At 41.6% G+C, this 144,179-nt stretch overlaps 5 protein-coding genes across 13 annotated transcripts; 1 reads left to right on the top strand and 4 right to left on the bottom strand.

Moving 5' to 3' along the window:
• Nucleotides 1-20,777: 20,777 nt before the first annotated feature.
• On the bottom strand, nt 20,778-32,531 carry LOC309879767 (carnosine N-methyltransferase 2; the record flags this gene model as incomplete). Its single annotated transcript, XM_082763945.1, has 8 exons — nt 20,778-21,809; nt 22,825-22,918; nt 23,512-23,642; nt 23,756-23,863; nt 26,916-26,968; nt 28,742-28,880; nt 30,375-30,436; nt 32,506-32,531. The coding sequence occupies 8 exons, from the start codon at nt 32,529-32,531 to the stop codon at nt 21,454-21,456; spliced, it is 969 nt and encodes a 322-aa protein (XP_082620071.1). The 3' UTR covers nt 20,778-21,453.
• Nucleotides 32,532-42,503: 9,972 nt separating this feature from the next.
• LOC309879822 (uncharacterized protein) lies at nt 42,504-54,149 on the bottom strand. 6 transcript variants are annotated; one of them, XR_014317850.1, is made up of 9 exons: nt 53,338-53,953; nt 52,639-52,875; nt 52,375-52,424; nt 50,384-50,586; nt 47,867-47,963; nt 47,561-47,613; nt 45,715-45,833; nt 44,792-44,950; nt 42,504-43,491 (listed from the first exon to the last, which is right to left on the bottom strand). XR_014317850.1 is itself a non-coding variant. In XM_082764043.1 (7 exons), exons 4-7 carry the CDS (start codon nt 50,400-50,402, stop codon nt 43,409-43,411), a joined length of 318 nt encoding a protein of 105 aa, XP_082620169.1. In that variant the 5' UTR covers nt 50,403-50,586; nt 52,375-52,424; nt 52,639-52,875; nt 54,021-54,149; the 3' UTR covers nt 42,504-43,408. The 6 variants fall into 6 exon arrangements, 3 of the variants coding, with proteins under 3 accessions (XP_082620169.1, XP_082620170.1, XP_082620168.1); XR_014317851.1 differs by having other exon boundaries at nt 44,792-44,887; XR_014317852.1 differs by lacking the exon at nt 47,561-47,613 and having other exon boundaries at nt 44,792-44,887.
• Nucleotides 54,150-54,369: 220 nt separating this feature from the next.
• On the bottom strand, nt 54,370-104,419 carry MAP3K2 (mitogen-activated protein kinase kinase kinase 2). Of its 3 annotated transcripts, none has more exons than XM_082762887.1 (17): nt 104,280-104,419; nt 89,282-89,352; nt 86,138-86,256; nt 84,226-84,266; nt 81,791-81,890; nt 79,853-79,966; nt 79,092-79,191; nt 78,272-78,402; nt 75,242-75,321; nt 73,215-73,282; nt 70,988-71,080; nt 68,165-68,371; nt 67,256-67,404; nt 65,362-65,493; nt 63,972-64,101; nt 62,943-63,120; nt 54,370-61,300 (listed from the first exon to the last, which is right to left on the bottom strand). In XM_082762887.1, the coding sequence occupies exons 2-17, from the start codon at nt 89,283-89,285 to the stop codon at nt 61,075-61,077; spliced, it is 1,872 nt and encodes a 623-aa protein (XP_082619013.1). In that variant the 5' UTR covers nt 89,286-89,352; nt 104,280-104,419; the 3' UTR covers nt 54,370-61,074. The 3 variants fall into 3 exon arrangements, with proteins under 3 accessions (XP_082619013.1, XP_082619011.1, XP_082619012.1); XM_082762885.1 differs by having other exon boundaries at nt 70,988-71,083; nt 104,280-104,418; XM_082762886.1 differs by lacking the exon at nt 104,280-104,419 and adding an exon at nt 103,555-103,611 and having other exon boundaries at nt 70,988-71,083.
• Nucleotides 104,420-111,901: 7,482 nt separating this feature from the next.
• On the bottom strand, nt 111,902-126,165 carry PECR (peroxisomal trans-2-enoyl-CoA reductase; the record flags this gene model as incomplete). The annotated part of the gene is made up of 8 exons (XM_082763972.1): nt 111,902-112,676; nt 112,795-112,906; nt 113,419-113,529; nt 115,626-115,722; nt 117,257-117,338; nt 117,804-117,969; nt 122,944-123,077; nt 126,051-126,165. 8 exons carry the CDS (start codon nt 126,163-126,165, stop codon nt 112,588-112,590), a joined length of 906 nt encoding a protein of 301 aa, XP_082620098.1. The 3' UTR covers nt 111,902-112,587.
• Nucleotides 126,166-136,025: 9,860 nt separating this feature from the next.
• Nucleotides 136,026-138,784, top strand: TMEM169 (transmembrane protein 169). Of its 2 annotated transcripts, XM_082763033.1 has the most exons (3): nt 136,026-136,429; nt 138,135-138,423; nt 138,540-138,784. In XM_082763033.1, the coding sequence occupies exons 1-3, from the start codon at nt 136,126-136,128 to the stop codon at nt 138,676-138,678; spliced, it is 732 nt and encodes a 243-aa protein (XP_082619159.1). In that variant the 5' UTR covers nt 136,026-136,125; the 3' UTR covers nt 138,679-138,784. The 2 variants fall into 2 exon arrangements, with proteins under 2 accessions (XP_082619159.1, XP_082619158.1); XM_082763032.1 differs by having other exon boundaries at nt 138,135-138,784.
• Nucleotides 138,785-144,179: the final 5,395 nt, after the last annotated feature.

Genomic DNA, 144,179 nt, shown 5'->3' with positions numbered 1-144,179 from the left:
TCACATTGTGAAAGGCTTATCAAATCACACCAGTAATAGCAATAATCCTACATTCAAAGACACAGTCACAGAAAAAAAAAAAAAAAAAAAAAAAAAAAAAAAAAAAAAACATCTCGTGGGTTGACATTTAGCCCAAAGTTTACCAAAATAAAGATTTCCTATCAGCAGCTGCAATCACTGAGAGAGCAGCTCTGGCTGGGGACAGGCAGCACTTGCTGTACTTTCCCTCTGTCCATGCGTGGCCCCGTCCCAAAAAACTCACAGCAAAGGAGTCAGTGCATATCATGCAGCAGCCAGCAGGACCACAGCAATGTCATGGTTTCAGACAGACAGCCCCAAGTTTATCTGCAGCAGGAATCAGAGGGGCTGGCCCCGCAAACGCCCACCACCTGCGCCCTGTTGGGTAGTGCCATTGAAGCAGCTCTGCTTCCCATGGATTTGGGGAGAAAATGCTTAGTTTCAAGGTACATTCATTGCATTCCCTTGCCTTTTAGCTCCTGCTTTATGCAAAACTCCACTTGGAAAGGCAAGCAGCACCTTTTTCTCCCTTTTTTCTTGGAGCTGAATAGCCTTGGCCTGGGCTGAAGGGGAGGAGGTGCCCACAGGCTCCTGCACCCCGCTCAGTAGGGCTGGCCTTTCATTTTAAGGAGAACGAAGGCCAAGCTGTTTTTTCAGACAGCCACAATCTGGGCCAGCTTCCCTGCACAGGAGGTGCCCCAGCGAATGCTAATGCTGCAGGAACGGCTCCCTGCCAGGCTGTGGGTGCCGGCCCTGCTGCAACGCCCCGGCAGCGCTGCCCCGGCTCCTGCTGATAAGCTCTGCTGTTCAGACAGACCTGAACACCCAGGGCAGTGGCGTTTTCCCAGCTTCCTGAGCAGTTCTGGAAACACGAATTAACTGGAATCACCAGAGCTGTGCAAGCCAGTCAAAAAAAAATAAAAAATAAAAAATAAAATAAAATAAAATAAAACCCATGCATCTGGCCTGTACTTTCCCCACTCTGTAACCCACAAAACAAATGGAAGTTTTCCACGTACCAGTTGCCATTTAATACAAAAGCCTAAGTTCAGAGAGCCAAAAATAAAAACTATCTGGTGCCTGTGTATGCTTTATGAAAGATGTTGCTGTCAATTTGCTACTGAACTCCCCACAGAGCCACATTCTGCGAGATTTAAGCCCGGTCCCAGGCACTTCAGTTTGACACGGGCTCGAACAGGACATAGGACAGGGGGCTGGCATCACTCTGCAGAAAGAAATCCCCTGGGGAAGCTGGTCACACCACCCCCAGGCAGAATGCCTGTTTTGTTCATTGTTGTGGCTTTACTCCATTTAACATCGATATTCAGAAAAAAAAATAAAAAATTCACCTACCTGTGCCTTTTTACCCTGAGCATGCATCCAGCACTGCCCTAAAATGAATGAGGCTGAAAGGAGTTATTTAGAGGGGATCACAAAAGCCTCAAAGGTATCAATATTTGGAAAATTGTAGCTGTTGTGCATTAAATAACTCTCAGTCATTCTGGGGCAATTCACAAGTCTGTAGATACTTGGCCAACAGTGGCATGGGGCAATGTTAAAACACAAAATTTGGAGTGAGAGGAGACCAGCCAGAAACCAGGCAAGGACCTGGGTCATTGTCCCTGTCCCCGTAGGCGAGATGAGGGCTGGGAACAGTCAACATCTGCAGCCTATTTCCTCCTCTGAAGTATATCTGCGGGGGTTTGGGCTGAAAATCAGGCTTGGGGTTCCTCAGGGTACACCAGGTGGCCACAGGCACGATGTCTCAGCAGGGCCAGGAGTGCTGGAGCAGCCCATGGGCAGCAGCAACCCTGGCTGGGCACAGATTTGTCCCTCTGGTGTGGGACCAGAGCCTGGAGTCAGAGCAGAGCCCAGCCAAGGTCTGGGAACTGGCAGAGGACAGATCCATGCACCAACATTAATGAACCCTGAGCATGCCCTGGGTCAGGAAACCTGATTTTCCAGAGGCAGCAGGAAGGGGAAGTCTGGGTGAGAGAGACCAAAGTTCTGGCCTTTCACCACAGTTACTATAGACGGACCAAATATCCGCGCCCAGAGACTGCACGCATTTATTGGGCTCACCTCTGGATCTGATTTAATCATGCTCAGCCAGCCCGATAACAGCAGGAGCTAGACGTTGCTTAATGTCCAAAGAATTATTTCTGCTGTCTTCTAATAAAGCACGTCGATGTAGGCTGGAGTTGATAACATGATTGCTGCGCTAGGGTAGCAAAATCTCATTTTACAGGACAACTGAACTGTCAGTGCCAAAGAGCAGACAGGTTATTGCTCACACTCCTCCAAGGTTGCTTTTATTAAAATGGAAATTTCCAAAGCTTTGCATGCACACACGCACAGCCACGGGTGCTGAAAGCCCTCCTGGAGGGAGCAGGGCTGGTCACAAGTCTTCTTAAGGATTTTCTCTCCCTCCCCAAGCCCCATGTTGACATCATCACCTTAAATTGGACCTTTTATATTTTGCCTCTCACACCATCAGGGTTTGGGCACACTGATTTTCACGTTGCTGAGTGCTGGGGAAGGACACGCATGCCATCACCTCACCTCCAGCACTGCCTGCCTCAGAACCCCTGCTCCTGACCCCTAACGTGGCCAAAATTAGCATCTGGCCATATTTTCATCTCTCCATAGCTATCAGTCAGAGCAAATGTGGCTGGGACGAAGCCATATCTGGGCTTAAATCGAGCTGCAGCTCAGCAGCTCTCCCCACAACCACACCAGCACTGATGCAGCACACTTGGAGGAGCACGTCGGCAGGGACAGCACAAAGCAGCACAGCATTTGTGCCACGGGCACTCAGGTCAGGGCATCCCCATCACCCAGCTGCAAATTGCCACGGTGCTGAGCCACCGCTGCAGTTGAGTTTGGCTGCCAAGAGCAATGAATTCAACAAGCCGGTCACTTTATCTTCCCAGGTACTTCTGAGGAATGGATTGGAATTTTTATAAATGTGTGCCTTGGTTATAATAATTTTGCTTTTCTTCCCCTCCCTAAACTTAATTGAATCAAAGATTGTTTGTGAAATATCTCATAACGAAGCACTCCCAACTTCAGGCTCATAAGCAATGAAACAAATTAGTGCTCTGTTCCCAGACTGAAAAAAAAAATGTAAGTTTTATGGGGTATTTCAATTAGAAATTTGAAACTGCAATTCTTAATTAAAGTTGGAAAGAAATTCAAGTTCCTTAAAGGTTGGGCAGGGAGTTTGTTATTGTGTCCGTGTTTGGAGGTGATGCAGGGTGCCGCACACCTTCACAGGCCAATGGTCATTATCAGAAAGAGCCGTTTGGAAGCGATGGCGTTAGAAATCAGGTGCAGTTCTTGTCCTGCAGAGCTGTAAGGCGGTCATGGACCAGACCCCTGCCTCGTGCTGTACCTGAGCAGCTTGCAGCTCACTTTTTTCTGGGACTTCAGTCTCTGCCAAGAAGCTCGTTTCTGCACTGGGGAAGCGTGAAGGACTCGGCAAAGACCAGGCTGACATTATGGATGTCGTTGGAAAGCAGAATTGTGCCAGGGAAGATGAGACAGATTTTCCTCATTGCCACTTGTGCTGCTGATTTAGATTTTCTACATGGGTTTGGATTTTCGAAAGCAACAATCATTCATTATAAAAAGGAAATTTTTAGGGCATTTTGCTGGTGTTTGAGAACAATTACATTCTCTTACTCAGGATGCAGCAATATGAGGCAAGAACTGATAGAAACAGCCAGCTACCTACAAATGAGAGCCCCCTTGTTGGACACTTCTTTTCAGAGGTGGCCAGGTGAGAACACCAATGCCATGCTCACCCAGCACAGCTCCGTGCCCACTTTGCAAGGCTGCAACCTGCTGATAACAGAACCACATCTTTTGAGATCTGAAGGAGCCACACCAGAAAGGCAACCAGCAGAAATTAGAAGAGCTTTCTTCTGGCCTGAGTTTTGGACACCTTCACCCCCCATGAGCACACGGCTCCAGCGCGGACATTTCAATGCAGGGAGCCCAGCTGTGTTGGTTTAACGGGGCCGCTGCCTTCAGAGAATTATTTTGACAACTGAATATTCCTCTCGCATCTCATCAGCGTGTTTCACATTCCTTCTAAATCTCTCTGCTCAAAGTGTAATATTTTTGTGCCATTCATATCTCTTCCTGTGGGAGCTCGCGATAAGCTTTTGAAACAGCTTAGACACACACACTCCTCTCAGATTGCACTAGCCTCATGCAACTCTCATAGTCAAAATCTTAGCATTAAGATCACAATAAAACCATGTATTAGGAACACTTTCGACATTTGTAATCCTTAGCTTGTGCCGAACCCCAGCACTTAAATTACCCTGACCTGGTAAAGAGTTATCTCCCTCCTTGGAGATATCTCCCTCTGTGGAGATCTTCAAAAACTGCCTGGAGTTGGACCCTGCGACATCAACCATTTGGAGATTTTGCAGTCTTGGCGAAATCTGTTTTATTACCTTTAAGCTCACAGGCTTCTGAGCATGGATGGCATTGGTCAGTACCAGAGAGGCGGTATTTGCACCAGGCATCTGTGCAGCCCAGCGTCCACTCACCCCTTCGGACTTTACACCACTGTAGCAACCTGTAAATGCGATCTAACACAGCCCTGCATCCATACACTCCATACCAGACACTCTCCTTAGCCTATATTTTGGTTCCAACCAAGACTTTCTTCCTTCTTCCAACCTCATTACAATGATATTAAGTTCTCACAGGTTGCTGGTGGAAACACATTTGGTACCAGGGGGCTGGTGAGCATGTGAACCGCAGGTGTGGGAAGGTGGCTCAGCAAACCCTGACTTTCTTTTCTTTTCTTTTGCAGGGCCCCAGACATTCCCCCAGCTCCAGGCACAGAGGGGAGCAGAGGCTCAGCCGCCCCGATGCCATTTCAATTGTTCTTCTCCCAGGCCTGATGATGGGTCAAAGGTGGAGAAGTAAGGAAAATAAGATCAAGAACACCACAGGACAGACACTGAGGGCTGCTCACCATGAGATCATCACCTCTGTAGTGCCTTATTTCCATCACATCTCAACAAAAAAAGTTTTAAAGGCACTGTGTAACTCAAAACCACAAAGCTAGATGCATTTAGGAGCACATAAACAGGATGAATTTTTTCCACAATGGAGAGATTAACAAGGATCTAACTTGAAACAACAGCACCAACAGCAGCAGTTGTTATGGCCAGCTACTGGCACATGCAATTAGACCCCTGAATGCTGCTACTCAGGGTGGAAAGTGAGTTGGTTTGTGACCTACCAGTTCTGGGGTTTCCATGCTCTGGCTTGACTACTACACTTATACTACGGTTTGAAATAGCGTATTAGTTTCAGAGCCAAGCTTACCACTCACTGCCAAAAGAGTTGCAGACGCGGGATTTCACAGTGAAATATCAGCACACAAACAGTGCTCCCTGGGTAGCACTTACCAGTGCTAGGCACATGGATCATACGAAAGCCCTGGAAGTAGTAGTACAACATTGTTCAAGTGAAAACATAAAGGAGTTTTTCACGGATAGCGCTGTCATTTTTCCATTTCTTTGGAAAAGGAACTTTTGGATGGGTCTGGAGGGGTGTCTGCAGGTAGCGTGGCCATTGGGGTGCTCCTGCAAGGAGCAGCTCCCTGCTGCCCACAGCCACCCGTGATCCCCCATCACATCCTCTGAGCTCCTCCCTGCCACATCCCAAGTAATTGCCATTCCTGCAGCAGTGCCCTTACCTTTTCGCTTGCCGTCCTTATCTACCACAATGTTTCTGCTCTCTGCTCCCTTTCTACCCTGGAGGCTTGCAACTGTTTCTTGTAATAATTTTTTTTTATATACCGTTTCTATCTCTCGCCTCCATCCAGCTGGTGCCATTGTAGGCAGTTTCCATGTGTCACTGCTTCTTTCAAGCATCATATTCTCACGCAAGATAGCGAAACATCCGTCTCAGCCTGGACACTCTCCCCTTTGTGCAGGCTTTATATTGCAAGTTATTTAAACTCCCAGCTATTTTCCTGATTAAATAAAACCGGGACCTGTTACTTTAAAGGTATCAGGGCTTTATTAGAAAGCTACATTGCCACCTTGTTATTTTGATCCCCATTCACTTCTCATCTTCCCACAGACAAAGGCCCCTGAGTTTCTTTATATATGTGTGTATTCACTCTTTTATTGGGCTGGAATCCTTTTTGTGATCTCTGCTAAGAAATGATACTGCTCGGCAGGTCATATTCAATGTTTTACTTGGGTTTTGATTTTGTCTCTGCTCTGACAAACACATGGTGAGGTTAATGGTGAGTAAAGGAGGAGTACGTAAAGGACTTTGGGATTTGGTGCCAGTTTTAGTGTCAGGAGCTCACCTCCATGTCAGGCTACAGCCGCTTGCTTCTCCCCTGTAGCCATGTCCAGGCTCTGGGGGACATATTTCAGAATAGGATACACGAGGATGGGTATGAGACATGAAAATGTGGAGAGAATGGAAACCTGTGGAAGTGTAGTAGTTATACCAGAGACAGTGGAAGAAATGCAGCACCTTGCTCTGGTTAATAGACTCGAAGTGTGCAGGGCAGAGCCAGAAGTGACAGATGTGCAGGTGCTTCTCCCTTGCCCTGAGTTGGAAAACTTGTTCTCCTCCTCTTCAGCAGAAACAAATCAAACAGAAGGGCCTGAACATGCATTGAAGGAAGAACACCTCATAACAGAGCCAACGAAATATATCCACAATCCCCTCTGTTCACGTTGCCGCTGAAAGCAGCCCCGTGAACGCCACGGTGCTGAAGCCCTGGGGTGCAGGCTCACTGCAGGCCGCAACACAACAGCCTCCTCCAACATCAGTGACCTTTAGGCTAGCCAGAAAACAAGAATTTCATTTTGTGAAACATTCGGGTTTGTTCCTCTGGGATTTAATTGCCTTTTGTTTTGCTTTTGTGCAAAAATGAAAGCGCTCAGCAGAAAGAAATACGCTGCAGATAAGTGTATAAACCAGGGACTGAGACGCTCACTGGGGAGGCGAGAACCTTGGCATCAAATATTTGATTTATTCCAGGAACTGGGCTTCTGTTAATCATCTATTTTTTGGTTCATTGGCCTACTCATATTTTGGGATGAATGTACCTCTTTGTCATGTCAGAAATGGAACGTTAATAGGAATGTGCTGTTAATTTGGAGGATGCTTGTACCCGCTGAAAAGAAATAAATGATGCTGTAATTAATGTTGAAAAATAAGTCACTCAAAAACCTTGGAACATTTGCAGAATTCAGAAATGCAATGCAAATTTTTCTTGCTTGATATAGTCCTAGACGGTCTGGTGAGTCATCACAGCTACCTGTAGGCAGAGAAGGAGCAGATTTGGAGAAACCTGCAGCCCCTTCTCATGGGCCGCAGCACCAGCAGGGCTCACCCACTGAACCTCCTGGCTGCCAGCTAATCCTCAACAGGATGAAGAGCCGACCTGGTGTTAGTTTGGGCCCCCCAAAATACAAACACCAAGCCCTTCCCCAAAAGTTCTTTAAAAGCTGTATCCACAGTACACAGAGGCTTTAAAAACAGCTGAATATAAAACTTTGGAGCCACCTTTTTCCAGATGGAGGTTTTGCAACACAGGAGCAGGGAAAAAAAAAATGTCCAGAAGATAATAATTTTTTTCTTTTTTTTTAACTCGATGTCATTTATTGTGGGTTGCCTCAAGGATTTTCTTGCTCCAGAGCTAGGGAGAGCGATCTTTGGCAATCCTTCAAATCCAGGGGCTCACCTCTGTTTCAGGGCCCTGCAGCTGAGGTCGGTGCCATGAGGCCAGAGCAGCCCTCTGGCATGCAGAGAGATGCAGCTGTGCTCTCTGAGCGCATGCGGAGCTGCTGGCCATAGCAGGAGCATGATAATGCCATGAAACCCCTTGATAAAAGCACGCCTTTATCCTCCCTTCGACTGCCTGTATTTAAGCTGGATGCTCCAGGTTTACTGAGGGAGGTAGCTTGTCAGATGCTCGAATAGTGACTGCTTAATTTTGCTAAAGTTAATGGAGAGTGCCATAAGTGCACATGGCCTTCTGCGACTTTCCAGCTTTCGTGATGAAGTAGGAGACTGCGGCGCGACACTTAGGGGTATTGATTATTTAAACTAATGGACTGAGACCGATCAAAGCTATTACCACAGCCAGGGGATCCTGCCTTGTTTGTTCTTTTATGACCTCGATGGAAAATGTTTCACAAAGTGCAGGGAGAGGGCATGGGGGGGCAGTGAGCACAGGCCCCAGGGTGTTCCCCATCCAAACGCCTTGAGAGCAAAGCTGCTCTGCTCAGCCTCTGGTTGCTGGCTTAAAGTGGTCTGATGCAGGTGTTTCGGGATAATTTCACATTCAGCTGCAAGTGGATGGTTAATGCAGAAGGCCAAGCTGATTGGACTTAATGTGATACTTTTTTTTTTTCTTTTTTTTTTGGTCATTACTGGGATACACCAAGTCCAGCCTTCAAACTGCTTGCTTTCCTTAGGCATTTTTACCCTGCCATTACAATAAATAACATGAATCAGAAATATGGCAAAGAAAAATATTCAGGCAGAATTCAGCTTCTTCTGTACCTCCTGGAGGGCGATGGGAAAGGCGTGAAGCTCTGAAGTTCTGTCTCCCTCAACCCAGGCCAAAGACAGGCCAGTGCCTTGGCCAGCTGTGTGCAGCCACCAAGAGCCATAAAAGCTTTGCTGCTTCACAGAGTTGACAATGCTGTCCCCATGGGCCATTCAGGCTCCCAGGAGGAGCTTTGTGCTCTTCCATCTCCCTGTTTCAAGAGGACACATTCAGTGAGTGCCAGCCAACATGTGCTAGGAACACAGCTCCTGTCAAGAGCCTCTTGGGTTTATTGTGAAATTAGGGTTTGGGTTGATGAAGGCAACAGTGCTGAGGCAACCAACTTGACTTGTATATAGCCACTGACTTGGTGATGTGTGACCTTTTGATTATGCACTGAGAATGATGTAGCATTAGCATGGTGCAGAATACCTGGATTTAAAGCTGCCCAGCTCAAAGCATAGGTGCAAAAAAAACCAGAAGCTTCAAAATAAAGACCCTGTGAAAGAAAGATTAATTTTATAGAAGGAAGGAAGGAAGGAAGGAAGGAAGGAAGGAAGGAAGGAAGGAAGGAAGGAAGGAAGGAAGGAAGGAAGGAAGGAAGGAAGGAAGGAAGGAAGGAAGGAAGGAAGGAAGATAGATTAGGCACTTTAAGTAGCAAACTGAACTGGCTGCCTGGTGCCAAGCTGGTGGCTCTGGAAGATGTGTTTTGTGTTCAAGTACTTCTGCAACGCTACATTGGGTTCCTGAGAGCAAGGGAGAAATCCCCTACAGGCTGGAGCTGCAGAGCAGGCAGAAGCAGGCAGCAGAAAGGGCCAGCTAGGCAGCCTGGAGTTTATACAGGCAGAACATTAGCCCTCATCTGCCAGAGAAGCCCTGTGCTAAAGGCACGGGTTACTGAAGAAAATGTGTCAGAATTTTTGAATCTGGAAAAAAAATATATAATTTAAGTAAGCAGTTGCAATTTACAGCCTGTATGGGTGTCTTGTAAATGGTATGAATCTTTGTGTTTTCTTGAACAGATACTTTTAATGACCACCAAGCATGAACACCGATTTTCTATGTTCAAAGACCAAAATGACTTGTGTTTCAAAGCTTGTTTAGAAATCACACATTTAAAACCAGGTATCTCCACCACTGATTGCATCACTTACCTGCCTTATGGTGGCTTGATGCACAAAGCATATTTTTAGGACCAGAGGCATGAACACATCTGGCCACTTTGTCCCCAACACCAGCAGCATCAGGAGAGGCCCAGGCAGTCCTGTCACATCCCTGGGGCCATGCAGTTTTGCTGCTACCTCTCCCCCATGCTCAGCCCACCACAAGGGCATTCCCCACGGGATACCCAGAGGGGATCCTCATTTAAATGTGGTCTGACATGAACAGGACAGGGGAAGTCACCAGCACAGCCCAGAGGGCTTCATCCCCAGCCCATGCCTGCCATCATGTGTGGTGCTGAGGGTACCAACCTCTGCTGCTGCCCTTCTAGAGGGACACAGGCATCCCATAGGGCTCATGACAGCCCACTGAGGACACTCAGCTGTCCTTAGGCACCTTAAACAGGCCATGACAGGGGTGAGGACACCTCACAGCCTTCCTTGCCATCTCCCTGGTAGGCACAGAGGATGTGGCGTGTCCCCGGAGGAGATGCTGTAGTGAAAAGCCACAGCTGAAGCTCACTTCAATAAAACGGGGACTGATCAAAAAATGATCTTTGCAATATTTTGTCTACGCTTGTAGGTGGGGAGTGCGGTTTCCCATTAGCAGGGCAATGCTGACCTCTGCTGCCTGCAAGTAAAATGACGAAAAACCACCTGCAAAAACACCAGCTTGGCCAGGTGGCTCTGTATGAGCTCAGGTGCAGGACAAATTCCCTGTCTGCTGTCCTGTGTGAGCACAGGCTGTGTCCCTAACCTCAGAGCTACAAGCCAGCCCTTTGGGAGACACTAGAAAATCCCACAGGGTTGCAGGTCTGTGCCAAACCCTGTCCCTCTGGTGATGGCAGGGCCAGGCACCTCCATAGCTGGCCCCAGCGAGCCCCACAGCAGCTGGTGCCTGCGTGGGCCATACAGGGGCACAGCAAGTCACCAGCTTGGTGTCTGAAAGGGCCACCAGGCCTGGAGTCATTTCCGAGGTGCTTCTTCAAGGGCTGGTCACGTTGTTTAATGCTTCCATTAGTAATCTCGGCAGGAAACGAAGTGTGTGGTGATAAAACCATGCTGATCACACCAACCCTGGGGACACCTCCAGTATAGAAGCAGATTGGGATATGAAAGAATTGGTCATTTTTTGAGAGCTGAAGACAATTTGAGACAGTGCAAGGTGACAAGCAAGGGATTGCTCGCCTGCAGGCAAGAGCTGGGTCTGTGGTGCCAAAGGAAGATAGGCAGGTAGAAAAGGCAAACGCAATCCTAAATGGCATCAGTTAGTAGGTGTATGTCCACAGAGACAGGGAAGCAATGCAGTCAGTTTGATGCCACTGGGGGCCTGCGTTTAACTGAGTTACATTATTTTCCTGCAGATGCTTAGACACTGATGTGCTGCTCCAGTTAGGGTCAGGTTTGCTGCCCCAAGCACCGTGTGGGTGTCCAGGGCCAAATCACCCCCAGAAACCATTCCCAGAACCTCTCCATAAGGTTTCTCATACAAATTATTTCTGCTGCAGCCAGGAGCAGCTCTTCAGCCTCCCAGATACTCATCTTCCTCAGAGACCCAAAAACCCATCCCACAGCCTCTCTCTGTGGACACTTTCAACAGTTAGAGAGTAAGAGAGCGAGATGGGGTAGAAGCTCCTCCTGCTTCTGTCCAAATTCAGAGCCACCACTTTTGGAGGAGAAAGAGAGAAACAAACGGTTCAGTGGAGGTAAATCTGGAGCAACTGCTTTACGGAGTGAAGTCCTTTTAAGCTCTTTTCTGCATCTACCACATGCCAATTACAGTTGCAATGAGGACATTTTGCTAGAAAAACTCCTTACATTCATATACAACACAGGAAACCTTCTACCTGCTACCAGCTGGTGTACAAGCAATACCAAAGAGGAGCAAGGTGCTTGTCGTTCCCAAGCCAGGCAGCAAGTAGAAAGCTCGTGCCACTGGATCGTGCTTGGGAGGTTTGGGCCATCAGTTCTGCCTTTTGGTGTCTCCATAAGGTGTATTAGTCCTGCTGCTAACCTGCAGCTGGGCAAGCAGAGACACAGAGGAGTGACGTGACCGACACCTATCAGTGAAAGGGGACAGTCAGAGACACAAGTGGCTGCTGACTCCTCAGCACACACAAACCCACAAAGCCCTCCAGCCTGAGTAAATTCTGCCTGAAGGATACGCCATGTAACCCTCTGCCACTCCTAATGAGAGGGAGAAATATATCTGTTTGTGGTCAAGGTGGTCTATCCTGGGATGTGTATTTCTTAGTCATTGTCACAAGGGCTAATTTATCTTTGGTAATTAGTTTCTGTGCCTTGGAGCAGTGAAGCGCAAATAAGCATTTAACATTGATCTATTGCAGCACTTCCCTGGGTAAATAGATGGCTCTGATGCTGATGCATCAGTGTCTTTTATGATCTGAGGACTCACTCAGGCATTAGCCCTGCCACAAGCCAAGAAGCATGTTTAAGCTTTTAAAACCAAGCTCATCTTCTCCATCTTACTCGTGCTCTGGAAGCAACAGCAGCGTTTCCCTCCTGTTCCAAGACAGAAGCCCAAAGCACTCCCCGAGGGGAGATCATATTGACAAGAAATGCAGAAGCTGAGGGGCTAGGGCAAACAGAAATGCCATTTGCACTTTCAAACTTCACAGTTGCTTAGGTTCAGGTTTCAGAGTTGCCACACAACCTGCATGGCCAGCTCAGGACAACAGTTTGCCCTAGTCAACCTGTTGCCAGTTTTCTAGAAATTATGTGTGACTATATCTGTTTTCAGATGCAAAAATATGATGCTTTGGATCTATGAGGAAAGATCCGTAACAAGTCTAAGTCAGGAGTATGGCTTTGGGACTGCAGACTGAAAAAGTTGAACCAGGATCCAACAGGCTAGCCTTGGAAACCCTAAATGAAGAGGTATAGCAACAAGGGATAGGGACCCCACTGAGAAAGAAATCAGCTGATTTTGAGGATTTTGGTAGCAGATTGCATTGCCAATTCATTGCAGCTGCAGCAATGGCCCCCTGATGGAGACTCTGCTCCAAACCAAGCTTGTTGATGCGACCACCAGGGACAGAAAGATGGGGTACACTGCTGTGCCCCAGCATCCACAACAGATGCAGACATACAAGGTCTGGCAAAAATGAGCAAGGAGAATATACTTCTATTAGAAACAAAGCTGTGTTAAGATATTTGTTGAAAAGAATAGATGCTAACCTACATGGAACAGAAGCAGAAAAAGAAAAAATAAAATTATTATACATAAGTGGGGTGGGCTATAAAATACCCTTTAATATAGAAATAAGTTACAGACACTAAAATCTGTTATAGCTAGTATAGCTTTTTACTTAATTAAATATGCCATTATTATTTGGTAGGAAGGTGCTTTATTCTACAGTACCCAATTATTTCCTTGAAAAAGCTGCATGTTCGTCTTTATAACTGTGAAATTAAAAACAGGCCATAAAGTCTCACTTTGATTGAGAGGTTCTTCCAGAATACAGTAAGAAATAGGAGTTCAGTGCCTATCACCTGGACACACCGGCTCTTCTGCAACCATATTTAACGAAGTGCAATTTAGAAACTATTCTTTCCTGCCACAGGGGCTGAGAAGTATTATCTGCTTGCAGTGCTCAGAAATGATCCCAATTCACAGTTTGAGGTATGAAACCAGGCTGCACAGACAGAAAGTGACTAATTTTATCGTGACTCCAGAAATGAGTAGTAGCTGGAAAGTAATTTCTCCCCAGCCATTAACTCTATTGTCCTCATTAATTATTTTTTCTTTTTCTGGTTAGATTGGAGATGGAGAAGACTGATAGTTGCCTTTCGTGATTATATTACTGAATTGTTTTTAGCAGAAGACAAGTTGCAGTGGCCAACATTTAAAATTTGAGTATTTTAGCTTACATGTATAAACTTCAGTCTTAATTTTTGGGCACATTTTCTTTTCCAAGACTGCAAAATACCAACATCTGTGAAAATCTGATCACTAGTACAAGTCCTTAAAATAGCAGTAGGAATTAGGTAGCTCATCTGAGAGCCCTCATCTGGAGATGTTCTCCCAGTTTTAGCTACCAGTTCTAATGGCAGTGACCAGTAGCTTGCAGTTTTATAAAGAAATTGATGCATCATAAAGATATAATTTTAAAAATCTTCTCATCAGTCCTTCTGGCTTTCTTCCTCCCTCTGGATTTGTTTTAGCCTGACACTGCTGCATTTGAATTTTCACACTTTTCTTCTGTCTCTCTGGCACTTTCTTTCTTAGGATCACCAAAGCACAGCAAAAAAATAGTAAAAAAAAACTTTGCTGTTGGACTTCCAAGTTTATGTGATAGCAAGACAGACAATTAAACAAACCAATTGAGAGTCTGGTAACTAATGAATAAAACATGCTTCAATAAAAGAATCTGCCTAAGTGCAAAGTATCATTAGAATACATCTTGGCTGGAAAAGGGCTTCTTTCCCGTCAAAATCTCTCAGAGCCAGAAGAGTACTTGCAGGCCGCTATTACTGAAATAACCATCAAGGTGTTCAGAAAGCAGCTATCCACCACAAAAGTACAGGTTATCAAATGAAAGTCTATTTCCAAGTGCTTCAAACATGGAATTTTCTCAGCTGTAAATTCAAAAGGAAACACATGTCTAGGAGCCTTATTATCATTTGAGGAGTTATTAGAGAACAGAAATCATCAAGAGATGGCACAATAGCATGTCTGGTTGAAAAGTACAAACCTTTTTTTTTTTTTTTTTTTTTTTTGACAAGTACAATATCAAAATAAATCCACCTCAGGCACATTCACATCCGTTTTCATCAGCATTCTCACAGGACTTTTATTGGCACAAATGATCACAGGAAGCAAACTTCACGCTGAAAGTGCTCTACCCACCTCTAAAGAGTAAGTTCATTAGGAAAGATTAATTGGGTGAAGGCATTATCTCCTCTGAGAGGTCTCTTTCATGTTGGCACTTAATAGTGTTCACTCTATTCAAGCTGACTCTGGAGTGCAACTTTCCACTGTCGTTCTGAATAGGTAAAACACCACACTTCTGTGTCAACTATTTTTATTTCCATTGTAAAGAAATAACCATCCCTTACTCAAAGAAAGAGACATGCCGCAGCAGAGGACAGAGAATGAGGTGCCAGAGGTTCAAAGGACACATTATATCTACTGACATGACCTGCTCAGGGAACTTATCTACGAGCATCTCAACTCAGATGCACAGGCTGGGCTTCTGAGGCCACCTTCTGCCATTAACAAAGAGCCTCAGTCACTTTTTGGGCATCACAAAGGCCCTCAGCACATTCATCACTGAATAATAGCCTGTAAGAGAGATGCACGAAATCACGTTTTTTATAAGCATCTAAAAGCATTGTCTCCTGTTGACTTCATCTGACACCATCTGCACTTAGGGCTGAGAAGATTTAGAGCTTTTGCATTTCTTGTTAAAGGAAAAAGAAAAGAAACTTTGCAACTCTTTAGAAAAGGATGACTTTGATGCTGGTGCTGTGTTTCTGAGCCTGGTCTTATGAAACTCAGACTTTGCTGGGGTTTTACTCCTTTTTAAATGACATTGCCAAGTGCTAATTTTATATTTGTCCAAGCACTTTAAGCAGGACAGTTCTGTACTGTGATCACAGCATCACCTAAGATTCTGTAGATATTGCAATTTCCTTCTGTTTCAGGTAATATTTAACTGACATGAGAAATGTTGCAGGAATAAAATAAAAATTTAAAGAACTCAGGATTTTCTATTGCTCCTTAGCAGGCTGCACTTTATAAGGCTTTTTTTAATATATATGATTATAACAGGAGAAATGTCCATCATTAAGGTTTTTAAACTGTTTGGATTCTAAATCTCCTTTTTCTATGTTTAAGAACTTGCCCCAAATTTTCATTGCTCGAGCTGAAATTTCTCAACCTTTCTTTCATCATGACTGTATATTTCTCTGGAATGCTTGAAAATAAAGGGCATAAACGGGATGGCTTTACGCTTATTCTTTTACCTGCAAAGAAAACACAAATACTTGGAAAAATTTTACTCTGATGGAAAAAAAAAAAAAAATCACAAGAAGCAATGGTTCTCACTGAGGGAAAGGACTTTTCCTTGTTCTGCAAGAAGCTGAAGTTGAGTAACAAGGTTGTAGAAATCATTGCAGATGAAGCAAATGCAAAATTCATCTTTGTTTTGTTTTGTTTTGTTTTTACCCTGGATGAGGAAGGCCATGACCATGGAGAGGCACTTGAAATGGGCTTATCTCCTTCTTGCCCATCTTTGCAAAATGTGTGAAGACAAATTAGGCAAATTAATGGGGAAAGGCAGTACAGAAGTATGATTGCCTGGAGGCAACCTCTTGTGCAGGAGGTCCCCAGGCAGTGCATTGCATATAGGCAGGGGAGAAAGGGGGCAGAAGGAGAAAGATGTCATAAAGAAAAGTCTGTTTTCTATATTCCCTATTTATTTCTTTCTATCCCTGTCCCAGACAGGATGCTGGTCAAGGTGGGATTTTTCTCTGCGCCTTAGTGAATTCCATATATTCTTAAACTTTCAGGGACCATGGCGATATATACATGTGAACATGACTTCAGTACTGGTATGAATGCTAACGATGTTCAAAAACAACTAATTGCTGGGTGATGGAGGTGGCAGGTTTATTTAAATTCCCACAAGTGTGGGGAATGTACAATTTGCTGAGGGGTAGCTGCTCCTCTACATATGCTGGGACCTGAAATACTGCTCACCCATACAGAGGAGGAAGCAAGAGGTTTGCTCTCCTATTAATACCCTGACACGGCTTTGTATTATAGGTTATATTAATGTCCTTACTTAACATTTCAGAAGCATCAGTGATATTAATAAACATTAAGCACTGGCTCAGGAATAATTTATACAAAGTGCAGTGAAGTCACGCTCTGGCAGTGCTTGTTGTTTTAAGGCATTTGTAATGGGGTGACACGTTCCTCGTAAAGTACCCAGACAAGCGCAGGTCATTTGTTTTGTGTCACCTTATGCTCCGAAGCAAAAAATCTGCATTAACTTTTGGCAGGAGCGGGTAGTGAGTCGTGCTGGGAGGCTGGCCACGACCCCGCGTCCCCTGAGCGCAGGAGGGATGGTTGCCTTCATTTGGATGCCTTGAGACAAAGCTGTGGAGGGGAGGATGCTCTGCTGAAGAAGGGATTTTGGAAGGATGAGACCTTGGAGGGAAACCTTAAGAACTGAGAAAGTTCAGGAAGGACATCTAGGCTGAAATCTATATTCGTGTCATTGTTGTTTTTTAATCATGTACAAAAACAAGTCCCATCACATAGGGGAAAGTTTGGGTGAATAAGTTTTAGACTGAAGGTTATTGGCAGTTGAGTTGTTAGATTCTGCTGTGTTAACTATTTCTGCCTTGAATCACAGGGATTTCTTTCCCTCCCAAAATTCATAACCAGTATCTAAAATCAGAGAACAACCTGTAGTTGGTACTGAATAATGAAGAAGGTTTATCAGTTAAATGTATTAAATCTGTAGAATTTTTCTGAGTTTCCTCAAATGCCTTCCCCTTTTCCCAAGTAACAAGTGACATGATTTGCACAAGCACAACAAACCAAAGTCAACATTTATCTGTGTGAAAACATCTACAAATCAAGTTCTCTCAGATTGTTTGTTCAGCACTAAAAGTGTATTAGCCCTTTTCCCAGAAATAATGAAATCAAAACATTTACCCTCTGGATGATTTAGGTACCTTATAAAGTAAAACCACTCTGAGCTAGGAAAGCATCGCAAAGTGTTCATTAAAGCAAAGGGCTTGGTCTTGTCCAAGTGAAGTCCGTGGCATAGTGCCCATCGAGTTAAAGCCTAAAGAAAACAGCCATGGGAGTAATGAGCTCTAATCTTTAGTCCATAGTATCAGCTGTTTACAGACACATATGGAGTGATTAATACAATGCTAGAAAATGTTGACAAAGCAGTGGGGAGTTAGACATAGCTCTGAAAATTTCCTTATCATATTTCTAAATGACCAGACTTACCGTTCTTAAAATGTATGACAAAACACGTTTTCTCTCCAAACTTGCTGGCAGGTCTAACCAAAAGTGTCATCAGAGTATTGGGAATTGACTGGTGGAAATGAAGCTCCTCTTCTGCTCTTCCTGGCTCCTTCTCAGGGATGGGAGCCCCAGTAGGGTCCGGCCATCTCACATGTTCTACAGACCCAAGATCTTCCCAGTTGTAGCTTGTGCTTTGTTGCACTCTTCTTTCTTTTTTTTTCTTTTCCCTCTCCTCTCCTCTCCTCTCCTCTCCTCTCCTCTCCTCTCCTCTCCTCTCCTCTCCTCTCCTCTCCTCTCCTCTCCTCTCCTCTCCTCTCCTCTCCTCTCCTCTCCTCTCCTCTCCTCTCCTCTCCTCTCCTCTCCTCTCCTCTCCTCTCCTCTCCTCTCCTCTCCTCTCCTCTCCTCTCCTCTCCTCTCCTCTCCTCCTACCAAGAGCTCTCCCAGCTTAGTATTTCTGAGGAAGCAATAATAAATCCTTCTTGATTTCAGGACTGCTGATGGGCTAATTACTGGGCATAAGCACCCCTTAGTGTCCCTGGGGTTTCCCATGTACAACCTGGTGGAATCTGCTCTACCACATCTAGATCCTGCCTCAGCTTTCTTCTCCCAGGGGGCTCCAGATCTAGCAACCTGAGCCTGAAATCTGCAGGGCTAAGCCTGGTGTCTCAGTAAGCACTACTGACACAGACACTGTGTGGTTTGTGGCAATTGGACATCCTACCTTACAGCCATTCATTTTTGTGATGTATTTATTCATGAAGAATGCATGGGGTGCCCAAATATTTTCTTCTTTCCTGATACAAACCTCAGCGAATTTTTCTAGGCAAATATTGAAGAAAAAAGAATTTCAGCATCTGTACTTTTATATTTTGCTTCCTGGTTGAAGCTAGCTTTAATCTTTTCAATACATGCTCCAGTATTTTACTGAGCTTGTCAGTTCATTGGTGAGCTGCTATTACATTTTGCAGTTCCTACACTATTTTCATCCCCAGTAAAGTTCATGAGTAGAGAAGCCTTAATGTGCCTTACAAAGGCAAAAGTTTAGCCCCCAAGACTGAATACAGGCCAAGTAAAAATCCAATTAACCTTCATTGGTAGTATAAAATAACTGCTTTCTCTCTTATTCCTGTACCATGCAAGGCGAGTAATGCTATGCTATTGAAATAGATATTCCACTAACTTGAAATAAGGATAAAATCTGAAACTGTTCTATTTAGAAATAACGCAGTCTGGGCTTTGTAGGCATTCCTTCCACCCCAGAGCACTCACGGCAGCTTACTACGTGGTTATCCACAAGCTTGCTCCATCCACAGCTGGGCCAAGCTGTGCAGCTGAGGGAGCAGGCACTGACCTGAGGATGCACTGATCCAGCAAGGCGAGGGGAGCTAAGGCAGAGCAGTGTTATCCTGCCTGCCTGCTTGGCTCTGTTCCTCCAGCTCAGCATCTCAAACGTTTTCAGAGCCAGATCCGATCCGCCAGCTGCTGCAGCCCTCTCGTGGTCACCTCCAAGACCGACCTTCTGCCTGGGAAAACAGCATGTCTTATACAGCACAAAAAATAGTTAATAAATAACGTATTAAAGCGAGAATAAATATATAAATAAATGGAATAGGCACTTAGGATAGTATTTCCTCCAGGTGTACATGCAGGGATGCTGTTAAATGACTTGCTGTTCAAGAATCAAAAGAAAAATTACAGCTAAAGCATTAGACAGCAGTGTTTTAATGGGGTGCCCTGTTTCATCTCCCTGGGCTGACACTGAACAGCCTGCTTTGAAGTGCTCATTTTCTTTGAGCATTTGTGCATTGATTTACAAAGACACGAGTAAATTTTCATCTCACTGATTTTTTCTGAGCATCTGCTTACTGGAAATGCACCTATCTGCTCGGGAAACTGCATGGAGGAGTGAAAGCCTAAGTGCTGTTGGGCTGGGGAAAATCTGGGGGAACTTAGCAAGTCGGTGGTTCTTTGGAGCTTGAAAAGCCAGCCTGATATTTGGTATATATATATTTCTTTTAATTTACTAGAGAGAAACAGAGACATTACTAACACCTGGAAATAAAGCATGGGAATTAACAGTGGAAGGAGGACATAGGAGCATTGCTGAGAGCCTGTCCACCAGGCCAGCCATCTACTCCCTGCCCCGTGCTGTAAGCAAGCAAAGGAGGCAACTGTAGAATAAGAATGTTATGGATCAAAATGGAAAGTTTGTGCATAGGTACAGGGTACTCCAGAGGAGGCTGTCCAGTTGGGGTTGGTATTTCTTAAGCTGACAACAAAGAAAGAGCCAAATCAGTAGTACTTACAGATGAGGATGCCATGGTCCTTCCAGAGATTATGTTATGCTACCATTTTCATACTGCTTTCCACTTTGATCCTTTTTTCCTTTTTCCCTCCATACAGTAGTTTCAGAGGAAATGTCCCTGAAAAGCATGGGCCCACCACTTTCCGGCTTAAACATGAAAAATCAGCTTATGGATATGAGCTCTGCACCTGCAGCTATTTCCCATCTGAGGTGGTGCTTCCTGCCCTGACACCTATTTGCAATGGGGCCGGCAGGACAGTGAGCCCCTTCTGCACATGTGCTCAGCCCATAGTCTGCCCAGCACCATGGCCCAAAATGCAGGGTGAGGTCTCCCTTTCCATCCAGCTGCCCTGGCAGTACCTCCTTCAGCCCTCTGAAAGGCTCAGAACCGTGCAGAAGTAGTCTCAACTTACCTGTGTGACCATCTTAAGCCCATGCGTTGTATTTAAGTAATGTAGGTGCTGTGCTGCAGTCACCTATATGGGTAAGTGCAGGGCAAGAGCCAGGTGGCTGCAGCTCAGCTCGGCTCTTCCACATCCTCAGGGTCACCTTTCTCACTTACAGAAGCACTTAGTGTTTCCATAAAAAAATAGAAAAATGCAAAGTACCATTTTAACTAAACAGCCTCTTTGCTCTTCATTTTCTCTAAGCCCACATATACAGAGCAAGATGTGACATTCTTTGGTTTAAAGAGGCTTTTATTTTACATGGAGAAAAACAGTAGTAAGAAAGTAACAAAATTAATACCTGCCTGAAAGAGCACAGGGCAAGTATTATCCTGTAATCCAGAAATTCTCCAAACAAAAAGGTGGAAAACTTTTTAAGACATGTCTATATGGCGAGATGCTGAGATGTTCAGGGTAGTAAATAGCTATGCTGATTTAAAAAATAACAATTTTGTAATAGCCTAGTGCAGTGCAGCGAGCAGCTCCAGTCAGGGTGCACTGAGGCACGTGTTTGGGGCAAAGCAGCGGGGACTCCTTGGTAGTTTTGTCCAGGTTCAGTTGGAAGAAACGGGTGCATATGCAGCTGGCATGGGGGCTGCAGCCTTCTCCTGGCACCTAGTCACATGGACATGCCTTTAGGTATGTAAACATGCTGTCTGTATGGAAAACTGGAGATCCAGTTGAGAGAGGATGCATACCATTAAAGAAAACACCTTCCATGCAGGCTTTTAGTGAGATGCAGCTCTTTACTTTCTGGAACATGTTCTCCTAAGGTTGGACTAGATTTCCAGGGGGAAATCTTGGCCCTGTTGACCTCAATGGGACAAAGAGCTCATCCTTGATGTCGCAGGCTGCTCCAGACTGGGAACAGGAGGCTGAGCCCCACTTTCCTGCATGCCCCCCTACAACCACCTCACCCAAACACCACCCTGACTTGGCCTCTGCAGTTGGTCCAGACTCTAGGATTCAACTACGATCATACTCAGGTTGTTGCAGAAAATGACCCTCCCGTCCTTCTTGCTGCTGCATTCGGGCTGGCAGAGAGCCTCTTGCAGACGCCTCCGCAGTGCCGGCGGGGCCGTGCCCAGGAAGTTTTTCGTCCCCGTCAGGAAATCCATCATTTGGCCTCCGGCTGGGTCCCCCTCGACAAAGCACTCGGTGATATCCCAGCCCGATGGGAACTCATGGACGCGGTACTGGATGCCAAGCCTCCTCAAAACAGCCGTGATGCCGTCAGAGGTGATGTAGTGGCCACTGTCAGTTGAAGGCAAGCAGTGCCTGTACTTCTTCCACAAGCTGGCCCACCCGCTGCTGTCTGCAGAGCGGGAGGAGAGGTCAGTCCTACAACGCCAAGGCAGCTCAGCACCAGCCAGTGCAGAGACTGAGTGGGGCTGAAATGCTCGCTGCTGGCATGGACCTTGCCAGGAGCAGTGGAAGGGCTTTCCCCTCACTTGAGTCCACTCATAAAGATGGGTAAAAACATGACCACCTGCAGCCATCCCTCCAAAACTCTCCTGTTTCAGAGAAATTCCCAAGAGACCATCACCAGCATTGGGTTTGTAAGGACAAAGGAGTGCACACAACTATATCAGGGCACAGAGCCTGCACATGCACATTACTCCCTAAGTGCCCCTTTGATAGCACAGGCATTTTTATGCACTGAACCTCATTTTTAAGTGCACATCCAAAAGCATATACCTGAAAAAGTCTGTCCCAGCTAGCAAGAGAAACCAGCGTCCCAGCGGTGCTGGAGGGAGGTTTAATGTTGAACATGGGGAAGTGTGTTTTGTCCACTATTCCATGAGCTGGGAACTCATGAATGGCACAGTGGAAAAAACACTTTTTAAAAAAAAAAAATAAGTATGATGAATTTATAAATGCCTCTTTTTCAAACCCTACAGCTCTGGGCAGCTCCCCTTGCTCAGCCTGCTGGGTTTTTAGCCATTGCTGTGCAAAGTGCCCCAGAGCTCAGGCTGTCTTTGCATGGATTTCATTTCACCATAAACAAGAACTGGCTTTCCTCCAGGAGTAGCCACACTTCTCTCTAGCCAGTAATTTCACAGCAGGAGGCTTCCACAAGGTACGTAGTCATTCATCTACTTTTCATGCAGGGAAGCAAGAGCACGCAGGTTATGTCTGTAGTCTCATCAGACATTGGGGTCCAAGAGACTAAGCCCATGGTTGCATGCTCCCTATGTGATACGTTTGTTTCATTTAATTGTGATGGAATTACTGCTACTGAAATCCTGAGGCAATTACTAGTAGCTCTCATACTTCACAGCCCTTCAAAATACCAGCAATGATGCCAAAAAATGAGACACCCCTCTTACCTGACAAAATTATGATCAGGAGTTTACCCTGGTGGTCGAGGCAGCTGTGGAAAAACTTGATGGTATTAGGAATATCTTCCACACGGTACAGCATCTGGAAGGGAGAGTTGCATGCAGCCATTACTCCTCCTGTGTGGTGCAAGAGCCCTGCAAGGGTTTAGGCCCTCTCTATAGAGCTGGTGCTTTACACGACTTCCCCGTCGCTTCCCGCCCAGCGCCGCCCTTCAGGCCCAGCAGTGTTGTGGCTGCAAGATGTGTGCATCCCTTTAATCACTTTTTAGGCAAGTTCTTCACTATCTTTGCTGACTTCCCACGGCCGAGGCCCCTGTGTGAGAGTGCAGATACAGATAGAGATGTTCACTAATATTTCCATTCAATGCCATCCAAATTATTCTGATTAGGTCAAAAAACTCTCCAGCTTTTTGAAGTGGCAAAGCATAATTGTTGGTCTCTGTGTGATGTTTTAAGTGTCTGTCCAACAGTCCTGTTTTACTACCCACCATACAGTTAAACCAGTGAAAACCAGAGACCAAAACCTGGGTGGATCAGGAATGAGGTTTAATATTTGTACAGCTGCTGCAGAAGCTGTTGTTTGCTGGAGAACTGTGTTCATCCCCAGTCCCCCCAACATCCAGCAGAAGGTAGTGCTGAAATGTAATACTTTTATATTAAAAAATACTTCCTTACCTGAATCATATGTATGAAGTCAAATTTCTTGTTTATGCATTTCTCTTTCACCTGTTGTTCATACTCTGAGGAAGTGAGCTGGTGCCAAATAAAGGAGACACCCTGCAGATCTGGAGCTTGATTAACTAGCTCTGTTAAAAAAGTAGAAGAAAAAAAAATATCACAGAACAGCAGAACAAATCATCATACAAATCAACGGTTCTGGCTGTACCCCAGGCTGTGGAGGTGACCCAAAGAGCCTCACCTTTGTAAGCAGCCACATGCTGTGGGTTGGGCTCTACGATTTCGTTGTTAATAAGGACCCCTGGATGTGCAGCCTGCAGGATCCTGAGCATTTTCAAATCCTGTTCACCTATTCAATAAACACAAATTCATTATTTAAAAACAACACCTGAATGGTGATGAAAGGATGCCAGTGCACCTACTGCTCGGAAATCCCCAAAGCAGAAGTGAGGCACTTTCTACCTTGCATGGTGGCATCTCAGACAGTAACAGCCTTATCATGATGTCTAACTGCTCGAGTTAACATACACTTAGAGATAAGACTAAGAACAAGGAAGAGATAAGCAACTGAGCAGAAACCTACTAATGGCAATACTCTGGGTCATGGGAGAAACAGGTTGAAATAATCAAAGATCAATGTTTAAAAAAATAACAGGAATCATTAGTTTTCAAGAAAAACACAAAGTTAGCATGGGGACAGGGAGAGATTTGGCACTGCATATTTAGCTGTTGGTGCTCCTCTGTCACAGTCTGAGCTCAGGAGGAGCAAGCTTCAGTCTGTCTTTCTGTCCTAGAAAATACCCAGCCCCTTTCAAGGTGATGCAGGTCACCCTTGCTCTCTATCAGAAAGGCTGTGATGCACCAAGTGTACAAAGTCCATCTGGTTTGTGTGGGACTATGGAAATAAACAACAGAGGTGACAGCCTTCAGTGGATCTCTGCGAGGATCCTGCCTGTAGCTGATGGTGGAGCCTAAAAATAGTCCTGCCCACGAAAATGTCACACACAGAGGGCTTGACACGAGATACTGCATCTTCTCTAGCCTTTTAGTGGATGGACATGTTATGAGAAAAGCTGTCATCTTTGACAGGTGTTACATTAAACAGAACTCAAGGAGGGAAATACCAGTCATGCTGGCACTGCGCTGACATCCAAGGAAGGACGTGTCTTTTGAAATTGGAGAAAGGTGCCCAGCACCCCTGAGACACGTGGCAGGGGCAGTGCAGGGCTGGCCAGAGGCACAAGGAAAGAGGCTGAGGCTGCATCCATTGAAGGCAGTTTCGTTGCTGGCACTGGTGTGACGGGTGAGCTGGGACAGAGGAGTTCCTACTCTGAAACTCTGTTTTACTGTGTGTTTTTGCTGATGATACTGCCAAGGGCATTATCACCTGCTAATTCAAAGACTGGATTACAGAACTTTACAGAGTTAAAATCAAAACAAAACAAAAACATTTTTAAAAAATCACTTTTAAAATACCCCTTTGCTGCTGAAATGCACTTCTGCCACCATCAGAGGCTCCAGGGCATGGGGCAGCAATGCTCTGTGTGGGGAGCTCACATTTGGGAACTGCTAATTGCTGATGCTCCCCAGCCCAAGGCACTACCAGCTGGCCTTTAGGACTGTAAATTGATTCAACATCTTGCTGCAAGGATCTTCCTTGAATGAATGGTTACATAAAAATCTTTTTTTTTTCCTTTTCTTTCTTTGCATGGTCACCACCTTCCTACAGGTTGGATGTTTCTGTTGGTGGAGGCAGGTGGGAGCTGCTGGCTTGAATTTGAAGCAAAGATGCTGACACCTTGAAAGTCTGTGGGTAAGACAACAATTTCACATGCTCTGTGAGGTCAAACAGGACATTCCCAAGATCTCCCCACAAAAAAAAAAAAAAAGAAAAGACAGGGCTCAGAAGGTTTAATAAAATGCAAAGATGTTCCCTGGGGCTTCACCATTTGATGCTGCTCAGGTTTCCCCATCCCCAGGCTCACGTGCCTCCTGCAGAAAACCAGGGAAGCTGAGAGCAACAACCCTTCAGCACAAACCACATCGGGGCACTGCTGAAATGGGGGTGCAGCCCCACAGCAGCCACGTCCCACCTGGTCACTCGTCGGGAGCTGACAGCCGAGGGAAGAAGGGCTGAATGAGCAAGCGTGGCCAGGATCAAGCAGCAGCCTTTTAGGATGCAGAGAGGGTCACAATCCCCATTAATAGTTCAGTCAACTAAACTGATTTTGGCCGTGTGAAACCAGAGTCCAAGCCCGAGAAGGTCAGGGATCACACATGACCTTTCGCTCGGTGCCACGCTGGCTCACTCCCATGCAGCACGCACGAGTTCAGCTCAGGCAGCCTCGGCACGCTGCAGGGTGCGAGCCTGTGCCCCTGCCAGCCTGCCTTAGGGCTTTTCTTTCCCATTGAAACTTCTTCTGAAGAGGAAATAAGGAAAAATGAGGGCAGTGTAAAGGGTTCCCCTTTCCCTTGTGCTTTCTTGGAGTCAAACAGAGTGTCGGTTTTACGTTACTTAATGAGAACGGAGTGTAATTGAGAACTGAACGATTCCTTCCTCCTCACTCTCTTATATGTTCCAGCATATTCCCAGCTGGAGAAAACAATCACTGCTATTTTCCTCTTACTCAGCAAAACAATCAAAACAAGTGAGAAAAAAATCTTTCAATAGAAAGTATTAACACTTATAATTCAGTTGAAAATACTTTAAAACAAATTCAAAGTCTGACAAATTAAACTGCTATTTCTTTTCTCTATTTTGTATTTCCTCCCAGTTTCCCTAGGAGCAAAGCTGCATGCTTTTTTCTTCTTCTTTTTTTTTTTTTTCCCCTCCAAAAATGCATTTACAACAGCTTTAAGGTTATTTCTGCCAAAAGATTTTTCTTCTCTGGGGGAGGTGGAGGAAATACCATTTGCAGTAAAACGCCACTTGTTACCAAATAAAAACAATAATAACTTCTCAAAAGCACATCTTGAAGGAGCTGACAAAGCCCCCTGCTAACAGCTGTGGCCAGCTCACGTTCATCTCTGCTGGTTGAGCACCACCTGCAGCCAAACAAAGCCCAGCTTTCACCTCTGCAGACCCTGAAGGCAATGCACAATGTGGGAAGGTGCCTTTGGGGGGGAGACTCTAAGGCATGACCTTTTGGGTGGAACAAATCCCAAGTGTCTGTAATTCCTTCCGATGAGGTGTGAAGGTGCTCTCCTACCTAACCTGGAGGACTCCTTGCTTTTAGATATATATAGTCAGGAGAAAGTCATCAAGAGGAAGGTATTTCCATGACAAATACTGTTATTAATGCTCGAGTAATTCTCCCCATTGCCCAGAACCTGGGTAGAGCTTTCCCTTGCCCCTTGGGACCCCCACCCCCCAGCATCAGCTGTGCTGTTCAGCTCCTTACCTGTGCCGCTCCCCACGCCCAGAACATTTATCGTGGATTTTCCATTGCCAAGGCTGAAATTATAAGTACACGTTATTCAACCACACTGTGTCACACAACTCTGTGTTTTAATTCTAATATCCCGGATGCCACGGTGGCCCAGGAATTTTACTGAGATATGCCACATGAATTGAGATGAAAATTCGAGCATCCCTGTGGAGCCCAGCTATAACTTATTTTTGGCAGGATCTGGCCCTGTGTAAGCAGGCTCATATTTTAAAAGTACAGTAGGCAGCAGGATATAGTGTTTCTGTTCCCTTGCCAGAGTTTTCTTCAAGCTGTGGCTGGCACCATGCAAAACAACTTCAAGAAAACCTGGGGTGTGGGGTTCCCTTTGCAGGGAGTGAGGCTGTGCTTGGCCAGGGCTGTAGGGACAAGGTGAGCTGGGGTAAACCTCTTCATCCTCAGGAGCCAAGTCAGGTTTTCTGACATTGGCTATAAATGCTCAGAAAAAAATCAAAAGTTGGGCTATCCGTGTGACAGTAAATATTCTCTTTTCAGTATTCACCGTGGCTTGAAATTGGGAGCAAAGGTCAGAAACTTCAATAATTTTTACCTTAGAAAAACTACTTCAGATTCAAAAATAAAAAATTAAAAAAATAAATAAAAAATAAAAAATCATGAGGTTGTTGGCAGTGTATTTCATAACAGCCTGGCTCGAGGATGAGTTTCCTGGGATCAAGGCTGCTTGCTGCTCTACATGGAAGTACTTTGTGGCCTTGTTCTGCCTCAGGCCTGTGCAGAGGGACAGAGTTTCCTGTATGAAATCTCAAGAGACACCACAGCAATGATTCAAAAGAGGGGACAGAGTAGGAAATCCTGGGGGCTGTGAGCAAGTCAGGGAGCCTTGGCTCTAGTGAGGGCTTGAGGTGTATTGTTCCAGGATTAAAGATGTCACAGGTGGAAGATGGAAGCTCAGACCAACCCCAAATTAGAATGCTACTAAACTACAATGTTTTGTATCGGTCCAGCAAACAGTATTGGTTAAAATTCACATAAAGAAATGCTGCATTTAAATTTTCCCCTAACAATTTCTTTCTCTATTATTGCTTCTATTACTTTAGATAGATAGATAGAGAGACACACAGATATAGATATAAGCATCTAAAGTCACCTGCCTAAGTGATTTTCTCAAAGGAGAATACAGTTTCTACAGCATCCAAAAATTATCCAGACTTGAAAGACTTTTCTTGTGGTTTGGATCTAGCCTGTTCTGAAACTATCTGCAGTCACACAGGCTTAATATGTTACATCAGTACTTCACAAAACTGATTATCATTTGGTACTTAAGCAATGCAAATCGACTTAGGATAGAAATAAGGAGGTCTTAGGGGATTGAGAAAAGCAAGAATTAGTCACTAGAATAGAATTAGAGATGTGTTTCTGTTTGGACTGATGTGTGATGAAGTCCCAAAAGCAGGCATAGAGCACAAGAGGGAGCTTTCTTTTGAAGAAAAAAAAAAAAAGGAGGGGGAGAAAAAAAAATCCAAAAATCGTTAATCCTTTGAAAATCAGCTAATGAAAGCAGATGGACATGAAAATAGGGTCTTGATTCTTTCCCTAACATAAGATGAGAAGCAACACAATGTATTAATTGAAATTACGTGTATACTTGAGACATTAAACTGAATATCCTAAAGACCACTATTAAGGGACTTAAAATTGAAAAGCGTTGAAAGTTCATTCATGCCCCAGAGAACCCTTGAACATGTTTGCTGACCCTTATGCACAGGTTGCCCTCCCCAGATAACAGACGGCTTTCACACCTCGGTGGATGCGCTCCTTACCCTGCCATGATGCGAGGCATTTCTTCCTTGTTGAACTCATCCATGCACTGGTGCTCCGTTGAATGATCCAAAAATGACTTAAAGGCCTCCACATACTCCTCAGCCGTGAGACTTCTCATGGAGGGGACCACATATAGCTCTTGAGAAACAAATATGAATTATATGTTAGTGACTTCAAGGCAAATAAAGGATCGAAACACTTACCTCGTGGAAGAAACCAAACCAAACCCAGCCCAACCCAACAGAAGCCAGAGATTCGGGAGGACACAGAGCCCAGGAGCCATCCACGCAAGTGGGCTCACGTGAAAACTTTCTGTCTGTTGACACTAAAGGTGTGATAAATATTCTTTGATGCCCCTTGACACCAGTATATTTGTTAAGTCACCATCAGTACCGCAGGTTGCCCTGAGGAAAATGGCCCCATTATTTCCTGAAGATGCTTAGCTGGATACGACTCGATTTGCAGAAAGGGAAGTGGCTGAAGTACTAAAGGCAAAGAATGAGAAGGCAATTGCTCAGCAAGTCCAGACCTGGAAGGGCTGTGGCTCTTGCACATGCTGGACAGCGTAAATGAAACCGCCAGCTGCTGGCACACTTGCTATTGGGGTGATGCAACACAAAAAACGCACACCTGCAGCTGAAGCAAAAATAGTTAATGCCGTGCGCCTCATTTCCAACTCTCGTTGGCGTGGGACAGCCGTGCTCTGCCGGGTAAGTGAATTCCCTGCTGGAAGTTTCAGCTCGTAGCCATGAGGGCAGATGGCAGCATTTCAGCTGAATGGGTTCATGCTCAAGTGCAGGCCACCAAGACTAAGATTTGCAGCTCTGAACAAAGGCCCAGGGCAACTCAAGAAGATGGAGGCAATTATTGCAAAAACACAATTTCTTGCAGTCTCATCCTAACAACGGTGCTCCTGCCAGGGCACAAGCTCTGGCCAGCTGCTTGGGTCTGAGGAGCAATGCTAAGACTAGGACTTGAGGCTCACCAGAATTCGCCATTCAGCTGACTACTGTCTGTGGGGACTATTGCAGACAGAAGACTGCAGTAGGGATGCAGTGCTAGTGCCAGCCTCAACATCTGAGATTGGCGTTAAAAACGTAGTGTTCAGAAAGAAAGAAGAAAAAAAAAAAAAAAAAAAAAAAAAAACACCAGCTTTTCCTCCTAAACAAAATGAGAATGAAGGCCAGGACGGGATTCAGCAGAGCATCTTCATCCTCATTTTTGCCTTTTGAGGAGTTGCTTGTTGAAATTATGCTTTTAGTTGCTACTGATAAAAAGACTTTGTATCTGTCATGCAGGACTGTGCAATCTTAACTGGACGCCAATGCTTTTTCCAAAACCAGTGTCCCTGACTGCTGTTTTTCTGCAAGGTATGAATGGTAATCCAATGTCTAGCCCTGTTGGAGGAAAAGGTATCAATATCTAACCTCAGCACTTTGAACTATACTCTAGTGTATATCGGACATCCCCTGAACTGTATTCAGTGCAGTATCCTGTTTTTTTGTTTGCTTGTTTGTTTTTTTAACAACTTCCAACTCTGTTTCCAAAACAAGATATATTTGTAGTGATAGCAAGTGGAGTGGGTAGGTTACTTTCATCTCCTTTTCGGTTTTTGATTTTTCTCCCAAATACCTGAATTATCGTGTGGAGCTGCCAGAATCTCTGCTTCAAAGTTCATGCTGGGGAACCTATTCCTGTAAGGAAAGTATAGCACTTCAGTTATTTGAAGAACCTGTACGCTTTTATGAAGCTGCATTGAAAATGCAGAACAAAAGGAAGATACTCCAGGACAAATTGTCCTTGCTCAATAATCAATAGTGTCTGTGTTCTTTTACTACAATAAAGTCAGAACTTCTTGGTTAGCTGATCACCCAGAAGTGTCACCGATGGAGTGGCCACCTGCACCACTGCTTGTCTGAGATGTGCCGTGGAAGCTTTTTCTCCCTCTGAAGAATCATTAACCAGTCAATACGGTGGAAGGCATTAGATTAACTGATATTACACACTCTGTGAAGCCTTTAATCATGAATGGAGTAGAAGAAATAACAGTGAAATTAGGAAAAGGCTATAGTGAGCTTCAGCATCTGAAGTGCATTGATTGGCCCAATGTTTCAGTGTTTGTTTTGCTTTTGTTTTTTAACTTCAGTTTTTCCTGGATGCAAATGTTACTTGGGTGAATATTAGAAGACATAGGATTCAAAGAGAAAAAGGCAAAGAAGTCATTGTACCATTACTATTTTCATTCAGGTATTGTTTTCATTCTTAATATAGGTTTTTGTTTATTTTTTGTGCGTGTGAAGATTTCCAGCAATGAAGTCACATCTTCATTTTCCTGTGATAATGTGCCACATCTATGAAATAGGGATGAGACACCATTTCAGGAAGGTATGAAACGAAATTGAAGACCTCGTTTCTACAAAGAAAGTTTTAGCATGAAGCTACCTATGCAAAGTCATCTTCTACTTAGGAGTGATACTCCTGTATAACCTCAGTTTAGCCATATTGCTGCTCCCAAAGCTTTGTCGTTACAAAATGCTTCATGACAAACAGTCTGCAAAAGCGGTAAGCAGCCCTCAACTACCCTCTGCCAGGGAAAAGCTCTCACATGAATAGGAAACAAGCCAGGAGGTGGAAAAGAAAAATGGGAGTCTTATAGTGGAGGCTTTGAACCACAAATATACAATGACTGTGATAGCAAGTAGCATGGAAATGGGCACGTGTGCAAATAATGCACTGCTTTGGTGAATGAAGAAGAGACTAAGGTGTCCCAGAATACTCGGAGATGCTGGGACAGTGCCAGAGTCCTTCAAGAACAGTCCGTTACAGGAGATCATGGCCAAAATCCTGTAGAAAGAGCTCCCTTGACTCCCGAGAGGCAGATCAAGGGTCTCGGTTCTACCATCTTGATCTCAAATCTCCCAGAAAAGGCCTTGCAAAAGTTCAGCAGTAATGAGCCTGAACTCAGCCTCCCTCCATGAGCTCCAGCTTGGCTGCAGGCCAGTCCCTCAAATTTCCACTCAACCCTCTGACCTCATCCGTCTCTGCCTGTCAAAAGAGAGGACTCTTTTGCCCTCTCTGCTGGCTGAACCGAGCAAGATGGTTTTCAGAATAAATCTCCCACTAAAATGCTGAGAGGTGGCATGGTACCCCCTGCACAGAGATGGTCCGGGGACATGTACTCCATTTCTGACCGGTCAAATGTTTCCAGCCATCCCAGGAGACCTGCCAGGTGGCCTGGACAGACTGTGCAGCACAAGTATTCACCAAGAAGGATGATGCCAAGTTAATTCTTCCACCGAGGTTTTCGGTGTTTCTCCCCGGGCAGGGTTTCTAAAACTGCTTAATTCTTGTTGCTGGTAAGGTGGAACAGCCTTACTTATCACTGGGGATAAATGGACATTCTCCATTCTCTGGACATACAGATTAAAAATAGACTTGACTGTAACAATTTGGGCTGGAGCTGCCCATCCCACAGCTAGTCCAGGACTCCGAAACCTACCGGGAGCACTGAGCACGGCAGCCAAAGGCTCCCTCTGGCAGCAGCGTGGGCAGAGGCACAAGGAGCCTCCTGCTCCTGCCTCCCTGGAGGCTGACTGAAACCCCAAACCACGAGCCCAGCATCTCTCTAATTCCATCACCACTAAACACAGAGAATCTCTCCACAAAGCCCCCAGCCCTCCCAGGACATGAGCACACGTGCTTTCATTCCCAAATCACACACATCCCCACGTTGCACGGGGATGCCCTTCCCAAACCCACATACCTCTTCATCTCGGGGGCCGGCTCCATGGCTGGGGCTGGAGTTGGGGTCTCTCCTCCACCTGGCTGCGTGTGTGTGGTGGCAGCACCGTGTGTGGGTGCCTGGATTCGGGTACCCTAGGTGAGCATTGCCACCGGCGTCCTGCTCTGCACCAGCCGCTCGCTCAGCCTGTGGGGACGCTGGTGGTGGCCTCTTGCCGGCACCTGTCAGGACAGACAGTGTCACTCGAGTGAAAACGGGAAACCCGAGCCCCGTGCGAGCGGTGACGTCCCCAGTGCCATCCTCCCTCACAGGGGATGACAGGGGAAACGCTTTGGCAAGGAGCAGTGCTGTTTTTAAGGGGGGAAAAAAGGGACAGATTGAGGCCTTTACAACTCCGGTGGAAGTGGCTGAGGGGACATCAGCCTCTACCAAGCAGACCCAGGGGCTATTTTATGTACTTTTTAATTTGCTTTGAACTCTGCCTCTCCTTCGTGCTGGCTGCCCCAGCCCTGCCGTGCCTCCAACCAACATCCCCAGAGAGGGGACACAGGGCAGGAACAGGATCATGGGGACATGGGGAGGGGATGCTGGGTGGCCAGGGGGTCTTGCTAAACCACAAGACCCTTTCCCTGAGCTAGTGGCAGAAGGCACATAAATCCTGCTCGCTTTCTCAGCGTTCACCCCAAAAACCCTGCCTGCCCCACCCTGAGGCACTGCGCTCAGCAGGCCGGGCACCCCGCAGCCTTACCTTCCCGGAGCAACAGGGAACTGTGGAGAAACCTCCAGCGTCTGGGAGCTGCAGGGTGCTCAGAAAGCTCCGTGTGGGATCACTGGAGGCTAATCCACCCCGTGCCCGCCCCATCACCCCCCTGCCCGCCGCCAAGCCGCCGGCATTAGCGCACAGCAGCGGCCTTTGTTCCACGGCACAGGGGACAAGGGCGCCTTGTGCACAGCCCTGCTGCACGGCCAGCCCTCAGAGGAGCCACAGCTTTGGGGGCTGGACCCTTGGCACGCTGTGCTTTTGGGTGTTTTGGCAAGCTCCTGACTAAATCCATGCTGAACTGTGTGTTTCGTGCAAGTAGAAAGGTTGGGGTTTGGGCTCTGAGGGTTGCAGGGGGGTGATGACTAAAGCTAAGGGCAGCCTGCTGGCAAAAAAAATAAAAGGGGGGGGCCACTGTTTCCCTACAGGCTGCAGCCAGTGTGGGAGCTGCTGGCCCTGCAGGAACAGGTCAGCCACTGTTCCTTAGGATCTGATGTCACCCACCGTGTGCCATGCCCCTTCAGTGTCCCCTTCTCCATCAGCCTGTGGAGAGACAAGCCTCAGACCTGTGCCTCCAAATAAGCGCGTCTGGTTACTTGGAAATCCCTGATCGGTTTGCCATGGCATGTCATCCAGGCTGAATTTGGGCTCACGGCATGGCTTGTTGAGCCACTGGCCTGAGGTGGGATGCATTGGGGACTCACCCTACCTCCGAGCTGCAGCTTCAGATTCAACTGGGATGCGATGGGACAGGCAGCTGGGGATGCAGGGAGCATGGTTTGGGCACATCTGCCTCATGTGCCTGCTCCCGGTGCCCTTGCAGCTTGTGGATTCAGTTTGGGACTGACTGATGATGGAAAATAGGGTTTAGGTAATCTGTGCTTTGCTCCAATCCAGGTCAAGCACATACACCTGGATTGCACCGCTCCATAGAAAACGTGCTGGGCAACAGCTCTACCCAGAAAAAAAAAAAAAAGAATAATAAAATAAAGTAAAATAAAATAAAATAAAATAATAAAATAAAATAAAATAAAATAAAATAAAATAAAATAAAATAAAATAAAATAAAATAAAATAAAATAAAATAAAATAAAAATCCTTTTTTAAATCCCAGTTTTCTATGCCCTCTTGCTTCCCAAACATTTCCACCTGGGATTTTTTGATATTCTGCTGTTGCTGTTATTGTTTAGAACTGTGAGGATTTAAAAAAGAATAAATCATAACCTGGCCAATTTCACTTTGGTGAGTACCTGGAATTTCAATGAATTTATCTTCTAACATTTGGCAGCGATCAGCTTTTAGGATGATGAATGTCAGGAAGGCTCTCAGCATTTTTACAGAGCTCCTCGTGGTATTTTTAGCCTATTTTTAAAAATCTCTTAACTCAGTTTGGAACAATTGATTAAGGTCCATGTAAATGCAGCTTTTATTTTATTATAAGCAGAGCTCTTTTCTTCCTTAGCAGTTTTTTTGTTTTGTTTTGTTTTGTTTTTAATGGAAGTGTTTTCATCAGGTAGATACTTTCTGTTTTCTAGACAAAATTTCTAAGGTAAACCCATCAGTTTTTGTACCTAAGTGAAGGTGCACACATTATTCTACATTACGCAAGATCTGGTGCAGAGTAAGATAACTAGCAATTCTGTATTTAATAACAAGATTTCTCGTTATGGAATAAGTTTTATTTTGCACTAATCCTATTAAATATTTAGCAGATTCCAGGTAGAATCAAATCTTGGAGTTTAAAATTCAGTATATGCATGTGCAGTTTTTTTTCCTATGGGGAAAAGAGTATGACTTCTGATAAGCACTGAAAAAAGCAAAATAAGTACCGGTTGTAAGAGGCAGTTATCATAATCCACCTGGGCCCTTGGGGCAGTACAGAGCCCTGAGCTTGAGCAAGAACCCATCAGGATCTGTCTGAGTTAAAACCTGTATTTTTGGGAGCTACCCAAACTGGATTTAAACCTCGATTAGGAGCACAGTTAGATTTTAGTTTCAGTATTTTCTTCGTTCAAGGAAACACAAACACATCTCAGTGCCTCTGTTGGTTGATCTGGATATTAAAAACATTTTCTCAGTTTACAATGCTTCTCTCATTTCTTCATCTCAATTCTTCATCTCAACACCTGGATGGGGTAAATCCCCATTACGTACTTTAATGCACAGCAGCAGCATGTCCTGGTCCCTGCACCGCAGTGATGACCACCCGCGTGATGCTTACAGAAGAGGCAGGGATCATCATACTGGGAGACCAGCAGCATGTGCCCATGCTGGACGGGAAGAGGAGACACCCTTGTGCCTGCCCTGGCTTTTGCAGAGGGAGCCTCAGGCCACTCTTCCCACTTTTCCTCTTTTCTGGAGGAAAACAAACCCATCTGTTCTGCAGGCAGCCCCTGGGGCTTACTTCGGGGAAGCGCCTGCCCCAGTGGCGTTTCATTTCAATCTATCTCCCCAAAAAACTGAAGCTTCTAGGTCTGGAGATCAATTTTTTTCTAACACAGCCCTTCCTGCCTTTTCATTAAAGTCTGGCTGCTGGTGCAGTTCTTCCAGAGCTTTTAAAAAACCTTTTTTCAGACTATTTGACTAGAGGTCATATCTCATGTAAATGTAATTATTGAGCTAAGGCAAGGGCAGAGGGGGTGTCTAATGTGACCACCTCCAAAAAGGATATTTGATTCAAGGTGAAGACCAGCTTTTGCTCTACAGACCATAAAACGTTTAAAAAATATATCTCTGAGAGCAGAGACGGTCATGGTGAAGTGTGCCTTTTACCCTCAGTAGCTCACAGGTCTTCAACGGGGAAAATATGCTCATAATTTCAATTTTCCACGGCTGTACTTGTGCTGCTGCCAGCCTGGAGCAGCTGGAGACTGGGGAAGGGGCTGCTCACAACACTTCATCGGCAGGATTCAACGTATTTGACACACGGTGCCCCAAAGCAGGGCGTTTTGAAACACCAGTGTACGGATGTGTAAAGACTTGCCCATGGAAGAGCTCTTGGCCCTGCTTCAAAGTCAGCTGTGCAAAAGGTAAGGCTGTGGAGACTGAGCCTTGAGAAACGCTCCTTGAGCAGGGTTTCTGGTTCAAGAGAGGCTGAAAATATGGCACATTTATGGGAAGTTGGAGCTTTTATTGCTGTACCACAGAAATACAACGCATCTCGGAGCTGTGTCTCAGCCCAGCATTTCTGATACAGGTACAGCAATGTGCTGCATCGTTTGGCAGGTTGCAAGGCATTAAGAAGCAGGGGAGAAAATGTCCTCACGAAGGGTCTTATGGATTTATTTTGCCGAACAAGAGCGACCTGCAGCCACTAGATGGTGGTGCAAGGACACTTTTCTGCTCTTCTTTTTCCCCTCAGCTCTTTTTGGTAGTGCTTGAGGCGGCCTTTCCCAGTAACACGGGCTGCTGTGGGCTTTGCTTTTTTCTTCTTAGGCACTGACAGAGGTCATTTGGAAACATATCACTTGCTGACTTCCCATCCTGTGTAGAGCAGGCCTCAGGCAGCAGTTACGACGTGATTACTGCTGGCAGAGTATTTTTCTCTGCGTCACGGCTCAGCACCGGGAAGGGCAGAGGACTTGGCTTTCAGTTTGCGGATTAGCCTTCTTTTATAGGCTGTGGAAAGGAAAAGTGCTTTATATTGACCACAGTGGGGGAAAAAAGGGGTTGTCAGGAAAGAGGAAATCTCTGAAAGTGGCCATAGTTCGGAACATTTACCATGGAAAAAAAAGTCAGGAGATTTTCCTCAGGCTCAGCAGTCAAATCTCCAGGCAATTTTTTCTTCCTCCTGTGAGACTGGCGTTTGCCCTATGAATAAGAAAAGAAACACGGTCAGGAAGACTGGTTTGGCAGCGGCACAGGCAGGGTCAGCCCTGGTCTGTAGGGCACATTTGGGATACGGGGACACGCAGTGCACGAGGGCCCTACATGCACCAGCCCTGGCCTTGGGCTGCTGCACCGAGCACCTGGCATTGGGATGTTGGAGCTCTCGTTAATCCCCAGCTCCCAGAGTCAGGTGAATGGGAAAAAGCTCTCCTAGCATGTTTTTAATGGTAAATTTCCAGCCACCGGGATATGATGGGGCACCCTAAAGATGACTCGTAGTATCCTGGGACCGTAGAAAAGCTCGTGTTGGAAGGGACCTCGGGAACCACCCGGATGCTTTGAAAGAAGTCCAGGCACAGGTTCATTTAAAGGCAATTTCGTGAAAGCTTTCAGCAGCTGGTGAGTAGGGGAAGGGGAAGGGGAGTCAGAGTGCCTCGGGCTGAAAAATCAGCTCCGACAGGGAGTCTGAGAGAAAAGGCTTTGGTAAGTACCCTAAAAGCAAAATAATCTTGTATCAGAATGATAAATCTGGAAGACCGGGAGAAGCATTCACATATTTAAGTGACGAACTGTCCTTCTTACCTTCTTGCCTTCTTACCTTATCCTTCTTGCCTAAAGCACGCAGATAAAGCCATCGGTTCAGAGCAAGCCACGATTTCAGAACTGGGGGGCAGAAGGAGAGGAAACTGCTTTGTGTTTCAAATCGCTTCTCCATGAGCTGCTAAAAATTGATTGCTGGGTTCCATTAAAAAGAAAAAGAAGTGCTGCTGCTTTTTGGGGGCTCCCCACTACCCCACGCCACCCCCAGCCCATCCCTTGGGTGCCGTAGGTGAGTCCTGTCCAGAGCTACCTGCAGCTCCAGCAGGGAGAGACTGTGTGAATTACAGAAATGTCTGAGAAACTTGTAATTGTGGGAGTAGGCTTCATGGAGGATATCCCTGCAGCACAGGAGCTGCAAGCCCCCGGCAAAATATTTTCTCTTTTCCTCCCTGCCTCCTGACGGCTCCCCTTTTGCTACCTGGGATTATTGGTTTCTGGGAGCAGAGTCTGTGTTTTCTGGGGTATTTGTGCTTTGTTTCATCTCAAGATTTACTGCTCTTTGGGAAGGCAGACTGATACCCATTCCCCAGACATCACCTGTGTCCCAGGCCTACCAAAACTCTTGCTTGTTTTCTACTTACAATTTGATTTTCACTGGAATCCCAAGTAAAGACTGAATAGACTGGTTTAAAGAGCTTCCAAATGAGGTGGCAAGGATACAGAGGATAAAAAGATAACCTAGAAAGGATCAGAAGTGGAGGAGATAACAGCGTTGAAGAGGCACTCACTGCCAGTCCTAACACTAAGGATGCAACCAGAGCCAAAATGGTCTTCGGTGCTCACTCTCTGGTGCTCTTTGTACTCATGGTACAGCTTAGAGACTTCAGCAATGTTGTTTAAACAGGTCTTTGAAGCAATGTCAAACTATTAATATCATATATACTTATTAGAGGCAAATTTGCCTTTGTGGGCACCTACACAACAACAGGCCACGATGTCCTGGCCCCCTCCACATGTCCTTGCTCTCCCACCCAGCCTCAAAATCTCATTTCCTTTTCCCCAAGCAGTTTTTGAGCTAATTCCCCCAGCAGGGGCATGACCACTGAACTGGGAGGTGGGGTGGAGCCCAGGCAGGTGTGACAGATCATGGCAGGACCAGCACCAAATGTCACAGGAAAATCAGTGCTCAGCTCTGGCACCTGCTCCTCCTTAAGTAATACATTCGTGGGTGAGCTTTCCTATAGTGAGGATGTTTTCCATCTCATTTTCTAGTATCAGGTATAGCGAGAAAAATTAAAATTCAGGTTTTGTTACCAACACTTTAATTACCCAGTGTTATCAAGTTGTCACCAGGCCTTTAATTATTTTTCAGTTTATACGTATGATTGCTTTAGTGATGTTAAGGTAGATCTGCAGCTGTAATAGGAAACGTCTGAGTTCTTTATAATGCTGAGGATTGGAAATGATGAAGTTAATAAAATTCACTCATCTCCTGTGCCATGAGCTGTCATCGATACAGTGTTCATCTGCAGCTGGCATGCTATTTAATTACGCGCTTTTGGTACCAATAAACACTTAATAATATATTCAAAATGAGTAAACAGGATATAATGCTGTCCGTGACTTTGCATCTACTTAGAGATTGGGCACAATACCATAAAGCCTCACTGCCAAACTGTCTCAGCAGTGGACTTTGCATTTCGGACACAGGCGTGACGCGGGGAGGTTATTTGTGTGCAGGATGTGTGTGCTCAAAGCACCTGGAGCACTCTGGAGATGCAGCAGAGGTTTCACACCTGATTAACACCATTTCTGTATAGTTATCATTGTTTACAGATGTTGTAACTTTTACCAGGCCAGGCAATTTTGACTCAGCAGAATATGATGCAAAGAATGAAACTCTGATTACAATGATGAAGCTGGTATGGAAACTCTTACAAACCTTGCTAGAACGGCAAAATAAGGAAATCATGTCCTGTTTTACACCATGTTTGAGCATCTTTAAGATAAACCAAATAGCAAAAAGGCTCAAGCATTCAGCATCTCTTGCCTGATGGCTCCCCATCACCACCCAGCTTGCTTGTCCCCCTGGAGGTGGTGACCATCCCCTCTGCTGCTACTCAAACACATAATTTGGTGGTGCTCCTTCTTACCATACAATGACACTTCCTGCCCAGAATTAATGAGCAGCTGTATGAAATAACATTGCTAACCAGCACCTGCATTTCCATCCCGCAGTACTTTCTGCAAACAAATTTTACATGTTTGAGATCGAAATCCTTGTGTAATTGCCAGCGCCAATCTTCCTGAGACTGTGAAGCAAGGCTTGCTAACACGCTGCCCGTGTGCTGGAGACCACTGCTTGCTTTACACCGCTCTTCTCTCTGCTAATTGACCTAATATTTGCATCCTCTGAAGGACCACAGCACTGAGCAGTGTGGTTTTTTTGCATGCAGATGTACGGCTCTTCCTGACAGCTTGGCTCACAACTGGTTCCCCCAAAAAAACAACTGTGCTGCACAGATGTGGATCATCAGTGCCTGAACCAGAACTAACTTCTCAGAAAATTGTACTTACTGCAGGACAAATTGAGTCTGCTATGGTAGAAGCCAGAATAATTGCTAAGGGGACCATGGGGCTTATCCAGCAGTTAATTCATTATTTGTACCTGCTCGGAGCCAGGATAGAAACAGCAGGCAAGGCGGCAGCTTTGGAGACAAACTCCAGTGTCTCAGGATCAATTTGTTCAGATAAAGGCTTATTGCCATCACGGCAAGGTTGCAAAACACCTCTACAAGCACATACCAGTGGGAAAAAATAAGAGGCTGGAGCTGTTTCACCGCAGTCCTTTAGTTTTGTGATGAGATATGCGAGCTCTTTTCCTATAGCCATGACTTGAACGCAATGAATGCTGTGTTTGGGGCTGTGCTGTGCCTTCGTGGGCACCCCAAAGTCAGGGCCTGGAGGGGGAACACAGCTTTACTTAATTTGTACTTTTTTAATACTAAAACACTTTTTAAATATTAAAAATATCCTATTTGGGTGAATAGTCTTACACTCATGTTGTCTTAATACTCATGTTTGCTTATCAAATCTACCATTGCTTAAGAAGTTTGTAGATCTTCCCTACCTAATGCAAGTATGGGAGAGTGTGGTTTTTGTTTTGTTTTTATTTCAGGAGGGAGAATAAGTTAGTTAACATAATCTTGGGTAGATTTATGGTATTTGTTCTGCACCTTTACACAGCCATTTTTACCAAAGCAAATGATAATTAATCTGATTGTCCCCTGTGTATTTATAGACATAGTGCAGATGCAGTCATTTTTCTATCCTCTGAAAATAAATACCTCCCATGTGGAAAAGCAGTTACCATAAAGAGAGAGCGTCTGACTCCATCAGGGCACCCGCACTGCACTGTTAGCACAGCCACTTTTCCATCAGTGACAAAATGCAACAGAAACAAATTCAATACGGACTCATGAAGCTCGCTGGTCAGAGAAACACCTGCATGAGAACAAACCCAACAAACCCAACCCACACCACCACCGCCACCATTACTGGCAGCAGCCCAGGCAGGCCACCCCCACATGCGCCATGGTTGGCCATTTTGGGACTTGTGTTGTCGCTGGGCCTGTGCCTGTGCTCTGCTGGGGTCGAAGCTCAGCTTGGGGACAGGAGAGCAGCAGTGCTCCACCACAGAGCAGAACCACCACGAGGTTTCCCAGATTTGGGGAGGCCCCGGGCCAGCCCCGCTCCAGGTGCTGTGAGCCAGAGCTGGCTTTCAGCCGGGAAGCAAAGTGCGCTCTCCACGTGGGCAGGATGTGCTCCCCCTAAAGAGGTTTCCCATCTAGGTCCATTTGTGAAATTGGCCATCTGATGAAGTAATTTAAAGGATGCTGAAGTCACAAACAAGGCATAAAATAATATGGAGTTGGAAAGCACTTTTTCCTTATTAGGTTTATCAAGGAAAAGCTAGCCTGGCAAGCTTGTTCTATCAAGCAAATGGATGTGGTAAAAAAAGGAAATGAAAATTCTGATCCATATTCATTGTCTTGGTGTCAGCAAGGGAGAAAAAAGCTCCGCTTTACATTTTGCTTCACTTTCGAAAGCCGATCTGAAGTTTCACAGACAAAGTAATCAAAGCTGATAAAGAAGCAAAAGAAAATCAAAGATAATTAATAGAAACAAAGCAAACAGCAGAAGAGGCCAGACAAAGTGTCTAATACTAACAAAATACAAAACACAGGACGTGCTTGACTGCACAGAGCAGCATCTCTGGGCATTGACAGAATTGTAATGGGGAGATTTCTCTCCCCATTATTTTGTAATGGGGCGCTTTCTTTTCAGAAGGCGCCACAGGCACTGCCTTCTGCCCTAGTTAAGCTCTTCTCTTGTGATGAGCCACTGTGAAGTAGCTGCACATTGACAAGGGTCATGTAGATGCCAGGCTGGCAATAATTCTTTTTTCCCCTTCTAATTATTCAAATAAGAAGTAGCATTGAGCTAAAAATAAGACCAAGCATTCTCCAGATCTGCAATTACTCTCTCAACTTGTACTTGTCTACAGTATTTCTTCAGCTAATCACTACAGCGCAAAACATGCCAGAATTGTTTGAAATCAGAATTCAATCCCAGACACAGTAAAAGACTAATAATGAATGTTGTTTACACACATTTAATTCAACATACCAGAAGCAATATTCTCACTCCCTTTAGCGTTTTATTTGCTTATAAATACAAGTCAATACCACAAGATGGCACTTTCTTACTTGCAACACGTACTATTATAAACACATACCCTCTCCAGATGCTCCCAGATGTTTACAACATTTAACTTTTCAGTGGTTTTGAAGCATTTAAAAAAGCAAGACCTTCTACAAACTTTTTGTGTTTGATGTATATTAAATGAGGTCAGGGAATTAAATTCAAAAAAAAGAATTTATAAATATTTCAGATAAGAAAATTTAAATACAAAAGCAGAGTTTGTATTAATTAAACTGAATAACAATTTAAACTGGCCATAATGTATCTACATGGTTTTATTTAATTTAAAATACTTTTTAAACAATCAAATCCTCTAGCCATTCATCAAAACACCTATCTACTCAACCTTTTAAAAAATATTTTCAGTTAAGAAACCACCTAGGCTTTTTCTTAGCAATCCTTATTCTGTTCTGTAGGTGGAAATGAAGTGAAATCATATTCCAGACTAGAAAACAGGATAAGAAGGAAGAAACTTTAAAAAACCAGATAACTTCAGATATTCCAGCTCATTATTCTTTCTGTTTCTCAATATACGTGATCCAGTTTTAAAGTCTTTGAACGAAATGTAAACACTATAAAACTCATTGTTGAAATATGTGAAGAATAAAGAACCCTGCACTAATATAGTGCATAATGATGCTGTGTCAAACTTGTCATTTACAGTAAACGTCACATTTTCCTCTGGATTGTCATGCCTTTTTGTTGGTGCTTTTTTTTTTCAATACTAATTCCTTTTGATGTCAGTAGACTTTATACTTTTATTTTTTTTTATTATTCACATTGCTCAACAGGAAGAGATGCATCTTCCAGTCTCTTCAGAAAAGTTGCACAAGATCCAAGACTTTGATTCCTTTTTTTTTTTTTTTTTTTTTTTTTTAATAACGAGATGGCAAAATTTCAAGCTTGCGGTATTTCTGTTCTGCCCGGTATATTACACATAAGGAGATTCCTCAAAAAACTGAGAAGTCTGAGAGTTACAAAAAAGAAAGCAGTTACGGCAGTCAATGTCTACATTTGGATTTCTTTTTTACGTTACATGTCAATGTCTCCATCATAAGCTAAGGTTAGAGGCTTCTGTTGCGGAGGAGCGCTTTGATGCTGCTTGCTTTTTTTTGCTATAAGAAAAATAAAAATATTTCAGGAGGCAAAACATGCAAATGGTAATAGACAGTGAAGCTCAAACACGTCAACAACAAAAACAAACTTCAACAAAAAATTATCTTCCCACACTGGCTATTTTCCTTGGCACCCTATTGAAACAACCTTAATTATTATTGAGAAATACACCTCCTCATTAGTCTTCAAATGATGGAGAACTCTGTGTTGAGGGATTTTTGAAACAGCAAAGATTGCACGGCTTGCTGCAGCTGAGCAAACCAAGCTACCAGGACGACTATGAGAAGATCCCATGACAGTGTTCCCACATCGCCCAATTGAGGAATTTAGAAAAATATTGTTGCGAGCAGCTGACTTCAAGGACGGGATCTACATGACTGCTTATCACAAGGGGGTTGTTTTCTTGCAGTTGTTTGAGTGCTTTTGACCAATAATCTTGTGTGAGATGCTATCCGCCCCTGTTAAGTTCACTATAAAAGTCAGGCTTTTCGGGTAATAAACGGAGCATGATCTGACCATACTGGTGTCTGTCGTTGTTTTCGGCTGTTCTTCCTGCAACATATAGCCGAAACACCTGAGAGACGCTGAGAAACTCCAAGCACCGACCCAGACACAGAAATCACGGTAAGACGCAGGACATCCAGGATCAAGTTGCTACGGGAGAGCAGAGGCGTCTGTGGACAACGGCAGACGACCTGCACTGTGCAAATTGTGACAAATTGCCAAATTTGGCACAGAGCAGAGGGGTGATCATGACCCTGCAACCTGTCTGACGTAACCACGGAGGCGGAGGCGGCTGTGCAGCTTCTCTATAGCATTCTCTCTACGAGAGGCGTATCTTGCTATGCAAAAAAGACTATTTGTCCCCAGATCAGTGATATAACTATGGTGTTACATCATTTGATAATTGTACAAACGCTCCTGGATAATATTCAGTGGGTTTCTGCAACGAAACAGCAGCAGCATAGCAAAAGGACTCTTTCAATTTTGTGTCTAAGCACACAGAAATAATGTGGGTGTTACGTTAGTTCTTTTCGAAATTCCCAGTAACTCATCTGATAACCATGGATGCTGGGCACACGCCATCTACTGGCAATATAGTGCCACATATTTCATTAATTGAAAATTCTCATTTTCTGAAGAGCTCTTGTAAAGCTCTCAAGTTTCTGTTATGAAGCATGAGAATAGGCAGCTTGCTTTCTTAAACAAGTTATTTTGAACACTTCACAAGAATTTTCCCCGCAGTTAAATGTGTTCTGGTAAGCATACATTTATACGTGAGAATCCCACTTTTCCCACCTGTTTCCATCCTGAAGACATTTTGAGACATTCAAATTCAGCCATTTCCCTCAATTATCTAGTGGTTTTCCTCCTCATTTTCCTTTTCCAGTTCATCTAGAGTCAGCAGAATTAGAAACTAATTACATCAGTAATCTGGGCTGCATCTGATCTCAAAGACTGATAAAACAATAGAAATACAGCTTAAGGAAAAACAAATCCACATTAGACACAAAGCAATGTTTTTGAAAAACAGAGTGAAAATACTCGTACGATCAATCCATGTTGTGGGCTGCTGTCAATGGCAATTTTTAAATCAGAAATGGATGTCTGAAAAAGTCTAGCTTTAAGAATCCAATCAGGGAAGCAATCTGTCTCTTACATGGACAAATTAACACAGTTGTCTCTCTTGTTGTTTAAGAAGCACATGTGCTATAACCATCTGAAATCCAAAATGGAGTCACGAGAAGCACTTTTAAATTGCAATAGCCTGTTTCCAGTTGTTGCAAAACAGTGCTAACCTGATTCATAGAATGCAAAGAATTCCCACTGCATCATAATTTTTTTAAGCGGTTCATCAGATGCCAAGTTTTAAGTGATCCCCAGCTCTTTGATATAGTAAATGCTTCTGACATTGGTTTAAAATTCAAATATATCCCACATTCAACCTCAAAACCACAACACAGTAAAAAACTAAACTTTGGTTAGCTAACGAAAATCTTTTAAATAATCAAGGCTCCAAGTAGCAAATTGTGATGACAAGGCTCTATTTAAGAAGCAAAGACACTGCCCACCGTTCACTCTAAGTTTACAGACTTTAAAAAGTGCCCCCATGGCATAGAGAAATCGGGCTGGATCCGATGATCTCGAGGTCCCTTTCAACCCCTACAATTCTGTGATTTGTGAATGTTATATGTGTGTAACAAACAGAAGGGATGAGTTACCTTGAAGCTGTAGCCTTGATCTACAAGAAACCGTTGTCGCTTGGTTGAATATGCCGTTTCCTGAGTGTCTTGGGACACAAAAGAATAAAAAAAGGCATTGTATTCCTCTGCAACCATGCCTAGGAGACAAAGACATCAAATGATTAATTCCATCTGGAACACTGTAACCAAGAACAAAAAAGGACTAAACAGTAAAACCAGGTGTTTAAATAAGCCATCTCTCCACAAAATCAATTTGCAAAGTTTATTTTAAAGACAAAGTGCACTTTGTCTCTGTAATCCAGAAAAAGGGCAAGAAAGTCAGGTTTCCTAAATGACACAAAACCAGAGGTAAAAAACAAAACCCCTACCCTGCTTACAGGAGTCATTTTCCAGATAGACAAACACAGAACTGAAGCACTATGAATAATTTCACTCTCCACCTGACAGTTACAGCCTCCACTAAATTATGACTGCTTCCCTAGTGAATACTCACTCTTTCTAAAATACATGCCAACAGGCTATGACATAAACCAACTTTCAACTTATTACCACCCTGTACAAGAGAACTCTTGAAGCAGAACCACTTTTGCCTGGAGCTACTTTTTGACTTGTCTTGGGAAGATATAAACTGAAATACAGTAGATTAAGCATTCCTTGTTTAACAGCTAATGGAACAGCCTTAAGTCGGTGTCTGTTAGGAAACATTCAGTTCATCAAGTCAACCAGAAATTCATGTCTAAGAAACGGTTCTCCTTAGTTCCAGACAAACTGAAACAGAAAAAAAAAAGTGACAGAAGCACCCCACTATCACCTTCCCAATAATATTCCTCAAACTAAAAATGAATGGGAGTCATCAGTCAGATTTCCAGTAACCAAACACGTGATTCCTAAAACCCTGCCCACACAAAAGTTTAAATCCTACCGACCTTCTGCTTATCCATCACAAAAATGAAAATGCCAATACAATCAGACAGTTTTCTAGGTGATCTCTACTCACTGACTCTAGAAGCCACCATAAAGAATTAATTTCACAGACTCATTACAACAAAAACCACGGTTCAACAGAAGCGGATGATATCTATCCATTTTTCAAAGTTTTTCCATTGTGGTGGCTTTCTATTTATTTGTTCTCAATGAGAGGAATTGCTTGACAAGTTGCACTTACCCTAAACCACACCAAACCAGCAGGCTGCTTATAACTGGTTTATACAAACCTGCTAGTGACTAACAACTGTGCTAAAATGCTGGACAGGAAGCCCGCCTGAAAAACTGCTACTGAAAAAGCTGCCGACTACATCTTTTAATTGATCGTATCACTGTCAGTCAGGCTGCTTGAGCCACCCTCTGCAAGCATTGGAGCTAACGCCAGCCACAAATCCTCCTGTCTGCCATGTCAGCAGAGCTCACTGGCACTGCAGCTACAGAGAAACAACTCCACAGATATCCCAGACAAATAGCTTTGCAGTTTACAATTTACTTATCCCCTAGAATCCCCTAATCATGAAAGGACAGAATCAAAGAATAGAAACAATTTTAAGTTGTTAAAAGTGTAACAAGAAGTGGGAAAAAAAACCTCAGAGTTATTCTGGCAACAGCGAAACAACATTATAATGGAAGGGCAAAAAAGACGTGAGAAAATATTTAAGAAAATACATTTCTGGCTGAAAAAGTGGAAAAGGAAAGAAAATATGATGCAAGTGAAAGACAGGGTTGCATCTATATTGTTAGAAAAACCTCTCCCATGTGATCTCAACCTAACAGCTTATTTAAGAAGACACAGTATATTTTGTTTACATTTCAGTATTCAATTTAAACTTAATAATTACTGAAATGCTAAACAGAGCCTAAGAACTATCTCATTTACCTTTTTTGGCTCTCAGCACTTGCCCCAGTCTTTGAGCCTCCTGTCTTCAAGGCCTACCATGGGATGAAATCTGAATCAGAATATTGGCTTCTGGTAGATTGAAGGACGTACCCCCTACCTACAACACAGAAGCAATCTCTGAGCAGCCTCTTATATTTATATGCATGTTTCATAAACAAAGACTGAGTACAAAGTACACCTTTGTTAAATACGAAGATGGCCAATGCACAACGTGCAGATACAACTTGCTCTTAAATAAAGTTCTCTCTAAAAATGGATACAATAACACACTAAGTCCTCAATTACCTTGGAAATGAAAATAGCGTTGATTTTTGGATTGTGCTTGAAGTTTTGTAGAATTTGCATTCTTTCTCCTTGTGCAGTAGGATCATATACATAGGGTCTGAAAAAAAAAAACAAACCACAGAACAAATGCAAATTAAACCAAATCAAGGTTTCTCAGTCATTTCTTCGCAAAGATACCACATCAGGAAGCACAGAACACATTTGAACTGATAAAAGAACAGATCACATTTTGATACAGCTTACAGTTTGCTTTTAGCTTGTTGGGATGTTTATGGCAGCTATCCAGCTTGTGGAACCCTTGACAACAACTCAGCCTACCAGAAATAAATTCTGGCAGTTACAAATGTTTTGCAATTATGTGCACCAGTGAAGCTGTAGATGAGACCGAATACATTGAGTAGGCCTACATGAAAGACTAGAGGCAGCTGTTAAAATAAAAGATGTTTTCCTCAAATCTACTGAGTTAGCACGTTAACAGCTGCAGCCTTTGCTTCCTGTTCAAACACTTGAAAATCCAGGCTTCTCTAACAATTCACTTCCTTCAAACATTTTATCGCTTCACTGGGATCCCACAGCTGTTCAAGGATGAGGTCCCAGAGCATCGGAGGTACCTGCCCATGCACCCACCTATCCACCTGTAACCATACTCCTCAGGGCATATCCCCAAGCAATGATCTTAAATAGTTGTTTAACCTTAGGAAAAGTCAAAAACACATTCTTGAGACACACCTATAGGAATATTTTGGTTACCAAAGGATGTTTAAGATACTGAGGAGTTATTGTAACAAGGCACAAAATATCTAGCACACAGGAAAAAAAGAGGAAGGTGTCATTCTTTGTTTTATCCACAAATTGGCTATGAGAGGAAAAAAAGGAAAAAAGCATTAATTCTTAATTGTCTCTACGAGATGGATTCTAAAGTGCAGGGACGCCAGCAATTCAGGGCCCAAATACCAGGTTAGGTTCAAGGCCAATGCTTTTGTCATACGTCTCCCAAGCAAAACAAAACTAAAGTGCTACACATCACAGCAAACTGAAAAAGCCAAGAACAGCCTTTAACGAGCTCTCATATTTGGTACTCAGCAAAAAAGGAAGCATGGCATGGACTAAATAAAACAATGTTGACAACGGATAAGCAAATATTGCAACCAGAAACTGTAAAACTGGTATTGTAATTTTAAATTTCCTCCAATGCACTCTGGTTGAACCTGTTATCTCATCCGTGCCCCAAACCGGGTGCTAAAAATGAGTGTTGTGGTTTAACACCACACCACCACCCACTCACTCTCCCCACAGTGGGATGGGGGAGAGAATCAGTGGGCAGAAGTGAGAAAACTCGTAGGTTTCATACAGGTTTCGAGGAGAACAAAACAAATGAACACACAAAGAGAAACAAAACCAAGAAGAACAAGTGAAGTAAAACTCAATGGCTCACCACCAGCCAACCAATACACAGCCAGCCCCCAGGCAACCGCAGCCCTGGCACACTTCCCCTCCAGGTTTAGTGCTGAGCAGGACACCCATCCTGTGGTCCAGAGCACCCCTGTGGCCAGCCTGGGCCAGCTGCCGCCCCCCCAGCCTCCTCGCTTGGTGGAGCTACAAGTAGAACATCATCACTATGTTATCAACGCTATCGTTATCAGAAACACAAACATAGCACCATACAAGCTACTAGGAAGAAAATTTAAATTAAGCACAGAAAAACCTAGAGCGCCAGGCTATCAGTCCTCCATGCAGCCCCACTGTCCCTGCACCCTACTTCACCATAATTAAGATGCATCTAAGTACTTCCCAGAACATAGAATATGCAGCGCTAGGTTGATTTTTTTTTTTTTAAATGAAGCCTTTCATTTCCTACAAAAAGGTGTTTGAGGGATCTATAAAGATGCCTCTCCAGTATTTTGACATACTGTCAAAACTACACAGGGACAGTCCTTCAAAAACAGCCATTTAAGTATATTAACAGCACCAGTAAAAAATAAACAGCCCAAGTTATACAACTTTCGATGAAAGACTCATGACAGTAAAAGCTGGCCAAGCAGATTTGAATTCCGTGGCCCCAGAAGTTATAGACGAACTAATTCCTGTCATGTGCATGGCCTTTCCCTGCCAGTACCAAAGGAACACATGGGGGTTGAGGAGGAGCTGGCACAGGGGCATCATTAAAACACTCTCACACTCATCTAGCACTGCAATTGTCCTTTCCTTTTAACATGTCTCTGTAAACTGGAACTCCATACATGATGCGTGGAAAGGAGAACTGAGTCAAGAACACGAAAAGCAAGCACCTAGTATTTCTTCAACTAATTCTGCTGCTATACTTCTACAGCATCTACCCCATTTAAAAACTGTTGTGCTATTTAGCAAGCACCCCCTCCTGTGTCCTTGTTAAAGGCTCTTTTTCTGTGGTGCACTAAATTACAATAAATGTCTAGAGGTAACTGAAATCTGTGAGATTAAGATAACTTTCTAGGAAGAAGAAAAACAACAGCGCCGTCACTGGTTGTGAACACTTACTTCCCAAGCCTAATTGCATACTCCTTCAGTGCAAACACATTGTCAGCAAAAACGTTGAATTTGTCATTCCGTCGCTCATGAAACTTAATCAGGAACTGGCAGGCTCGGAACTTACTTGGGTTGATGGTGTAGAGCAGTATCCGTTTCTTTGTTTTGATGGCTACATATTCTCAATAAAATTCAGGTGACATTGGGCACCAAACCTAGAATTAGAAAACACATCCAGAGTAACCCCCAGTTATTTTTTGTATCCCAGAGGGAATTTAAAAGATATTGGGGGGTAATAATACATGAAAGTTTTCTGTACAGTGCAGATCACAAATCTTAATACAGTAACTTCTGTACTAAAAGGGTGAAAGGTACAGGCTGTGACACTGTGACCACAACAGGAACAGGCCGGGGGCTGACTGGAACAGGACTAGGAAAAAGTTGTTTCACACCTGGTAGTCTCCCTGAATACTACCACATATTAGAAAGCAAGTATTAAGGGAAGAAACTTTGTATAATCTCCCTGCCGCTGCAGTCAAAGCCTTTTCCCTACAAATTCATTTTCATCCATATTCTGAAAACCTAAAGACGCACTTAGTCTTCATTACAGAACAAAACTGTATGAACAAGTTAACAATTACTTTAACAGATTGCAGCTGTTTATGGAACTGCTGCGCTCTCTTCTGGCACCGTGAGAGAGTAATACCTGCAGTGGCCATGCCCTGCCTAATCAGACAGCAGCACTGCCCTCTGCTGCCACCTAGCAAGAACTGCACTTAAAGAGTGAACTAGACATCTTTTATGGCTATGGAGAATAGTTGGTAAGAGATCACAGAATCAAAGAATTTCTAGGTTGGAAGAGACCTCAAGATCATCGAGCCCAACCTCTGACCTAACACTAAGATGCTACTTCTCAATAGCATGCCAAGGAGATCCACACAAATAAGCAAAGCAGCTGTGCATGTATTAATATTTCCCAGCCATCTTTTTTTTTTTTAGATTCTTTGCTTTAGCAATATCTCAGAGTATTATTTCAAAACATTGGCCTTAGGAATATCAATGTACATGTCATTTAGGAGAAAGGCAGCTCAGACTTCACTTTCCAATGTCTCAGTATTAGTTATACTGAACAATACCTAAACTTTGAACCTTACTAATTTAACTTAAAATCAAAATTATTAATTAATAATAACATTTACTAATTAATGGTTAATTAATAAAAACACTAATTAAAATGATCAATTAAATGATAGAAATATTGATTTATTAATTTTAAATTAAATTTAAATTTCAGGGACTGAGAGAAATTGTGTTGCTGGTGGAATTAACCAAAGTACCTTAACACTGTCAGGACTGAATTTGCAGACCAATTATTCTCCTTTCCATGTAGATACTTTCTAGGTACTCTTTGTTTGCATTCTATTACTTTTAAAAAGTACGTAAGCTCCGCTAGCCCTGGTTTGCACAAAGTCCAAAAGGAAAACAATGGACTCACATGAAAAAGCAGCAGATACTGCTGCTACAAGTCAGTTTGGTTTATTTTTCCTTTACTTTAATTGACTGATCATATTAATAACCTCGGATATTATATGTAATAAATACGAAAAAATACAACCAATTGCTTTCATAAATTATCTGTAATGTACTGTAGCCCCAGTACATTTATCACAGCTAGTAATCTTCGTAATAATCTTTGTACTTTAGTAGGCAAGAGATTGGAAATCCAATCCATGTGTGGATTTTATTTTTTTAAGAAATGCTATCGCACGTGGAAGACCCCCCCATTTAAAAATGTAATGACAGCCACTAGTAGCTCAGGACCAACTGAAATCATTAATAAACGTATTAAACTTTCAACAACTAAAAATACGACCCTGTATTAACACACGTACACACACAGCTGGGAGCTGTAAAAATCCATGCGCACTAAGACCACAGCCATTTATGCACAGCCATGCAACTCAAAGACTTCTTCCACACTACCAACGCAAAGAGCTGCTTACCTGTTGTGTTTCAGCACCAGCTTCACCTTCCCAGAGCTGACAGCGCACAGCTGCAAACAGACAAGAGCAGTCATTAGGAACACGCCAAACAGCAACTCTAGGTTTGGGACCAAATGCTGCAGAGCAGTTTAGTTCGTTGTGAGGAAGTAGGGTATCTTCGGGCAGAACAAACACGTCAAAAAATATCGGGGGAAGAGAGGCAGCAAGGAAAGGATGTCGCTGGTAGCAACAGATGTATTCCTTCTACCAGTACAACAGCCTTACCTTGATAAACTGAATTATTCCATCCGGGACACCAGTCTTGCTCAGCTTCTGTAAGTACTCGGTGCCATCACTGGTCTGCAAACCAACGCTGACAGCAGCATAGAGGGAGGAAGCAGTCAGCTTGCACTCCTGAACGTGGGTTGGTCTGCACACAGGCTTGGCAATGGCAACCAAGAAATCCTGCGCGTATTTGTAAACCGGAGAGAAGGCTTCCAGAAAAATATGGCCATCGGGAGCCTATGGAAACACAAGGACATTCTGAGGGTGTGCCAGCAGTACCTGAGGGAAATAAGGTCTTTCCTATAGAGTAGACATTATGATACAGAGAGACTCCACTATTCAGGTGGTAATGTATTTATGTTTCCCAAAAATGTATTTACCCTAAGAATTTACCCTTCTATAGCATGGAAAACAAACCATCCAGATTAGCAAAGGTTTCCCAGATTAACAATGTGGGTGTTTTTCCCTCATAGTAACTAGTAAAGATTTGGCTTCCTGCTCTGAGCCAAGACAAGCTTCTAGCCCCATTCCACCAGCACAGAATCATAGAATGTATCCTGGGTTAGAAGGGACCCACAAGGAGCATCGAGTCCAACTCCTAGCACCACACAGGTCTACCCAGAAATTCAGACCGTGTCATTAAGTGTAAAGTCCAAACGCTTCTTAAACTCCAACAGACATAGTGCAGTGAGTACTTACCTGGGGAGCCTGTTCCAGTGTGCAACCACCCTCTCGGTGAAGAACCTCTTCCTGATGTCCAGCCTGAACCTCCCCTACCTCAGCTTGACACCATTCCTGTGGGTCATATCACTGGTGCCTACAGAGAACAGATCGGTGCCTTCCTCTCCACTCCTCCTTGTGAGGAAAGTGTAGGCCACGATGTCTCCCTTCAGCCTCCTCTTCTCCAGGCTGAACAGGACCAGTGCCCTCAGATGCTCCTTGTACGTCTTCCCCTCCTGGTCCTTCACCATCTTTGTCGCCCTCCTCTGGTCACTCTCCAACAGTTTAACGTCCTTTTTGTGCTGCACACCGTACTCGAGGTAAGGCTGCACCAGCACAGAGCAGAGCGGGACAATCACCTCCCTCGACTGGCTGGCAATGCCGTGCTTGGTGCACCCCAGGGTATGGCTGGTCCTCCTGGCTGCCAGGGCACGCTGCTGGCTCACATTCAGCTTGCTGTCAACCACAGCCCCCAGACCCCTCTCTGCGGGGCTGCTCTCCAGCATCTCCTCACCCAGTCTGCAGGCACAGCCAGGTGCAGGACCCGGTGCTTTTAACTTCACGCGCCTGGTCACCACCCAGCTCTCCCACCTGCCCAGGCCTCCACCACCCTCAGCGCCCCCTCACCCCGAAACAACGGCCCCGGCCCGCCCGCCGCGCACCTACCACCCAGAGCGGCACCCGCAGCCGGCACTCCTCGGCGCCCTGCTCGTCCAGCTCGCCGCCGCCGTCCTCCACAAGCTCCCCGGCGGCCGAGGGCACGGCCTAAACCGGCCTCCTGCGGCCTCCCCTCCCCGCTCCTCCCTGCCCATGGCCGCCATCGCCACAGCCCCCTCAGCCACCACAGCCGCCAGCCGCTGCGTCACTTCCGGAGGGGAGAGGCGGGAACGGGCTGAGGGGAAAAGGCGGGAAGGGGCTGAGGGGGAGCGGGGGGGGGGGGGGGAGGAAAGGTTGATTTGTTTTTCCTTTTTTTTAATATTAATACAAAACTCTTAGGCACACAGCTGTCCCTACAGTGTTTTAATATATTTCTAAGTACAATTCGTGTCTGATTCTGGAAATACAAATACATTTTGAATGGTTAAAAACGAAAAATTAAAAAAATATTCTGAACATCAGCCAGCTGAAAATATATTCATCTAGTAAATTATCTCTCAAAGCTTTTATATATTTAATTATTCTAACTAAACATAGTACCCTTAAAAAACAAGTTCATAAAAATGTAGAAATGAAATTGTGGAATAAGATTACTGGGATATATACACACACAGTCACCGCAGACACAGAGGGAACTGGCAAGCGACGCTCGGCTCCTGAGTTCCTCAACCAAGATAACCATAGGCTAGTTTTTTAATTTTTTTTTCCTTTTTTTTTATACACAAGATATTCCATGTAAAGCAGCAACAGCAGTGCAGTTACTGATAGCAACATCTCAAAAGTAATAAAAAACCATACATCCAGACAGTAGTACATTGCACACACACGTGATTCTCATACACCCATCAACAATTGGTCAGAGTATTAAATCAGTGTACAAATTAAATATTTCCAAAAATGTGCAAAAAAGTCAACGTTGATAGAAAAAAACACCTTTGTGTACATACATTACAAACTGTGCCCAGCATTCAACTGAGAGTAAAAACATTTACAGTGAGAAACTGATAGATTAAATAGAGAATTTAATGGCTACATAAAAATGTACATTAGATCAAGAGAAAATTTACAAATTTGTATTCATAGCTTCATGAAAACTAAAAGTCTACGTTCCGATTTACCTAAGTCTCCTCCACGTATATACAGTGATATTCCTTTATATGACTCCTGTGAGGTCTGAGATGACAGACGCTAGGCTTTGATAAACCGTTAAAGATTTGGGGGTGACACCACCTTTACACTGCTATTAACGAGAAACAAACACTAGGGAACTGGCAAGACGATGCCTGTTCAGAAAAGAAAACACAACTTTTGTTTTTAAACCCACATTAAATAACCATTGGGGAAAAGGATCAGCTATTATTGGGGTAAGTGACGTGAACAACTGAAATATTTCCTGGGAATATCCACTTAAAGTGTCCTTTTCCTTGTATCTCTTGACAGAAGACCCTGCCCTCCAATCCTCATCAGTGGACTCAAAATAAGGACTGAACCCCGAGGTACAAATTTAATGTATTTTTATCCAGTTCCTCTCCCTTGAAAGTAAGTTTATGAAAACCTAAGACCTAACCAAAGCGAGACTACTCGCATTGTTTCTTTGAAGGATGAGAAATTTTACTTTCTCCATCCATCCTACCCCTCAAGTACAAGTACAGATATCTATTGCTAGAAAAGCCAGGCACCATGCACAGTAGGTGCAGACGGGGCTGTGCCCCCTACACGGGGCAGGGGGTCCCACAAAACCGCCCCAGCTGCTGCACCCCGCTGCATGGCACAGGGCCGGGTGCTAAAGCTGCACCGCATCAGTTCCAGCCCTAATGGGGAGCTCTCGGTGGCCGCCACCTAACCAGCATTTAGGTTATGCCAATTAGAAAAATAAACTGAGGGGTTGGAAATGAAAAGAGTTCCTTTGTATTCTGATAGAGTACCGATTTAGCAACCAGGCTGGTAGCAGTTCTGCCCCCTCTGGTGTGGGTTTGTGGCTCCTCCTGAAGGCAGCGTACACCCAGGTAGCTGTGGGTGACATCTGGCTCTGGTGTAAAGCAGACTCCTTCCCAGCAGCTTTGAAAAGTTCTTACTATGGTGCACAGAGCAATTCAGGTCACAAATCTACTTATCTTGATGGCGTTCCTCAAATGTCCCAAAGCTCAAGCCTGGCTACAAAAAGTCACCAGGTTTAGTCACCGAGCTTATGCCTTATTTTTAGAAGAACAAAAATAAGATTAAGTTAAAAAGAGTTATTAAAAAAAAAAACAAAAAACTTTTCCTTTTAATGCTGTCATGAATTTTGTGCATCGAAACAGCAAATATAAACACCCAAACGTTTTAAACATGGGAGGTGTCTATTTACTAGTACCTGCTTTATTCAGTTAGCAATAAGCTTACTGGTGGATATATAAGTATGTGTATCTATAAGTAACAGTACTAATCCATGAAACATCGCTTTTGGCTATATGTATATGGGAATAGAAAAGCTTTGGTAATTCTATGTGGTTTTACACTGCAGGCTTGTCATTAACACAAGACAGCAAGTTACCAGCAAGAAATGATACCAGCAGTAATACTTTCGCTTTTCCAGAAACACCATACAGACTTACATTCAAGCACACAAATTCTGCTTTTCTATATGCGTGACAGATTTTCAAGATTAAAAAGAAACTAACTATAAATAACTGTAGATCTGACCAATTTGCTCAAGTCTCTGAAGCTGCAGTTACAGTTTGCTCTATGTCATTGAAAGAATGGCTTGCTATACTGCGCTGTACCTACAGGTGCTGCAAGAAGGCTTTCAGTCAAGACAACGGCAGGATTAGGATTTTCCAAAAAAGAAAACAGGAAAGAATTTAATGGAAACAATATCAGCTTCACTGAGAAGTCTGTTGATTTGCTTAGACAATATTCCTGTGTACTGAAAGTAAACAACTTTTATTACAGTACCGCGTTTACTAACGTACCAACTAGAATTTCACATCTGCTAAGTACTCTACAGGAAACCCAGAGTCTCGTACCCAGAGCTAGGAAGCTAAATCTCAGCTGTAATTGTGATTCTGTGAATGGAAACACGTCTTTTCTGTGGTATGCATAACAGCATACAGTCTCCAAAATGCAAATATGAAGCCTGTGCAAGCATAGGAAGCACTCAGGAAGTGCTCCAAAAATCACTTTTTAAAATTCTCAACGTAAAAAGACTGCAGCAGATTATAACTAAAGTACACTTTTTAATGCAGTTATGTGAATTCTGGTTTGGGCACTTCAAAATACACTCTAATCCCAATTTGGTGACACGGAATTGTATGACAGCCATAGCATTTCAATATGCTGTTCAAGAGGAACAAAATTAAGGCATACAGATAAAAAGGCACTACCTAAGGGGAAAAAAAAACAAAACAAAACACAAATGAATAACTTTTCGTTTTGTTATAAAGGACCGTTAGGCTGCAATTGGAATTGCAAATTCGTTTAAAAATTTTAGACTAAATTTAAACTGTCAAGAAGTCAAAGTAAGTTGAATGAAGTTAATAGATCCATACTTTAAGTTCTTGCATGGATATTTCTATCACCTAAATTAAAAATAAAACTTGCTCTAACATAATTGTTAGTTTAACAGGACAGAGTCCCACCATTAAAAGCATATTACAGAAATAGCTTAACTTTTGTTACCTAATATGTAAAACAGACGACATAAAATTAATTAGTAGATAAATAAATCCTTTGTAAATACACAATCACGGTGAACCTTGATTCTTACTTTTGGGGAGCATAGCTCCATCGTGGCATTTACAGAAAAACAAATCATATCCTTGCAACAGTGCTATTTTAATGAGCATTTTCTGGTAATTGGACTCAACAATGAAGAACAACTGATGATTCTAAAATGCTGGTGTCTTTGCTAATAAGATACCGTAAATAGTGAGCTGAGAAGGAGCCTCATCTCAGCAAACCTCCTCCAGTGGAGTTTCAAGCATGCAATTCCATGCACCCTCTGGAATTTTAGAGCAAGGGTTTGTCCATTATCATGCCAGTGGTCAACAAAGTGTTGTACAGGCACTGTACACAGAGGCATTACATTATTTAATACAAATTGCTTTACCCAACACAACAACACTGAAGTGCATCATGCAAGGGGATAAGTATCAACTAATCTTCTGGTAAAAGGTCTGATTTAGCTTCATCATTACTTCTAGCTCAAAGCATTTATAGTGATAATCATCTAAATTTACTGTAAGTTGCTTAGGTCAGTGGACAAATTCTCCACACAGTAAAAAAATAAAACAAAACAAAACAAACACAGCTAAGGCCTAATCCTGGTCAAATTAATAACATTTTACTAGCATTGCTGGAGCTGACAAAAAGTTGTCTGTATTTAAGAAGTGCTGTCTTTACTGCAGCGGCTTTCTGATATGTGCTCTGCAAGTTCTTTTTTTTGGTTCCAAAATGCTTACCCTTGTCATGACTGAATGCCGTTTTTAGAAAAGGCACAAAAGCAGCAAACTCAATTATTCAGTAATTAAATTCACAATGAGAAAGTGGTATTGCAATATACATCAGCCAGCACTGTCTCACAAAAAGGACACAGTATTAGAAAACTAGATTCTGAAAATTTTCAAGCTTCAGAGAGTGCAGTTTCTTTTTAGAATAGTATCTTTAAATGTTATGAATGCTACAGATAAACCTGGTTACATTTTCCCTTTAATGTCCTTTTTTGGTAATACAAAATTTCCTTTTCAGGTATCACTGTCCACTACTGATTTTTATATACATTTTCACCTTGGTTTTGGTACCTTCTTAATCTGCTTGAAATCAATCATTTCGGTTATATGATCTTTAAATTAGCTACATAAACTATTAGGCTCTACATTAACCCTCCCACCCCTGCTGTCACTACATTTTGCTTATAAAGCAAAGGTCCTTTACAGCAGAGCACACGCACATTCTCCTTAAAGTCTGCTTTCATAGCTTTTATCTAGTGACAGAGAGCCCCCCCCACCCCCCAACCCTCCCAAAAAGTCAGTACAAGCAGACTTTCCTTTCAGCCTTTTAAGTTTTCCCTGGTCAGGATTGTCCCCTCCCATGCTCAGGAAACCTTGCACAGATGTGCACCCTGACTGAGAAAATTATAAACAGGGTACAATGCTCACAAACTGGAGGCCACCACTCTCAGTGTCAGGAGAGGTGGCACAAAATTCATTCTTACTCCACTACAGGTAAAGTGATTAGGATAGATCCATACTCCTGCTTATGCCCTTGTAAAAAAATTTGGAAGTTAACAGGATAAATTCAGAAATCTCATGAGTTAATTAGCATGAGAATAGGTAAATTTATTACTCTGTCTCCATGTATTTCATAGTTCTGGTAGTCCTCTAAAGATACAAAACAGAGTGGAGCCTGGGGACAATAATGTAGAGTCTTGTCAGAGTAGACAAGGTTCACAGCATCTGCCTGCTCTGTTTTTATAAAACAAAAGCAAGCAGTGAATCATCCAAACAGTATACATTAATTCAGTTCTGTAGTCCAATAATTTATTTCCAAATTCCTTTTTTAAATTATTTTTGTTGTATTCTACAAAAATACGAGAGCTTGACTTTTCTAGTGTGAAATTTGGTTGTTAACTGTACCTGATCAGTACCTGAACTTCTCTATTGAGAAGGACTATTTCAGAGTTTTGCCTTTGTTCTTTTATTATTCTCTTTGAGAAAGAGGATTAATATCCATTTTATGAGAGTTGGAAATCTGAAAAAACACCGATCAACTGGATTATTGGGCTGCAGTAATCCCGCTCATGTTATTCAGTTGCTGGCGCTCTGCACTTTTGGCCTATCCTTCATACAATCTCTTGTGCTGTGCCTCCTTGTTCATTGTTGCCTCATGAGAAGTATAACTGGAGTCTTATCTTTCTCAGTGACTTACTCCTAGTGTTCAAAGAAGTTTAATTTTATTTTAGGAATTGTCAATACATCCTAGATGACTGAACTGTGTTACTAAAGCAATGCTTATAGTGCATAATGGGAAGAACTTTATATTATTCAGGCACTTGATGTTGACATACATTCCATCCTAGCGCCCCTCGACAGCTTTGAAGACATTATTTCCTATAGGTCATTTTGAATCATGTAACACACATACTGCAGAAGGATTTGTCATTCCTCTCTCCCCCAAACGTTCATGGGATTGTGGAGGAGAACTCTCTCAACACCACTTATTTCTTATCTAAGGTAATTGTCTCCCTCCAAGCTTATGCAACAGAGGATTCTCTTTGGCAGATACAGCAGGAGACATTCTCCCAATTATTTACATCCAACAGCTACCCCTTTTCTATTGCAGAAATTTTCCCCTTACAGCATGCTAAGTTCCTAGGAGTCTGGGTCCATAATCTGTTTACCTGTAATTCTTTTCCTATAAAGACAGGATAGTTCTACACCAACATCTCTAGTACATCAGTATTGAATTCTTTTTTATTATTTTCTTTTGGTCACATAGAAGTACCAGTTAGACATGCTTTTGTACAAAGAGTTCCAAGTTCTTCCAGCTTTATAATTAACTCTCAGAACCACATGATCCAGCTTAAATTACAAAATGCTAGAACTGATTAAAACGTTAAAATATAAGAACTTCGAACTCTCTGTTGCAAGTACCTATAATATAAAGAACAATCACAGAGAAGTAACCTTTTTGTCCTCTAGCTGCATGTCTATTTTTCCCTGCACCCTGAGTCTGTCAGCAGTGTCAGAAAAAGTCACACAGTTCCTGACTATCCAATCATTTCTTTTTTTTTCCCCCTTTAAATAAGGAACAAATATGTACTAAAGTGCTTTATCTACACGAACCACATCAGTACATTATAGAAACAAGAAGTTCTAGTCCTGGTGGGAGCAGGGAAGGGAAGATTCTCATTTTAGATACAAAATTCAGATTGTTTACAATCTAAGTGAAACAAAGATTCAAGAGAACACGTTCTCTCTCTTGTCTTTTTTTCTCCTTTTTTTTTTTGTAAAAGATAAAAAATAAAAGTGCAGTCAAATAGAAAATAAATGCAGTAGACGCAAGCTGACTTGAGGCAGGCTGTTAGTGATAGTGTGCAAACGTGTGTCTTAGCAGTTCATCTGCAAATGGTCGCAACTTGGCCTCGATAAAAATCCTTTTCAAGAAATCCCGAGCATGGTCTGAGACATGAGGTGGTAACTGGGGATTGGTTGGCTGAGTGGCAATCTTAAAGATGGCAGCCATAGCTTCGAATTCTGCCCACGGGGGCTTCTCAGTGAGCATTTCTACCACTGTACAACCTACGCTCCTGAAACAGAGGCAAAATGAGACAGCAGGTTACAACAGAATCGTGCTCTCTGGGAATGCAAGAAACATCAGGTCGCTACTAAACACCATGGGCCCAGAGCTGCTACCTCAGAGAAGAGATACCCAGGTCTTTCTCTGGACAACACTGCCTGGGCTGCGACCAGACACCAGAACCCTGCAGGTTCACGTCTCAGCGCTCAGCAGGCTGACAGAGGCCAAGAGCACCACGCAAGCCCGGTGCTCCAGCTCTTCAGACATCTGCAGGATTTGAATGCACTTGAAAGCTTTCTTGCTCATTAAGTCCTTAATGGAAATGCAAAGCAACAGGAATGCTTGAAAGGCAGAGTACACTGTGTATTTTGTTAGCTCGTTAGAAACGCACTTTTCCCCAGTTAGTGGGATAGAAACCTAACATGGAAGAAAAAAAAGTTTAAAACCATCCTTCAGTAGCGTCTTCCTCTTTTAGCTAAAGATACTAAAATGGATTGTGAAACAAAGTTTTAAGTTCTTAAGCTATCTTTGTACACAAAGCTGATGTTTAAATGATTTATGAAGGCAGAAGGGCATGCAAATGTCCAGGAAAAGTCTGTTCCATAAGCCCTGCAATAGCAGCCTCTTCCAGTAACACATGAACGATACTGCCAAATGGAGAGGTTGGACAAATTTCTCAATTTCCAAGAAGTTACTTGGTTAGACAGAGGCTCATTTCTTTACACAATAACAATTTACTGAATGACAGAAGTCTCACTTCAGTATTTCTTCTTAGTTTTAACCATAATTTTCCCCATCAAAAAACAAGCATTGACCTTGGTACAAATACTTCAGCAATGAACAGGTCAAATGCCAATTGTTCTATCGTTCAAGTAGAGCAGAATAATTACGAAGTGATCAGAAGCAGGCTAAGTGAATTTTCCTGACACTGAAAATATTGCTGTTGGTTGGACAGAAATTGGTTTCTTTTAAAACAAAATGTTACTGCCTCTGCACACCTACTGCTGCCTACCCAGTCCTCTGTGTTCAGAGCACACACAGTGTAAGGAGTGTAATGGCCAAAAGGATCTGTCCATTGGGCCTGCGCTAAGTTACCCTATGCGATGTGTTACACTCACTCATGTTCGTTCTGGAAATCTTTCCCTTTTTAATTCTTAAAAATGTAATAACTTACAAAAACCTCCCCTCTGCCCCCGTACCCAATCTCCCATTTAAATCTAGCTAATTCATTCCTATGTGCTCATGTTTTAAGAGAGCAGCATTTCATTTTAACGCTTTGCATTGGAGGTATTTCAGTGAAAAAATTCAATTAAGCAAAGTATTAATTTAGAGGACACTGATTTTACTGATGCTTCAGAGCTTTACATGTTGCTTTCACCCAGTAACTCTGCAGGATTTCCAAGCAGTCTGTTAATCCTAACTTCATGCAAGGTTAGTTCACAGGATTTTCGTATGACCCCTAAATTAACAGGCTCGGGAACTGCCAAACCAACAATTCCCAGATGTCAGCGTTACGTGCTCCAAACACGACTGCCAGTGCTCACACTTGTCCCCTTCTTCAGCTTAAACCCCAGAATAAAACACTCCAACTCTGGATGATAAAGAGCCCCTTCTGAAATCATGCACTTTGGTAAAGAAGTTTTGTAACATACCAGATGTCTGCTTTTCTGCCGTACCCTTCTCCACTGATAACTTCTGGACTCATCCAGTACGGAGTTCCTGTGACAGACTTCATTCCTGTACCAGACAGACAGATAGTCTGGAGTCGTTTGCTGGCACCAAAGTCACCCAGCTTCACATTGCCTGCTGAATCTCGCAGAATATTTGCTCCTGGAAGGAAAAAAACACTTTGGTGTTGTTTTGTTTTCCTTCTCCAGGAAACTTCAGTCACTCTGTAAAGCCTTCTTGAGAAAATGAAATGGGAAATTTTCACACTGCTACAGATGTCTTGACACCACATTAAAGTAAAATCTTAAACTATGTCACAGAGTAGCTCAAAACACATATTTGCATAAGCATGCAAAAAATGTCATTGACATTCAAATATTTTTTGGAAAATACTATTGATACAAAGCAACAGAAAAATCGTGTTTTAGGGAAGACAACGGTGTTGTTCCACACGCATATTTTGCACTTCACCATCTTCCCACATATTCATAATGTGCTTTTGCAGCGCTTATAAGTTACCTATCTCTATCTGAAAAAGTAAAGATATCAGTTTCCTGGCAGGAAAGTGGAAGAAGTTTGAGTCATTTGGGTCAGGCAAGTCACCTCTGCCAGTCATTTCTTGTAACAGTGAAGTGCTGGGTAATTTCTGTGTAACTGATAGAAACAAAACTCTGTAAAAATAAATATTTTCAAATCATGCTGCTTTCCTCTGCATACTCCATCTATTTGTAATTACACGATCTTTTGATATATTAAAATTACTTACACTAAAATAAAATCAGAACAAAATTTATTATGAATGCTTTGTAGATGTAGACTAGGGAAACATTTTCAGAGATCTGCTAGAACAGACTCATTTTACAACAGTGACAAGAATAACACTGGAAAGCAATCACACTGATAACAAGTCAGTATTTTGTCATCTCAAATTTAATTAAATTTTAGTGAAAAGGCAGGAACATAGTTCATAGTGAAGAGCACTGAGCTGTACACAGAACTATCCTCCTTCTTACCTTTAATATCTCGATGGACAATCATATTACTGTGCAAATAGTGAACTCCTTCCAAAATTTGTCGTGTATATTTACGAGTCACATTCTCTGTGAGTGCTCCGTATGATTTCAATTGGTCTTTGATGGAACCCTATGGCAAAGAAGTACGAAACACTGTAACATTTGTAGGATCACAAGTGGCCCAATACTACTGCTGTTAAACTTCAATGAAGATTATGCCTGAAATGCAGAGATTTCAGGACTTTCTAGATCATCTTAAAGCACAAACAGTTTTGTCTCCACTGAGAAAAATACTTTTCCTCAGATGAGGCTGAAGAGAGAAGTCATGTATTGAAATATTAAGCTATTAACTTTACAACTATCAAGTAGCTGAATAGTGCCAGCATGTTGTACAGAAAAAGAGAACAGCACTATTTGCAGTCAAACACTACTCCCAGTTCTTTTGATGGTTAAATGATGATACTCAAGTCAGACGAAACAGATGGTGTTTATAAGGGCTAGTTTCTACTTGGGGAAAAAAAAAGTTGTCAAGAAAAACATCACAAACTGGAAGACAGTGCTTAAAGTGTTGGTTTAAAATAACGTTAAATTAAAACCTCATGGTTTTGAAGCTATCTTTGTATAACCTGGCTCTGTTAATCACAGATTACTTCTGTGGTACTGCCTTTCAAATCTCAGAAGAACTGAAGAATCCCCCCAAAACAAAGCCCAGAACTCACCTGAAAAAAACAACACTTTTCTTCTGTGGAGTCTTACAGTGAAGTACAATGCTGTTACTATTCAGAAATGTAGATCCTATGTTTTTATAAGAGCACATTTTATTTAGCTCTCTGTCTCCACTTGGTGAGAAAATTAGCATCTACAGTTTTCTAACCTGAATGTATTTTTTTTTAAACCAAAACAGTGAAAAGTAGAACAGTTCAGCATGTTCATGCATTTAAGTGCTATGCAAAAAAAAAAACAAAAAAAAACACAAGAACCAAGTTTTTCCATCTGCACCTATTCCCACACCTATCTTAGCTACCTTTCCTTTTTTCAGAATAACTGAGAATAGTTGAGATGACGACTACTCAACAGCACAAAGTGAAGCACAGTAAAAAGAAATATTAACATTCAAGGAAATCCAAGAGTTTAAGAATAATGTTTTTTTTTCCCCCAAAGACAATGCTAGGCACTTCTCATACCAAAATCAACTGCATGGTACAAACCACAGCAATTCTGAAAACACAGAGAAGACAGAGTGAGACTGTTGGAAGCATCTTTTGGTACCCATCTTTGGCTATTGTTTTAACTTGAACGTATCTTTACGATCTACGTGCACTTCTGCAAAAGCCATGCTTATTACATCATGTAGAAACGATGGTTGAACTGGACTGGTTCTCTTGCTTACCCCAGGCATATATTCCATGAATATAGAGAGTGTCCTTTCTGGTGGGTCTCTCAAGAAGCCGTAATACTGAACAATTCTTTCATGCAGCAGATTTTTCAGCAGCTGAATCTCACATTCAAGTGCATTTACTTCCTACAAGGAAAAAAGCAAACAAGATTTACCATGGTCATTCAGTAATATTAAAATAATGTTCTGGATTTTGGATTTAATTTTTCTTAAGCAGAATAGTATGTACTGCTGTTCTGAAAGGATATGTAAACTAAGTAACAAAACACTCTTGGAGGTTATGTAAAGTTTACAAATTTTGTAATCAGAAAATAACACCATTAGTTTGAGCAAAATGAAGAAAAAAAGATGTCTTCTATAAATTGCTTGCCCTTCTCATTGTATTTCTTTGAAGTTATATCTGTTCCAGAGCACAAATATCAAGATGTGTATTAACTCACCAATCCTTATGTAACATATCACAAAACTCCCATTTAATTAATTTATTTTTTAAGTTCAGTCTTTCTACTTGAATAATTAGCCTTATTTCTCAACTTTTCCGGAATGTCAACTGACAGAGCATACTTTAAAAATGCCTCTGAGGACTGCTTGATATTGTAGTCATGAAAAACAATATGCAAATACATTAACACATATGGTGCTTTCTCCAGAACTAACCTAACTACCAAAAGTTTTGTCAACAGAAGATATTTTGAAAGACTCTACAGTAAGATGCTAAAAACTCTACTAACCCACTTTATTCTATTCCGGATTTCGCCCAGAAGCCTTTCATTAAAACTGACTTATCCATCACAGACTATTGCTGATATCCTCATACTTCTGAAGTTAGAAGGAAAACATTTTTGACATTGAAAGGTATACATTACAAAATAATATGGCGAGTGAGGTCACAAAACTGTTGCCACTGGAGAGACTACAATATTTTATCTGTAACACTTCTGAAGCTCAGTCAGTTGTGCTGTGTATTTCTAGAGTAGTTGGTGTTGCTACTTGATTAAAAACGTAACACCACAAATGATTCTTGGCTCTTCTCCTTGATCTTACATCACAAATAGCAGCAAGCATCACTGGTAGCCACTCAATCCTGCAGCAATGCTTACACCCTATGCTCGCCGGCCTTGCTCACCATGGTATAAAACACAGTCTTAATGCAGGAAAAATAGCAAAAATTTTTCCGTCCTGCGAAAAGCAGCAAACATGACTTGGAAAAAAAGAAATGGAAGACTGGTGTTATTTTAAACTAGTTACTCTTCTTAAGTGCCCAATACTTTTAGGAGGACAAGTTCAATTTTAGAGAGAATAAACTGCCAATGAAAGATTAGCTCTTCAGAGAGAAACACGGTCAAAAGCAGTAGACAATCGCGATGTGCGAAGCTTAGCAGACCCACCCCCAACTCAAGCCAAAGATTTAATAATTTAAATTAAAAACTGGAAAGATTTTTAAAAAGAAAAAAAAAAGAAAGAAAAATCTCATATCTTCAGAGCCAAACAAAAAAATCCCTTAGAATTTATTTCAGGAACACTTAAATTAGTGCAGGATTTCTGTTTGTATGTGGAATGTGTTTTAATTCCTATATTAGTACAAATATACATGTACAGTGCTCTGAAGTAGGTAATTATTTATAATGAATTGCTTAATTTTAGAGACCAAGACTGCACCAAATTAAATTGTGTGTTCACTGCATGAGGATATATATGTCTGAAAATTTTCAAGGGTGATGTAACATTAAAATTGGGTAGCCAAATTATTTGATGTATTAACAAAACAGGATTCCTAACAAAGACATGAAAACATATCTTGTTTTAAAACATCTCATTCAAGGAATGGACCAGTTTAGCACAGAACACAGCACTTCAGTAGAAGCAAACTCTTTTCTGTATCACTTACCTTGCTGGTTTCTGGACTATCTGGATCAAACTGGACTTGCTTAACAGCCAGTTCTCTTCCAGTATCAGCATCATAACACAGATACACTCTGCCAAATGCACCTTGACCCAGCAGTTTTCCAAGTCTCCAGTTTGTTGGAGCTCGTGGTGCTGAAAAAAGTAAGTATAGAATAAGTATAGTTCTGGTTTTCAAGTGAGTTTCTTACTCGGCTGATTAAAAAAAAAAAACAACAAAACAAAACAAAAAACACGACTCAAATACATAGTCTTTAAAGAAAGTTTTCAGTATTTTTCAACAACAGTGTGTCCTGAACTTCCCCATATAAGTTATGAAGATAATAAAGCTCTCTATGAGATGGAAAACATGAGGTACTCTAAATTTATTAAAAAAAAGTCTTCTAGAAATATATACACTTAAAGCAGTTAGTAACTTTGAATCTGAAAAACAGACAAGGCATATTATACAAACTTAGTAACTTTTTTTTAATTGAGGCATAATTAAAATCCATCAACTACTGAAGTCATCACAAAGTGTATTTGTTCCACCACAAATATAAAGCAGTACCAATTAAGACGAACGATGTATCAGAAAAGTTGACCAATATCAGCAAAAATAAATAGTAATTGTCATCTATGTGACCCTTCTCAGGTCCTCAAAAAACTAATGCATCAAAAATAGGTTTACAGTGATTTGTTATCACAGTTGTATGTTCCATGAGAAAAATCTACGTGAAGGTTGGCACAGTAAGCAATGAAAAAAACTGCAGAGCTTACAGATTTTTATTTTGTTTTTTCTATTAGAGAGAAAAACATTACTTATCACATTTATTTTGATGACATGCTTAGTTTTGACACGGTATATTTGAAAGGTAAGAGCTTATAGTAGAGTTCACAAAATTCCTTAACTTACAGCGACTTGGTGGGCTGATGTCCATCACTGACAAGGTAGGATTGTCTATGTCACTTCCCCTTCTCCTCATTCTGTTATCTTCATATTCTGGCGTAAAGACGCTGCTTCCGCTACTGGTGCTCAGCGAGTGATCGGTGGGACTGAAACTAACCGGTGATCGGAAGCTGTTCCCCTGAGTCCTTCTGGCTCTTGGAAAAGTTTTACGACCTTCAGTGTTAAACAGGAGAAAAAAAATTATGCTACGCTGCAAAAACATACTCCTGTGTAATTTATGTGTGCAAATACTTCGTGAATTCCACATAATGTAGTTCAAGTTTTCTACGCCATATGATATATGCAATGATTATAGAATTTACTGGTCTAACTTTCAGACTAGAAGAAAACAAACATTCATCAAAGGTGTATGTAGGGATTAGGCAGAACAGTTAAAGTGTCTGAAACTGGGAGCAGCTTACAAATAACAGTTTTTAGAACTGTTCTGAAGTTTAACTGGCATGCTTCAGAAACCTGGGAGGCTGTGAGGGCAGGAAGGAAAATGCCCTGCCTCCATTTGTATTGCTCTGTTAAGATGAAAAGAATAAACTTCTAATAAAAAGAAGAGAAAGAGAGAGAGAGACGTTTATGTTCCAATGACGGCCAGGCTAACATATTTACCCTTTTACGAAAACAAGAATCAAAAGTAGAGAAAGATCTACATTTGGAATCAGAGGGAAGACCACAAAATAAACATCCCAAACATCCCATGATTCATAAATAGTAACAGCATTAAAATAAAAAAAGGACACTGATATTCAACAAGGTCAATTACAACCAGATGCTTAATACAATGTCAATATATTTAGGTAACTAACATTTTTAGCTCTGCATGGTTTGATGAAGTTTCTTCCTAGGGAACTCAGATAAATAATGAATCAGACATTCCTTCAACTAAGTCTTATGCTGGAGAGGGAGTTTCCAAGGGACTGAAGGCAGATGAAACATCTTTGAAAAAGCAGACTCAGATTTATACGAGTCAGATCAATTTCAATTCTAAGATAAATATGGGAATAAACTATTAAGCAGTTTTATAAACTACTGAGAAGATAATAAGGTGAGAGAACAGCCCAAATTGATTTTTCACATTTATCTTATCCAATTCACCCATTTCATAAGGACATTCTCATAAGCCAATTAATGAATTGTTGCACAGACTACAATAGTGAAGTGGATGCCCAAGACAGACAGAACAGTTAGCAGTTATGTCCCACCCAAAAGAGACTAATTCAAGTGGACACATACAGCAGTTTACCTTCAGTTCACCTCCTTACACTATTTTTAACTGCTGAGATATAATGATGGAACAGAGTACACTGAAATACCACAAGCGACATCAAGAAGGGCTTGAAGTACTTTCAAAGATCAAATTCACAGTGATGTTGGTAAATTGGAGATGGTTCACAAATCAACAAGAAGAAATTCAGTAAGGAAGCGAACATAGATACTTAAAGAGAAATCAATGTCAAAAAACACAAAGTGAAAAATAATTGGCTGACTAACAGTAACATAAGAAAAGGGCATGGGAATTGTATCAGACCACAGATCAAGCGTAGTCAGTATGGTGACTCTGAAGGAAAAATAAAGCGCCATTCTGGAATGCATTAACAGGACTGTTGCATACAAAGTCATGGTTACACCCTGTTATACATAAAGCAGCCACAAGAAAAGCCTCAGCTAGAGTACTCTATTCAGTTTTGGCCACCACACAACTATAGAGAAGAGACCAGAAAAAAAATTAAGGGCCTTTCAAAAATGCTTGAGGAAAGGTTTGAAGGAAGAAAGCTAAGAAGAAACAAAACAGATGGTTGTGTGATATAACTTTATATATGGGAAGTGATAGTTTTTTCCACTGTGTTAAAATGGACTAACTAGTTTCTTGTTTCACGGTCAGGAAAAATGATTTAGGAGACAGAGAAAGGTAAGTGACTAGCAGATTATACAGAGAGAGCTATCTAAAGCAATGGTGTATCTCTTCCCTTAGAATCACTTTAGAGTTTACTTAAGATTCAGTGTGACAGAAATCAGTCAATTTAATCCTGCCTCAGAACAAGGGACTGCCTTGTTTCAGTTTGGTATTTCTGTGATTTCCACAGCAGAATTCGGTTTATTGCTGTAGTCATTTCAGACTACAAACGAAAGCATCAGGTCTCTAGAGAAGTTTCTTCTTAGCACACTGAACTAGGGAGATACTCTGAAGTCAAAGAATCCTTCAGCTGCTCTTCTCTCCTCCCTTTTGAAATTCAGGATGTGTTGAATTTAATTGAATGTCATTACTATCCAAACATGGGTTTTGGCCACTTCAATAAACAATAGAATAAATTGCTGGAATGCAAGACTAACAGTTGATTTTTAATTCTGTCAAATTGTTTGCTCTTCACTTTTATTTTCTCTTAATTAGAGAACCCATTAACAGTAACTCCATTCAGAATGTGGTGTTTGTGGGTGGTTTTTTTTGAGCAAAACAAGAAATGACAAGCTAACTTTGGATAGGAAAGGGTCACAAAGGCGTACACTGGGTGATTTGTGAAAGATATAAAAAAAAGTTCTATCTTTGGTCTGTTCATATGAGTCATGAATTCTGTAATCCATAACTTTACCAGAGGTTAGACTACTCAGCAGCTCTAGAAATCATTAGGTTTATCAAGCAAGTCTGGGGAAAGAAGTTACGTTCTCCATTTCTTCAATACTTTGTTTTATTAAGATTTTACTATCTGAATTTTCTTCTTCAGTTTTTAAGAAGAGAAAAATAGGTTAATTAAGTTGAACGCTTGCAGTATTTACACTTACCATCATTGTAATCCTGTTGGTGATATGAAATATGATATCTTCGGGGATAAGTCCCCCCCTTTCCAAACTTCTCGAATATTGGAATATCATATTCTACTAGAAAATAAAATAAATTTCAAAATTAAAAATACAAAGGCATATTAGTCAGTTTGGTATTATAATTTTAAACTTAGAGGAACACATCAGAGGATATGTTTCAAGTTGAAGCCTCAAAGAAAAAAGACTATAGAAAAAAATCCCCAAACCACTAACAAATAACTAGAACTAAAAGGACATCCAGCCTGAAATTCCACAGGATTTCAAGAATGTAATTCAGATTGTTTGTAATCTCTTGCTTAAAACAGTATCGGTGGACTGCAGCATGCCTAGTTATTCTATTTTTTTTTTTTTTTTTTTTTTTAAGAGAAATTCTGGGAAACTATAGGTCAGCAGGAAAAGGAGCAGAAACTACTATAAACAATAAAATTTAAAGATGCATAAATACAGAAGTCTGTAAATGAGTCAACACAGCTTGAATTACTAAAACACAGTGAATAAATCCTTTATGATCTATGAAGTATTCATAGTATAAAGGCAAAGTTCCTTCACAAATAAATAATTGGTTAAAGATAAACACATAAGATGGGACTAAGTGGTCAACAGTACCACAAAAATCTGGGCTACAACTCATACAGTTTAATTACGCATGAATTCTCTGGGCAGAACAATGTGAGGTGACAAAATTATCTGAAGAAACAAAGCCAACAGAAGAATCACAGGAAGCCCTTAAGAGTAACTGGTTGAGTGTTAAAATGACAGATGGAATTCAGTGTAGACCAAAGGACTGTGAGAGAGATTTGCAGGAAAGCAGCAGCTAAACGCTGTTGGCTGAAAAGCAGACTAAATGCTATAAGTCATTAAGACATACTGAACAAAGTTTTGGTCTACTCCTACTACACAGAAAAAAGATTTAAAAGTCCAAAAATGATCAAAGATATAAAATAGTTTCTCCATAAGGAGTGCATGTCTCTATGGCCTAGAAAAGCAACAGCTTAAAGGGAGCCATGAGAGGTCCATAAAAATCACAAGGGGCATGCTTCTTCATAAAACACAATGAACATCTGCATCAACAGAATTTTAAGACAAGACGTTGTGGGGAAGTGTACACAAATTGAAAGAGGGAATGTAGAAATTTGTAGAAGAAAAAAATCCAGAGTACAAAAGAGCATTTGCAGAATCTTTAAGACATACCTGACTGGGAATATATTCTGAGGCAGGAATACTATACACTCATCTATAGAAGCCTGATACTGCTTGTGGTAGGAGAACGGACTGGGCCAGGTGAACATTTTTTCTAACTCTAAAAACTTATTTTTTCTTTGTCATACATCAAATAATAAGAATAGATACTAAATAACAAGTTGCAGGATTAGTACGTATCTCTAGAATCTTTAAAAAACACTGTTTTTTAAATAACTGTTTATTCACAGTTATGTGAGTAAACCTTTATAACTAACATGAAGTGTGCTAAAATATATAACAGACCAGAAACAACAACAACCAGAACACAAAAACCCACCACCGAGCCCATATAGAAAACATCCTGGATTCGTTGGGAGCTAGTTATTGTTCGATATCAAAACTTTATGTTGAGGCATGTCCATAAAAGTTAACTCAAAATACTTTCAAGGTTACCCATTGCACTTGGTATCCCGAACCACACACAACAATTTGGATTCAAGCCAAAGCATGGTATGAAAGCAACATTAGTGGTGATGATTGATTAATTTATAGGCACAGCACATGGTTCTCCTTCAATCTTGCACTTTGTAAAGCTTCCAATTACAGCAGTTAAGAACACTTAAGAGTGCTCCTCTTTTCACAAAGTAGAAAATGAATGCTCCAACATTAAATAAATTAACAAAGGTTATGCACCAATATAGAGATTGACATTACAGTATAGTTTAACCAACTGTTGTGTGCCCCTACCCACCACATCCTTTTTCTTTTCAGAGGCAGATATGTCACAAACCTGTTGTTTCACACAATAATTGAAAGAAAATGTTAAGAAGATCTTAAATTTCATTGTATCTTTTCCTGTGAATATTTACATTGTATTTTGTTGCTGTTTTCCACTACCATAACAAGTTTGTGTAATATAATACCTCTTCATGTGAACATCCCTTTTGAGTCTTATTACTTGCAAGAGTATTTTGGAAAGCTATTAATATCCAGCAATTTTGCCTACCTGAGAATTCTTGATGATTATCTGGATAGCTCTGTGCTCTTGGCATCCGTGATTTGGGATAGTTGTCTCTAAAAGTGTAAAAACGTACAGGAGTTAAGAATTACTGGTTTAGCACTTAATCTTACTGCGTCGCAATTCTTTACGACTGATGAAAGCTTATTGCTACACGAGTCACTGTATCTGCTTACAAAAGTGGAACACAGTTAAAAGAAATTAAATCGATTAGGTATCAATAATAATCCAGTAACAATGGAAAAGCTTCCTTATTAAGCTTAATGTAGTAAGGGAACAACAGACTGTGTCAATGAGTAATGATATTAGTAAAAATCTGAATTAGCACTAATAAAGCTACAAAGGAGCACTGCTGTTTTAACATTTTTAAGGCTAAACACAATGGTTTATAGACTAGCAAAGTCTCTTATGCAGCTTACAAAAATCCTTAATGAAATTTAACCAGAGAAATGCAGAAGCTTTTAATGCCTCTAAAATATTTCCTCTTCTCTCCATGAAAGCCATAGAATTGCTATATTAATTTTACTGAGTTACAGAATGATGAATGATTTTTTTTGGTTCTTATACAATCGCGTTGTTTCTTGCCTACAGTTGGTACGCATCTCCTAGTGACTAAAAGGAATGGATGGGATTGCAGATCAGAGCAACCAAATACAGCATATTTCTAAAAACATACCAAACCAATCTCCTCCTTTTTTCTGGTAAGAATTTCTCTAATAGGCAACAGAAGCTGAATGGTGACACAAAACGTACACCTCTGCAGGAAACATTTGAAAGTGGGGTGAAAAAATAAATAAAAAAGGAAAACAGACTAAGCAGAGATGACAAAACTAGTAAATAAAAAGCAATTTAAAAGTTTGGAAGCAGAAACAGACAAATTAAGATTGCCTTGTTTCCCCTTCTTCCACTTGTCCCTACCCCATAAAAAAAAACAAACTAAAAATTTGTTGAATTTCTATTCTATTTAGCTACTTTAAGCTTTGTATGTATTTAGCCACATTTTGTGTCTATTGTTTTGTTTGTGGCATGAAGAAATATTATTTAATTCAAAAAGTTATTTGTAAGACCATTTCTGTCCTCAAATCATTCTCAAATGAAAAGGTACCACGGAATACTATAGCTCTAATTGATTGCCATAAACAATGATACCCAACTTCTTACCTCTCTATTAATGAAAGCGTTTAATTAGCAGCATTCCTAATGTAGTAGTTCCAAGTAAAGGAGGAGCCAATCTGCACAATTTAAGACCCCACTTTATTCGTCTGACCAACCAGAAGCCAAGCAGAAGTGCATACAGTTTGGAGCTCCTGGCAGCTGAGAAACTGTGGGCAGTGAGCCTCTCGAAATACATGCATCTCCTGACAGGTCAATAAAAAGAGAGCTCCAGGCTCACCACCGTACATGCTGCTTCTCGCTAACTGACAGGTTCAAACAAAGGAAAATAAGTGGGAAGTCTGCAATGGGAAAAAGGGACAGACTGGACAGTAACTGCAAGGAAAAGGAGGGGACTGACTGCTTAAGTCTTAAATCAGTTCCACCTCCTTTCTGGTATTGGGTACCCTCAACCTTGGAAAAAGGGAAATTCATATAGCAGTACTTAAGAAGTGTAAATTTGATGGGGATGCTCAATGCCAAGGAACACACTTCATATATGCATGAGTGGCAAGATGTAGTTTAAATGTTTAAATGTAGTTTAGTGTATTTTTGTAGGATCCAAAATCTAAATTTAGGTTTCAAATGCAAATTTAAAAAGGAAAAGAAACCTACTTTTTTTTTTTGCTGTGCATTAGTAAGCAATTGTATTTTGATAAGCTTTTGTAAGCAATGCAGTCTATTGCTGTAAATTAAGCAGTTGTCCCTCCAATTTTCATGGCCTGTTCTGCATCTTAAAGGTCTTGGATAGAGAAAAATTCCTAGAAGTTCAGTAGTAGCTGTTGCTGGAGAGTTTTTATATGTTACAACTGATACATTAAGCAATCTAACAAAGATAAATAATGAATGCAAGTAATTCTTACCCATCTAAAGGGCTGTCAAGTGATGGACAGCTTCCTGAGCCAGAATTTTCAGGACTGCTCAAAGACAGTGGATCCAGCATCTATTAACAATACAAACAGGTATCAAAGCAACAACTTAAAAGCTTTGTTTTTTAAAAAATACTTGAAGGTTTTGGCTTTTCAACTCCTAATAAATAAATTTAGGAGTGTGTGTGTGTATATATATTATATATATATAAATAAAATTAATTACCAGAGAAAAAGTTGACTGTCGTAGTTGAACCTGCATTACATATTTTTTCCCTGAAAGGATTCCATCATTTTCCTCTCACGAGTACAATAAAGTTAAAGCATTTAATCCTCAACAATGGTCCACACACACCTAGTTGTACTGCTACACTCTTCCTGTATGCACCATTGACTATTAATATTATAGCAATACCTGCATGAAATTGTCTCAACAGAATAAGGTCTCCAAAGAGAAAAAGGTTAGAGAACTAAAAAAAAAAAAAGTGAATTTTGTTGTCATCAAGGAAAAAAATCATGAATGATACTGATTGTGATGAATGCAATTTATACAATCTCTGAAGTGATTTAAGTTTCACCAACTAGAATTCTCAGAAAATTGTAGAAATAAAATACTGTAAAAAGCTCTAAACATCTATCTCTGGTTAGGACTCCAAGCAAGTTATTCAGAATTATAAATAGAACTGAACAGTAAATGGAAGGAGAAAGATGGAGGAACACAACTTATAAACATTCTTTCTTTTCACCCCAACTGAAATACTGTTTCATATAAAATACACTTTGATCTGAAAGTGGAGTTTACAAAAAAAACAAAAAACACTAAACAATGAAACACCAAACATCAGAAACTGATTTCTTCCTAAAGCACTTCTGACATCCTAGTAATCAGTACTCACAAGTTACATGATATCTTCCATGCATCAGTGTGAAGAAATCATAAAACTGACTATCTAGGCCAGATCCATCACATAATGAAAACGGATATCAACACTTGCTCAAATTCTAATCTAGAGAAAAATAAAACGTATGCTCTTGACAGGCAGCTATTTCTACCAGCTGATGTTCGTTTTTGTTTCTCTCACTACCTCCCTTAAATCTTCAGTGTAACAACTGGCAAGTATTCCTTCCTACTCTTTTGCAGTAAAGCAATCTGAAATTATTTACACATTTATTTTTTAAAAGATGTGGAAACAGAATCTAAATCTTGAATATAATACTAATGTCCATTTTACTAGCCTGCCTCTCAAAAATAATGAGCGGCTCACCTGTTGTCTCAAAATGAGCTCCTTCCTGAAATACAACTTCTTTGATATGTTACACATCTGCTATTTCTTACGATTTGGATGATAGTCCACTGCTGTAAATTAAGCAGTTGCCCCTCTGATTTTTATGGTCTGTGCTGCATCTTAAAGGTCTTGGGTACATGACTTTGTAAGCACCCATCAAGGACTTACTAAAGAAATAGTGCCGAGAAACTGAGTTTGTAGTCTACAAACTCACTTCAAATGAACTCTATATTGGGAAGGATTAAATTCACCATACGTTCAATTCACCATAGGCTCAACATTATATTCCTCTTCTATCATGCTGAGCACTGAGTCCTGAAAGGGAAATAAAACCCTATCTGCTGCCAGACCTATTACCCCTATAATTTAACACAGTGTATTTCAACTGGCAGACCATGGTCCACTTCTCTCCAACCCACCGTCTTTTCCCTAGGGGAAGTGTGGGGTCTGAGCATGAATAGCAGTGCTGAGGCAGCACAGTCAGCACTTGGAAAGGTGACTTAGGGGTAAGGGAACCAAGAGAGGATGTGAGGTCCCAACACCTAAATCCGGACCTGGAGGCTGCTCAGGTTGAACTAACTGGCTTCCCATGACAGTAAAATGCTTTTACTTAAGTTCTGTTGACAGCTCACACGGCTACTCTTACATGGCAGGTTACATGTTTCTTAACTACTCTGGAGTGAAAGGACATCCTGGACCTCTGAGCTCATCTGCTTGGACAGTCAGTGGCCAAAACCGACTTTGTCCAGGCCAAAAGCAATCTTTCCACTGAATGAACTCAGGCCCAGGCTGGATGTGACCACGCGGCTGTGAAAATGAATAGTACCCCAGGCTGGAAATTGGGAGATTCAGTCTCTACTCCCGACTCAACCATGAAAATTGTGCAATTCATTGCACAATCTCTTTGCCTCTATTTTTATTCCATCATCTGTCTCTCATTTACTCAGCTCATAAACCACTGCCTCTTGCCATTTGTGAATACCATGCCAACGTCAACAGGAACTTGAAATGATTTGGGTATGAAGCATTATTTTTTCTCTCCTTAAAAATAACTTTCTCCACTGCCAGTTCTGTGAACCATTACATTCCTCCATCTTTCCCTGATGTTTTTAAGAGGAATTTAGATATTCAGAGAGCAAGACTTTTATAAATACTAAGTGTGCTGGTAAGCCCACACAAACAACACAGGTAAGGAGAACAAAATATCACACATTTGTGATCACCACACAAAAATATAACATCAGAAAGTATTTCAGAGCTTATTTATAGCAGGCCCATCATCATCCTCCTTCTACCCCAAAACACTATCAGCTGAGTCCAAATAATTCAGACAAAGCCAAACTCATCTCTAGAATCTCCTCTGATTAGTTTTGCAACTTGCAGAGGTAATCTTTCTTACCCTTCTTACTAAAAAAGAAAAATAGTTTTTGTGCTTTCCAACATGGACATCTCTTTCCTGTAATTTGCATCTTTCACTACTTCATTCATCTATCATGAAAACGAAGAACACTATCTTTCTGTGTAGCAACAGATTTAAATAATTGAACAGACTTACAGAGAAAAAAATAGGCTCTACAAGACTAAATAACCATAATTATTTTAACCTTCACTTAGAGATCATGTTTTCTAGGGCTTTTTTTTTTTCTGTTCTAAAATTCCATATCCTTCTTGAAATAGCAGTACTTTGTAAATCAATCTCACTTGCAAAGTCTTTAATTTCAATCAATCACACACATACCTGATCCATGCTTTCTGGAATGAATTCACCCTCACTGTTGATACTGGTAAACGACCCATTTCGGGCCACCTGGTGCAGCTCATCTGGAATGTATCCTGGGGGTGGTGAACTCCTATCCCGAGTATTCGAACCTTTTGAAAGAACAGGGCTAGTTAAGAGTCTCTTCATTTACCCCAAATCCAGGGTCTTTATTCACATACTTCATAGAGACTGAGCCTGCCCGGATCTCTTAACCGTATTCTTAATAAATGCACAACAAATTAATTCATCTGAAAAAGCATTAACTCTAGTTTCATAATTAAATTTGGAAGCTAACATCACACCAACATAAAAACATGAATAGGCAAAAAGGTTTTGTCAACGCCAAAAAGAAAGAAAAAAGCATCTTGAACAAATGTTCACACATTAAGATTAAAAATATAGGAGTCAAACTGAGCAAGAAAACATGTTCCCATATAAACAAAGATTTGTTCAGTAACTTGTTCCTGTAGCTGAAAATTAAGGCAAATATTAAAATATTTTCTGGATACCCACCAGTCAACATCAATAATTCTACATAGATGTATATGCTTGTGGATGATTTTTTACTTTTTTTTTTTTTTTGGGGGGGGGGGGGGTGAAGGGGGAGCTTGTGAGGGACAATTTTCTATACTGCGTGGTTACCTTTGACTTAAAATTCAAAGTTTTAAAGAAGACATACTCTATAGTACAGTCATCCACAAGTAAGAGAAACAAACAGTCTGTGCTGAGAGCAAGATTTTCATGAAGAGAATATTACAAAAAGTTTTTACAATTAAAGCTATTAAAATCCATAGCTTACCTACTACAGGAAGCTGCCTTTTTCTCTCTGTGACACCAAACACCGTATTATCTAAAGCTTCCAGAGACGGTAATGGTTCCACATTATTTACACTAGGTGACTGAAAAAAGAGTATATATTACAGACTATAATTATTAATTTATTCTCCTGACAATCAAAAACCTTCACAAACTTTTAAAGACTTTGTACAAAGTATTCCTTTTTTCAAGGAGTCAAAATGAAATTTGCAAAATTATATCAAAAATAATCTATTTCAGTAGCTCAGTCTTAATATTTAAAATAATTTTCCATATGCACTAGTATACAGGATCCTATCAATACCGTGGCTGTGACCTGTCAGATAATAGCAAAAATAACTCAGTATTTAGCCTACAGCCACTGTTTCCTAAAACACTGCTACTGTTAGCTAAAACAAGCATTCAGTGTATCACAAAAGTGCATCACTGGCACATCACTTAAATAATAGTTTCAAGTAACTACAGTAGCTTAAAATTCTATGCACTTTTCAAATTTGTATTACATCCTCATCCTTCTAAAGAACACTTTTCAAACACCGTAAGGAAGGCATCCAAAAAAAGGGGAACAGTATCTAGAAAAAAGTTAAAACTGACTCAATACAAAATGCTAATACACGCTTCTTACTTGAACTCAAGTAGTCCTTAACATTTTCAACTGGGAAAATGTCATCATTAAGAAAAAAACACAAATTATACTTCCATCTGAAAACCGAGGAAAAAGACATTTAGGATGTCAGTTCATACCTGTGTATTTCCGTGTATTACAAGCAATATTTTGAGACTCTTCATATGAACACTACGGTCAAGCAGTTCAACTGCTTTGTCCAGGTCATCTTGTGTGGTTAATGGAATTACAAGCTACAAAAAGGAAAAAATAATAAATAGCTGTCTTAAACAGGACATGGGAAAGAAATTAGTTAGTCGAATACAGGAGAACAGATAAATTGATGTTATCTTTCCTTTCATTCCAAACAACTTGAAAATAAGATTCACTAACAGTATCTTAAGTTACCACCGAAACGCACCAGCAAAAGTCTGAGGCCCAACTTTAACTCTTCCTTTAGAGGCCTTCAGTAGCTACAGCATGCTGGAACAAGTCTTCACAATGTGGAAACAACTATTTCACATATGCACAACTTGATTTCCTACAGTTTCAGGGACATACGTGCAGTGTCAATATATTTTCCATTTCCTAAACTAATGCAAGTATGTAGGAAGTATGAGGACATCTTATTTTCTAGACTACAAGGCAGATATTCCTCTCTCATAATATTACAGCTGTATTTGTTTGAAGTTGCTTCACTTACGTAATGCCTCCAATGAACAACAGAATTTATGACGGAATTGTATCCGGCTACACAGAACTGTGGTTTTCACTAGATTCTACCTGGCATCCATGTTTCTTCAGAAAATAATATGCCATTAAAACCCACATCAAATGAGAGTTACATAGTACTAAAATAGGGCATATGTTTCAGGAGTATAAATTATGACTGTAACAAAGGAGCAGCAAAATATGTTTTTGTTTTTGTTTTTTTTTTAAAGCTATTCTACTTGTCAACAGTTTTGGTCAGTGATGCTCCAATACAACAGATAAAGTCTTTTAATACCCCAAGAAATGGGAATGAAAAAGGAAGGTCTTGACAAAAAATGAAAAGTATGCTCATTTGAAGTTGCAGTTTTAATGCTAATGGCAGGTTATTACCATCACACTTCTAGAAGGGTGATGTGATGGTTTGCCAGCTAACACAAAAGATGAAAACCTGTTCAAATATCCAAACACCTACCATAGAAAGTAGCTAAAGCGTTACAAACACCTATTTTCTCTGAACTTTTGAATCTCCAGATGGAATTTCTCTTATAGAAATTGTTTATTTTGAGGATCACTTTCAAAAAAGTGTCTGGTTAGCAACCAACAAACAGCAGCTACGAGTATTGACTTCAGCAAAGATTCAGCTATTATGCTGTGCATAACCGAGCACACAAAATAATCCTCCAAGCATTTGCTGACTCAATGCCAAAAGCAGAATTGAGTCCTAAGAACAGATCCTGTACCCATAAACATATCTTCCATTAATAATCCAATCTCTAATTCCATAGGAAACCTGGAAGTAATCGTGATCAGGTGTCACTTAAACCTGTGGCCTGAGAGCATTAGCACCCAGCTACTATTCGGGAAATCTCCACGAACCAGACACTTTTAAGAGGAACAACAGTTAAGCTTAGGCCTCCAAACTACACATTATTAAATGCAGCATTGGTGTAATTACCTAATGAGATTAATTCTCAAAACAAAGAAAAAAAACAAAACATCACAGAAAACAATAACAACAAAAAATACAGCACTGTACGATAAAGTATAGATGTTACTGTAGAAGTTTACAAATGCAACGAAGCTCAAAGAGGTAAACATTTTCCCGAATTCGTGCAACTGGTCTGTGGCAGAGCAGAAAGAGGACTTGCCCATTCCCAATCAAGTCTGAGTTACAGCTCTCCCCATTAAACATCTCATGAATACCTTGCCTATCTTAAGTTAGGCAAGCCTTATATATCTGAGAATGCAAACATTAGAAATCTGAGGTTTTGTCACAGGAGTGGTTCTCATTGCTATTGAAAGCAAATTTCAGCCTTAAAATACTCTATGTACAAATCACTGAAAATTTAGAAAACACAGAGTATTACCTCATTATTGCTGTAATGTAAATCCATAGTCTGTCCAAAAGCAACTTTAGCTTTAGCTGCAAGATCTTCAAGTTTGACAGGCCTTGGTAACTGGAGGATCCTGAAACACAATAAGTTAGATAATTTTTTTTTTTTTTTTTTATCAATTATTCATGAAAATCTGTTACTTCACTACTTAAAAATACTCTTCGAATCGAAGTTATTACTAAAAAGACCAAAAGAGGCTCTGCTGTATTTCCTGTTCCCTATATTTAGGGATAATTAAAGAAGAGAAGCGATAGAAAAAAATAAAAGGGATAATCAAGCATAAAATCAGACTCCTTTATGAGTGTTTAACTTTCTTATATACAGCTTCTTTCTTAACTTAATCCTTTGCTTCCAATTCAAAGGGAAATTCTTAGAAGCATCTACCATTGCATTTTCTTCTTTAGACTACCACAGGCTGATAAGCATAAGCATCAGAAAGAAATGAGCTCTGCAGTCCCCATTTTTTGGAGAGCCAAAAGTTTCTCATCTGAGGAAGGTTACTAAACACAACCATCCTCAGAATAACAAATAACAAATTAAAACTGATGAGTCCATCATTAACAGGACAGAACACTATTAAACAAAAGGAATTTTTTTAGAAGTGACTAAGCTAGTCAGGTACAATTAAAATTTAAAAAGAAACCACACATTTTGTTTAGCAGAAAATTTGGCAAAGGATAACTGTCTCTTATCCATGTTCTAAGCAGTATTCTGGGTAGGGAACAATATTACATACTGAAATGAGGCTACAAGCAAGATCACTTCCAATTTAAAATTATTATAAAAAACAACCACCAACAATAAAATCAAATAAACATATCAACTCTCACTCTAGTTCATAATTTGTTTAGAAGGTCTGGAACTCTGCCTACCACAGCGCATGCTCCTTGGTACAGAGCACCACATTCACTGCTGAAAGGACTCCGGAATCACTTCTCTTTCCCACTTCCCTTTTTAAAAACTAGCAAGAAAGCCATTGCACAACTTATTTTTCTTGCATCATTTCATTATTTTTTCCTTTAGATCTTCATGTTCAGGCAACAAAAGTATTAGAACTCCTGCTGAGCAATAAGCTTGGCCTACCCAGTACCCTTGGACAAGCAGATTCAAGTTGCTTTGGACAATCCAAAAGAGAGCTAGGCTTATCAGCATAAAAGGTTGGGAAGGTATCCGTCCATGCACTTACTTCTTTCTTGTTTTCATAGTGAACTGTTTAACTTGGTCCACTGCAAAATGAATTAAGATAAACTACAAAATGCACGGCCACACAGGCTGGCAGTGAGTAAGCAGCTCTTTGTTTTAAATACACACTTCCCTTTATTTCACAAGAAATCCCAAGGTGGAAGAGTCCCCAGTTTTAAAAGTCTTTTAAAAACTTATTTCCTCCAAAGTACTTTTAGCACATTACCAAGTCACTGTTATCTGTGGTGTTTGGAAAAATGAACAGAAAAAGATATTGAAGAATGTTAACACCTAGCAAATTTACCGTTCTTTCCCCTAACTTGTATAAAGGGAGATCACAAATTGTCATCGGCATGGATACACACTCATCTGTTGCACATCACTAAGGACTGCCAAGTAGCAGCAGAGATTTTGTTCTGATGAAATCTTTGCTTAAGAAGTTTACCAATTCTATTGACAAATAGTATAACAAGGATTTTATTTCCCTTTTCATTACATATTTTCAAAAATATTAATTTCTAACTATTTCTCTGTAGGTACAACCCTTTCAGAAAGAGACAAGACAAAATACAGTTGCCTGCAAACCACTTCTGCACAGAATTGGAGGTAGATTTCTGTGAAATCTTTTGAGCAGCCATCAGAGCAGTGTTATATAGAGATGTTTCTATGCTTTAAGCATGCACATCATTCACCTACCTCTCATACAAAGAATTAAACTCATTTTAACTGATTGTTCAAAAAATACCAGGGAAGACAATCTAATTATAAATTCTAGTAAATTTTCCTATTACAGTTCTCAAGACTGGTTCCTCCAAAGCACGAGCCACTATTAAGATTAAAGACCTAGGCTTCTTACTCCGGGTTTCAGAATATTACCATGCATTTATGAATTATTTTTAATCATATTAAAAATATTTGCTGGTCTACTCATATTTAAGGTCTAAGCTAAGAAATTGCTTTAGGCTACAAACATCTACCTGAAGGGTAAAACCACGAAGGATATTACGTGGGACTTAGCTACAGTAAGACACTTCTGCATTTGTGTATAACCTAATATTTAGAGATTAATTCTGCATAAAATGTGCTTACATAAAAATTGAATTTAAGATCAGGCCAAACATAGTCAGATATCTGAAACACTCTGAACAGTTATTTGAAACTTTGTGACAGGAGTGCAACAAAATCTACGAATAATTAAAAGACTGTTTCCTGTGTTCCCAGCTTACCTTTTTTCACCTCGATGTTCAAATTTGACTCTAACATCATTCTGTAACAAAAGGAATACAAAAACATTACAATATATGCAGCCAAATCCTACAGCCAAATCCTGCATGATTGAGTTCAAAGCTTGCTGCTCATCTGCTCAGAAGAAAAAGAGAAGGAAAGTGTAAATGACTGTTAAACTTGAATACAAGAACTATTAGTTTGTTGCTACTGCCTCTAACAAAGGCCGTGAAATTTCACTCAATAATCCTAGACCTTAAGTAAATTTTTTAGAAAATCCATATTATTTTTCTGTCCTTTCTGATTTACCAAGCATTTTAACAAGCTACTTCTGCTGAGGTATCAGTAGAAGATTAAAATGTGTAAGAAACACACATACTGAAAAAGATCCTCAAGTACAATGAATGATTCTGTAAGTAAACACATCATTTTAAATCAATATATTTTAATATTATAACACTTTTGTAATTTGAAGTTCAGCATGAAACTGATTACCAAACAGTTCTCTATTGTGAACAGGCACTGGCTCGATTGCTATAAGAAATAAAAAAATAATTAAATCTAATGTTTTTAAAATGACCTGGTTACTGACAATCTTCTATGCCCTGCAATGCATGGGAATAATAAAAACCACCTTGCTGCACTGGGACAGAACACAACTGTTCTTTCAAACTTTGATTGTGAAATTGCTGAACATACAAGGAAGCTTTTTTCCCTCTCTGTTTAAGAAACACCTTGTTTCATAAGCATTACCATTTAAAACCACATTAAGTTAGGATTCTTATAGTTTCCTAATACCTGCAGTCAAAGAAGTAAAATTCTTTTGCAAATTAAAAAATTTAAAAGTCAAATTATATTAGCAACTATTACAGCAAAAGATGACATTCAACTAGAGATTATGTCCAAAAAAACAAAACGTTCCATGTTCCAGAAGATTGATATACGCAGAAGACTCACAGATTTAAACAGAACTAAGATACATTTCTGCCTTACCACTAACATGCTTAAACTCAGAAATGGCTCAATTATTTTTTTTATTTCTAAAGATTATACTCAAATCATTCATGATCATATCTGTACATTACTTCAATGCCTAAAGTCACAATTCAGAAGTGCCTCACACGATACTAGCAAAAAAAAACGTGTTACATACTAAACTTACAGAATGAGAAGAATATAACATAGCAAATTTTTGGATAGTTTAAAAGTCAAATATACTTAAATACTTGAATCTTTAACGGGTTAAAACATGACTGTACAAGCTAATGGTCCTTGTGATATTGGATTGCCAATTAAGGGTCCAATCACATACAGTTAATCCAATAGGCCTATTACAACAATTTGGGTAAATATCCATATCCTCTCTTCTCCTAATCTCTCCATACAGTGATTCTACTCCAGCTGTGTTGGGCATCTGCAGAAAAAATTAAAGCTGTAAATAACTCACATCTTCAGCATATGAACAAACTAACAAAAAAATCAGGCCAAAGATGGAGTAAAGGAGCTTAAGTATGGTTTGTGCTACTGTGCTGATATCTGCGTAGTTGACACACAAGCAATCCAATATAGGTATAAAATTCATTCTAAAGAAGCATTTTAAATAGAAGATGTACAGCTTGACATTTTAAAATACTCTAAATAAATGTTATGTCAATCTTTATACAGTGTCAAAACATCTCTGTGATCTTCAGTTTACCAGGATCAGAGTCACGTAAGCATACACTACGATCTGGTCTGAAATCCTACTGCTTCATTTTGCTGCTAATTTAAGAACATGAACAAAGGAAATGGCAGCACATGCGAGAAACTAATAGCTCATTCTGGTATGTTCACTGGCCTGGCAAGAAGAATAATTACAGAAGTCGCAGCAGGCCCTCCAGTTTTCATTATGTTAGTAAGGATATTAAAAATTACCTGTTTTTTAGGTGAAGATGACTTTGGTTTTCCTGTTTCTTGCTGAGGCAATACAGGACGACTGGCCTTGTGAAGCACAGCCAAATCCTGCATGATTGAGTTCAAAGCTTGCTGCTCATCTGCTCAGAAGAAAAAGAAAAGGAAAGTGTAAATGACTGTTCAACATGAAGTACGTTACTGTCTTATTTCCCAGTTAGGCAAGCATCATTCTAAAACCTTAAAGTCATCTGCAACACGTAATTGCCAAATTTAAAAACATTGCTGCCACGCTGCAATCAAATATTTTTATCTTATTATTAGCAGTGCTTAAGGAAATAAACAGCTTAATCATTAGCTATACTTAAGTGGCAGGTTTAAGAAGTAGGGTCACGCACTCAGGAAGCATCATATCACCAATGCCTCAACACCTCCATTGTTTGAACATCTGCTGATGGCCCATAGGGTAATTTTTTTCCACTTTTTGCAGGTCTGCAAGGATAGTGTTTTGGGGGCTTACAGAAGCACAGCAAAGACCAAGATCTTACCACAAAAACCTACAGTTATGCATGAAGAAATCTGCCTAGCAACATGGTAACAAAGTTTAAAAATTGAACACAAGTCACACTTCATTAGTCTTGCAGTGATATTTTGAAGGGCAAATACGAGAAACAATAGAAGGTGAGAAACATCTTCAAAAAAAAAAAATTAATACCTGCAGTTATTCTTTTGCAAGCCAGTCTTTTTTCTCTTTTCACCTCTGACTGAACACTGACATACCAGAGCTTCTCTCTATTTTTTTTTCAGTTCCTTCTTAAGAAACCTGAATTCATAGGTAGCAGAGGACTACCACTGCAGTCCAGGGAAGTGCTCTAGAGTACACAACTTCTGTCTTGCTTTCTCCCCTCTTTTCCCCACATACGTATACGCCCCCATGTTTCTGGGCATTTTTTTCACCACTTTCAAAATTAATTTAGCCACGTGACCTGTAAATGTTGAAATTTCATCACTCTTGGAATTTCACACTTTAAAGGCATGAGGAAGACTCTTTTTAGGCTGTTCAGTCCAAATGATCACATCAACTGCTTAATAACAGTAGTATCAGAGTCCCTCTGCAATGGACAGCATTGATCAAGTTATCAGTCCTATGTCAGGCCCATGACAAATTATCAAAGTTCATATTTAAATGGTTCCAGTGTTTCCGTGTAAGCACGTAAAGCTTCCAGTAAGACAATGTTACCCTTACAATGTGTCTTATGAAAAACAATTTATTAGAACTTCAAAGTTGAAGAAATTTCAAGACTAATAAATGGTAATTCAGTTCTAGAATTTGAGAATGCCACTCTTTATTTATAGGAGTGCTATTTGCATACCTACCTAATTTACAAAGGGTTAAAAAAAATCAAAAGCATATGAACACGTTCTCTTAAAACAAAGGAGAAAGAGAAACACAGCTTTTCACCTCATTTCACACTTAAGGAATGCCTGGTTCACTATTATTTTGGTCTAAGGACAAATTAATTGAGGCTGAACAGACTTAAGTTCCACCTAAAAACATTGAATAAAAGAGGTCTATATCTTAATTTACCAACTGTAAACTTACTCTTAATACTGCTAATTTACACTGATTTTCAAATCTCCAGTCCCATGTACTCCTGGCTGCGTGTAGAGTGGGTCCAATCTAAAGCAAGACAGTCACAACAAGAAACAGAAGCACTGAACCACGGGACAATTTAGGGGCAAGAACGCTACACAGTTTAGATTACTAAATCCTGAGCATCTTCTGCTAGAACCGTGATGGCCTGAGGCCACAGAGTAGGATCTACTCTAGAGAAAATTTGCACTGGACTTCTTAAGACAGGAAAGCACTTAGGAACTAAAAGCTTGTCCATGCATCACTAAGGGAAATTTATTTGGTGCTATTATTTTGTATTAATTCCTTGGCACAACAACAATACTACACTCAGCATGTATCTAGAATACTCGATACCAGAATTCACCTGCAAAAGTGCTACCCATATGCACTCATGCTACTTCACAATTAAAAAGGTTTGCTGAAGAACTACTAGCTAGATGCTGCTATTTGTAAAGAAGGGAATTTTCTCAAACATGGACCTGAGAAGAACTCAGCACTAAAACCAGCCAGCATGCATTCCAGGTATCCAGCAGTGATGAGATAATTTATTCACACTCCATTCAAATACAACCAAATTACTTGTCAAATCAGTAAATAAACTTGTCAAATCAAGAAACTGAGGGATTTTGGAGTTCTAACTTAATAGACGCCTAAGAAATGAGAAAACTGGTCTGAAAATTAGTAACTTTGATCACCAGTCAAGCTGCCATTATTCATTAACTCTACTAGGATATGCAAATCTATAAAAAAAAGCAGGTTTTACTAGAAATATTTCATAGCAGAACTGATGGCATTCTTGCAGCTGACAGTTATTCCTTTCTTAAACTAACACACATTTCATAACTTGCCACAATTCAATTAGTTCACTGTGTTATAGCCAATTCTAATCCTCGATAAGAAAGTATGTTTTTAGCAGTGGGTTGGAGGAGGTAAAATTCCCAGTGTTCATAAGGCAGCACATTTCATACAAGGGAAATTAAAGTAGCGTGGCAAAGCATCTAAAGCTCACTGAATATGCAGTGTGATTCAATAGTCACCTCACAAAAAATGTCTAAGAATATCATAAATCTAAATACTACTTTATTCTTAAGCATGAGGTTAGCTCAAGCAGCATTAGAATAAAAGATAGACAAAAGCTTCTGACCCCAATTTTTATTTCTTTTATTTTGAGAACAAGCACCAGTAAGTGATGCCCTCCCCTAGCCATTACGATTCAGAGCACAGTAGGTATCACTCAGTACCCTAATGCCATGAATCCCAATTTCCCATTGCTGGATGTTTAAGTTAGCACATAGTGAGAGAAAAGTGCTATACTCCAATGGGGAGGAAAAACAAACAAAAAAACCAACCACAGAAGTATTTTGAATACTAGCAAAGCAGCTGAGCTTTGCCTTTCATGCAGACATTCCGTTAGGTTACACAGCTAAAGTGCACATTTCCTAAGAATGTATAAAAAAGCCATTATGTGAATGTATTTGCTCTTAAAAAGAAATGAAAAGTCAATTTTTATATATGCTTCATGCAAAACTTACCCATAATGGCAGAGAGCCTGAAAACCTGAACTTCAGGGAAATGGCTGTCTTGTTAGCATTATTTTTTTTTCCTAAAATGAAAACCACAAAATAAAAAATTACTGAAGTTGTGAAAGCAATATAAAGCTGTAAAATCTTCACTTTCCATATTTTTTCATAATATTCTACATATGAAACATGCATATAGACGATACATAAACTAAATGTGTATATACAGTACAGAAAAAATGTATTTCTGGATCTCAGGGTAATTTGGGTTAGCTAGACAGGTTATTTCATTTTGAGTTTTTGGCATTGTGTCTCTTACATACTCATCTCACAAAAACAGCCTTTTAAAGCATCATTCATTTCACCAGAAAATATAGAAAACTTCACGTACGTATGGCAGGACCTGCAAAGGTTGTATTTTTCAGAAAGAAATTTGCACTTGGGAGCCATGTAAAGTTCTCCCCTGCATACTGCCTTTTACCTACATAACAGATGACTCATGCACTACTGCCTGTTGAAATAGCTCTGTAATAACCAAGAAGAGACCAGGCTCTCAAGTACTCCCAGGTCTACAGCCAGCCTCAAAGCAGTAGCTGAAAGAGCTTCCAAGTGCTATGGAAAGGAACTCCCCCCGATGCTTTGGAAAGCACTAAAGCCTGAAAGAGAAGAAGTCCATCTGACCTGGCCTGCCCTCAGTCTCAAGGCAGAAAGCCCAATTTTTACTGATAGCATTGACTATTGCCTCCCGATGCCACCACCAGCAGGAAACAGAAAAATTTTAAAAGCAAACAAAAGACTTCTGTTGCTCCACAACAGAGCTGAAAAATTGCAAAGATGCAGAAGAAACGGACTTGTACTAATCTTCAGAGAGCAAAACGGGATGGATTTGCATTTATTAGCTATGATGACTTAGTATAAGGACAGAATCTTTGGGCCTTGCTCTCACAAGGTACCAGGAGATCTGCTTTGCTTAGTGAATGGGTTGTATTTACACAGCCTGAAACAATACAACTAACTTTTCCCCCACGTCTGATTTTCATGTCTTTTACATCCCTACGAGTAAAAACAGCAAAAGAGAATGTGGATTCTACACGTATGATTTCCTTCACTATGGTTTTTGCACCAGTAGTCATCTTTGGGGATCTGCCAAATATTTATTCACTAGTTATGAGAGCGTTCATAAAACAATTTTTAATTCTGTATTTGATCCAATTATCTTAAAATAAGAACTAGTGTCATTTTCATGAACACCTGATTTTTATTACTCATCTAATATTTTAAGCATAAAACTGTGGTTCATGACTTTGGTTGAAGTATTTTTGTAATATTTCCTTGCAAGCATTTCAAAGAAGTTCTCTGAGCATTTTAAATCTTCTGCCACACTAAGAAAAAAAAGAATTGGCTCTACCTCCAAGGAAAAATACTTAAGACTTTCTTCCTCAATCTAGCTATATAAATAACCAAACTTGGAGGCTCAAGGTATTTGAGTTGTAGGGCTTACACACAGCAAGCAAACTGAAAATGAAAAGAGATTTTATGAAACATCTTCGAGTTCCTCCAGCTGTAAGAACTCATTCTTTGCTATTACTCTGAGGCCTCATCTTAGATGCACATAAGCCAGTGAGTGAGCATCCACTCCTTTTCCCATAGGAGAAAAAAAAAAAAAAACCAACACTAGAAAAACACAAATTTCTATAATAACTTATGAAATTCTCACTTTATTGCTCTTAACCAGCATCCTGTTCCAACATAATGTATAATTAATCACCAACTGAACATATTAACATTTTTGTTAGCAACTGTCACTTCAAAAATAAGCTAATAATATTAAAATCTGAATTAAACAGGTGACCCAGATCTCAGTCAGGAAAAAGACACCAAATCCTAATCCATGGGTACAGATTAGACAGATGGAGAGAAACACACATGGAGCAGATGAGAGACCAGAACAAAAAGGAAGCAGGGACAGGGAAAACTGGAACTCAGAAAGATCCCAGAGAAGCAAAAACAGCAAAACAAGAGAGCAGATGCAAAGGCAGAATAAGATTTTGTCAAGGTCTTGTAGAAAAACAGCAGCAGCTTGAATTTGAATGTAATTAACGAAAGGATGGCAGAGAGTGAATTTCAAGAAGGTGATGATGTGATAAGAGAGGGAAACAAAGAAGAATATCCTAGCAACAGCATTTTGGATCTGAGGGTGGAGAGATGCCGATTCATATTCATGATTCACTTCCCATCAGCCACCTTCCACAGAGCCAGGAAGTCTTTCAGGCTCTGGGAAAGCTGCTGAAGGAGGAATATAGCCAGGTGATTCTCAGAAATTGTTTGTAGCTTCCTCGTGATAAAACGACACAAAGCCTGAGGGCAAGTACCTCGTGTGGATGATAATCCAGCTGCCAAAATACTCTGTGCCAACTGTCCACGTGCACACACTTTTCCTACAATAACTGAACCAGGTTAAGCCACCTCTCCTCTACAGAGAGATGAAAGCGCACAAACGGTGGCAGATATACTATAGGATCTTTCACTATTTATTGTTCACATTCGAAAACTTGTAGTTTAAAAAAAAAAAAAGTTTAACCTCACACAGTGGTGGAAGAAAGAAGATGCTCTAAGAGATGAGTATTCGGTGAGCTAGGAAGGGCGGTTGAGTTCTGGGGGATATGGAGACATAAAATGTGCAGAAATGAAATGGTTTGTGCAGCATCCAACTGCAGAACAGAAGGATGATTTTTGAAGAGGGAAATTTGCTATAGCTACTATGAGAGCCATAACCCAATCCTGTGAGAACAGGAAAGGTAGCACATAAGCAGTCAAGAAAAGTCACTATACTGGAATTCACCTTTAGAAAAACTCAGTCCTTTAACATATTGTGATAATCTATATGAAAAGGGGTCCACCAGGAAAGTAGAAAGGGGAGAACCCCCCCCCCCCAAAAAAAAAAAAAGTCAATGACACATGAGTAAATTAAGGTTACAAACAAAGGCAAACAAAAAAAAAGCATTGAACTCAACAGATCGAGTTTGGAACATCAGAAACAAGCCTAAATAACAGTAACAAATATTCTACTACAGGATCTTTTAAATCTAAAAGGTATTAGAGGCAAATGCACAGATAAAAGACTGACCAAAAAAAGCTACATAGCTGTTGACTTAAGAGACAATCTAGACCATCCTGACAATCTAAGCCAGCAACCCCACAACCAACTCCAAGGCCAAGACAGCATTTAGGACTGACTTAGCTGTCCTCAACTCAGAGAACAGAAAACAGATTAGACTTCTGGTTTATTCCCTGCAAATCTACTTGATTTTGTCTTTCACAATATTTTAAGACTTGTTCTGATTCTATGTAGCTTAGTCAGTGTACTTCTAAACTTTGCCCTGAATTTCCCACTCTCTTGTAGCTAAACAAGCTTATTCAGCACCCCAAGTTATTTTAACCTATTGTACAGAAACAGACCAATTTTAAACATATATAATACCCTGAGCCAACTACCAGTATAGCACAACCAGCTTCCTGAAACAGCAATACTTAACTCAGGCAAAGTTGACGTCTTCCTCACAATAAAATCATACAAGATGGAAAATAAAAAATAAAATAAAAAACACAAGATACATGTGTTTTACTGAATTTAGGTGGTGAGATTGCAAGTAGTGATACAAAATAGGAAGAAATAGTCAGCGTCCATTTTTGTTCTGGTTTTTAAAAAAAAAAGCAAGAGGATGTATCCAAACCACAGTACAGTATTACTGGAATAGAAATTTCACCATCTATAGCAGCTAAGGGACATGATGAACTATTTGTAGTATATTTCAGATAAAACACTTTAAATTAAAAATTCAGGCACTTACAAGAGTCTAAGCAAGACCCTTTACAAGATTACTGGATCAGCATTCAGGAGCACTCCTGCAAATATTTGGAAATATCTGGAAAATTGTAAATGTCATATAAATAACTGATAATAGTCAAGGAAAAGGCCAAAGAGTTGTAGGTATTTAGCTCCACATCAATTCAGAGTAAAATAATGTAATAATTAGCTCGGCATCTACACTGAATAAAAAGTAATAATGCAGTAAATGCTTTGATTTCAAGGATTGTTATTACTGCCAACCAAAATACAGCTTCTTGAAATGATTATAGATTAGTTAACAGAAATAACTACAGCAATTAGCCCACTTAGTTTTTTCCAAAAACATTTGGCTAAACATCGCACGATGTTTGAATTATCTGCTTAGAAGTCCAAATTAACTAGCAGGAAACTCAGCTGATGGATTACAATAAAATATTTTGAGATACATTTTTCCACGTAGCAGAAGATATCATTAAGCGATGATTCCCAGTGCAACCCCCTGCAGCCTGGCAATGCTCAGGTGGCCACAAACATTGGGACACGCAAGTTGTGGCCTAGGAAAATGATCTGAATCAAATGTTTAAAAACAGTCAGCCCAACAAAATGTATTTAAATACAGTTAAATTATATATATATATATATATATATAATCTGCTGTTTTTTCATTCAGTATTAGTATTTATTGTGTTTAAAATAACATTATTCAATAATGTTTTTGCATCAAATACACTCTGACAAAGACGATCATTGAGGAAATCAGAAACAAAGCTGCAGCTGCAAGAAAGGCCAGTCCACAAGAGAATTCAGAAGAATTATTAAATTATGCTGCATAATTATCTAACACAAGAGTAACATGAAGTTAAAGAGGGATAATAAAAATCCCTGCTTGTATAAAAATGCAATGCATGCAGAAGCCATCTTGCTTCTGTATGCAACCTACAGATTCAGCGTTCAGTGTGGAGTATCAGGAAAACTGCAGCCAGCAAGCGTGGGATGGCTGAAGCATCAGTACCTTTGTAGCCATTACAGATGTATCAGGTATCTCTGCAGCATGCAGACTTGCAATTTCTCTGACAGAAGACTTTGGCAAGCCAAAGGAAAAGTTAATTTATGTCAAATTTAACACACATGACAACACAGACTAAGTTCATCTGTATAGCTATAAGCAGGATTTGGTATTTATTTCCTGAAGAGAATGGTTACCAGCTCCACTCTTCTGGAGTTCAATTTTCAAAAAGAGGGAAAACCAGACTGGCATAAAATACTGCTTCTAATTACAGATGGTGCCCTCCCAGTTGCAGTGCTGTCAGTTTTAGCACCCTAAATGCAGCTCCTCTCTCAATGCGCTTGGAGAAGCGGACTTCAGAAGGAGCTGAAAGATCCAACAAGCCCAGTGACAGAAGTACAACCACCACCTCCTCGCCCGATTAAATGCCTGGTGCCTGCGGCTCTATAGGCTGCAATTTGACACATTCTTATAACATTTATCAGCTTCATGAACAATGACACTGACTTAAAAAGTTTTAAAAGCTCAAGAAGGCTTTGAGAATGCAAGGGCACGGTTCTTAATGACTGTTCTCATAAAAATGCAAAGTAGTAGATAATTTAGCTGAAGATGAGTTTATAGAAAAATTATGCTTTTGAGATCAATATCTCAACAGTTACAGCAAGATTCACAAAGAGCAACTGTAGTCTAGGAAAGCTAATCTCCCCGCAGTTCCTTTACAGTTGATAGGGGGAGATAAGAATATTTAGAGAATTTCAAGGCACTCAGATGCAAGTTTCCCTGCTTTGAATGAACCTCTTCTTTCCAATCAAGAGCCTCTATTGGATACCCCTTCATAAACCCATTCCACTTCAAGTACACAAAAAAGATAAGGCTGTAATTGGCCTCGAACAGAAAAGCACCTACTTTCCTCAACAAGATCTCTTTCTTCGCCTAATTCAAGATTTACGGAACTTCTCCAGTTCCTGTGTCTGCTCCTGCAGGTACTCAGTAGCAGCCCAAGCACTCTCTTTGACAGCTAATTTCTCGCTCTAACTGCAGAATGACTGTGCTGATACATCAAGCAAACCTGCTTCGAATGTCATGATGCTTTCTTAACAGCTGTTTGCAATTTCAAGAAAAAACTATTAAAATGCATACGTTTGTTTTCTAATATAAAGGGTCACAACAGCTGAAACTTGTGGACAGGTACCACAGTGACACCATGCAAAATATTTCAGTGTTGCCAGTTTTGCAGCAGAACACACCAGCTGGAATTAATTGACTCTGCTCACGCTCCTATTCATCGCTTGGCTCTACTTTATCTGAGCCTAGATTTTCTCACAGAAGTATGATAAGGAGGAATAGCCCCGTGAACTGCATCACTGCCACCAAATCACTCCAGCACCTGGAAATCTATCACCACCGCGGTGATAAAGAGTCTCAGAGCATCACAACGTGAAGAATACATTTCTCACCACTAATGAAGCTGGATGTCACACATACTGATTAATGCTATTCATGCCATAAAAAGGTTTAAGTCCTAACCAGTACATTAAGATAACACAAAGACCACAAAGTTGCAGAGTAAAATACTTCTGAGATGTAACTTTTTCATAATTAACTGTGTAAAATTAATGGAATTGCCCCATAAAAAGCTTCTCAAATAAAATAGTTTTAACCCTTACAATCCCACGTGGTAAGTATTACAATGAGTGTTATAATTGGATTTAGGCACTTCTGTTCCCTCTCTGAAAACTGTCAGTGGTGCTCTTGGCACCAATGGCACCAACGTTAGGCTTAGTTCAATCTCTGAACTGGCAAGTCAAAATATTTGCCAACAAGGGCTAAGGATATTACAATCAGAAACATTAACAGCTGCAATTGTAACGGCATGGCCCCTACCCAAGATCTGACAGCAGGCTAAACTTTTTTTTTTTTTTTTTTTTTTTTTTTTAACATCACAGAGAAATCACAGCAAATACCCTAAAAGAGCACAGGGCATCTCTCTTCCTTATGACAGAATTCAAGACTGCCAGATAAGCCAAAGGACACAGTAACACTGACACTGTAAGCTTGCACCCCAGGTACACTTACCAGCACTACTGGTACTAGCTGTTCCTGCAATCTCCACATCTCTAAGATCAGAAGACTGTGCTACAACCAGTATTAAATAAATGAAGTTGAAGAGTACTCATTAAGTAGAGAAGTAAGCCTATCAAACAGCAGTTTGAATCTATGAACATTATTCTTCAAGCAAAAATAAAGCACCCAAGAATAAAAAGCTGGCTTCCAGCAGAAACAGTATTGTAAACAACTGAAGCATGTCAATTAACATGACAGCAGCTACCTACAGCTCATCAGTCAGACTTCACTTATGAGAGCACACAGAAAAACACATCCTGAAACTCCAGTAACCAGTTCCATCCTCGTCAGATCACCTGCTAATTCTGTAACCCTGATGGGCTGAAAGACAACTACCTGGGGAAATAAACTGGGGAAACAAACTCGCTCTCAATTTCTAAAGCTAGTTGTAGTTTCTATTTTTAGGTGCCAAAAAGGAGAAGCTTTAGTTTTCTACAATATAATCATCGCTTTGACGGCACCTTCCATTCAAACAGCACTCCCTGATTCCAGCTGTGAGATTTAACCATGATGCAAATCACACCACTATCATTGCAAACCCAGTACCAAGAAAACCAACCGCAGGCTCAGCCGGCCCTTCCTTCCCTTATTGCTATCCCTAATAACGGGAACACAAAAATGCAAGAGAATCCCTTAACACACTGACACGGAATATTTGAGTGAGGTGAAACATTCCTGAGCCATACACATTTCCATCACAGCACAGAAAGAACACTGATGAACCCATCTCGTATTCGAGATTAAAAAATTCAACAAAAACAACAAACAGAAGGAGTAAAGTTATCAAGGGAGCCACAGGTCCAGGTAGACTCAGACCTCTCAGGCTTGGAGCTGTACCAACATGGGGCTCAATAATACCACTGGAAAGATGGACAAGCCTATACTTAACATACATCCATTAATGGAAATGGAGAGAGGCATTTCTAACACGTGTATACATACACAAAATTCACAGACTTTTTTTTAAAACACACGCATAATAGGACTGTGCATCATTTTTGTAGTCTGCCTTGTCTAACTGAGCAGCTCTAAGCAGACAAACTTTGAAGTTTTTATCCATATGCAGTAGGCACTGCTTTTAAACTGGATGCCAGCCGAAAAGATTTATTTCACATTCTTTAACTTACTGCCAGCTCACCTGACTGATCTCACACATCAACAGCAGTAACACCGGCACAAAGACAGGAGCAACAATTCCTGCTCGAAGCACCCCTTTTGGCAGCCATTGCACAGCTCTGGGTTTTAAAAGATCTTTTAGAGGATGGCACGTGTGATGCAGGGATTCCAGGAAATGACTAACACCTCAGCCTCCCTGGCACACAATGAACTCAGATGAATGGGCATATGGAGAAGTAGGGTGGGGATGAGCAGGTGTGACAAGAGGATTTCCTCACTTTCTAATCTGTTGGTGCACCCTGAATGGGCAGAAAAAAAAAAAAATCTCAAAAGGCATTTTGCAGTCAGTGTAAGAAAAGAGGGAAGACCACAGCATGAATAAATCAGTTAAAGTACAGAAAATCTAGGACAGGCAAAATTTGTGCTTCACAGTGGAACGAGGGTACCAGCAGGGTCCCCCAAGAGGCTGAGCTGCTGAAGGCATCCTGAATTAGCTGAAAAATGGGAGCAAGGTGAAAAGCCTGCCAGCAGCACTGTGCCTGCTGTCAGTGCCCCGTGAAGTACCAGAGGTGGTCCTTGTCACATCAAGCAGCTCATGGCCAGTGCAGGTGAATGGAAATGTGTGTGTGTAAGCGCGTGTGGTGGGGGAGAACCAGTTGAATTTACACAGAACAAAACAACCAGCGGGCTCGGCAGCAAACTCTACCTGCACTCAGAAATAAAAATCATTAGGAATGAAAATGAAAGAAATGAGTACAAAGCAAATCAGTGTCTGTCCATCCTGAATGTCACACTAGCAGCTCTGGGGCATTCAGCTTCTCAAAAGGACAAAGCAAAATAGAGCAGGTTCAGAGAAGATCAAAAAGCACAACCAAAGGCACAGAATGGGTTCTGCAGCGGAGTACAGAGAGGCAAGTTAGGACTCTTCAGTTTCAGAGAGACTCAGGTGAGAGGAGGAAGTGATAAATAGCTCCAAAATCACTCGAGAAACAGAAACTGATCATTATATTAGAGATCACAGAATCACAGAACTGTAGGGGTTGGAAGGGACCTCAAAAGATCATCAGGTCCAACCCCCCTGCCAAAGCAGGTTCCTCAGAGCAGATGGCTTGTTCACTCTCTTCCACAACAAATGCAGCACCAAAGGAGAATAGCACAAACCGAACTGAAAACAAAAAGAAGGTGGATTTTAACATAACGAGTAGCGGAGTACCCACAGAACTTCTTACCCATGGGTATTTGGGTGCTAGAAATTTGGATGCATGAAGAGAAAGGACTGGCTGCATGAAAAAACAAATAAGCCTAGATTTAGAACAGCCCTTCACTGAAAATACTAGGGATTGAACGGATCCTCAAGCTAAATCTGATATATGCTTGCCATGTTCTTACTCTTCCCTAAGCATCCGTTCATGCTTACTGCTGGAGGAAGAACGCTGAAGGATCTTTTTTCCGATTTAATTACGGATTAAGATTTTACCACAGGCTTGTCAGTCACTATGCCAGTGACATATAAATTCTCCTTTGAAAATCTCATTTGGTATTCATGATAGTGTTAACATCACAGAGACTTTAATAGATATTCAATAAAGAAACTTACTGCAGCAGCTTCAAAAGTCACTCGCTACACTACCTGCCCCTGCCCCAACGTACTGCACTTACTGCACCAGCAGCAGAAGCTGTTTTCAAACTACTACTTTATGCCCGTTCTGTTACCATTTAAACCATCCTGGAAAAAACAGAGTAGTGCTTTGGGGTTTTGCCGTTCCAATTACTTGGGCTTTGTTTGTTTTGTTGTTTTAAATCAAAAGCTTCAGGCTGGAGTTACAATAATCATGGCACTTCTAAAAGCGCACGTAGTCAGCATGGCAAACCAGCAGCTACACACAGGCGGAGCTTTACCGAGCATTTTTCAGCAGTTAGATGGTATTTGCCAAAAATATTGATGGTGACAGTCCTCACGTTCTGCAATAGAACGCCTTCTGTTCTAAAGATTTTCTTTAGGGGTTTAATTACTGCTTATCAGCTTTCTACCTCTCACTCTTTTTTTTTTTTTTAAAAATCCAAACAAGGGACTTGCACAGATGTTTCAATTTGCAAATCTTTGTTTAAAGGTGACACTACAGTTCCCACTGTGACAGTTTTGGCAATGTGGCATTCAAAGTTGTTGGCACATGCAGGACTCTTGTGTGAACTACTTTAAAATCCTTTTGAGATCAGGTAAGAGTCAATCACCACTGACTACTGGAACATGCCTTCCTGCAATAAACCAAAGGCTTTCTCTAATGACGACAATTGGTGGCTATTTCATTCTTTTTTCAAAAGTAGCACTGCTAGAAGAATCCTGCAGTTTGCCCCGCCTATGATCTACCCTGAAAAGTTATGGATAAAATTATTTCCATAACAAGTGGGATAAACTGGAGTAAAGCCAGGAAGCATGTTGAACACAGCTGTTTGGTAGCTGACTCTGCAAGTCTTCCAGAAAAGCCCACCTACATTTCTTCTGCTTTGTCACTGGACTGTGAGAGGGCAACAACATCTCCAAGAGGAAGGAGGCTTGCTCAGGTATGGCTGCACTGACACAAGTCATCTCACTAACAGGACCACTTCAAAACATATGAAAATAGAATGGTTAAGACATTTTTGCCAATGGAAGCTACTTCAAACCCCAGAAGAACATCCTCAGTCAGGCTTCCCACTGCAGACAAGACGTACACTCAAAAAACACAGGGACTGTGTGTGCTGGGAAATAGAGGAGGAAGAGCTGAAAATGCCCACTTTCCTGCAGAACTGATCCCTGCTCTGGGGAGTCCGGTAATAGTTCGTAACAGAAAACTAAGGTACCTGTTCAAGGTACCTGATTCAACAAATACTAACACAAGCTCCTGTGTTAACAAACCCTGGAGCCAAGAACCTGATGTTGTTGAGAAAAAAAATACAAGAAAAAACAACAAAATTATATGGGCGCACACACACAGGAATTACATTTTAATAGGGCTGTCATATGTTACTCCGTAAATTACAGCAAAAGTAAGTTAATTATTCTGTTGTGGTCAGACTTTGGCTGGGGAACTTTGAAAAATCTGCAGACAAATCAGACGGAGTCCAGCAGGAGTTGATGACAAGAAAAACACAACAAAACCTGAGAAAACATGGCCTGTGAAGCGAAGGCCTCTTTGCATAGTTTAGTAAAGAGAAGTCAGAAGTAAGAGACAGAGGAACAGTCTTCACATCTACAAATGGCTGGGACAAACTACAGAAATCATTATCCGGCATGAGTAATAATAGTGAGACAAGAATTAACTGGCTTAACGAGTGTCAAGACAGAGACCCAAGTTAAATATTAAGAAAACCCTCCGAACTATAACGACAGCTATGCACTAGCTATAAATAGACGAGCAAAGGTGTGGTGTTCCCCTCGTTGCAGCTTTTTAAGAACAGATTAGACAAGCATATGTCAGATACCACTTCAATGTATTTGCTTCTGCCTCAGAGCAGGGAGCAACCCCATGAAATCCCTTCCTTTCTTACACATCTGTCCTGTTATTATTGAAATGCAAACCATTTATCAGCGTTATTGTACCTGAACTTCAGAATTACAGTCTCTGCAACTTCAGCATCTGAAGCATTTGAATTCTGTAACTGCAAGCACTGCTGTTTTGAACCGTTACTATGCTTAGCAGAAAATATTTCGGGAACACAGAAGCAGCATCTTTTACTACGGCAGGTGAGCCACATAAGCAGACAAATAAATGACTGAATGGACATACAGAAAGAGAAGTGAGTGAGGAAAGACCAGGAAGTGAGGGAGGTGAGGAAACGGGATGAAAACAAAGCTACAGCAAAGAAAAAGCTTCAGCCTAAAGAAATGATTTTGCTCTCAAATGAAAGATTAAGTTACAGATGGCCAGGATAAATTCAAGAATACTTCCATGTCTCCTATGATTATGTAAATACAAGTGAGAGACTTTGCCAACATACAGGAAAAAGAGCTCAACCAGCCTGCCTCCTTTAGCAATTCTTGACTGGCAGTTCTTAAAGCACACTGCAGACAACCCTGCTTGGGCCTTGCTCAAGGAAGACCAACTTCAAATGACCTCATTAAGCTGGGCTCCAAGCTATGCCGTACGTGCATTTGTGGGTCAAGTGTCTCTGGAGCAGTGGCTCCCACTGATGGGAAGCCGGTGCGCTATTCTAACACAGAACTCCACCTCTCCTCTCCTCACTGGTACCAGAACTGCTGCAGCTGCTCCGAAAATACAGTTAAGGTGAATATAATTCTAACATCCCAGAAAAAAAAATGCAAACATATACATCCAGAGTAAGAAATGAGGCTAACACACATCCACACGCTACATCTGTCTGTATTCATGAATTACTACATCAAAATCTCACGCTGAGATCCAGAAGTAAGAATCACAGCTAACACACACTGGAGGCTGAATGCTGTTCCCAGAACCCAATTACATGTTTACAATGTTATTTTGCAACACAAGTGCAACTATAACATGCGTGACCTATTTTGACCTATTCCTAAACACTACAAAATACCAGAACATTGAAATAGCAAATGGACTATTTGCAGTTGTGGAAAAAAAATAAAATGCATTTTTCTTCTTTCCCAAGGAGAAATTAGTGGGGTTAACGGAACGTCACTGAGATATTTTTAATGCAATACTGTGTCAGCTCTACTTCTGAATCTCAAAAGCTTAACTTTCAGGACAGCAAACTTAATTGTTTACATGTTAAATAATAAAAATATTGTTATTAACTTGCTACCCTACCGAGGTTCATCACATATATGAAACGAAGTTATTCAAAAGTAACAAAATGTAATTAATTGCATTGGTCACATTTTTATTCTTCATCCATTTTTCTCCAAACCCTCATCTGTACCTAGGATAATGATAAGAGCAAAAATCTAAAGAAATTATTAAAAACAGAACAAAAAAACATTCTTAACTCTACACCAAACACATGTATCTTCATAGATCAGAACACCTTTGAGTGTGTGTTTGGAGACAGTGGGGGAAATCACCCTGTGATCCTTCCGATGTAGCAGTTTATAAGGAAACATTATTGTCAGTCCAGAGACTGCTCAGAAGCCAATAAAAAACGTGTAGCGAAAATTATTGATATTTGTTGAACATGAACATGATAAACATGATATTTGCTACTTTTGACTTAGCTTGCTAATATAAAAATTGAGCCTGCAGTAAAGATAATACAGATGAAGGACAAAGGCTGAAATCCAGGTTGCTAATATACAAAGCTTTTTTTTTTTTTTTTTTTTTTTTAAGTGCTCCATAAATACTTATTAGTGACTTTTTTTTAAACCCAATTTGTAGCTAAATGTTAACACTGGACTTTAGGAAACTGTAAGAAAACAAACAAACAAACAAACAAAAAACAAAGTCAAAACAACATCTGTGAATTAAATCTAGAGCATGACTAATTTTCTTGCTTTCTCCAGAATAAAACTGTATCTTTATGGTTGTAATAAACCCAAAGCCTTCCCCATCTAGCCTCAGGCAGCTGTAATTTCTATGAGTCTGTGCACTGACCAGCTTTCCCAGGAACCACAGCACAGAACCACTGATGGATCTGTGACCACATTTGAAAGGTGGTTTTTGCTATGAAGTATCTAGAGTTTAATCAGCACAAAGCAAATAAATAAATATTATGTAAGATCTTCCCTACCACGATACTAAACATTATACAACAAAACAGCGCTCTTGTTACACTACACTAAAAAATAATTTAAAAAATCTACCTGTCACAGATATCTGCCTATTCACACACCCTAGGACAGCTCTCAGGATTCCCAGACGCCAAGGCTACCTTAGAAAAAGTTTCCTCTGACAGCTTACAAATCCCAGCAAGCCAAGACAAGCAGTTTGGAAACATCTGTTTTCTTCACCATAGCCTTCCCTTAACGTCAGGTAAACCACTGACAGTTCATCAAGGCTGCCTGCCTGCTCATCAAGATGAGCCGTGCACAGATTTTTCTCCAGCAATGAGTCAGTTTGACAAATAACACTTTGCTATTCTCGTTTATCAAATGCAGCGAAACCTTGAAAAACATCAAGCTAATTACATACAGCCTCGTTATCCGAATCAATAACCACGCTCGGTGGCAATCGCGAATGAACACGAAGTGTGAAGAGAACCAGAATTACAATAAGTTTTCACCTTTGAATATTTTTGGAGGAAAGGAGATATTAAGACAGCCACTGTAGGCGTGAAAGGAAGAATCCTCGTGCAGTATCGCTGCTATTATAAAACGACAAGGAAGGGTTTAGCCATAAAATAAGAGAAAAATAAACACAAGGGGATTCTTCTAAGGTAGAACACCACGTAAACACCACTGCCCGCTCCCTTAAAGCCACCCGTGGGGGGATGCCAGCTGGAAGCACGCTTCCTCGGGCATTCTGCTAATAAGCACTACGCCACGGGCCAGCCTGGCGATGCCCTCTCCTCGCCACAGCCCCGGCAGCACGTTTCCAGGGCCTCCTGGCCCCACCGCAGCGCGCTGCATTGTTTAACGGAGGCCAAACCCGTCACAACCCAGCCCCGTTTACCGCGGGGAGCCAAGCAGGTGCTGCTGCTGCTGCTGCTGCCACCCCCTCCCCATCCCCATCCCCATCCCCACCCCCTCACAGGGCCCTGAGCCACCTCACAGCCCCGAGCCCAACCCCACACCCTCAGCAGAACCCCCTCAAGGCGACCTCAGCGCGCCCAAAAAAAACCAAAAAGGGGAAAAAAAAACAAACAAAAAACCACCCCCACATCCACCTCACACCCCCCACACACACATTTAACCCCCCCAACCCCCCCTCAGCGCCACCGGGGCCGCCTCAGCGCTTTCCCAACCCCCCCCCCCCCTCCTTCTTCTTCTTTCCCCGACCGGGCCCAACCTGTGTGACGGCGGAGGCCCCAACGAGGTCAGGGCGGCCCTGAGGGGAGCCCTGACGGGAGCCCGCCCCCCCCCCGGGCCGCGGCGGAGAGGGGGGGGGGGAGAGAAGCGGCCCCGGGGCCTGCCCGAGCGAGGGCACGGCGAGGAGCGGGGCGGGAGGCGGCGACGAGCGATGAGGGGAGGGGAGGGGGGGGGATAACGGCTGAGGGGGGGGGGGCGCTGAGGCAGGGAGGGAGGCAGGGAGGGAGGGGGGGGTCCCGGCGGGCGTCAGGCGCCGGCGGCCGCCGCCGCTGCCGAGCCAAGGCCCCGCCTCCCGCCGCCGGGCCCGTGACGCCGCCGGTGGAAGGCGGGGGGGGGGAGCGTGAGGCGTCACCGCGGCGGCGGCGGCGTCACGGCGCAGGGGGAGGAGGAGGAGGAGGAGGCGCCAAGGGGGAAGCCCGCGGAGGGCGGCGCATGCGCGGTGGGGAGGGGGGTGGCTCCCTCAGCGTCGTGAGGGGAGCTGGGAGGCGCCCTCTGAGGGGATGTGTTCCATAGAAATACACATCAGGATGATAAAAACGAGTGTCAACTTTTAAAATATATATATATGTGTGTGTTAAAATTTTAAGAGGGCTGTGGTAAAGACCGACTGATGAAGTACTGCCGCTGACCGGCACTGATGAATAACTCCCAAGCCAACCTGAGGCAGGCTCGCTTGTCCCTCAAAACTCAGTCGCTTGTAGCCGCAGCTGGCAAAATTTGTCAGCCATGTTTATGGGATGTCAGCCGTGACCCAAAGTCTTCAGCCAGAAAGTTAAAAAGGTGACCTTTTGTGCTAAGTGAGAGGGGAAGAGCCCAAGAGAAACGCTGACGGTGTGTGGTGCTCCTGCGCCATCAAGCAAGAGCAATGATCCACAGCTGCTTACACAGCTCTGAAAACACCCAGTGTTCCCCCACCTTAATGTCCCAGTGCACGGCCATTTGTCACTTCCAGCATCTTGCAAAGGAAGGGGTAGTGGAAAATAAGTTTTGAAGACTGGGTTCCTTCACTATACAACAAGCTAGCCAGGGCTGTGGACAATCATCCTTGTTTGCCCTTTTCCTCTGCCCATGTCCTCAGTATTTCTGCACAAAACCCTCTTAGCACCGGGCACTCTCGCTGCACTATCAGTGCCATCCAAGAGCTCTTTGCTGAGGTTACGTACATCTCCACTGGCATCACCGTTACTGTGGCATAATTCCTGAAATAGAGCATCTTCACTATCAGGAGCAAGATAAACAGCCAAATATCAACTTTGAGATTAAAAATATGTATGTCTATCCACATTAGGGACCAGCACTTAAAACACTGACTCACACTGAGCTCAGCCCAAACCCAGGGGCACGGTTCTGAGATAATGCGTTACGCTACTGGAGCGAAACGGTGCTTATCAGAACAGCGTAACTGCTGATATGGAAGAGAGGGGCATAAAAATAGATGTCAGAAGTTGCAATAAAGCATATTAGTTATGGATGCATTCCATAACTAATTCCAGTGCAAGCCCTACACAGGCAATGGAAGTTGGGAAGAGTGGGGGGTGAAAATTACAGGGTAAGCACATTTTAGGATAGTCTACTCAAGTAATTGACTGCAATCAGGCAGTATGGCTGTGCCTTGATTCCAGAATCAATACCTCATTGCAGTAAGAGGTTCTCACCTTCTAGACATACTGCTTGAGTCTGCACGTGCCTGTAGTAGTTAACACTAAAGCCACAGCTTTCAAATACTTCAAATAGGAATAAACTAGCTCCTTCTAGCAGCTAGGCCATTGTCCTCTGTTCCCCTTCCCCACCAGTCTCTCTGTCTCCCCACTACTCCTTCATATAGCTGGCACTGAAATGTTGTTAGCGTGTTTTGAACTACATCCAGAAAATGATCTAGTTAAAGCCATATTAAATTAATCGCTTATTTAATCTAAAGGTGGAATAACTGGCAAACCAACAAGCTGTTGGAAACAGAATAGATAAGGGAAGTCAAGATGGCTTCTTCTAGGAATGGCAGTAACGTGAAGTTTGTGATGCCAGAATGTTACAACGTGATCAAGAGTCCTTCCTCACAGGGAGAAGAGATGACATTCTGTTCATTAACTTACATCCAGCTCACAAGGACTGAGCAAACAACATTACTAGTCCAAGCCCTTGTTGGTCCTACATGCCTGCTCTGCTGCTCTGCCTTTCTATGACAGAAGGACTAAGTGTGTGCTTGCATCTCTGTAATTCCAGTTCCTCCAAATACAAATAGGCCATCATTGTCAGGCTGCTGCCAAAAGACAAAGAACAAGTACCTTAGAGGAGGACAGTCCTAAATGACTGCTGCAAGATTTATTACACCTTTCCAGCTAGAAGTCTAGACCTATAGATTTGAAGTGAAAAGCAGATTCTTCAGATTTCAAAACTGCTAACCATAGCTTTACAGCAACTTCTTTTCACTGCAACACAGAAGAAAAAATTATTCTGCATGAGTATAGCAAAGAGGCCAAACTGACTTTGTGTTAAGAGGTAATACCTTGGGAAGCTTTTATTCCCAAGCACTTTAATAGATTTAAGCTAAAATAAAAAGGAACGATACAGAAAACAGCCTTGTTTGTAATTCTGATTGTTTCAGTCTCAACTCTCTGACGAAAGACTTCTTCCTCCCAACTAGCACTGCATTTCTTACCACAACTGGAATCTCCCGTCACACTTGGTATTTTTCATTTCAGGATGCATTCATGTAAGCTTATCTCCAGAACAAAACAAATAAAAAGCAGTCAGCTATTGACCTGTCCCTAATACTTGAAACAGAACAAACTATGAGAAAAATACAGTGGTCATTCAGTTATGGAGTTGCTTTTCTAGAAAAATCACACAATAAATGAGACTGGGCAGCAGTACGGATAGGCTTGTCTGCTCTAACCCCATCATGGAAGTTCATGAAGCAGCTCATATGCCTTCAGGACTCAGCTTATATTCAGTAATTCAGAACACAGACACTGTTGACTTTACTAATAAGATTATTCCCTGTATGTCTACGTTACTTGGCCATTTAGCACAAGTCAACTATTCAAGATGTCAAGAGATGTCGGAGATGCTGATTAGAAGTATATGAAATTACACGATCTGGCAAATAGCGTGCTTTCTTAGACATTGTACAGGATATTCTATACAACTGTTCAGAAGACTAAGACGACAGCCATAAAACCTTGTAACAGGCAACTCTTGCCTTGCATTTGTTCATCTACATTTTTAAGGCAGACAAGTGCATGTTACTGCAGAGTGATACTGCACAGACTATATTCTGTTTAGCAAACAACAGTGAGTTATTAACCTTTAGAGAATGAGGATTTTTTTTCCTCTTTTACAACACAGACTTCATTTTACAGTAATTAAATGCTATTAATATCAATGTTCTGCTTAAAGGTATCTGAAAACATAAGACACGTACAGTTTATAAAAATTCCCCTTCGTGGAACTACGCTGGTTTCATAAATGTAAAGTTCTACAATGGATATTCAGGTGTAATACCAGACGGTGCAGCAAGGTAGAAGTTGAAAAGCACCAATTAATCAGTCTAATGAATATATGAGAAAGGGGAGGCAGCACAGGTGAAGGTTTAGCCAGAGGTAAATGTTAAAGCAACTTAGGAGATTTTAACAGAATGGTAAAACTAACCGTCATTCTGACATTCTTCTCCCTGTCATTTGCACTGTGCCATATACGTTTAAGTGTCAGCATTTGGTCCATCAGTCTCCTTGATTCCTCCTGAGGTTCCTCACAGCCCTTTTGCCATATTCACTTCCCACGTAAAATCAGAAGTCTTCTCTGAACTTCAGATACCCGAATCCTATACAGGTCAACGATGTTTTTATTATCACACGCTTTCTTCCTCCCTTTAAAAAAAAAGGAAAGAAAAAAATCCTCCGCAACTGTGAATGCCCTTTGATCAAGAGCTGTTATCACAATGGCATAGGAAGAGCTTTGCTTCAGCTGATATTATCAGCAGAAACCTGAAACATTCATGCTGACAGCTGACACAACACCAGCTTTCTGTAAGGTGCTGTAAAACTTTTTAAATGGCTGTAATTGGCATAAAAAGGGACGAAGGAGCCAAGGACCAAACTAAATCCTCCCTTCTGAGAATTAAGCATTTACACTTCTCTCTGGTGCAAGAAGTAGGGGGAAAGAAGCTGTGACCACTGCAAAACTATTACAGCACAGCAGTTACTATTGTAATGTCCAATATAATGTCACGTATATTAATAATGTTCACAGTAAACCTCAACACACAGAGGGCAGTAATATTATTACTTAAAAAAATAATAATTAAAAAACAAAACAAAACAAAAACAGAAAACAAACCACACAGCAGAGAGCATTTGAGCATTCTCTTTTCCCTTCACCTTTCAAGGATGTATCTTCTGTATTCCTACACTGTACTAACCCTTAGATTACTGTGAGTATCCTCTCCTACTGCAGTAAGCCTCAGTGCATTATGGCTCCACATGTTGGCTGTTTCAGCTTCTTGTCAGGGAAGGAAAGCACATGCAGGAATAAGTCTCTTCTAAAGACCTAGCTTAGATCTCCTAAAAACGTCCATGGCTTTGCCTGGAGGTTGAAGAAGGCAAGATCAAATAAAGTTCCTTGTACTCAGCACAACCAAAAAGGTTTGTTGTAGTTCTTACTTGCGGAGGAGTTTATTGCAGGCTGCATGACTCACACCAGAGAACCCTGTCCTTTCTAATACTCCATTGCAGAGGTAAATGATGCGTTTCACCACGATTACGTGTAAACTTCCCCTCCTCATGGACATTCATACTCCAAAGTAAAAGAACAAATTTGCAAGTTTAAAGTAATTATTTCCAGTTTTGAGCTCAAGTCCTGTAGAGAGTGTTTCTGGAATATAATAAAAGTAATTGTTTTATCAAATTACTTCTATTTTGTGTCAAATCTACAGTTCACATGTCACAGGAGCTTGCAGTCAAACATTAAATTTAGTTTCTCAAAGTCTCTAGCCTGTTTAACTACAATTAATATTCTTTTACAAAAAAAAAATACATTATTCAGTTCATTGAGAAATTATTTCTGTATTCTTAATTTCATTTAAAATAAGTAGTTAGGCTACTAGAGTTAGCTATCTAAAAGTTGCATTTTATCCAGGAATTCTCTTGCTGTGTGCCCTGAATCAATATCTGCAATCATCAAAATATAACTTCCACGTAAGGTTTGAAAAAAGTTGATTCTATCTCTGTATTAGATTCTCACAGACACAAATAATTACTCAGCTACTAAGAAAAGAGAATAAACCGGATGGAAATGAAGAATGTATTTTGATTTTCTGCTCAAGCCCCATGTACCTCCCCTGCCTCCCCCTCCAAAAAAAAAAAAAAAAAAAAAAAGGAATTGAAGATATCATGAAAAACACTTATACCTAAACAAATTCAAATATTTTAATTAAATACAGAGAAAGTCAAGCACCTTTGAAGAGAACAAACAGCTGGCCAGCCAGGAGGGCCAACCGTACCCTGGGGTGCACCAAGCACGGCATCGCTAGTGGGTGGAGGGAGTGTGATTGTCCCGCTCTGCTCTGTGCTGGTGCAGCCTCACCTCGAGTACTGTGTGCAGTGCTGGGCACCACAGCACAAAAAGGATGTAAAATTGTTGCAGGGTGTCCAGAGGAGGGTGATGGTGAAGGTGGTGAAGGGCCTAGAGGGGAAGATATACGAGGAGTGGCTGAGGGCCTTGGGTCTGGAGAAGAGGAGGCTGAGGGGGGACCTCATCACGGTCTACAGCTTCCTCATGAGGGGGAGCGGAGGGGCAGGCACTGTTCTACTCTCTTTAGTCACCACTGACAGGACCCGCAGGAATGGTGTCAAGCTGAGGTAGGGGAGGTTCAGGCTGGACATCAGGAAGAGGTTCTTCACCGAGAGGGTGGTCACACACTGGAACAGGCTCCCCAGGGACGTAGTCACTGAGCCAGTCAAGCTGAGGTGACAGCTTGAGATCACAGCTGTGGCTTGGATATGTTGTGCACCACGGGCCTTCCTCCCCAGAAGATGCCATGTTTAGGAATTACAAATTCTTTTTAACAGTAAATAGTCAAACTAAAGTTCTGGGACAGAGTTCTGGGACTGTAGTGGGTTTATGTGGCAAGGTTTTGGTAGCAGGGGGCCATAGGGGTGGCTTCTGGGAGAAGAATCTAGAAGCTGCCCCATGTTTGGTGAGGGCCCCACTGCTGACCTGAGCTGGGCCAGTAAGTGATAGTGCTTGCACCTCTGTGACAGCATATTTAAGACAGGGAAAACAAACAAAACCGCTGTGCTTCACAGCAGCTGGGAGAGTGAGAGGAGTGAGGAACAGCCTTGCAGGCGCCAAGATCAGTGAAGGAGGGGGAGAGGTGCTCCAGGCGCCGGAGCAGAAGTCCCCTGGGGCCTGTGGTGAGGACCATGGTGGAGCAGGACGTCCCCCTGCAGCCCATGGGGTACCACGGTGGAGCAGGGTTCCACGCTGCAGCGCGTGGAGGAGACCACGGTGGAGCAGGTGGACCTGCACCGACGGAGGCTGTGGCCTGTGGAGGACACCTGCCAGAGCAGATTCCGGGCCAGACCTGTAGCCCATGGAGAGCCCACGCAGCAGCAGGTGACCTGGCAGGAGCTGCTGCCTGTGGGGGACCCAGGTTGGAGCAGTTTCCTCCTGAGGGATGGACCCCATGGTACAGACCCATATCTGGAGCAGTTCTGGAAGAGCTGCTGCCTGTGGAAAGCCCATGCCAGATCAGTTCATGAAGGACTGCATCCTGTGTGAGGGACCCCACAGCACAGGGGATGAGAGAGAGTGACCAAGAAGGAGCAGTGGAGAAGCACTGTAGACTGACCATAACCCCCATTCCCCCATTCCCCTTCACCATGTGGGGGCGAGAGGTAGAAGTGGGCAGATGGGAGGAAGGTGCTTTTGGTTTCTTTCCTTTGTTTCTCACTTCTCTCGCTTGTTAGTAATAGGCAATAATTTTTACTATCTCCCTGTGCTGAGTCTGTTTTGCCCATCACGGTAATTGCTGAGTGATCTCCCTGTCCTTATCTCAACCCTTGAGCCCTTTGCATTGTATTTTTCTCCCCTTTTCCCTTTGAGGAGGGGGAGTGAGGGAGTGGTTGTGGTAGAGCTCAGCTGCCCAGCTGAGTAAAACCAACCCTTGGGACAGAAGTTGTCCTGACAAATTCTAGTTTTTACCACACTCATCACTTATTTGCCATATTAAAAAAAAAAAAAAAAAAAAAAAGTTAAACTTACCAGACATGGGAACATAGTGAATAATTAGGACAAACACAGAAGTCTTACAATGTATCACTTGAAGAGGCTGGGTTTCTGTTGTTGTTTTCATTTGTTTTTTAAATGGAAGCATCTAAAATGCTCCATTGAGCACAAAAATCATGCCTGCTTTAGAGACACTCACGTGTTGTCATAAGAACACAGCATATCAGTAGAGAACACAGTATAGACAGAAGGTGTTTAAACTGATAAATGAAGGATTCCAAGTTTTTCTTTCAACAGCATACCCATATTGAAAAAAACACTGCAATATACACCACAGCTTGTGCTTCAAGACTTTGCTGTTAAATTATTGAATCAATATTGTTTTCCATCACTGTATTTTAAAGTTTAAGTTTATTACTTGATTATTCTATTATCAAACTTAAGTGGCAGCCAGCTCATCTCTTTATGTCATTATATCTGCAAACAACTGGAAACATTTCTGAAATGCCTTATTAGTTTGAAGCTGTAAAAGCAGTGTTCTGCTGTTTTACCAACCACTGTTTTATTTTAATTCCCCCCACCTCAGAGAAATACCTACTCTAATCAATCTTTAAAATCATTGTTGATCACTCAGTGCGTGGTCGAACACAAAGAGTAAATACCTAACAGCTACCTCAAGGGTTAGTGATGCAGGTAGCAATAACAAAGATTTAAATCTTCTCCTCCCCATATTTAGAGCAGAATGATTCTGCAACATTCCCTCTCTACCCCTTCACTTGGAACTAAGCATTTTTTTAATCATTTCTGAGATCCTTCATAACTTAATGCCAGTGCAAATGAAGAATTTGTCTTTTACGTCTTCCCTTCCCAGGAGGCAGTGTGTGTTGTCAGAGAAGAAGATGTACTACGTACAGTTTTTCAAGTTTTAAACACAATGGAAGTCAAGGCACTTGATGTAGTTACATAGGTGCAAAAACTTCAGATTACTGACAGTTGTAAGCCCAAGTCACAAAGCAGGATTACCAGGAACTGTGCAACTGGGAATGAGGTGAAATCTCATTTTACTACAGCTTTGGCTTGAAGTCGCCAGAAAGAAGCTTCTTAAGCATTTCAGAATTTCTTCCTTCTGGTGGGGAAGGCCATCTGTCATGATCTGAGGAAAACAAAACAATGGACTTTGTTGATGGAGGAAGCGGGCATTTTTATTTTTGTGTGCTGCCATTGCCCAACTTCAGTCACTTGAAGGGCATTATTTTTAGCCCATTTCTTACCTGGTATTTCTATGGTATTGCGATATAAACTTTGGCCACCATCTACAACCACGGTTATCCCAGTTATGTAAGAAGCAGCTGGAGACAGCAGAAAACACACTACAGGAGAGATCTAATAAAAAGAATGACAATTTTAATCTTTCTTAAACTTCTACCAATTGCTTGTGTCCAAGATGCTTCTGAAAACTGACACAGGCAAGACACAGCTATGTTTTCTTCCCAGTAACAAAAACCACCACAATATTAAAACCACATTTCCAGCTACAAACATCAGGAACATAACAGTTCAACAACTGTAAGCTTTCTAGTACTTTTAAAATACACTTTTTTCCCATATTCATCTTCATTCTTTTGGTCCTCTCTGCTAGAAGTCAACCTTTCCAGAAACCAATGCCAAATACGAAATATTTTAGCTGTAAGAGGCACATAAATTAAATTTTGGTGAAACAGTGAGTACTGAGTTAGTCTCTTGGATGACACTACTACATGCTATTACAAGCTTTTTCCTTTCTTCATACTCTACCACAGTTCAAAATCAAGTCTTTACTGTTCTCCATATAACAAAGTGGTGTAAAAATAGAGACACAGAAATAGGAGCATCACAAATACTCTGAAATACATTACCTCCTCAGGAACAGCTGATCTCTTGGCAGGAACCTTTGGTATGCTCCTTAACCACATCGCTGCACCTTGTTCTCCATAGTTGGCAACAGCAGTTTCTGAAAATACTATTCCCTGTATTAAAACAAAACAAAGTTAAGTTCTCTTTCACATGTTCAAGTTGTGATTGCTGGAAAATTTTAAAGTTCTTCAGATTTTCTGTTGGACTAATCATCTAAACAGCACTTGAATGCAAGTTTTTAAATTGGATGAAATAGTATAGTTTATAAATTAAAAACATAATTTAACGGATAGCCATATGTCTATTCAAGCAGAATAATTCAGATTATTCCAAATCTTCACTGTCACTCCAATAACAATGAAGAGTATAAAGACTGAAAGACTGTTTAGAAATAACAAGCATTTCAAATAAGCTTGCAACAGAAAACTATAAAACCCCAAGAACAAGTTCTTAACTTTTATTTATTTATTGGTAATCTGCAAGAGTACTGGAATGACTTTACTGTGAATTATGGAAGCAGCCATATTTTGCAGTCACATTTCAGACTCTCTCTACTTAGCTGCTACAGAAGAAGCGAGAGGAGACCTTCCTGATGATTACACAGTCCAGCTTAGACTCAAGAGGGAAGATGAAGGCTACAGCAATAGGAACATAAGGCTATGTAGATGAGTTCTGACAGAACATTTTGGACTCAAATTTATATAAGATAACAACATTGTAATTCATTCATGAAGAATATTTCTCTTCTAAGATGTGTGAGATGTGAGCAACTGTCGTTTGGCAAAGGTAACAGAAAGATATAAAGTATCACCCTAACTAGACCATATATTTTTGTCACCAGCACAGTAACACAGTTGGAGAAAAGAAAAAATAAATCCAAACCACTGAAGTGTTTGCCTGTCAAAAGTCTCATTTGACACATGCTATAATTATTATGATTCATTAAGTAATTAGCATGCCTTAAAAATATACACACATAATAATGGTGTCCTAATTACTTATTTCCTAAAGACTTGATAAATCACAAAACAGACAGGAAAAACAAGCCAGTAGACCTTAATATTTAACAAGTCTCCAGATGAATTGGGCCTCACAGAGGCTACCTAAGAGCCGTTACCTGAGAGAACATTACTCATTTTCCATTAAGCATTCTATGGTATGCCAAAAGAAACCAAACCAGGTGTTTTAGCACAGGATTGCTGTGTATCATGTTACTTTTATTCCACAGACTGCAGGAAGATCTTCCTAGAAGGATCTGACATTTATTGTACTGTGAAATAAACTCTGAATGTAGAAGTAGAGGTTGGACTCGATGATCTTGAGGTCTCTTCCAACCTAGAAATTCTGTGAAGTAGTTGGACGGAGTTTACCTTCTTCCTTTTGTTTTCAAGAAAGTAAATGTGCAAAGTAATTTTTTATTAAGAGTGAAGGTTACACAAATCACAACAGATGTCATCTCAGACTTCAAAGCTAGGGCCTCTATATAACCTCTGTATCTGCAGCACTGTGCACTACAAAAATATATCTGGTCTTTCTATAAGATTATTTAAAACAATTGCTACATGCTACCTACTTCCTTAGAAACACGTCAGGCATATTTTAGATGACCTGTGTAGTGGTTTCCTGTCTGCATATACTTGATAAGAAAAAAGAAATACATGTAAATATCAGAACGCACATCTGGAGAAGGTCCACTCCAAACACAGTCTTTTTATGACTAAAACTAACCTAACTTGGCATGCAGAAGCCAAAGTAAAAGAAGTTTTGAGAATCTCTGAATGTATGGCATAATAATTTTTTAAATACAGGAGGAAGCCACAATCATACATGAACCTCATACAGAAAAATAATTGTGAACTCAGATGTGATTGTGTTACTACTGAAAGACAAAACATTCAGTAATTTTATGTGAGGATTTTGTAAAACAGGTCCCCAACTCCTCACAGGTATCTTCTTTTCATTAAGCTAGAGCGGCAGAGTGCCAGTTCAAAGCAGAAGCAATTTTACCCCACGTCTCTGACTTGTCATCCAAACAATATAAAATGCTCTCAAAGGACCTGAGAAACGTAGATGAGAGAATTAAAAACACATAAATAAAAATCCACAAACAGTTGGAGGCTCTAGCTTTTAAAATCCCTTTCAGTCTGAAAGGTTTAACCATAAATACGTGTGGTGGCTAAGTGTAATCATAGCATTTGCGATTACTTACAGGAGCAACACTGTTGATTCTTACTCCGCTGTGGGCCCATTCCAAAGCTAACGTCTTGGTTAGGTTATTCACTGCAGCTCTTGCAGCTCCTGAGTGCCTATTGAGAAAAGAAAGCAAAAGAAGCATCTCCTCCTTCAGCTAACAGTGCCCAATGTTAATCCCACTAAAGCCTCACTCAGTCAGAGCACTGTCCTATGGCTGGACCAGCCACCCAAGATGCAGAAGGATTTTCTAGTTCTTGAACTGTGAAACTGTGATCAAGTTTAAATGAGTTATGCTATAATTTCCTTAAACACGTGTCAATTCAGCAGGAATTTAATTTGAAAGTAGCCTTGCCTATCCATCCACATTTATATACAATTTTATTTTGGAAATTTTGTTCCACTGTTATTCAGAATTAGTTATTTCTTGGTTCAACTGGCAAATATTCTAACAATTTATTCTAACAATCACAGCGACACTTCATCCAGATTTCTGAAGAGCAGAGAAACTTTAACAATTGTAGCTTCAGCACCACCCTGTGGATCTCCACATTTATTCTGTATAAGCTAAACAAGAACGAGGTAATGAAAAAATATCACCCCGTTCCTTGAAAATTTAAGATTTTGAAAACTTTCAACCCTGAATCAGGACAAAGAAAAATAATGTAACACGTGTTCAAATTATGTCTATATTTTCTTCAATAGAAACTCAATACTTAAAAACATAGCTTCAGAAAAGAAGCTCAGATTTTTTCCACTTAGGAACCTGTCAAAGTACAGTATTTTCACATCTTCAAACTTTACTTTGAAACAACTCATTTTCTGAAAAATTTTTTTTTTCAACAAATCGGAACTTTTTGGCATAAAAATTCATCCAGAAGGCTCTGGCTCACATTCATTTTGAAGGTTAAAAAAATAAATAAATAGAACAAATACGGTAAACATATGCCTGTGGAGTGGATGCTGCATTTTAATGCAGACAGCTGTGATTTTTTTTTTGTCAATATAAAAGAACTGTAAACATTGCATTTTTTATACCTTCTCCCAGTCAAGAAAGTAGCAGAGGAAACAGAACTGCATCACAGACTTTCTCCAAGAAGGATAGCTACAAAGTGGCAGTAAAGAGGAAAACAGGAAAGGTAGGCACTATGTGGCCTGAAGGACAAAACCAAAACTTGGTAACACGCTAGGTATGTTCCTCTTACTCCCCATCCAACTCCTGTAACTAATTACACCATCAAAACTTGTAAACTGACAGTAGAAGAAGAAAAGAGGTGCCAAGTTCTTACAAACCCACTAGCAATTTGGAGAGGGAAGAAGCAAAGGTTGTATTTCAGTGCAGCTAGTCCCACCAGCATCCCATTCCCAGTGAAAGCTTTGCTGGCAACTCTTGCTTCATAGTTTCTTACAAAGTAGCTGACAGAGACCAGAGATGTATTTCACCTTGAGGTCTCTTACTGGATTAATAAAAAGACCCTTGCACGTACAGCCAGGTATCATTACTGCTCTCTCTTGACATTAACTAGTGTATTTCTATACTCAGCTGCTGCCCATTGCACACCTTTCCAATATGAAGTATTTAGGAGTAATTAATAGATCTAGGGGTAGAATATAGGAAAATGCAAAAAATAAAATAATTATGTATATTACGACATTCCAGGAAACCCAATTGTCACGGCAGCAGTAATGTTGACAATGACTCCTCCATGCTTCTGCATCCAGGCATTGTACACTGTATGAAGGAGGAAGATAACCTATAAATATCAGAGGAAATGCACACAAATGAACTTGCCAACTGGAAGCCAAATAAGTCCAACTCCAATTACCCTACAGGCTTCCAGTGCAGGTTTAGATAACAACCTGCTCTCTACCACAGCCTCTCCACCTGATCAGTAAGACAGCACACGCAGCCTTGCCCAGCATTTGGCGAGAGCCTTTTGTGGACATCAAGATCTTGTGCCTTCCATGTAAATTACTTTCATTTCCACTTTCATTTCCACTTTCCTAATGTTATCTGAGAATCACAGATCACACTTAAGATTTAACTTTAGATTTACACTCCTGATGGGAGCGAAGTCTCCTCCTGTGTTACTAACTATAGTGGCTATAGGGAAACTATATTTTTTTGTCTTCTGTTATTGCTGTAAAAAAACAAAACAAAACAAACAGACAAACATTCATAATGTTCAGTCCTCACCTGCTTTGCAGCAGTAGAAAGTCCCTGTCAGATTTGTTTCTATGACAGCATTCCAGCCTTTTGCACTGATGGCTTCAGAAGGACTCACGAACTGGCCCCCTCCATTATTCACCAGGAAATCAATCTTCCCATGCAGATTCAGTGTAGTCTTCACCAGAGTTTCTACCTAAAACAGTATGTTTTTGAAGTATGGCAAAGTGCAGCTTAAGCTATATACCCAGTCTCCTTTTCACACGTTTTCTCTCTCATACCCTTTTCCACACATAAGGAGGAGGTACCAGACTTCAGAAAAGCTCAAACACTTGGTATGACAGGTTTAGTGAGGATTTAAGATTGGTCTGTATCTGTGTTTACTTAGGAAATCTTCCTGGTATACTGCACTGAAAGAAGAAGGGATCTTTGCTGCTGAAGGTTTGTAAAAACAAACATAAAAGCCTGCTACTTAAGACCTACTGACATTTTCTACAAGCGCAGGGGCATTCACATCAGATGCTGGAAGAACTCCATATAAGATAGCTATGGATTTTCTTTCATCTGACCCATATACCTGAGTGTTTTTGAATAGAAAATGCAAGTAAACATGTGAAACTAACTTTCTAATGCAGAAGTTTTGAGTATTCACTAAAGCTCTGACATAGGAGTAAGCAACAGCTAATGACCTTCGACAGAGCAAGAGACTTAGGTCATTACCAAACAGAACATGAACTCTAGGAAGTGCTGGAAGTGACGTAACTTGTCTTCTTCAGCAAAAGAAAGGTGAGTATGTGACTAAGCAGATATTTTATAAGCAGGATGAATACTTACGATTAAGATCACTGTCTGGTACTATTTACCTTTGGGTACTCTGAGAGGGTATTAATAGCAAATATCAATAGACGTTTTATTCACTTACTCAAGGAGCTGTCAGTGCAGAAGAGGGGTGTCTTAATTTCATATGGGAGAAAGATATTTGAGATGCTAAACCTAGCTCTAATAGTGACCAAATCTAAGCTACAGGCTGTAAGTTCAACCTTCTGCATTGTTTTCTGTTTTGGAAGTACAGCAGCATCCTCACACGCTCACGCTAAACATAGGAGAACTTCCAATGGGGGATGTATTCTAAAGCATTCAAGGTTTTTGCAGATACCAAAGTGGATGTGTTTTTCCTATTACAAAATAGCGATCAGACATCTATAACAGCCACTTAATAATTTAATATTTACCTCAAGAAACTGGACAAGGGTTTCCTGTGTTTGCAATAGCTATCACAGCCAGAAACCATGGATCAGTTAGTCTACCCAAGCATATGTAAGGATTTAATCTAGTATTTGTGACCACAGAAAACAAAGAAAAAAAAACAACCAAACAACCAAAAAACAGCAACAGCAACAACAATAATATTAAACAATTCTGTTTTCTGAAAGACAGCAAAGGCTGGCAGGCTCTCCAGTCACTGCTCAGATGGTTCCATCTGAAGCAATCTCCACAATGTCGAAGAAGAAGTATTGCTTGCAGTGCTTCTCCCAATTACAGTAAACATGGTGACAGCAGCCACCAGCAGAGTGAGAAAAAGGATCTGGTGGAACACATTTAAATCACAGTGAGAACTAAAGATGATAGCTTTCATTACAAAGTAATCAAAACCCACACAGGAAGAACTTCATAAAAAAGATACTAGACTCTCCTTGGAAGCAGAGAGGGACTCCAGAAGGTTTAGCTAACAGCTTAGGACATACTTTTGGAAAAAAAAAAAGGAAAAAAAGAAAAAAAAAGAACAAATTCAGGCACTTCAGACATAACCAGAAAACTGGAGCTCTTCAATATGGGCCTTTTTTTTTTGTGTGTGTGACTGCAGTTCCAAAATACTATGTAATAGCACGCTCTCCCAGATTACTGGGATGACAGCGCTCGCTGACACCAAGAGAAAAAGGGCAAATGCCCACGTAAATTCAAGGGACCTCTGAGTGGTATTAGAACTCAAGAGGTAAATTACCTGCTACTTCTAGTCCTCAACTAGCTCTTCAGTAGGTATCCTTGCACAGGGAAAACAGGCATTTTTGTGTTATTGCTGTGTAATTTTGAAGTAAGACAACAGGAATCTCTTATCTGCAACTCCCCGCCAAGCTGCACTCTTCCACTACAGGCTTCACACAGGCATTAAGTATTTATATACCAGCTGAGACTGTGCTAAGCTATAATGTTTATTGGAAAAGAAAAGTTACTAGTGAACTCAGACAGAAGGTAAAGTGCTAAATAGTACTGTATTGAGTCCTTCCCAAGGATTCTTATTTGTCAGGTGTCCAAATGATAGGTTTTAGCCTCAGGGTCTGCTCCAGCAGCAGCTGCTGATGGAGCTCAATGTGGAAAGGGGAAACAGCAGAGAATTTTGAACTGCTGTTTTCACTAAATAAGCTCCAGACCTCAGGATAAGGGGTGGATGCACCACCACTGCTTCAGGATAAAGCCACTTGAAGACAGAACACGGAAACCTCAGGTGCACCCAAAGCGGGCATCCCAAAACTCTTTACTTCTCCATATTTAAAAACAAAACAGTTTTGTTATCCTTCACAAAGCAGTCAATGGAAAACTAGCCAAAAGAAGCAGCAGACTCTTTTGACTGAAATAAGTCTGACAGGTTATACCAGTGGTTGAAAATCCTCTATCGAGCAAGATTATTTTTTGCATATTAACTGAAAAGTAAGCTTTGCTAGAAAGATGGAGGGCCTCTGAGGATGAAGATTAAGAGACTTTAAAATATACATTCATTAAGCTATCCCCAGGATATCTGCCAGCAAGCTTCTGCAGCAATTAATTCAGTGCACCTTCTTTAGGGTCTTCCCAAGCCAGAAAGAGCTCTAACAGCCGTACTGCACTCCTTGATGAGAGATGAACCTTCTCATGTTTGAATTTCACAGATCCAAACTAGTGCACACAAGAGGAATGAGCTCTGCTGTCTTCAAAGTTACTTTGAGGAGGCAAAAACAAACAAACAAAAAAAACATACATCCAGCTCAAAGTCAAAGGGGGGGGGGAGGGAGAAAGTATGATGGGACAGAAAAAGGCTGATGGGTTGAGATAAGGGTAATTTAATTAAAGGGAAAAGAAAGAGAAAATAATAATAATAATAATAAAAAAGCACAGGTCACATGGAAGCAGAGAGAGAGAAAAAACAATTATTCTCTACTTCCCATCAAGAAGCAATGTTTGGCCCTGTACTGGGAAGCAGGTCTGCAATACGCAGAGCAGCTGTTTGGGAGGACAGACATCTTCACAACAAGAGCCTCCCCCTTTCTCACCTTTTATTGCTGCACGTGACACCATCCGGTATGGGATATCCCTTTGGTTGGTTTCGGTCAGCTGCCCTGGTGATGTTCCCTACTCACCTCTTGCCCACCCCCAGCCTGCTGGCTTTTGGGGAGGTCTGGAAAGAGAAAGCAATGCTGTGCCAGCACTGCTCAGCAACACACAAAACAGCACTGGGATAGCAGTGCTGTTCTAGCTGTAAGTGCAGAGCACAGCCCTACAGGGGCTACTGTGGATGCGGTTTATGAGAACTTTCTCCAGCAGAAGGTACCTGACAGAGGGTGCTGCGATACAGCATGAAGAAGCCCTAAGAAAGTTCTGGTGTATCTGGAAATGATTAGAGCTTAAAACTAAATGGAAGACAACAACTCCATGATGGAACTTCCAGATAACAGAAGAGACACCAAGTTTCTCCACGTGCCATTGTGGCTAGCTGTACTATAAGATAATGCCTAAGCGTTTCACACAGCACTACAAACCAGGCTTTAACAGCTTCATACTGGCTTTGAAAACTTTTAAAGTTGCTATGGCTGTTTTGACAAATCTGCATTTTTAAAATATGAAACAAAGAAGGAATGGCAGTTTCTTTGGTAGAGATTGCCTCATTTTACCATCCCAGTCCTCTACCACTTTACACAACGCTGCAGTCACCACTACCTCACTTTTAAGTTGATGCAAAAATAAGATTCACCTGCAGAAAATTATTAAGCACGCCAGACTACCCTCTGCAAGCACAGTGACATGGAAGAACACTTTCATGGAAGAACCTCTTTGCTTTCGTGTAGCTTTAATCATGTAAGTTGCCCTCTGACATCTGTCATAAACTATTATATCATACTGCTGATGCTGGTAAATACAAACCTAAAATCCACTAGTAGGTGAAGTGACATATTGCACAGCCTCAGGGTTCTTCTCCTTTAGGAAAAAAAACCTTTAAGTATGTCAGTATAAATATTTTATGTCCTGAGTTGTCCCATGGAGGAAGAATTTTTATTTTTATTTGGCTTGTGCTTGTATATTAGGATACTTCCAGAATTCACATAGCTACTGAAGGTCATTAATGTTTCTTTAAGTTTTGCTAGATTTTAACAGAGACTTTGAAAGGTTAAGAAAAAAAAAATACTGGAATGTTTTATAGCAGTCTTGAGTGAGTGTCAGGTGTCAGTCCAGTGTCAGGTTGGACTTTAAAATTTTTACACAGAAAAAAATTAGAAGATGAATGCAGGATATGAAGGACATGGATGGAGTACTTCTGCTCCTGATCTTTCAATTTTTGTGACAAAAATCTCAACTGTGATAGTAATAAGGATTGAGAGCAATAGTATTGCATGGCTCAAATTGTAACCAAAATTTGAAACATGGCTAGGATTTTTTTTTTCTTAATATGAGCAAAATTGACAACGCAGGGATTGTCTCAATAACTTAACTTGTGTCACCTCACAAGCATTGAGATTCCATGCTCTGACTTCCTGTTTGAAGATGCAAGTCTGAAGGTCTCCATCTTCACAAGTAACCACCCCCCCACTGGTGTCACAAAAATGTGACAGAGAACCACATTACGTAGGCTCCAGCTCAGCCCTAGAACGTAAAAGCTCAGAAGCCTGCTTCTCTTACAAATATTTCAAATAAGTAGGTGCAGTCAGAAAAATATTCGCATTTACAAATGCTTTCTTGCTTAGGTTGCTAACAAACAGTCTTTCCTTGGAAATACACAGCTTTATCTAGATCAATTTAATAGATTTTTACTGCACCTAGAGGAGTACTGAGAGGGCCAGAGATGAATTTGGAGGTCTGAGAATTTATATACATGATATACTCATGACATGTTAAACCCCAAAACAAGATCACTAGTCGTTACCTCCTCTTCTTTGCGGATATTGCACTGCAAGGGAGTCACTTTGGCAGGACTCACGGAAGAAAATGCATTATTCAGTTCTTCTGCAGTGGCTTTTAATCGGTCAAATTTACGAGAGGCAATAACAACACTGCAACCTGTAGAGACAGAATGAAAAATCCTTCAGCTAGCAGTCAAAGCTGCAGTTACCCTAGTTCATAACATCACGGAGACATTTTGTAGGATGTGCATTTCTTAGTCACTGGCTGGAAAATACAACAAAGAAGTTCTAGAAAGAGAGAGAGAAATGACTGATGTCAGGTGCTTCTTAGCAACAAGATCCCACTGTGCCAGGAAAAGAGCAATCAAGAAAAACAACAAAAAGGTTCACTCTCCTTCCTGCAGAAAGGGAGACAGCCAGTGAGTTGCAGAGTCAGCAAAGCAGCTTTCAGACATGACTTTTGCGGCTTCTGCTGAAGGCTGCCTCATTCATCGATTACATGATTTAAAGATGTTTTAGCTAGTCTTGATTACAAAAAAAACATTTGCACCTAAAACCACAAAAATAATCTTACTGTAACTCTGGCTGTAATTTTGACTAGTAGTGAGCAAATCTAATATTCTGCTTTTTAACCCTACAGAGCCTGAAAGAAGGGATGATACCGCTGCAAGATTAACTCTTATCTGCAGACAGCAGGAACAGAGGCTTTCCCACAGCACTTGCACATGCTTTATAATCCTAGCTCAGAAAGCAGAGAAAAATACTAGTCAGGAGCTCAAGCCTTCTGCTTGTGTCAGCATTTGGAGGCTGAAGGACTCATTCTACAGAGCCAGCAATGCAGGCACCAAATTAACAGTAAGCACTTGCACTGCAGTCTCGTCTCCTTTGTCACCAGAGGGCTCAGGACAGCTTTAAGTCTTCAGTGATTGCTACTACACAGACTGAAAGAGATCATACTAGATTAATCCCTCGTACAAATCCACTAGACATACAATTTCATACTATGCATGAGCAAATTACTAGCTTGCCACTGCCAAGTGGGCAGAGAGGGAGGTCTTGCTCTCACTTCCCCATCATCATAATCCTCGTATCCCCACAGAAGCCATTCTTTCCTCACACCAGCTCTGGTGCTCATCTGCTTAAGCATAAATTAATTCAACAAAGTAAACCAGCCAAAAAAACGTTAACATTTTGCCAGGTGCCTTTTTTTCTTTTGATGCTATTTTACTGAGTGGAATTTGGCCTCTCATGTGATCAAACAAACACGAGAATCAACCCAAAATAACTAGTGGGAGTAAGGAGCAGCAAGCTGTTCATTTGGCTCAGGCTCTCTTGTGAAACTATACATCAAATTAAATTAAAAAGAAAAAAAAAATAAAAAAGGAAAGAAGGAGCCAAACTTATAGAAGGAAACGCTGCAACTACATATCCCTAGGAATGAGGTTTCCACCTTTGGTAGTTGGCCATCTTAAAATAACACAGGTAAAGATGTTAGTCTCTAAAGTCTCCTAATTTTTTAAATTAAGGACTCGGTCATTTGCACAATAACCTGACTAACCCTACAGCAGAGTTCATAAAATGACACGCAATCACCAATTAACACAAAACACTGATTTTCTGTAGCACGGTGTCATTTATCAACTTAAGTGCTTATTAATACACCGAAGAATAAAGTCCAGTAGGAGACTATCTTTGCTAGATATGCTAATGTGCCAGATATGCTAAATATGAGCAGGGAGATTCTAATTAGCGGGGAAGACCTGGCACCTACAGCACAAACTGGTACTGCTTCCCTGAAGTCCTTACTTTTCTTCACAAAGAATGACCAGACCTTTTTGTGATAGGGTTGAGGGGAGAAGAGACAGATGCAGTTCCAGACAAATGGTTTAAATCTCTCCAGAAGGCTTTGAAGAAGATTGGTTATAAAAACAAACAATGTACATTGTGACCAGCATTATCTGTCACTGCTCCTACAAGCATTCTCTGTCCAACCAGCCTCCTTTCCAAAAAAATACAGCCTGAAGTACAAGGTATAAATGGATATAGTTCCTGGTCATCATCTTGTAGGAATAGCCAGCATGTCTGCAGATGGAAGTTACACTTGACAGATTTAAGCCACAGATCCTTCTCCATTTTCTCAACATACTTACTAGAGATTCACAGCCTTGTTTTCCATTTAGGATGTCACGGAGAGACATTTTTGTTATTTGCATTTTGCTTGAGATAAATAATGCTGATCAAGTTAAGAACAGTTTTAAGGTAACTGGGTAATACCGACGAACATTGTGACAATGATGCTTAAAAAAGCACCTTCTTAAGGCACTAGCTAAAAACACCTTAAAAAAAATAATGTTTTGTTCCTTGGTAACCCAAAGGCAGCAGAATGAGCCCTTATTTCAGCTCCACAGAACAAGTGGAAAGCTGGACAACAAGGGCCAGGAGAAGAGATGCCTCCCAGTACAGAGTCTTAACAAAGTTCTTCCCTGTGCACAGTGTACATTTAAACAACACAACGCACCCAACGTGGTGGGGCATAACACTTGGTGTTATTTATCCTAATCATGTTTATCTAACATTACCTGAAACCAGTCAGATGCCAATGAACCCTGACATTTATGTTGAAAGCTGCAGAAAAGGTGGTGCAAGGTAGATTACCGAGATGTTTCCACAGAGTGTGCCTTTTCCTCCAGATTTCATCACTTACCTTTAACCAGCATTGAAAGAAAGCCTACAAAGCACATGCTGAAGTACAATACTTGAACTTCAAGACTTCGTTGTCACAAGCACTGACAGGGAATTTCTCCAAGCTTAACACGGGGACAACAGTTCAAAAGCCCGCTCAGCTTCAGCAGCAGCGAGGCATTCAGTTCAACTCAGCCCAGCAGCATTACGAAGAAAACTAACTTCAGAGGGGGGCACGAGTCCCCATTTCCATCCCTTAAAGCCCATCCCTCAAAACACCACCCCCAGAACCCCACAAACCCACGCACCGCCCGCCACGACCCCAAACGCCCCAAACGCCCCACACGAGCACCCCTGCCCGGCTCCCGCTATCCCTCCGGGTCCCCTCTTCCCTTCCCCACCACCACCCCGACCCTCTGCCCGTCCACCTCACGCCCTGCCCGCCCACCTAAGGCCAGCAGGTCGGCGGCGATAGCCTTGCCGATGCCGGTGCCGCCGCCGGTGACGATGGCCACCCGCCCGCTGAAGAGCCCCGCCGCCAGCAGCCCCCGCGCCGCCGCCATTTTCCCCCCCCTTTCTCCCGAGCCGCCGCTCCGCCCCATGCCGCGCCCCGGGACCGGGGCTGTGTCAGCGGGGAAAGGCGGAGGGCAGCGGCTCTCCCGGGGCCCCGAGGAGCTCCCCCTGGCCGCACGGAGCGGCAGCGGGGCCCCGCTGGTGGAGCCGGCAGGTAAGGCGGCCGCGGGGAGCCGGGGGGTGGCGGAGGGGGCACCATTTTCCAGAGGCGCGTCCCTCACAGAGCCATCTTGAGGCGCGCATCAGCCAGGTGGGGGAGAATCCCCGTGTCCCTTTTGGCTTTCTCCTTTGTTAGCCGGCGTCGTTTGCCTCTCCCAGAGCATGTTTCAAGTTTGAACTCATGAAATCGAAGCGAATTATAAAGGAGCATCCTCGCCCCGAAGCTCAGTGTGTGCCAAAGGAAGCTGTGTGACCTCCCCGTCGTGTGGGAGTTCACTTGTGTCCAGGCTCATTCAGCAAAGGGGGACAAGGCAGGAACAGACTTCTGTGTGGGGGCTTAGACCCATGAGGCAACCGCTGGACAAAGTCGCCTTCCAGATGGGTTAATGTTGGCAGAGCGCTTTGATTTTTTTTTTAAAGCACCGTGTTACTTCCAGGAGGCAAGACGTGAAGTGCTGCGGCTGACGCTGCAAGAAATACTTTCCCCACTTTTAATCATCGTGAGCCTCCACAGCTCCCCGTGAGTTATCTCTGGCTGCCCTACATATTTTAGGCAGGCTGCATCAGAGAGATCTTTAATTAATCCCAGGGAGAAGCACTCGTCTGTGCTAGTGAACTAGATTTTCCTACTCTAACCTGCCCACCATCCCGGCTGAGCCACAGGCCGCCCAGGAAAATCCGTCTGGCCTCTCTGTTCATTACTTGTTAGATTTCCTGGAGAGCCCCCTCAAATGATTTTTTTTTCTTCCCTATTGAGATAAGATTCTTGTTTTCTGCAAGCTTTTGGAATTTCTCAATAGCCATAAATAAGAGGCTTAACGCATTCGGTTAAGGTTGTGTGAGCGATGGGTGGGAGGATAAAGGGGAAAGGCATAAAGATCAGAGAGTAAAGAGGCAAGGGAAGGAGACATCCATTCCTTGGCCTGAATGGAGGGTAGCCCCTTCTGCTACAAAACCCATCCACAAAGAACTGAGCCGAGATAACCAATTTTCACAGATATTTTCAGCAAGCCAGTGTCTTCTAGTCAGTGTTGTGGGGGTTGTCTTTGAAACAAGGCTTGAGTGTATCGTTGTGTGAATTGATTTTACTCCCGTGTTTTAGATTCAGAATGATTTAAGCTGAAAAGAAGAAAATCTTATTAACTGAAATCAATTTTAATCTTCTCTTACACTTGTACTTTCTTAGTCACAAAGGAATGTTCATTTTCTTTTGTTGGTAGCATTAAAACATGTTGGTCTGTCACTACATGCAGCCACAGCAGTAAAGTCAGTAAGCAGAAGGCTATTCCTTTATGTTATTCTATAAATGTAATGTTTGGATATGTATTGGGAAGCAGTGTCTGATTAGACAGAAAATTCTTAATTTTAGTATTATGTTTTAACTTGCAGTATGTGTCAGCTTGCATTTGGATGAAAATAAATCGCCATTTAAATCCTCAGTCTTCACTTTTATTTTTTTTTGATGCTAAAACCTGCTTAATTTTGTTTCCTTGATGTATCTATCACCTAAAAACATTAACATTCCAAATTCAAAATGACACATTTAGAAAAAAGAATGCATCAGTAGTTGCTTTTTTCCGCTTGTCAGCCCTTCAGAGTTGTGCAATTAGCACTTCATTCTTTAGCATCTACTTTTGTATTTATAGATTGACTAGGAAAGAACTAGCTCTCTGTTGTGTGTTTTTTTTCAGCTCCCAGATTGTGTCTCAGCTTTGAATGAACTAGTTCGATTTGTTGAGATGAATGGGAAACTGCATTTTCAGAGAAGGCTACTTTTGTCAAAGACAGATTTTGTGCTTTGCCAGCCTATGGCTTAGCTATTCAGCTGATGACATCTGCCAGTCCAGCTCTCTGCCATGCTTTAGAAGTCCTGGCAGCAATATTTACTGCTTTAATATTCCTTACAGCCTGCTGTCCTTTGGGGGGGTTGCGCATTCACCCTGTTTGTGCCCCCCCATATCTTGTAATCCATGTTGGCAAGGGGGAAGGTCTCCGAGTTGTTAAATACCAAACTGAGGAGAGAGACAGATGGCTCCAAACAGGAGAGAAACCTCTGTGGCATCCAGATCCCAGGAGAGGTGTCCCTGGGACCAGCAGTCTCGCAGGGAGGTGAAAGCAGAGATTTAATGAAAAGCAACCTAGCGCTACATATAAAACCTTAAGGTCAAAGATGATTTATGACGGAGGGTTTCTGCTAGTTAGCCTGGAGGAAGATCAACCTGCAGCTCTGGCTGCTGCTGCTTTCCCAGGCCCCACTCCCATGGATGCTCCAGGTTTATGGCTTTCTTCTCATGGAATACCAAATTGCACAAAGTATAACAGCAATCCTTTTTACTCCCTATACAATCCCTATGGTTATTACCAGAAATATGAGGGTGGAGCCATAACTTAACAGAAAAGGGTATGAGTTTCTGTTCCCATACCTCTCTGGACTCTCCCATGGGATTACACCAAAGGCCTCCCCTGAAGTCCCTGCCACTTTCGCCTCCTGTCTGTGCATTCTCTGCTGTGGCTGGTTTTCCTTTTCATCTCCTCTCACTGGTACATGAGAGCCTTTCTATTTCATGACTTCTGCCTTCCTGGTCAGCTCTATCTGATGGTTAGATTCCCTGGCCAATTCATCTCCTCAGGGACTTCCTCACCGGGCAGATACTTTGCTCGCAGGGATATCTGGAGGTACGTCAGTCTAAGTAGGAGATAATCAGGATTTCACTAGCTTTCATCATTGCCTGTAGGAATTTCATTCCAGTGACTTAATTAAAAAAAAAAAAAAAAAAAAAGGAGATACTGAAGACAGGCACCATACTCAAAGTAGAGTTTGTAGTCAGGGCAGATGTAGGGTATCAGTTTGGCACCGGTACACGGGTACATGTTCTAAATAATCAAGCACCCCACTGACACTGTATTAATGATGCTGGAGCATTTCCTTGTCTGCAATTGAAAGTGCTGCGTCCTTAATACCCTGGCATCGTGGATCTGTATCTGCACTTTTATCCGATTGCGAGTCCCCTGAGCCAACTAATTCCTGCTGCAAGAGATACTGTCTAAGTATCTTAGATTATATTTACTGTGCAATGCATTAAGCAATCCTGAATCACTCCCGGGGGACCTTCCAGTTCTTGCTCTGTACAGTTTGGCTCTTCAGCAACTCCTGGGCTGCAGCCAGGTGTTAGAGGAAGCTCTGATCTGCAGCCCCTGAGCATCTGACCCAAATAAGAACTCCAAGGTGCGGTTTTGTGTCAGGATTTTTCAGATAACTTCTTCCCATACAGGATTTAGAATTGACTGTGTTTTCCATTGCACTGCGTGGCTCCAGCTCCTTGCTCTCGAATTGCAGGTTTTGCTCTTTGGGGTCTCCTCATTTTCTCTGAGTAAGGCACTGGCGTGCTTGATTTTCTTGCAGCAGAGAGCAGGGCCAGAAGGGAGAAGGGACCAAGACACAGTCAGGCATCTTCTGAGTAGGAAGGGATGGAAAAAGAGCCTGAGGTGCTAATGCAGGATCCTCGTTTTTAGTTACTGTAAAGGTCAGGCGGGAGTCCAATACGCATTAAAACATCCTGGCAAGAGTGCTGCATGAGTTCCTAAGGAAGGGAAACGGAGATCTTGTGGTTCTTTTACTGAAATAACATTTACTCTTTTACTGAAATAAAAACAGATGCGCTGCCAGGTCCCGGGCTGAGGGCGTTGCTGTGGAGGCGGGACGCTGCGCTCACGTTGGCGTGACCGACTGCGTTCTGCAGCTCCTACGGACGGCACCGTGTAATACAGCAGGGTCCTGGTGGATGGGAAGGAATTGCAATAGGCACCTGCTGGTTCAAGGTGCAGGATGACCCACTTTGGGCAAATGCAGAAGTGAGGGGTAGAATAGCGGAAAAGAGAGAGAACACAGCTTTGCTTTATCATCAGGATCTTTTTTCTAAAAATGTAAGCATTTCTGTTAAGTTTATTCAAGCCTGCTTTGGAATCCACTTGAATTGCTTTGAGGATTTCAAGCCATCCTTCAAGGCGTGCTCCTTTTAAAGTCTTGGTTGTCTTTAAAGACTCTTATGTACATGCCACTCACAGAAGTTTTCCACAGAGTATAATAAATGTAAGGAAACAGATCTCATCCCTGGAAGCAGTGGGAAACTTTGAGTGCTTTGTCTTCATTTCTCATTTAGCAGTCTGGACAAAGAATGTGGAGACAAGGCAGAGACAGCGCTTCAGACTTTAGCTCTAAAAAAAAAGGTAGACCAGCAGTGTTTGGGAATTCTGAATAAGTTAGCATGCAAAAAAATTGACTAATTTGTTTAGTATAAAATTAAAATGCACAGCTGTTCTTGTATGCCATTTCTCAGACTTCAGTAATACTGATCTAGACAGCATTTATCATTCCCTGACATTTGGAAAAGTTACGGAACAGCAGAGGGGAAAAAAAAAAGATCTGATTCATAAAACAGATATTCTGTAAAATGCCCTTGACTTTTAAAAAAAAGTCATTGAAAATGTCATCCAGAAACAATTTAGTGATGCTTTGGAAAGCTCCTCTTCACTACTTTTATTTTTATTTTGCCTGTGTCTTTGGAGTACCACCAGCAGGCGTTTGGGTGCCTCACACGGAGGACGAAGGACTGCAGGGAGAGCAGCGCCCCTGAGCCACGCAGCTTGGCAGCGGAGCTGGTGAGCCCTCGATGCCATCCCAAGGCATTCTGTCCGTGCTGAACTGCAGCTTCAGCGCAGGCCGTCCCGTGCTGGCCAGGCTCTTGTCACCACCTGTGCTGGTCCAGGAGCTGCTCGGCAGCCTCAGCGTGGGGCAGCACCAGCACCGAGTGCTGACAGCGAGAAATGAATGACTGCGTTTGCCGGTTATAACTCGGGACTGGGCAAAATTGGGTCTGGCTGTGCCTGACTGCAGATTGTGTGGCTTGCCCGCTCTTCCCGTTGCTTTTAGCATCCCCACATCCTGATGGTGGGGAGCTCCATTAGCAAACCCATGAAGGTTTTGGTGGAAGGGCTCACCTTACTGTGTCGGACTCGGTGCTTTTGGCAGTCCAGTTTGGGGTCTGATCCTGCTTGGATAAACGCTCAGACCGTGGCCTTTTTTTCTTGCCTCTCTCTCTTTCCTTAAAAAATAAAAGTGCCTTGAAGCTTGTGGATTAAACAGGGAGGGAAAGGTGGGTGTGATCTATGAGCTTTGTTGCTTCCTTTCTCCTATTTTGCTGGCAGGCCACAGGCAGGTGTTTTTCTTTGTGCTTCTGCTATCATTGCACAGACACTTAAAGCAGCTTGCTATGGGCTGCTGCTGTAAGGGTTTTTTTCCCCTCCCCTTCCTTGAACATTTCTTCCTCTAGTGGTGGCTGCATGGTGAACTTGATGATGGAATTAATCTGGCTGAAAATAACATTTTATTTTCTTTTAAAATGCAAAAGGCTTGTTTTCAGTGAGATAAATCCCCCTGTCAAGTTCACCGCAGGCTGCACAGACACTAGCACTGGTAGGGAGGAGCTGTTCCCACCTTGCCTTCTAACGGATCATTCATCACAGCCTGTGTATTTGCTGGATTCAAGGAACTGTAATCTAATTTGAGCTATTTCACTGTGAAATGGAGACAGGCGTTGTTCCCTGCTTCAGCAGGGTATGGTGAGGATACGTATGTAAAAGATCACGTCAAATCACTGAGGTAAGTCCTACTGTTCGTCCCTCTCCCAGCACAAGGTCTGAATTAAATGTGCTTTCTTATATAGGTCTTGCCACCTATTTTTGTAGGGTCTGGGGCTGTATATCCTGCATCGGACCAGTGCATTTTGTCATAACATTGATTGGTGACAGACAGATCTGTCCCAACGGCTGGATGCCTCTGATACCATCCATTTTTCATATGTACAATCTGACAGCAAGCAGATAAGCCCTTTAAAAATACTAGGGATTGGAACTAATCCTTTGGCTAACGTGCACCTAAGCAACACAGATGCAGGCACAAAATCAGAGGAAAGGTTGGGGATGGGGACTGGGGAGGCTACGGAGTGAATGAGGCAGGAGGAGGGGGACCTGTGGCTGGGGAGCTCTCCCTCAAGCTAGATGTCTAGGGTAAATTTTCCCTGATCTCTTCCCCATCCTGTGGGTAACTCACGGTGCTTCTAAAGTACCGGTTGCTTTTTGTTCCTGCAGCTAACCCCCGCGTGATGGGAGTGAAGACACAGTGCCAGTTCTTGTTACGTGTTGTACATGTTATGTGACTATAAAAATAAAAGTTGATGCTCCTCACTGCTTACAGTCTGCATTTTTTCCTCTCATGTCTCCTCTGAGCAGTCGTAAAAAGGTTATTTGTGCAGTAGCAGGGATTTGAGATCAAGGATTTTATTAGCTTGGGGGGAGGCACTTCCTTCCTGTCTGCGTTCAAACCGGATAATTTCTCCTCTGTTAGCAGCAGCAGCAGCAGCAGTCCCTGAAAGCCAATGGAAAAACTTCCTTTGACCTACATGGTGCAAGACCAAGCTCTTAGGCTCCTGTTTTGTGTGTCAAAGATTAATGCTTGGGAAGCATAAGCAGCAGTAGCTTTCCTGCATAGTAACAGAAGACTTGGCTTCTAAAAATTCTTCTTCAGCGTGTTTTTGCAGAGCTGCCTCCCCAGGGTTTTCCATCTGTTTTCACACAGAGATTAATATCAAATTGTTTGGCTAATAAAACGCTCCCTGCTATCTCTCGAATGTCACCATTTCTTTTCCTTTTCTCACACGGACAGTTAGGAGATTCTGCTCTCCCTCTGCGCTCCCACCTGGAGACGGTCATCACGCACATGTCCTGCTTCAGCCCCACAGCAAGGCTTTTAAGGGGTCGAGATCTCAGCGTATGGCTGAAAGAGTTGGTGCTATGGGTGGCTGTGGTGTGCTGCGGGCTGGCCTCATTCTTACTGCAAATAAAGACCAGAGGAAGAACACGCTTTGTGTCCGCTACTGGGATTTCTGCAAGAGACCAGTTTTTGTTGGAAACCACAGAAAATGTTCTCAACAAAATGGGCCGGGGGTGTGAACCTGTTTGACTCAGCAGCAGCCCTGAGGGGTGTGGGGCTGATGGTGGTGTTTCAAGGTGCTGTCTTCAGAGGGTCAGGACGAGGAGAAAAGAGAAAACATCTGCTGTGAAAGCTTAAATCAGGAAGGATCTTTGTGATCTTTTAATACAAGTTAGACTTCCCTACATTAACACCTCTTCTGGTCAAGTACCAGTAACCAAGATACCCGGTCCAGATTTGGAAGTTGCCTTGACGGTACAATTCTCCGCAGCCCCCAGAGATGTACGTCGAGGGACACCTACGCTTTGTTAAAACACCTACCTAACGTCTGCTCTGTATTTGTATGTCAGCTTTTTATCTTGCTCCATCCTCCTCTGCTGGATTCGAGGGATCTTCTTCACCACGTTTTTGTTCCTGATGTAAAGCACACAGATCTGATGAGTATTCGGCATCTTGCCTGACTGGTGAGCGCAAGAACTGGACGCAGATTTCCAGTAGCAATCCCACCTGTGCCAAATTGACAAATAACATCGCGTTGCTCCTCGTTGCCTGGCCAAAACTGACGTAGCCCTTTAGGCTTTGACATTACACCAAGAACTGACATTAGGTTTTCATCTACTGTGAGTTAATGAAGGTCACAGCTAGATAAACTTCGTAAAAACAAACAAACAAACACAAATCTTTGCTTTTAGTTTTGGGTTGTTTTTAAATATTACTGGCAAGTTGTCCCCTTTTCAAGGCGGTATGGGCTGAGCCTGGAACTACAGCCAGGAATTTTGGAAATCTAATCCCAAATTAACTTCCATGTCTCCAGACTTTTAGTAGGTCATCCCAACAGTGATGCTTTCAGCTTCTCAGTGACTCCGAGTCTTCTTTTTTTTTTTTTACCCCATTTGCAGCAGGGGAAATTTGCTGCTGTCTCAGGGGCTTGCTAGGCTTAATCAGGTGATTTTAGGATTTCATAGAGGCCAGACATGAAGTTTTATGGCTGATGCAGTGAAGGGACAGTATTTGTGGTAAATTCAGTATTTTACAGAGCTGTTTTCCAGCATGTCTGCAAATCGAGGCATACGTTTTTTGCATGGCAGGTGTGAACTCGGATGGCAATCCAAAGAGTCTGTTTCCAGCCATGTTGCAGAGCTGGCCAAAATATCCCTGTGCCCAGTGATTTAGGATCTGACTTCTGGGATGTGCTGAATGATTTTGGAATTCCGTTTTATGTGTCCTCTGCTCGCCAGGGAAGATTTATTTTCTGTAATGCAAAAAATAATCTGAACTGTTGGTTTTTTTGAAAACCACACAAAGCCAACTGGCCGTAGCCTTCAGGTGAAAGCGATACAGGTAACAGTTGTGTGCATCCGTGTGTGTGAGCGTGCAAGGCATAAGCAGTTGACCTAAAGTTCTGCAAAAAAAATTCAAAACAAAGCAGTAAAACCTTATAACTGGGAAGATGGGGACCATAATACCAGATCTAAACATGCTCAACATTTTTCTCTGTTCAAGTAAAACAATTTCCCCGGCATTTATTGGGCTATACGTTATGATAACTGTGTTTCTTGGTTTCCTCTTAAAGACACGACTCAGATAATAGGCAGAAATTTTATTATTGGAATATATATATATATAAAAAATATATATATGGATATATATATATTGATATATATAAATTTCTACCTATTATCTGAGCCATTCAACAGAGCTCTTCAGGGTTGTTAAAACATTATTTCTTGTACTTAGACGTGTACATAAATACTTTATGAATATTTGGCAGTTGTGTTTGTAAATGTTACGAAATCTGAGAAGCATTAATCCCGTGTTTTGTAGGTTCAAGGAGCAGGACTTGTCTGCCTTGATGCGTGTTTAATCATGTGGTGTGTTCTTAGGCAGCATTCCCATAGATAACTCTGTCACTTGGTATTAGCGGTAGTTTTGCTTGAATAAGCAGAAACCGAGTCCTTATATCTGTTATAAATATTTATGAAAATTTGTTGTTGTTTTTTCCCTGCACAGTAAGGAGGCTGTGCTGTGGTTTCAAAATCCTTCCCCAGTGAAGTCATCTTAATAGCAATTTTCCTTTAAATCTACTGTATACGTTGCGTTTTAAGGTTTGACAGAAGTGCACAATGCTAAACTGGTAGGGTTTGAAATCTCATTCATTTTGACATCATTTGATTGCTCTTGGTAACATCCTTGCAAGGGGCAGTAAATCAGAAGACACTCAGAGCTCGAGAGGCTGGCACCACCAGAGCTATCAGAAAAGGCCAGTCCTTTAAATTATTCAGCTTGATTTTTGTCTGTGATTTCAGTATTTCTTTTTCACATCAGCCAAAAACATTGTCTTCTGCTTGCTTCCAGCATTGCAGAGGAATGTTAAAGTCACACAATAAGCTGTGCTTGTTTAATCTCTTCTTACAAGTGTTTTAAACTCTTTCCTCTTCAAATAGCTTTTTTTTATTTTTTAATATTTAAAATTGGAACCGAAGAATCAGGATTAGGTGATATGAGAAAACATGCACCCATGGAATAAAATTGATGTGCAGGACAGTAATGAGGATCAGATCTTCAGATGACATTTAAACCGGTTGGAAAGTAACCCTTTAAAGAAAAGTTATGTCATTTTTTTTCTGCTTGGTGTGAAGCAGACACTTTTTCTGCCTTCTCTCTCATTTTAGGCTGGGGATGGAGCGCACAGTTTGGATGTCAGCAGTGGGACATTTTACCAGAACAAAGCATCCCCGGGACCGTTGTCTAATCAGTGGCTTCTAAGTGCAGGAGCTGTTAGCCTGGAAACAAGCCCTACAAGATGCCAAGTGAGGTGCTTGAGAGCAGCAGTGGGATGGAGGAGACCGTGCAGAAAGAGAGCAAGTCCGGGACCCACAGCCCTCGCCACAGCTCCGCGAGGAAGGCGGTGGCAACCACGGTCACCTTTGATGGGGAAGCCACTATGGACCGGAGGAAAAAGAAGAAGAAAGAGTCCCGTCCCGAGTCAGTAATAGTGTATCGGTCGGAGAACGAGAATAAGGTGGAAGAGGAGCAGGCAGATGAAGAAGGAGGGGAGAGGAACTCTGAGGAAGGCTCAAAGTTTCTGGGTCAGTCCTCGGCAGATGGTACGTATCCCTGGGAACATCCACTTCCCATAAACCTTGGTGTCACTGACCACCACGACAGATTCAGGAAAGAGGTTGGGGTGCTTGCTGCCATTTAGAAATGCAGATTAGGAATACCTGCATTCTGGGAAATTCATGCTTTTTACACCTCTGCTTGGATTCACGAGATCTATTGAGGTAGGTTACAGAGGCTGACGGTGGGAGCTACAGGCACAGAAACACAGGGTCCCCTTCCTCGCTCTGTGGGTCCTGTGCGGACCCCAAACAGGAATGCAGGGCCAGGAAGAGGGGAGGCAGTGGCAGGGCCACCCTTCTTGATGCCAGCGTGAGCTGAGCTCAGCTGGAGGCGACTGTGGGACCACCAAGACCGCAGGCAAGGAGAGTTTGAGTTCATAAATGAAAACAAAAAGCACTACAGCCTGATTTGGGGTGTCTCCTGCAGTTCTTTGCAGATGTAAGTCATCGCCCTGTGCTTCGTTTTAAATGTATGCCCTGGTTAGGGATGATCCATAGTTCTGAGCATACTTTATGCCTGTGGTGCTGTGGTCAAGCCCCAGTCTGTGCCTGAAACAACTGCCTGTTAAGTGAAAGGATGGCAGCAGATGGATTGAGGGGCTCTACCTGTGCTAGGGAGCTTTACTCATTATCTAGGATTTGCTGTTTGCCTTCTGCTTGCATAATCTCAGCACAGCTTCCTCTTTAAGACTGATTATTTGGCAAGGTCATCGTAGGCCATCTCAGAGCCACTTTCACTTCTGATGTTTGTCCTGGCTGCCCTTGGAGGGAAGAAGTGTGTGAGGCCGGTCCCGTGGCTAACCCATGAGTGAGCTCTGCGGGCTCTGAAGGGTTTAATGCGAATGCCCACTCCTGGTCCTTCAGCCACCCTGGCTTCCCCGTGATCCTAACCCCAACCCTCACGCTTCCCTGCTGCCTTCCTGTTTGTGTGGGCCACTTGAAACCTCTTGCTTTAAGAGCATGACAAATTCCTCGGAGTTCCTTCACAAGTTGGAATTAAGTCCAGAAGGAAGTGTATCTTTGCCCCACAGACGAGTTTACGCCCCGTGCCACTGCAGGGACCATCCTAAACCAAAAAGTGTGATCTGAACACACATCCCAACACTTTCCTGTTGGGTGCTGTTCTTGATCCCTTAAAATGCAAATGTAATTATATGAGACTTAGTGAATATGAGACGTTGTGATATTCTAAAGATTTAAAAAATAATTTGGATTGAGATACAGTGCAAATATGAAGTAGAATAACAACTACTCAAGTACACCTCCATGGGTGCATGTGCTTATTCCAGTCCTAGAGCCTTATTCATATTTAGCACATTTACACCAAGTATCCCTGCTGTTCAGGAATAAATCTCTGAGGGTAGCAGGGAAAAGAGGCTTACTGTTTTTTAGTCAGTTGCTCTGTCTTGTCTCTTTCCCATATGCTCCTGCAGCATTTTTCTTTCATATATTGTCCCCAGTACAGATGTTGGTGTCTTCTCCCTTGTGATTTCTGTCATCTCATTGGCTTCTCTTCCAATTTCTTCTGCAATAATTGTATCTATACTGCACTGGTTCTTGCATTCCATCTTCTTTTTATTTAACTATTACTCCATCTGCACTGATTCATTTCAGGGTCTTTGGGGATTTACATAAAAATACTCCACAAAGAAAAGAAATCTGATGTGGATGAGTTTATCTGTGTTCGTAGGTGCCTGGAACATGCCTTTAGACAGCCGATACGTCACCTTGACTGGAACAATCACCAGAGGAAAGAAGAAGGGTCAGATGGTGGACATCCATGTCACACTAACAGACAAAGAGCTGCAGGAACTGACTAAGTCAAAGGAACCTCCTAAAGAAGACGTACTTGAGAAGAAAAAGAAATGTGATGTTGGGCTGGACAGGGGGCCCCACATCATCCTCTGGACCATCGTCTGCCTCCCCGTTATTTTCGTGGTGTCCTTCGTGGTTTCATTCTACTATGGAACCATTACATGGTACAACATTTTCTTGGTATACAATGAAGAGAGGACCTTCTGGCACAAAATCACCTTCTGCCCCTTTTTGATCATCTTCTACCCAATTATAATCATGATTGTGTCTTTTTCCCTAGGCCTGTACTCGGCTGTGACCCAGGTGTCATGGTCCTTTGCGGACTGGTGGCATGCTGTCAGGGATATGGAGAAGGGCTTCTGTGGCTGGCTCTGCAGCAAGCTGGGTTTGGAAGATTGTTCTCCGTACAGCATTGTTGAGCTGCTAGATTCTGATAATATCTCAGGTAGTCTCTCTGGCAAGAGCTCTGCGCAGGGTGTTGAGACTTCAGCAGTCTGAGCCTTTGTCCTGACTATTTTGGTCATATGTGAGTGGTTTTCCCTTAGGAAATAACACAGTGGTTTTATATATATATATACATATATTTAAACACAAATAAAATATCAGGCTGGGAGTGCTCTTTAAATGTCACAGAATGCAAGTGTGCTAGCTTCACGTTGTGTTTGTGGGGAGGTGCATGGCTCTCCAGTGATTTGTCATCTGTTTTAGCTAATTACAACTTTGGGGAACAGTGAGAAAACCCAGGGCTGTGGGGCTCAGGCTGTTTTGCAGGTGACAGAGGTATATGGCGAAAAGACCTCTTCTGTAAAGTTAGACTTCACTTTTAGAGAATAGGACATAATAGAGACCTGCCAACCCAGCGAAAAGAAGTCTATATGCAGGGGATGAACTTCAGGAGATCGGAAACTCATTCAGAAGGGAAGGATAAATTGCAACATTTGTGATGTTCCTGCAGTTTTCCTAGATCCTTTTTCAGTTTTTCCAAAAAAAAAAAATAATGCAAAAACCTTTCAGGTCTGCTAACTGCTGAGAAAGTGGCACCTCAGTTTAGGAAGGTGGTGTTGAAGATGCTTGAGATGGGAAAGTCTCACTGAAATGGTCGTTCCATTTTTCAAGTTGCTGTTACGGAGCAGACGCTGAACCATCCTGTGCAGAATGGGGCCTCTTTGAGCCTGAACCTCTTAGCACCAGTGCAAGCTGCATCAGTGCCGCCGCTCCAGAAATCTGCTCCTCCACCCCCTGCCTCCTGCTTAATTACATGGAAGAGCAACAGATTGTACATCCTCCTCCCATCATGTCTCATTTTCGTAATTGACTTCCCTCCTTTTGGGATTTTGCGTGGCATCTTAGCGGGCTCCCAGGCTGGGCTGAGGTGGACACCATAGGCCAGAGAAATTTTAATTGTCTTTTTAAAAAAAAATCACAAGCAGGAAAGTTTTTGTCTGAATGGAGCATGGTTGTTGAGGTCTCAGCCTGAGGGCACAAGGAAAGAGAAGGAGAGGTTTAATGGACTGTAACGGGGACTGAGTTAGAAATGTCTGCAACATCACTAATTTCCTGAGCGCTCTAGTTCAGCTGGTGCTGCTAGAAAGTCTGCCTCAGCCCCAGCCCAGAGGGGCCCACCATATGCATGCGTGTAGGTAGCTAGTTCATAGTGTGCCACTCATGTCTGGATTGGGGTTTCACTCCCCTGCTAGAAGGGGAGCTGCTCGAGTTTTAGGGTGTCAAAGAGAAGCATTGGGAAACTGGATTTCACAGGAGCTAATGCTTCATATCGCGTTTCAAGGATGATCCCAAGGCGACACTAAGGGAGCCTGCGATGGATGAAGAAGTCCATTGGATGCTCTGGGCCTGACACTGAGAAATAAGCGAAGTTCCTGCTGCATCCTTGGTCCGTCCCCTTCTGAGATGCCCAGCCAAAGAAGCCTCTTAGAATTACCAGTGTGAGCAGTGTGAGCAATGTCCAAATAGAAAGAGCTGGCTTGGCCCTACAGCTTACCGACAAAGCAGAGGTGTCCCTGTGCTCAGGTACAGCCAGGCTGCATTTGCTACTTCCTTATGCAGAACTTTTACTGACGGGGTCTCTAAAGGCAATGGCCAACTTCCAGCAAAAAGAAAGAAAAAAAAAGTCCCCAGCCTGCGAGGCAACGGGAAGTAATTCTGTGGGGTTCAAAGATGACCTGTGCCACTGGGACCAGTTCACTGGGAGAAAGTTCAGAGGGTGAGAGTTCAGCTGTCACTGCCAAACAGCAGCTGTTCAAGGCTGAGCGAAAGGCTGGGGTCAGTAGCACAACGAGCCTTCAGCTTATAGAGGGTTTGAGTGATAAGTGCAGAGCGCAGCTATGTGAAACGTCTGCTGAGCTGCAGGATTGCTTTCAGGCTTGCAACCAGCCTGCCAGAACCGAGACAAAACCAAATCTGTGCCTCTTGCTGCTATGTGAACGCAAAGGAGCATCCGAAGAGGTGTGTTCCCCCCTCTGTGCCATGGCAGCTGTGCTTCTGGGTATAGAGAAACCACTTGGAGTCCACCTTTCGGGGTAAAAGCTGGAACAATCCATCGTGTGTTTTCTACTTCATTACATATTCAACCAAGCTTGCCTCCTCCTGAAGAGATCAGGGTGTTCTGCCACTGATTTTGATGGGGGCTACTTTAAGCTTGGGGTTAGTTCTGGTGCTATTTTTAAAAGTTTTATTCAGACTTTTCTCAAAACAACTCTGGATAGCTTTTTCTCTTGCCTGTTATCCATTGGAGCTCTTTGCCTGCTGCAAAATATATAATCATAATCACGTGTTGTAATAGAAGAAAGCACAAGTTTCTGTCTTGTTCTACCTTTGCTTTCAGAAACTCACAAATAATTTCTGCTCACATGCCACTGCCAAACTGCAGGGAATACCAGTTACTTGATTGTTGAGTGTGTTTCTGGCTGCTGTAGTCTGAATTTTTTTTAAATACAGATAGTGTGTGTTTATTGATTGTTATTTTTAGTTGCATTTTCCCCATCCTTGCTGGCCTGGGTGGAGAATAAAGATGGATGTGGCTTAGAAGAGTATACTCATGCTTCTGCTTGACTTTGTGAGAAAAACTATGCTATGGGGTAAGCACTGTTGTTCTATGCTGATAATTGATTTCAAGTCATTATCTTCAGAGACACAGCTTAAAGTGTGTCTGAAATGGTTCTGTTTTACCTCTTAACCTGTGCCCATCCAGAACAGTCTTATCTCTGGGCTCTGTTTTGTTTTTACTTCATAGCACACAAAAATGATTAAATTTTGATTTAATTTCTCTTACTGGGTATCTTACTTTAGCCCCAAGGACCTGTAGGCAAAGACATGCTTCCACACCAAAATAGGGAGTACATTTAACTCTACGTTAAATATCTTTTAATATCTGGATAGCTTTTTGAAGCTGCAACCGGTAGTTTAAAAAAAGCCACCCCAAACTGCTCTTGCACACCAAAGCACACAACTAGAGTAGCACTAAAGAGAGGAAATGAGGATGCACAGTGCCCTATGACGAACATAATTTCACTCAAAATTTATGTAAACCTTTTCTGTCCCAGGCAATGAATTGCCTGTAGGACCAGTGCCCTTCCCACTTCTTTCTAAAGATGTGTCAATGTACAGAAGGTTAGTTTAATGCAGGTTCATCTCTGAAGTTGATTAGTCCATCCAAATTTATTCCCTGTATTGAAATTTGAAATGAAAACTCAAAAAAAAGTGAGAGGTTGAAGCAAATTCAGACCTTTCCCAAATAAATGTCTTTACCCCCAAAAAAGGACACAACCCACTTGATAAGTCAACCTTTCAATTACTTTGATGAACTAGAAGGGGCATCACGTAGATAAAGGCTTACTTGTCTTTAGCAATAAAACATGCTCACTCTTCCAATAGGCAGCCACTTAATGATGAGGGAGGACTTGTGGCTGTGTGTTTGGTAACAAAATAATTTGCCATAGGGTTCAAAAAGCCCCCAAACCACCCTTTCATGCAAATGGATGAAGTGTAAGTGCATTTACACAGGCAGCCCAGAGAAACAAGGCTTGAGCGTCTCTCATGGATCCCCCTTGGTCATTAAGCCCCCAATTCCATTAACTTTTAGTCTCCCTAATTTCTTGTCATCACCTGGTAGCTGAAGTCTGTCAGAAGGCATTAAAATAAAGAGAACATCTGAGTTAGGCCAACAACGTGTTTGTCCTTGTGTTAAAAAAAATGCCCTTGCTTTTAGTGAGCATAAAAACTTTCCCCCACAACAGAGCACCTGCTCTGGTTTGCATCTATTGAAATTAGGTATGCCAGGGATTAATTTGACCTGGAGCCTTGTAAGATAAAAAAAGTTTCTGCCCTAAATTGATCTCCTTGTTTTAGGGATCCTTCTTCCAACCACCTCTTTCAGCCAGAAATTTACCTTTCAAGATTAAAAAAAGACAAATACTGGATTTGATAACATTTTCTTCAGCAAATAGGAAAAAAATGCACCTCCTAGGCAACACGTTCCCTCAGGGCTTGGTTTATTAGAAGTTCCTCCATCAGTAAGGTATATTAAAACCAATATATTTAAGGGTGCCTTTGACTGTCTTCATATATACGCCAAAATCTTTCTGCTACTACAGCGGTAAGGTAAGTGAGTCATTTATTTCGACTATAAAATAACAGCAAATCGGCTCCTTGTGACAGAACACAAATATAGCTTAATTTATTCTAGCCTGGTTGTTTGAATCACCTGCAGTTGTGTTCCTAACAACCCCAAATACTGTAAGTAAACTGAATGGCTTTTATAGTGTCATTGCTGGGCACGAATCCAACAGCTCCCGGGTCAGTTGGCCGAGGGAGAACATGGCATTTGTTCAGTCTTTCTGAAATGCAAGACTTGTCCTGAACCACGGAAGCGTCAGCTTCTACTGTCTGTCACTATGATGCATTTAACTGTGTTTGTAGTGACCTGCCCTTGTAATTACAGGCAATTACTGGAATATCCTTCCGTCATAATGCAGATTTTCCTTGATGTTTTAACCATACAAGAGTTGCACACAGAATTAATAAACACAAGTCATTTTAACCTTCATTAATTTAGTCATATGAGCTCCCCTGTGACTTAAGAAATGAGCAGAAAAGAAAGTGAAATAGAGTACGCAGCAGCATCCCAGGGCACGTGTAGGGCCATTACTAAATGCCAGCTCTGCTCTCACCAAGAATGTGTCAGCAGAGCTAAAGTTAGAGACTGAAAGCAATTAATAAGGCTGACTCCTCTACAATGCAATTACTGAACGTGAATATTGAAACAGTCTCCAAGACAAGAGTTCATTTGGTGGTTGCGACTTTACCCAGCCTTGTGATCACAGCAGGATTGTTCCGAGGCTCCATTTCCACTCTAAAATCAAGCCTCTTCTGATGGTTGAATTTGCCATTTATTTCAATAGGAAATTATTAAAAAAAAAAAGAACATCTGTTTTGTCTAGTACAAAACAAACAAACAAAAAAACCAGCAATCAAACAACAAATTCAACAGTTGCCATCAACTTTTCTCCCTCCAAGGAATTCCTGCCAAAAACATCAGGCAGGGAAAATGTAAAATTACTCTTTCCCTGCCTCACCATCTGACACTGTCACATATCTGCTAGTGTCCTGGGCTAGCATCAATCCATGTAAATAAAAAAAAAATAAATGTCTTTCTTCCATCCTATCAGACAGCAGCTCCCTTCTTCACACTGCTACTCTACCCCTCCAGAAAAGCACAAACCTGAAACTCAAAAGAATTCAAAGCTTTAAAACGTGGCATCGTGTCCTCCATGACCACAGTGCTCCATTTTTACAAGTTATTATTTCTTTAAAGCTCCAGGCCTCCATCCTTTCAGTGTGACTTCAATCTGCTTCCAGGTGCAGATAAACAAATGGGGATTTCAAAAGGAATCCTCTCCCTCCA

Source organism: Aythya marila (assembly GCF_965140915.1).
Source record: "Aythya marila genome assembly, chromosome: 6".
Taxonomy (NCBI): domain Eukaryota; kingdom Metazoa; phylum Chordata; class Aves; order Anseriformes; family Anatidae; genus Aythya; species Aythya marila.
Note: the sequence above shows the minus strand (reverse complement) of the source record. Positions and strands in the feature narration are given on the sequence as shown.

Bases quoted from the DNA above. Each gene is read 5' to 3' on its own strand.
- LOC309879822 (XM_082764043.1), bottom strand. The intron at 45,834-47,866 runs GTAATTGAGGAC...TTTGTCTCCTAG, and splicing joins ACGCTATTTTCATTTCCAAG to GCATGGTTGCAGAGGAATAC. The intron at 43,492-45,714 runs GTAACTCATCCC...TTTTTCTTATAG, and splicing joins ATCAAGGCTACAGCTTCAAG to CAAAAAAAAGCAAGCAGCAT.
- MAP3K2 (XM_082762885.1), bottom strand. The intron at 79,967-81,790 runs GTAATACTCTGT...TCCTTTTTGTAG, and splicing joins TACATTACAGCAATAATGAG to CTTGTAATTCCATTAACCAC. The intron at 63,121-63,971 runs GTAAGAAGGAGG...TTTTCCTTCCAG, and splicing joins TGTCCATCGAGATATTAAAG to GAGCAAATATTCTGCGAGAT.
- TMEM169 (XM_082763032.1), top strand. From the start codon at position 136,126: ATGCCAAGTGAGGTGCTTGAGAGCAGCAGTGGGATGGAGGAGACCGTG. The intron at 136,430-138,134 runs GTACGTATCCCT...CTGTGTTCGTAG, and splicing joins GGGTCAGTCCTCGGCAGATG to GTGCCTGGAACATGCCTTTA.